This window comes from Gopherus evgoodei, chromosome 9, assembly GCF_007399415.2.
Source record: "Gopherus evgoodei ecotype Sinaloan lineage chromosome 9, rGopEvg1_v1.p, whole genome shotgun sequence".
Lineage (NCBI taxonomy): Eukaryota > Metazoa > Chordata > Testudines > Testudinidae > Gopherus > Gopherus evgoodei.
The window spans coordinates 21,459,713-21,603,891 of record NC_044330.1 but is presented as its reverse complement, the minus strand read 5'-3'; positions in this window follow the sequence as shown (position 1 = coordinate 21,603,891).

The following is a 144,179-nucleotide window of genomic DNA, read 5'->3' as shown; positions in this document are numbered from 1 at the left end:
ACTTTTGAGATAAATACCAAGCAACTAAAAAAGGGGGGGAGAGAAATGTTGTGGAGACACCAAATGCACAGATGGGAAAGTTGACACTCAGCAAGAAGCAGTTTTCTTCACACCCGGTTTGCAGTTACTTGTCAGATATAAAGCATGGAAGAGCGATTTTAGTCATTTCATCAATAGATTAAAGCAGAAAGCAGATGCTATATTTTTGTATACATATATAAATAAAACTAGCTCCTTGAAAAGATATAATCAAAAGCTCTAGAGATTTGAGAAAACAAAACCAAATGCAAATGACTATTTTATTAGTTGATTGGCTTCTAGCAGGAGGTTTGAAGATGAGGTGTCAAGTTGTCACAAAACCCTATATTAACATTCATTGGAAAAGAGGCGATTTGGGGGAATATATTACCCTCAATATGTGCAACTCCTGTTGCTGCACACAAGTATTGAGGGAGCAGCAGGTCACCTGACTGTGTGGAGCAGGCTATGGAAAGGCATACACAGAAGACTCATTCAGCCAGGAATAGAGTCCAAAAGAGAATTAATCAGAGAAAGTTCCAAGTGTTAAATGAAATAGTGAATGGGCAGAGATGGCCCATGTATCTTGTTCCAATTCTGGTAAGTAATTAGGCTACTAATTTGTATGATTCTATGCCGTAAAGAGTACAAAGCTTTTTTCTTAGGTCTGTTTTAAATTACTTTTATAAATTAACTGGTGTCACGAGATCCAATTTTCAAACTCTGATGACTAAGATGGGGTGGCCAGTTCTGAATTTTGAGACATGAATTAGCTGCTTTGCACAACTGTCAGTTTGAGTGCTCAGATAAGGACTTTGGTGCCATAATATCAGCAAAGTCCTGAAAAGGCCTGCATGTCTTCAACTCTTATTGAAATATATGGGATCTGAGGGCACTCAGGACCGGGCCCAGAGTGTGAAAATGGACTCCCCTTTAAAAGGATTCTGTGTTATATACTATGAAGTCTTTTCTCCATTCATAATAAAGTGTAGAGCATCTTTTCCTCAAATTTTCTTTCAAAACACGAAATAGTACTTAGAACTTTTATTTTGAACTGATTTCCCCCGAGTTTCCTTGCTTTCTTGATGGATCACTATGTCTGTATTGAGGAACAAGTAGGGCAGATGAATTCAGAGATCATATTCTTATTAGTCCTTTCCTTTGGAGTGCTCAACATCTTAGTAGTTAGACATGCAGCAGAGTCTATTGAGGCTCAAACCCTTAAAAATGGGATGTTAGTCTCAGAAGGGTTGTACAGACTCCGTGGGTTGTACAGACCAGAAGCCAGCGCAGAGGGACTATAAGAGTTACCCTGTATGGACTGTAGTTTTTGGGTTGCTGCTGGTAAAACATCTTGGAAGGAATAGACAGCTAGAGAGATTCGCCAAACTGATATCAATTTGGGTTACACCAAAACCTCTGCAACCCTACTTAGAGAAGGTGGTTTGTGTTCACACCAGAGCCTTCAATGAACATTATGTTCTCTTGTTATTTATCCCCTGCTACATCTGCGCTAGCAATATGGACTCAATGAAAGAAGCTGAGAACTCCAAAGGAAAGGACTATAGAGAATGTAATCTCTAAATTCCTCCATACAGACGTAGTGCTTCGGCAACCTGCCTCTGGACTTTGGCTGAGAACTAACTCCTGAAACATCATGCTTTTGTCCGGGTTAGTGATGCTTTCTCCTTTGGACACCATTGGTGTAAGATAAAGCAAAACTTTTTGGCCCCTTACAGGGGAATGCTCCATTAGAGCAGGATATCATTTCCTAACAGAGGACATATGAAGTGTCAAACTTATAGCACACTTGGATCAAAGAGCTGACTGAAATTTTTGAAATTTCATAAATTGGAAAACCAATAACCAAACAACCCCTCCTCCCAGGATATTTTCAATGAATCTTTGAGTCCCCAAATTCCCATTTTTTTGAACAACTGTACAGTTAGTTGACATTTTTCAAAATTTCACTGAAATTTCAAATTGCAAATTTGAAAAGGGGGAAAAATTGAAAAAAATTTGGCGAATTTTCCCCCTTGATTTCACCACCACTGCTTACTCAGAAACAAAAGCACCAAGAATATGTAATGCTTGGTGTGCTCATTCCATTGTAATACTTCTCTTTGGATTATAGAAAACAATATGTGGTGGTTATGGTCATATTATGCTACTGAAATTTGAGTAAAGGGATACAGGAGTGAGGATGAATTTGAAAAAAAAGGACAGAAGAGTAACAAGTATATCAGGAAGTGCAAGAGGTCATTATGGTCTAGAGGTGAATCCACAACTCTGAGGTCATTAGCTATCACAATGAAACCTGATTGCTATTTATTATTTTTAGCCATGTGGATCCAGGTGTCCAAGTGTTTCTTTAATGGGGATAAATAAATACATTTCTGATCTTGGTCTCAGAATCAGAAAATCAAATGGAAAAATGAATGCCAAGCCCTTCCCTTCTCCAATATCAGTAAAATAACTATGGGCCAGATTCTATCTTCCTTACTCAAGTCGAGTTGTACTTTACTCTGAGAGGCATCTCACTGAAACCAATGAGACCATTGCAGAGTCAGATGCTACTCAGGGAAAGAGAGGCTAAACTTCCCTAAAGGAGTGCTATAGCAGCCCGTACTGGCTGCCCCATTCCCACTTCTGCACCTGACTTCTAAAATTACAGTGGGCACAAGGAATGCCAGATAGTTAGTCATGGCTTGCCCCAGATCTGCCATCATGAAATCTATTGGGGAAAAGTCATGAAAGGCCGGAGCTCCTGGTTCCCACATTTAAGGTTCTCTGTGTGGCTGGTTTTGAAAGGTTTGTGAGAAATTCACCCATTCCAGCAGGACTAAGACGTTTAGATGCTAAGAGTTAAATAAATTAGGCTCAAACCAGAGAATTGATCAGAACAAAAACCAAACTATATTCCAGTTTTAATTATAGGTAGGTAGCAAACACTTTTTAAAAAAAAGATATAATATTAAGCAGTTTGTAAGACTCGGAGAACTAATTGCTTTCAGCTTTAATTTAATGATGATATAATTTGGCTATAATTAAATTGAAATGCTGGAGCTAAACATTCTAGATAACAAAATGTACTTAATATCAGATATCGACTTGTTTTTTTATGTATTGGATCATAAAGTGTTGCCAGCCCTAGTTGTCTTAGTAGCCAGATAAACAAAGTCCATAAATTGCACTCCACCGTTTATAACTTATGTGACATTACTTAATTGTCTAAATGAGATCTTAGTAAAGGGCCATGACAATTAGTAAACTGCCACATCAAAAGATCAACTAAATAAACTATATTCAAATTCCTCTAGCAAGACCAGCAATCCATATATCTCTATACATGTGCACATGCATGTATGTGTACATGTTCACAAAAAAGAATTAACTTATGAAAGTATTGAAGTTTATCTCAGGGAGCATTCTGCATGTAGCTGGATAATATGAATATATCAATCTTGATATCTACTGTGTAGTTGTTGCTAATCCCTTTGGGTAGTGGAATCTTTCAGTAATATTAGTCGAACAGAAGTTGTTTGTTGGTTTTACATTTTTATTCTTCATGCTTTCATTTTTCCCAGAAGGAGGAGACATTTCTTTGAAATCCTACACATAGGAAGAAATACAAGTGACAGTTAAAAATAAATAAATCTGATTTTCTGTCCTCCTGTGGCTGTCTCAGAATGTACACAGTGTTGTTTAGAAGGGAGAAGTATGGATCCCTTTATCAGTATTCTCTTAAAAAAATACACCCAAGTAAGAGGAGACTTATTCTATGTAAAATAGTTATGATTACATCACCACTGGATAGATATGATATTTCTTTTATTCAGTAAGACTACGAGAGGCTGGTTGAATATTCAGAAGAAAAATTACAGTCTTCAGAGACGAGCTTGCCCCTCTCATATTTCTGAAGTAATCTTTCCTTGTTGTTATCATTTTGTTTAAGGGTCATTTTGTTTAATGGCTAGAGTGCGTCACAATTTCAGATTCCCAGCTTTAATCATTTAAAATGGTTTAACAAAGCTTTCACAATGAAATGCTCTCTTGTATTTACACTAAGTTTCAGGTCTTAGATTTCTTTTAAGTAAAAAGAAATATATACTAAGCGTTTGTTGAATAAAATAGTCAATGCCACTCTCATTTTCCTGGTTAATACATTTTAATCTCCATGGGCAGATTCACTTCTACTGAACAAGGAGTCTGTGTGTGGAAATTTCATACTGTGTGCCTACCAGGGCCATCCCTGGCAAGGAGAAAGGGAGGCAACAGTACTACTGTTGCCTTTGCTGAGAGATTCCACAAGGTAGCTTTTCAAAATGAGTAGGGCTCCATAGGAACCCTGCCATTGGGGCCTGCCTGAACTGCATGAGGACTGAAGCAGTGAATGTCCCAGCGAGCCTGACCCTGGCCCTCTTTGGGCCAGATGGGTCTGTGCTTTTTTAATAGACTTGAGCAGTGGGTAGCATCCTTGCTTCTGGCAGACTTTGTCCTAGCAGGACTATACAGGTGGGATTCCTCTGTAGGCTAAGGGGTGAATTGAGCACTGTGACTTTTCAGAACATGATGAGTGGATGGTAGTGTATCCAGAAAAAGCATTCCACTGTCTTTTCAGGGCTGATATGTTCAGCAGTAAGTTTTTGTCTCCAACTAACAATTTCATGTCAAGAAATAGATACTAAGCACTGATATAACCAGATAAATGAGTGTGTGTCCCCCCACTTTGAATTATAGTATTCCCTAGAATTAGACTAGTTGAAACAGCAGGACAACACTTTATTATGGGAGTGATGTTCCTCTAACAAGAAGAGGAAGGAATGTTGGAAACAGAAGGTTCTATGAGGGTGTTCCTTATTTGCGAGGGTAATACTGGCAGTTGGATTTGGAGCTCATGTTTCACTTGGGTACCAATTATCACAAGGCCATATCATGAACTCTTTGATCATTTTGGTAAGAACTTACCCCCATAAGTATCTCCAGCAAGCTCAATAATGAGTTAATGTGACCATTCATATGAATCTCCAGTGTGAATAAGAGGGTCACAGTATGGCCCAAAATACATAAAACTAGAGAAATAAATTACCAGAAGGTAAATTTATGTTCTCTCTAAACATTATTAAGAATAGAAACTCCTTTCCTCTGTTATCTGTAACATAATCTGGGAGTGGAAGCATCGTGTCTAGTAACTGAGGTTTTTTGAAATCATGACTCGTGTAATGGTGGGTATTCTGGTGTATGTGTCTCAGCATTTCAGCACCAAACTTTTAGGTGCCCTGCCAGCCAGTGGAAATCACAGCTCTGGGTTAGATGCCCATCTCTCCCTTTACACTGTATAGGGAACTTAGGTGCCTCAGAATGGGATTCACAAAGGCCAGCATGCTGAGACGCTAAAGCTAGGTAGTAGAAAATGCCAAAGAGAGGGCTGTGGCCTAAGCCCTGCCTCTCACTGTGACTTGGCTTGAGGGAAGAGCATATCCCCATTTGAGATTCTCAGCCATGAACTCTCTCTTGGGGTCAAGTGCCTAAGTCTGGGATGTAGGCAACCCAGCTTCAGTTCCCTCTCTGCCTGATGTGGAGAAAGGATTTGAACTCAAGTCCTCCACCTCCAAGGAGAATGCCCCAACCACTACGATATTCTAGGGTGGGTCTTTCTATTTTTCCTGTTGAAGCAGGTCCACTTTTGATAAACATTGAAATAGCCAGTGGATAGGGAGACTGGATGCTGGGTCTCCCTCTTCCCAGGTAAGTACCCTAACCCCTGGGCCATAGGATCATCTCACGCTCTTTCTGCCCTAATGACTTGTGATGGGTTGGACCCCCAGGATGTCACCTGGTGTGCTGGGATGTCATTGAGTCAGACTATTTTGCCAGCCTGGGCCCCCTTTTACCTGGTCTTCTGGGCTAGGGTCCCCTGCCTTTTCCAGCCAAACGCACAGACTGGGCTACACCCAGCTGCACAGAGACAGGGATCCATTCTGGGAAGGCTCAGCTTAAGGGACTTGCTCCAGCACTCAGATGTTCACCCCTCACCATTGGAGCACAAACCCAAAATTAAATGAAATTCGCCTCTTTCCTAAATGTGGAGGAGGGTATGCACAACTCCTCACTCTCCCCTCCCCCCATTGGAAATCACATAAACTGGGTTATATTCAGGACCGGCGCTAGGGTTTTGAGCGCCCTAGGCGGACAGCAATTTCGCCACCCCGCCCGCTGGTCCCGTGGCTCCGGTGGAGCTGCCGCAGTGGTGTCTGTGGGTGGTCCACTGGAGCCGCACGAGCAGCTGACTGTCCGCAGGCACGACTGCAGCAGCTCCACCAGAGCCACGGACCAACGGACCCTCCACAGGCACCACTTCGGCAGCTCCGCGGGAGCTGCCTGCTGCCCCCTCCGGCAGCACCCTGACCCAGGGGGCTACTGGGCTGCCGGCTGCCACAGAGGCGCCCTGACCCAGGGGACGCCCTGGACTGCGGGGCTGCCGTGGTGGCGCCCTGACCCGGGGACACCCTGGGCTGCCGGCTGCCGCGGCGGCCCCCTGACCCAGGGGACACCTTGGGCTGCCAGCTGCCGCCGGCAGCTCAGACTCCCTCTCTGTCCCAGCAGCAGCAGCTGCTCAACCATTTAAAAAAAAATGTGGGGGCGCTTCTTGGCGTCCCCAAATCTCGGCGCCCTAGGCAGCCGCCTAGTCAGCCTAAATGGTTGCACCGGCCCTGGTTATATTATAAACCAGCCATTCTTCACAGGCTGACCTACACATTCACAGAAGGACTAAGCTCTTTTACAGTCCATTGTTTCTTGCTGATGGGCCATCTGCAATCAGGCTTTTTCATTGTTATACCTGAAAGGTTAGCAGGGGACGTCACCCAAAGTAACATAGTTGAAATATAGATACATAGTCAATATTCCTAATTTCAGACACACAAATGATACATGCATGGAAACAGGATAGTCATATTCAGTAAATTATAACCTTTCCAATGATACCTTACAAGAGTTATCTTGCATAAATATATCTTAGTTATGTCATATTCCTACCACAAGCATATTTTCATAAAGAATATGTTGTATAATGTCCCATGACTATTTACTTATTTTTGCACAGTGGAACACTTTCAACAGGAAAGTCTGAGAGCCCCACATCAGAATATTCAACATCCCAGTGGCCAGGGCACTCTCCTGGGAGTGGGGAGACTGCAGTTGAAATTCTTTCTCATCATCGCTTAAAACAGGGAATTGAACCTAGGTCACTCATATCCCAGAAGACTACCCTTATCATGGGTCTATAAGCACACCATCACCTCTTTTGGCAGGGGCTTACATGTGAGATAGGTGTTCAGAAACCTAGACTGAGGCAGCTATGCACAAGCTTACTGGTAGAAATGTAGGTGACATGATGAACACCTACTGAGTTAAGTGGCAGCTGAGCAGGTGTTTTGAGGATCTCAGTAACGCCTAGATCTTGGACTTGAGCACCTAAGTCCCTTTGTCAATCTGTCCCATAAGTCCATTGTATGGTATTGCACCAGTCTTGTTCATAAAACATCTTCTAATCATTTTTTTCATGTGTGTATATCTTGAAGTCTGGCATTTTGTTTCCATTCATGAAGCTGCTGTCAGAACGGATGTAGTTTCTAATCAACCACTCCAAACACATTTTGAAAATGCAGAATCACTAGTCTCCCTTTTGAATTTATATTTTCATGGACTTGGCAACTTAAAATAGCAACAACAGATCCCACAGACAAAATAATAGAAAACCAGAAGACCTTTGGCACACACATACATGGGGGGGAAAAGTGAAAAACAGCAAGATAATGCATGTGGGCCTAATTTCTCATTGCATTATTCTAGTTTTATGCCAGTGCAATTCCATTAGAGTTACTGACTTACTCCAGTGGCATAAAATCAAAGTAGCACAGTAGTGGATCAGCCTCACATAGTCCTCTAATTATACTCTATGGGCCAAATTCACCAGGAGCACTCTGCCTACTTAGTACCCTTCAGGTCCACAAAGCAGCTGTATACCCAGCTTAACTGGCTGGTGAAACTGAGTTTACAGCTGCTTTGTGTTGCTAGAGCACATTGGTGAATCTGGGCCAGTATAAATGCATCAGCTTGATCTTAAAGAGTGAAGTCCTAATTCCCTTATCTGACTGGTATAACAGTATTGAGGTCTATGGGTTTATTAACAATTTACCATGGTGTAAGTCAGAAGTGAATGAATCCCTAAATAGTCTTAGCAGGATAATGGCTACATTAGTCTAAAAGACAATCTTGACCTCATGTCATTTCAGATCTTTATTCTAGGTATCTCTAAATGATTTTATACTTAGTGTAGAAATCTGTCTTCTAGAGTTCTTTTTCTGAAGAAATTCCCCTTTAGGGACTATGTTTTTATTGCCGGGTTACTTCATAGATTTAATTTACTATTCTTTATATTTCATTTCCAATTCTCCACTCTTCAGAAATCTTTACAAATGGCTACATAACAAGTGCAAATTTGCCTCCTTGTTCAGTGGAAAGTACCAATCAGCCTATAATGAGTGCGACATCTCTTACTAAGAGAGAACAAATTAAACAGACAACTCTAAATAATCATCAAAGTCTAACTTGTCAGAGCTACAGTATGTGGCCTCATAAGCTTTATTGAGAATACTCTGAGATGGCAGTGGAGCCTAAATAACTATATAGATCCTTATCTGACAAGTTATGCATGTGGCACAATGATCTTGTCAAAAATCAATTTTACTGAAAGAAAACCAAAAAAAAATCTACAATAAAACTATAACAATGCATAAAATCAAGCACTGCTTCTTTACAAGCTTAAATTGATGTGCTCTTGCCTCTGTGTTTTATAAACACAAAGCTAATACAACACGATACACAAACTGTATACCAAAATGCTTTACAGAGTTAAATAATAGTTATAAAGCTAAAATCACAGCTGATAGCAGATGGAGAGGGAGATTTAGAGAGACATAGTCAAGAGGAAAGAGACATGTTTTCAGCTGAGGTTTGAAAATAGCTGGATAGTCAATGAGGCAAAGATAGTGTACAGGAAAGTAGAGTAGGGAATATATATTCCGCGCCAAGCCATCTGCTGGCCAGTCTGCACAAAAGTGTATCATTCCTGATATTATTAGCATGTCAGATGCTGGGTAGTTCAGGCAATACTGAAAATATGTCCCTGCCATTTTCTTCTCATATCCCTAATTATCCTTGAATGTTTCCTAACTAGCTAACTGGTTTATCTTTCTTTAGGCAAGCAATATCACTGTGGATGCAGTTGTGTGGAAAAAGGCACCTCAGGAGGAATGTGGGCATCCATTGTTTAGAGATGAAGAGGGAAGGAGGTGTCAAGGCATGTCACAGAGTGAGTAGAGTCTATTGTTGGGCCTGCTACTGGAGTGGTGTATTCCAGAAATGAATGGCAACTAACTTGTCTCTGGCCTTCAAACCTCCACTGGTTAAATTAATCCGCTAAATATGATCTGTGGTTTAGCACTCTCTGTCCCACTAAGTGAATCCCCTGGAGCTAAGTCATCCTTTTCTCCATGAGTAACTACTGCCTCCCATTCTGCCTCTCTTGTAAATCATAGTGTTCAGAGCATCTCTTTGCCTCTGGATTCTGGGAGAACAAGGATACCGAGCGAATGTGTCAATGCACCATTCTGAACAGAGGCATTACAGATGTGGTCATGTCTCCCTTAATGCAGTCTCCATGCTTTGAGACTAATGATAGCCTTGTGACTGTCCTCAGTCACAAAGGCCAGAACCCTCCCTTAGAAGGACATCACCTGTATTTACTTAAAGTACAGTATATTCACTGCTAAGTTAGCCTTTTGCCTCAGTGGTCCTTTTCAAGCAAATATGCGCACCCACTTTTCTAATGTGTGTATTTGTAAAAGGTGAAAAATGTTATCTTTTTGGAGAACTGTACACTCGTCAAGTTGAGCTGCATCATTGTCTATTCCTTGCTTTCTCCTGGACAATCTCTTCTGTAAAGAATGGTTGACAAGTGCTCGAATATTGTGATGAAACATCTATGCTTCTCCAAGTGCTCTCATTTTAAAAGAAATGCAGCCCCTGAGACCAACTCTCAGGAATAGCCAAAGTTTAGGATTCATCTCTTCAGGGAGCAAATCTACTTGAAAAGCTTTGTAAGCCTGGAAGAGGGTCACATAATGTGGTTCTGGCACACACTTAAAGGGATAGGATGATATGTGAATGGGATTGTTATTCCTTCTTTGTATGTTGGGATTTGGAAAATAAATACACACACAAAGAAAAATCCCTAAAGGTTTCTGCACACTGCAGTGGGTTAGGTTGTGAGCTGGACTAGATGCCCAGGTAGAAGCAGTAATAGCTCCCACTTACCCTTCTTCATGGACTTTGTGGGCCTTAGTTCCAGTGGTAAACAGATGCTGTGTACCTGTTACTCCCCATGATCAGGTGGTCACAATCCTTTATATACTTTTATGGTCCCTGTAGGGGACCCCGGAAGATATTGTTACGGTCTAGCTAGGGCCTGCGCTTTCTCAGGGAGAGGTTATTAGCAGACACAAGTTGCTAGCAGCTGCTGCTTCTAACCGGTCGAAACTGCCCTGTGTGGGAAGCCCTGGTGTTTTGGGGAACTGCAGAAAGTCCCTGGCCCAAGGCCAGGGGAGGCGGCCATTGCTGTTGGAAAGTCCCCCACTGCATATGTAGAGGCTGCTTTGTATGATATTAGCATGATGCTATAATTGCTATGGGCTGGGGCTTGCGCATTGGACTTCGCACCGGACCGAGCTGTTCGGACGTTGGACTCCCCAAGCCAGTGGCAGCAAAGCGTGGAGTCCCCGTTGCGGGTGTGTCACTTAACCTTCATTAAAGCCAATTAACTCACCTGTGTTTGGGCCTCGTCCTTGCAGAGCATCCAGGCATGTAACAGTCCCCATTACAATAGTATCTGAGGATATCAGAGACATCAGAGATTTTTATCACAAAATATCTCTGCAAGGTGGAGAAGGATTATTATGCTATCAGTTCTCCTGTCTTATATTCCAAAAACCAGGACAGTAATGATCTAGGGCCAGGTTCTTATATGGCATTTGAGTGCCTCACAGTCATTAAGGAGCTTATTCTCACCATACCCCTGTGAGATAGTCCTTAGTCCTGTTGAAATCCTATTTATTTGAAATCAGTGGAACTACTTATGGAGAAAGGCAAGGAAGAGTGGAAGAATTGCCCCTTAAAGCAGAAAAGAAGCAACTTCAACTGAGTAAGAGAAACTTGGAAAATGGAAACTACTCCATACTCCTCTAGTGGATCCAAAAACCTCTTCCCCTAGTCTTCTCTCTGCTCTTCATATAACTGAACAACCACGTCAATCAAAGTGAATCATCCTGTGAAATGCTTTGATCTGGCTAGTTCTTAAGATAGGTTTCAGTTCACTGGGATGCCTGGCAGATGTTTCTTGGGCTCCCCAGACTTTTTTGGTAAAACCTGAAACATGAATGTCTAGTTCTTTCTATACCACACAAAATAAATAAAGTCAGTCAGGCAGGCAGTATTCACCTTTGTGCTAGAATGGCAATATGCAGCACGCAACCTCATTCTCATTTCCTTGAGCCTGGCTGATCTTGCTCTGGAACAGGGACAGTCTTTGATTGCTGCATATACAGCCAGAATTATGCAGCTGTTAACGTATTTATTTGAATAAGTAGTAATTCTCAGGGACTTTCTTTGCAGTAGATAGTTATTTTGTTTATCTTGATCTGTTACGCTGCCTTTTATATTTTCTCCCAGTTTCTTTGTTTGATTTCTTACTTGAAATCCTTCTTTCTGATAAGCTATGCTTTACCTATCAAACTCAATGGCAAATACCTCAGCCTCTGACATGTGACTTTTCTTCATGGTGCTGTCCGTTGATCTATATTCTTATTCCCATCTAACAAGAATGTTCAATCTCTTTTTCTGTCTTGTTCAAAGTGACTGGTACACCATGATTTCCTATGTCATTGTTTACTTCTCTGCCATTCATGTCACTCCTTTACTACACAGAAAATGGGTCAGATCCTCTGCTGATATAAATCACCATAGTGTCATTTGTTTTCTCTTTTAAAATCCATGTAGTACACTCTTGCCATCTCATTCAAGGAGGAGTCAATGCTGAGTGTACCCCCTCTTAGTTATGAGGCTATCCCCTGTTCTTCTCTGATATACCACTGGACTGAAATGCAAAAGTCAGCTGTTTAAATTTGACTGAGTCTTTCTATCTGGCAAATTCACAGTAAATTATTGCTGACTATCCTCCGATGGATCAGTGATAACTGCTGTAGAATAATTCTCTAGTAACTTAAAGGCTGAGTTCAAATATTTCCTGTAGTGTGAAATCTGAAAACTTAGAATGGGTCATTTTCACAATTTATTATAGGGCTTTTACTTTTTCAATTTTCATAGAGGCATCTTCAACTGGCATGATTTATGCAAAGTACTGGTGATATGGTTCTAAAAAGACACTTGCAGATCTAGGATTTTAGAAGCGGAGCATTAAAGATTGATACCTGTAACTTACAGAAATGCTAGCAAAGAAAAATAGTTCCATAACAATAAATTTGAATAAGTACCTAAGCTCTTTGCTACCTGAAACTTGCTAGAATTTGCAATTGCCTTTGTTCTTGGAGAGTTTTTGCTGACAGTTGCTTTAATCAGAAAGGTGAGAAATCACATCTTTACTCAAGAATCTGATCCTGCAGTCCTCACTCAGGTAAAACACCCGTTGAAGTTGAGGTAAAGGAGCACTGGCACAATGCATTATCTTGGCTTTCTCATGTAGGGGCTGGGAAACTCCATGACTTCTGAAGGACAGAGTTTTCAATCCTCTTCTAGGGGATGTTTGGGGATTTGCCTCTTACAAAACTGGCCAATACCCCTTATTTCATCCTTAGAGACCCTTGCTCTGCCATCAAATGGCAGAATGATTTCCTCAATAGACAGTGGATGCGCCAAAAGCTCCTTTCAGCCATTGAAAGTGGGTGGAGTAGTTCCCAAATATGCTTCTGATTAGAACTTCATCCAGATCCAAATGGAGCAGGCTTCAGAGAAGAGGTGTCCTTTCCTCACATTCTAGAGGCACAATGCTCAGAGGGATTTCTGTGATATCTGGGAGCATAGAGAGGAATGCGGCATGGTCACCAGAGCTGGTCTGAAAAATTATGTTGAAACATTGTTCCATCACAATTTGATGATTCAGCAAAATTGAAATGTTTCACACGGCTACTTTGATTTCACCAACGTTCCAATAGAACCCAAGAGGACTCTGGTGGGACCTTGCCTAGTTTCCAGCAGGTTTGCCCACATGTCATGAGAACTACTCTGGGGTTGGGGACCACCAGGCAGTGGCATTGGAACAATGTTTATAGTGGTAGGGGGTGCTGAAAGCCTTCGAACAAAACTGTAAACCCTGTATATGATGGAAACCACTTCAAGCCAGAGTGTGTTCCTGCACCCCCAGCACCTCTGTCACCAGGCAGACTGCCTTGGAGTTGGCGACCCCAGGGCTGCAAGGGTCTGCGGGGCAAAACTGATATTAGAAGAATCAAGCCCAGGGTTTGCACCATACTAACGAGTTTCCATACTGAATTACTGGAATATTACAATGGCCTCACAACTTTTAGTTTATGAATAGGTAGATGAGGCACTAAGGAGCCCAATCCTAATCTCTCTTATTCTCATGTATGCTTGCTCAGCAACAGCTGACCAGCACATAGGATGGTCAGGCCAGAGTGAAAGGATGTACAGATTGGCCTTCTGATCCATGATGGATGCTTAGGAGTTCTGACTCTCCTTGAACAGCTCACCATGGATTTCACAGACTAGCAGCCTGGAGGCTTCCCCCTACAGCTACTCCATGGGGAAGAGAGGGAGACCAGAAAAAGTTCCTATCAAAACAGAGAGGAGTTGTCTCCATCTCTGTGTGTGTGAATGGCTTCCTCATACTCTCCCATTAACATGGAAAGCAGAGATCTGGAGTCCCCTTATCTTCCAAAGATCAGAATTAGGCCCTACATAGCTGCTACTGGGGAGTTACTTTCTCTTAGTATTGTGCTTATGTTCACTGAAATCTACTCAGACCACAGAGTTTGGATTACCTGGCATCACAGAATCTTTCCATTGATTTAATGGATTTGGGATCAAGCCTTAAAGTGATGAAAGAGGTAGTTTGGAGCTGAGGTTGGGGGAGTGACGGGAATGTTGTTATATCTGCATAGTCAGCTATAGATTAGGAGGAAATTAGCAGAGCTCTCAGCTCAGCATGGCTGCGGAGGGATGACATCTCCCCAACACACTGGCTGCTCCCCCTCCCTTTAGGGTAGCCACTTGATCTCCACTCTGCTCTCTGGAACCCCTTGTCCTCCCTGGGGCTGTGTGTACAGGAGCACCCAAGTAGCATGCTCTGTGAGGGTGGTGAGTGGGAGCCAGCCCCCAAACCTCCCTGCAGCCTCCTGTAGCAGCGGCTTGAGCTCCTCCTTGCTGCAGTGCAGTGTTTGCCCAGAGCAGGGAGCAAAGCTGACAGGTGGGAGGAGGTTCCCAGCTGCCAGGTTATTGGGGGTCATCTCCCCTCTGGTCATGCTCCCCTTCCCTGCAGGTCCTGTTCCTGCTCTTTGTCCAGTGCTCTTGGCCCCACCCACTGTCCCTGGGCTGCGTGTGTGACATTATTGACATGAACGGTGACCATATAGTTGCATTGTTGCAACCAAGGTCCTATAGTTGCAGCAAATCTTGTACAAAGGAGGACAAGTAAGGTATCTATGGAAAGGTTGTAATTTGCTGGTTATGATTAGACTGTCTATATGTGTGGATCATTTTTATATTTGAAGTTATGAATATTTTCTATGTACTTGGATCTCAATGTGTTTGATTCTAAGAAGCATGAGTAAAACATTTGTTCAGCTTCTTGAGAAAGGACTATTCTGAGTAAGTGCCCAATCAAGAAACACTTAACTGACAGTGGACTTTGGGAGATGCCAATACACATCTGAGCTATCCTGGGAATGTTCAAATTAACATGTAAACAATGGCGTCGGTTTGCAAAAAGCTGAATCATTCATGGACATGTAACTTGCCCAGGTGGCTACAAACTCCATCTTGTTGCTGTAATTCTGCACAGAAGAACAAAGGGGATTCTGCCTACAAGAGGGAGAATATAAAAGGCCCTCCATTTTGTCTTCAGCTGGCTCAAGAGATGGCCTCTCCACCCCAAAGAGATGACTGAAAGAAACTGGAACAAAGAACAGTAACTCCGGGGATGCGAGTGATCGTTGAACCCAGGCCATAAGCCACAATGTTGGTCTGAAAAGGATTGGACCCAGACTAGAAAGGAGTCTAGTCTGTGAAAGAAGCTTATTGGAACATCTCTGAGGGTGAGATTTACCTGTATTCAGTTTCCTACTGTATTTGGCTTAGACTTGCATGTTTTGTTTTATTTTGCTTGATAACTTGCTTTGTTCTGTCTGTTAATACTTGGAACCACTTAAATCTTACTTTTTATATGTAATAAAATCACTTTTGCTTATTAATTAACCCAAAGTAAATAATACCTGGGGGAGCAATCAGCTGTGCGTATCTCTTTATCAGTGTTATAGAGGGTGGACAATTTATGAGTTTACCCTGTTTAAGCTTTATAGAGAGTAAAATGGATTTATTTGGAGTTTGGATCCCATTGGGAGCTGGGAGTCTGGGTGCTAGAGACAGGAGCACTTGCTAAGCCATTTTCAGTTAAGTCTGCAGCTTTGGGGGTGTGGGTCAGACCCTGGGTCTGTGTTGCAGCAGATTAGCATATCTTGCTCAACAAGGCAGGCTTCTGAAGGCCCAAATTGGCAGAGAAAATGGGCTCAGAGGTAGTCTGAGCACATCAGGTGACAGCCCCAAGGGGGGGTCTCTGTGACCGAAGCCCTCACAGCATGTGCAGAGGTGCCTGGGCTATGTGTATTGTGGGAGCCAGCCCCAAACCTTCCCTGCTTTCTCCCTGGGATCCCTTATCCCTGCTCCTTGGCATCTGGCAGGGCCGGGATAAGGGATCCCCAAAGGGATGCTGGAGCATACTACATCCCAAGCCCTGGGGATGCACTTCACCACTCTGCAGATGGAAATAGCCAGGCTGGTGGAGGGGGGTGCATTTCCTTTGTAACCTACATTTTATGTCAAACTTCAAAACAAACAGACAAAAATAAAGAAATAAGAAAAAAATCAATCAAGCAAAGACACTTTCATTGAACATCCCATTTTAAAAATTAAGAATTGCAAAATTTCATTTTAATAATTTGGCAGCCCTGGAGACTGATATCCTATGTATCTCAGAACAGGTGCACATGGGCATTGTCCTGCCAATGTGACTCAGCCTAAAGGTGGAGAGACCAATTCTCAGATTAGATAATAGTTAGGAAAAAACCTTCTCAAACTGCAGTCACCAAAGGAGCTAATTGTGCAGTGTATATATTCATGTGCTCCTTATGAGCACTTTAGTCCCATCAGTTGCATCATCATCATTAGGAAACAGGGCAGACAGTAAAGTTTTCTCACAGTGCAACATATTCATAGGACTAGAATGTCGACACAGGGCTGGTGGGGGGGGGATGGAGGGCACTAGACTCTTTGAGATAGGGTTACTTTGACTCAGGTGTGGACTCCAGTGTGGACTCCAGAGCCCTCGGTTCAAATACAGGTCAGAAAATCCTTAACCTAGAGTTAAAATGCAGTGTAGATGCTCAAACCCAGGGTCCCTGATACAGCTCAGCTAACTCAAGTCCCCCTAACCCTAGGCTTACATTCTTGTGTAGACATACTCCTTGTTGTGCTGTAAATGGCAGAAGTTGAGGACAGGACAGTTGCGAACAGGAGCTGCTAACAGGGAGTTTTGCAAGGGAGTTCTCCAGGTGAAGGAGGAGCACATACAGCATCTGTGGGGTAAGTGACTGTCTGCAGTGTTTGGGTTTGTGTGTGTGTTTGGGGGTTACTTGCTGTGTGCTGAGCTTGTGTTTGTCAGTCTGTCTGTTTGAAGGACCATGTGCTGTAGCTGGCAGTTGGAGGTGGAGCTACTAGGAAGGTTTGAAAGCTAGAAGCCTCTGGTAATTGGCTGAACCTTAACCAGTGGGCGGGGCATTCACTCAGGCCAGGGCTTTATAAAGCTGCGCACAAGCGACCAGGGAGCTTAGTGAACAGGAGCTGCTAACAGGGAGTTTTGCAAGGGAGTTTGGAAGGGGAGTAGGAAGGGAGGGGGGGTCCCTTGTCGGTCTCATTTGTGACCCTTTGGTCCCCTGAACCCATAACCGGAGCCACATCAAAAACCTTTCTGTTTACAGCAGAGAGGAGCGGACAGGGAACTGTAGACGGGAATTTGCGAGAGTTTGACAGAGGGAGGCTTACAATGGTGAGGAGGACCCGCAACACCTGTGCCAGCACTGCTTCTGTCTCCTCCACCTGCGCCTGTAGCCAGACAGAGCACCAAAGCATGGATGCTTTTACCCAGATTCTGGTGTGGGCTTGCAAAGACTGTAATTTGCAATTTCCACTTACTGATATCCAGGCTGGGGGTGGCATCCAATGTGAAAGGTGCCTGCTGGTGGAATCTCTCAGGCAGCAGGTGGGAGAGCTACAGGAGGAGGTGGCTAGGCTGAGGAACATCCATGTCCATGAGCAATTCCTGGACAGTATCCATGTGGAGACAGCTGACGGTGCTGTCCCAGTTGACAGGACTACTGACACTCCAGTGGAGGAGGAGATGCCTCAGGGTGTATCTGGCACACCAGTGGAGGAGGAGGCTCAGGGTGGACACAGCCAGCCGGTTACTTCTAGCAGCAGGCAGTGCTCCACCGCTGCTGCGAACCCTCCTGTTGTGGTAAAAGAGAACCATTATGCTCTTCTTGATACAGGAGAGAAGAAATCACCCCCAACAGTTAAGGGGGTGAAGCCTCGTACCCCTAAGGCTGGGAGGTCTGCTGCCACCACTGATAAGAAACGTAGGGTAGTGGTGGTTGGAGACTCTCTGCTGAGGGGGACGGAGACACCCATCTGTCGCCCTGACCGTTCATCCTGGGAGGTATGCTGCCTGCCAGGGGCCCGTATCCGAGATGTTACAGAGGCTTTGTCGAGGATTATCCGGCCTTCTGACTACTATCCCATGCTACTCATCCATGTGGGCACAAATGATACTGCGAGGTGTGACGCTGGGCAGATCAAGAGTGACTACAGGGCTCTGGGAGTACGGGTTAAGGAGTTTGGAGCGCAGGTGGTATTCTCTTCGATTCTTCCTGTTGAAGGTAGGGGTCCGGGCAGAAACAGATGCATCGGGGAGGTGAATGCCTGGCTGCGAAGATGGTGTCGCCAGGAGGGCTTTGGCTTCCTCGACCACGGGATGCTATTTGAGGAAGGACTGCTAGGAACAGATGGCGTTCACCTTTTGAAGCGGGGAAAGGCCTTATTTGCGCACAGACTGGCTAACCTAGTAAGGAGGGCTTTAAACTAGGTTCGACGGGGACAGGTGAGCAAAGCCCACAGGTAAGTGGGGAACAAGACCTGGGAGATGGGTTGGAAACATGAGGGATCACGGGCTATAATGGCAGAGAGGAAGGAGGGTCAGGGCGAAGCTGGGAGGCAAGATCAAACCAGTATCTTAGATGCCTTTATACAAATGCAAGAAGTATGGGTAATAAGCAGGAAGAACTGGAAGTGCTAATAAATAAATACAACTATGACATTATTGGCATTACTGAAACTTGGTGGGATAATACACACGACTGGAATGTTGGTGTGGATGGGTATAGTTTCCTCAGGAAGGATAGACAGGGGAAAAAGGGAGGAGGTGTTGCCTTATATATTAAAAATGTACACACTTGGACTGAGGTGGAGATGGACATAGGAGACGGAAGGGTGGAGAGTCTCTGGGTTAGGCTAAAAGGGGTAAAAAACACAGGTGATGTCGTGCTGGGAGTCTACTACAGGCCACCTAATCAGGCGGAAGAGGTGGATGAGGCTTTTTTCAAACAACTAACAAAATCATCCAAAGCCCAAGATTTGGTGGTGATGGGGGACTTCAACTATCCAGATATATGTTGGGAAAATAACACCGCGGGGCACAGACTATCCAATAAGTTCCTGGACTGCATTGCAGACAACTTTTTATTTCAGAAAGTTGAAAAAGCTACTAGGGAGGAAGCTGTTCTAGACGTGATTTTAACCAATAGGGAGGAACTTGTTGAGAATTTGAAAGTAGAAGGAAGCTTGGGTGAAAGTGATCATGAAATCATAGAATTTGCAATTCTAAGGAAGGGTAGAAAGGAGTACAGCAGAATAGAGACAATGGATTTCAGGAAGGCGGATTTTGGTAAGCTCAGAGAGCTGATAGGCAAGGTCCCATGGGAATTAAGACTGAGGGGAAAAACAACTGAGGAAAGTTGGCAGTTTTTCAAAGGGATGCTATTAAGGGCCCAGAAGCAAGTTATTCTGATGGTTAGGAAAGATAGAAAATGTGGCAAAAGACCACCTTGGCTTACCCTTGAGATCTTGCGTGACCTACAAAATAAAAAGGCGGCATATAAAAAATGGAAACTAGGTCAGATCACGAAGGATGAATATAGGCAAATAACACAGGAATGCAGAGGCAAGATTAGAAAAGCAAAGGCACAAAATGAACTCAAACTAGCTATGGGAATAAAGGGAAACAAGAAGACTTTTTATCAATACATTAGAAGCAAGAGGAAGACAGGGACAGGGACAGGGTAGGCCCACTGCTCAATGAGGAGGGGGTAACAGTAACGGGAGACTTGGAAATGGCAGAGATGCTTAATGACTTCTTTGTTTCAGTCTTCACTGAGAAGTCTGAAGGAATGTCTAGTATAGTGAATGCTTACGGGAAGAGGGTAGGTTTAGAAGAGAAAATAAGGAAAGAGCAAGTAAAAAATCACTTAGAAAAGTTAGATGCCTGCAAGTCACCAGGGCCTGATGAAATGCATCCTAGAATACTCAAGGAGTTAATAGAGGAGGTATCTGAGCCTCTAGCTATTATCTTTGGGAAATCATGGGAGACGGGGGAGATTCCAGAAGACTGGAAGGGGGCAAATATAGTGCCCATCTATAAAAAGGGAAATAAAAACAACCCAGGAAACTACAGACCAATTAGTTTAACTTCTGTGCCAGGGAAGATAATGGAGCAGGTAATCAAAGAAATCATCTGCAAACACTTGGAAGGTGGTAAGGTGATAGGGAATAGCCAGCATGGATTTGTAAAGAACAAATCGTGTCAAACTAATCTGATAGCGTTCTTTGATAGGATAACGAGCCTTGTGGATAAGGGAGAAGCGGTGGATGTGATATACCTAGACTTTAGTAAGGCATTTGATACAGTTTCGCATGATATTCTTATAGATAAGCTAGGAAAGTACAATTTAGATGGGGCTACTATAAGGTGGGTGCATAACTGGCTGGATAACCGTACTCAGAGAGTAGTTGTTAATGGCTCCTAATCCTGCTGGAAAGGTATAACAAGTGGGGTTCCGCAGGGGTCTGTTTTGGGACCGGTTCTGTTCAATATCTTCATCAATGATTTAGATGTTGGCATAGAAAGTACGCTTATTAAGTTTGCGGATGATACCAAACTGGGAGGGATTGCAACTGCTCTGGAGGACAGGGTCAAAATTCAAAATGATCTGGACAAATTGGAGAAATGGTCTGAGGTAAACAGGATGAAGTTCAATAAAGATAAATGCAAAGTGCTCCACTTAGGAAGGAACAATCAGTTTCACACATACAGAATGGGAAGAGACTGTCTAGGAAGGAGTATGGCAGAAAGAGATCTAGGGGTCATAGTGGACCACAAGCTTAATATGAGTGAACAGTGTGATACTGTTGCAAAAAAAGCAAACATGATTCTGGGATGCATTCACAGGTGTGTTGTAAACAAGACATGAGAAGTCATTCTTCCGCTTTACTCTGCGCTGGTTAGGCCTCAACTGGAGTATTGTGTCCAGTTCTGGGCACCGCATTTCAAGAAAGATGTGGAGAAATTGGAGAGTGTCCAGAGAAGAGCAACAAGAATGATTAAAGGTCTTGAGAACATGACCTATGAAGGAAGGCTGAAGGAATTGGGTTTATTTAGTTTGGAAAAGAGAAGACTGAGAGGGGACCTGATATCAGTTTTCAGGTATCTAAAAGGGTGTCATCAGGAGGAGGGAGAAAACTTGTTCACCTTAGCCTCCAATGATAGAACAAGAAGCAATGGGCTTAAACTGCAGCAAGGGAGATTTAGGTTGGACATTAGGAAAAAGTTCCTAACTGTCAGGGTAGTTAAACACTGGAATAGATTGCCTAGGGAAGTTGTGGAATCTCCATCGCTGGAGATATTTAAGAGTAGGTTAGATAAATGTCTATCAGGGATGGTCTAGACAGTATTTGGTCCTGCCATGAGGGCAAGGGACTGGACTCGATGACCTCTCGAGGTCCCTTCCAGTCCTAGAGTCTATGAGTCTATGAGGACATTCCAACATGGGAGAGCAACCTCATACTATTCCCCTTGCACTGCTGCAACAGAGTGAGTGAAATAACATCTGAAATATATCGCCTGAATCTTAGACTGAATTTACAGGAGACAAGGTGAGCCTAAAGCAGAGCCCGAAGAGATGCTCCTAAATCCATATGTTGTCTCCTAAATAAAATTAGTTCATCGGGAGCTGAAATATGGATTTGGGAGCCTGACCTTAGTTACCAAGCATGGGCTTTAGATTTTAAGATCTCCATAACTGTGATATTTCTGGCAGCTTCCAGTGTTCCAATATTCCCTGCTTTGCTGAAATATAGGTTGTTCCAGATTTTGAGCACAGTAGCCTCTTGTTCCCCTTCCTATTGCTCTTCTTTTTTACTTTAACCGAATGTTTCAACAGAAAAGGGGTTGGGATGGGGAGGAGTGTAAGAGAAAAATGGAGAGACAAACTTTGCTGGAAGACATTGAGCTTATCCAGGAATATTGAAACTCCTCCGTATCATGAAGTCACAACATATTTAAAACACAAAAAGCATATTTTAGGATGCATTATATTTGCATTTTCAAAACCATAAGATACATTGCTAACTAAAAAATTTGAAATGGGAGCAAAAAGCAAAACAAAAAACCATCCCAACATATTGCCAGTTCCTATTGGGAAGCCCAATTAGATAGACAAATGACACAGATGACTTCACTAATTTATATTCTCTGTGATTGTTGTGATGAAACACAACACATATGCTGTTAGTTGCATTCCTTTGAGCTTTGAATAGTTTACCGTTTGTAGCTGTAAAGACACAATAGGGAATACCTTAACATATGCCAAAACTAAACTGAATGAAGAATGGCAGTTGTGACGGACTCATGCCAGAAGGATATAAGAGGGTAGTGGAAAGCAGGTATATCAGCCTCAGAATGAGCAGGTCCCTGTTCCCTGCATAGCCAAATAAGGGCTACTCCAGGCCCCAGACACCTGACGCCAATGTAACCAGTTAAGGTCGTTAGGCTAATGCCGGCACTTGACCTCAGTTAACTGACAAAGGGTCAGCTAAGGCTGTTAGGCTAATGGATATAGCTAGAACCAATTAAGGTCCCACTTATACTGTTTTAAAAGCTCTCCTTCCAGTTCTCTCGAGGAGAGCCCAGGTGAAAGGAGCTGGAGGAGAGGAAGCATTACTGAACCCTGAGATAAGGGTGAAGCTTGGAAAAGGGGACCATGGGGAAGTAGCACAGGGAATCAAAGCAGCGTCAGTGGAGGAGGGAAGCCACCAATAGCTGCTATCATTAGGGTCCCCGGGCTGGAACCCAGAGTAGAGGACGTGCCCGGGTTTCCCCCTTCCCCCCCCCCCGATGATCTACAGAGATCCCTTGGAGAGCGGAAACAGACTTTGGTCCAGGCAGGAGACCAAACTGTGTCTATGGAGCTCTAAGGAGCAACAGAGACTGTGGGTATTCCACCTTCCCACCTCCCATACTGGCCTGTGATGAGAGTAGCTCAATAAGCTGTAACTTTGCTGCCATACTGGGAAAGGGAAGTCATATTAAGGGCCTTAGCGAGCTTCTGAGGCCACTGTATCTGCCAGGAAGCACGGGACCCACCAATACAGACTCGGAGCTTTGTCACACAGTATATAATCCATGAGACATCTTCTTGAAGTGTTTTTTTAGAAAAAATCCTATTTTGATTCCATATTCTAAAACCTATTGCAATACATTGCATCACACTCTATCTTATCTCTTAAAATGTATAAATTACCATAGAACTATATCTTTACATGTTGCTGCATTAAAATACTTTTCCACTTGATTAGAACAGTTATTAGATGTAGGCCAGTTGCCAGACAGACTGCTGCTCCACTGACCACAGAGAAGTTTGGTCATTTTACAGCTTCATTTGTCTCAGTGTTTGAGAAGGAGAAAAGAGGAGGGTGCAGCCCTTCTCGCAGTTCCCCAAAAAATCCAAAACATTTACAGTTTTAGCCCCCAATTCAGCAAATTATTTAAGCACATGCTTTACTCCATCCCTATTCAGCAAGTCCCCAATAACACTTAAGTATGAATCTAAATTAAGCATGTGCGTAAGAGCTTTGTTGAATAGCAATGGATTGCTGAAACAAGGCCCAATTGAAGTAGTAGAAAAATAGGCCTTAGCTATGAACACTGGTATGGATCAGGTCATGTAATAGAGATGGGCCTGAATTTTATGCTTTAGATCTGGATTTAGATCCAAAACTACCCTTAGTTCACGGGGATTTGGCTCCAGATTCTGTTTCATGTCTTTCTAGTTATTTATAGGGATGGGCGAACCACTTTGAGCAAATTATAATTATTATTATGAATTATTATTATTATTGTTATGTGTTTGCCATAGTGTCCACCAAGTGCAAGGCACTGTACAACCAGAAGAAAGCACGTCTCTGACCTGAAGAGCTTGCACTCTAAAAAGCCAATAACAGTCACTCTCCACTGCCACCTGTAGAAATATACTAAGATCCTAAGACCAGTTAAATATTTAATAACTTTTGAATTTTGACCGGGTGAGAACCAGAACTGAAGGTGCTGAAATAAGCTATATTTAAACAAGAAATGAAAACAGAGCTGTCTGAAAACTCAGAAGAAATCTAATTCTTGACTTCTTTGAGGACAGCTATACTGCCACCAGTGATTTTCTCATTCCTCCCTTTTGGGCACAGATTGTTTCATTTCCTCAGCACTTGGGAAGCAATAATCTTGGACAAATGGGTCCTACATACTGTGGGAGATTCAATCTAGCTCCTCTCCATTCCTCCTCCTTCCTTGTCCCTTTTGAGGGATGTATCTCACGAAGCTGTACTCCTACAAGAAGTTTGCACTCTGCTTACCCTGGAGGCTATAAAGAAAGTTCCCCTGCAGTTTCAGGGGTGGGATTTGTACTCCCACCATTTCCTGATCCCAAGGTCCAAGGGAGGTTTGAGACCTGTATTGAACTATCAGGGTCTTAACAAGTTCATCAAGCAAATGAGATTCCACATTATTACCCTCGCAGTAATGCTTCCTTGTCTAGATCATAAGAATTGGTTTGCTGCTCTTTATCTTCAAAATTCGTACTTTCATGTGGCAATGTTGCCCACAGGAAATTCCTCAGATTTATGATAGGGGTGGGATAGGGTATATAGTTCTTATCAGTATATGGCACATCCCTTCAGCTTGTCATTGGTGTCTCGTGTATTCACCAAACACATGGTGATTGTGATGGTGATTCCATTAAGAAAGAATGGAATCCATGTCTTCCCTTCTTCAATGATTGGCTGGTTTGAGGATCATCCCAGGATCATGTTCATGGCCACATCAGGTTAATCATCCATCTTTTTGGTCATCTGAGACTCATCCTGAACAAAGAAAGGTCAACATTTATTCCTACTCAGAGACTCAAGTTCATTGGAGGCTTTCTTGACTCTGAGTTTGACCAATTTTCTTCCACAACAGCAATTTCAAATGGTCCTTGACTTATGCACGTCTCTCAGGGCTCACCTAGCCACCATGGCTCGGACCTCTCTGAATTTGCTAGGCCACATGAGCTCTTGTACTTATGTAACCAAGTACACAAGATTGTGTCTTTGCACACTTTAGGCATGGCTGAAATTGGTCTCTCATCCAAGCAAGCACCATTTGGACAAGTTGGTCTGACTCACACCTGCAGTAATATATTCCCTAGAGTGGTGGATGAAATGGGACAATGTATGTAGGGCTTTCTCTTTTTTCACTCTCTCCCACCATGACAATTATAACAGGTGTCTCTGTGCTAGAGGGGAGCTGATCTAGAAGGGTCATTGTGGTGGGGTATTCAGACTTCACACTGGGATGGAAGGGATTAAACAAACTGAAATGAAACTGCGAAAGGTTAATACTCAGAGCCCTGACCTGGCTGAGACAGTGCTGGTTCTTGGACCATTACAATTTCACAGTCCAATTTCTTCACCATCAGCCTTTCCTCCGAGACCTACTGTTGCAGCAGAATGGTCAAATTCTACATCAAGATGTGAACAGCCTTCATCTGATGACATGGCTTGTGAGTGGCTAGACCAGGAGGAAAAGGCATGCTGCTTAGAGACTCAAGAGATTTTACTCAATAGTAGGAAGCAATCAATGAGATCAACTTACCTTGGTAAATGGAAACGATTTTCCATTTGGTCTACTAATCGTGGTATACAGCCTTCTGAAATGAAGAGCCAAAGCCATTTTAGAGTATCTTATGCATTTGAAATCCTCAGGCCTTTTTGAGTTCTCTGAAGGTACACGGTGCAGCAATCTCTGCTATTCATTCTCGCATTCAAGGGGCCTCAGCATTCTGCAGCCCCATAATTACTAGGTTTCTCAAGGGAGTGACATGTCTTTTCCCACCTAAAAAGGATACAGTACCATCTTGGGATTTCAAAACACAGTGTTAGCAGCGCTTATGGGCCTGCTGTTTGAACTCATGGACTCACTTAACCGAAAGATTACCTTCCTCATAGCTATTAGCCTGGAGAGTGTATGAACTGCAAGCTTTGATTGGAAGCCCTCCTTACACAGTATTTTTCAAAGACAAGGAAGCCTTGTGGCCACACCTAAGTGGTGTCAGCTTTTCACTTAACTCAGACAGTGTATCTCCCAGTTTTCTTCTCAAAACTGCATTCTGGTAAGGAAGAGGAATGCCTACATACCTTATATGGCAGGAGGTGCTGGCCTTCTATCTAGACAGGATTACGCTTTCAGACAGTCTCCTTATCTTTTCGTCTCCTATGCTGATTGCCTGAAAGGTTGGCAGTGTCAGCGTAGATGATGTCTAGATGGATTACTTCTTGCATTATAACAGTATATGGAGTAGTTCAGTACTCCTCCACAGAAACTCTTGGTCCACTTGACAAGGGCCCAGGCTACATCAGTCACCCGCCTGAAAGATATTCCTATACTGGAGATGTGTAGGGCTGCCATTTGGTACTCAGTACATATGTTCACTCATCATTACACAATGACCACTTCTTCCAGATCTGATGTGAACTTTGGCCGTGACATTAAAATCATTATTTAAAAATAGACTCTGTATCCCCCCACCATACTGTACCACGTGAGAGTCACCTGAGTGGAAAACACACCTGCAACCACTTGAAGAAGACAAAGCAGCTACTTACCAGTTCAGTTGTTCTTCATAATATGTGTGCAGGCATGTATTCCATGACCTACCCTTTATCCTCCGTGCGTCCGAGTCTTAGACCATCTTCTCTGTTACAAAGGAAGGGGATGGGGTTGGGACTGTGCCACCTGTATATAGCTTATAGAATCATAGAATATCAGGGTTAGAAGGGACTTCAGGAGGTCATCTAGTCCAACCCCCTGCTCAAAGCAGGACCAATTCCCAACTAAATCATCCCAGCCAGGGCTTTGTCAAGCCTGACCTTAAAAACCTTTAAGGAAGGAGATTCCACCACCTTCCTAGGTAACCTATTCCAGTGCTTCACCACCCTCCTAGTGAAAAAGTTTTTCCTAATATCTAACCTAAACCTCCCCTACTGCAACTTGAGACCATTAATCCTTGTTCTATCATCTGGTACCACTGAGAACAGCTTCAGGAGGTGTCATGAGGAAGAGTGGGTGCATGCACTACCCTGAGTGGTACTGCTACAAGAAATACATTTCTGGCTCTGATATGCTAGGCATGAACACAGCTGAGTGGAATACATTCCTGGATCCACATCTTGAAGAACAACAGTTATAGAACAGGTAAGGAACCATTTTTTTCTATTTGAATTTCTGACTTAGTTTTATCAGCTCAAGAAATTTGGGTAAGCTTTAGCTTCAGAGTTTGAAATACTTATCTGAACTCAATCTTAGCTTTGAACTGTTTGTGGTTTTCTCATTGCTAGGGCCATACCATATTATTTAAGCATAACTGATGTAATGATTAGCAGTCCTTAAACAATATTTTTGGTCCCACATGCATCTTTTAAAAATATTTTAGTTAATTTCCTTTTGCACTGAGATTCAATGGCATTGTGTTTGTATTTTACTCACTGCCATGAGATGTTAAGAATGATGGAGCAAGACTATATGTCACTTCACTTCACTTTGACATTGATTCAGTTGCTTACATCAGGCAGAAGATGATACTTATAGGTTATTTCCCCTCAGTGGCAGTCTAAAGTTACTGAGTAATTTCTTTTTCCTTCAAATACTATTCATTGTAAAGATATATTTTACCAGCATTGCAACTCTATGACTGTAGTTATCAGTAAAGGCTCTATACAGATATTAAAGCTAATTGACTGTTTCTAGTATTTTACTATGTAGTATAATATTTATGGAATCATCTGTTCCACTGAGGTTTATAATTTTCATCTTTATAAAGTTTCTTGTATTAATACATTTTTTCTAAGTTTCTGAATGCAGCTGAAATGTAAAGTACAATGTTGTTAAGGTATTATAGTCTGGAGGTCCTGGTATTCCAGTGGATTTTTACTTCAGTTTCCTTTCTATCCAGATACTCTCATAATTTAGATTGTTTTAAAGTATGATGAAAAATAATCACATAAGACCAAATTTTGTGTTCAATTATGCATGGATTGCACGAGTTGCACATAAATATGTGAGGGCAGAATAGTAATGGGATTCCCTTCTACATTTCAAGGACAGTATATGGCTCTGAGGTTTTTAAAGTATATAGTTTTTTCCTTAGAAAAAGAAAAAAATAAAAATTGAGAAAAGGCAACAGTCAGAGACACTGTTAATAAGCAAAGGGCTTGATACTGATGTTAATCATACCAATAGCAAACTTCTCAGGTAGCATGGAGCATCGTGTACAAACTGGTGCACTAATGGGATACTGTGTAAAAATGGAGACCAAATAGCAAGCTACATCAACAACAAAACACATCAAGAGGAAACAGTTCCAGCAGAAAACAGCTGAGCAAAGCTCATCAATGACAAACTTCTCTTGTATTCTTTAGTAAATTGCAATCATAGCAGAGTTCTCTTCTACAGAGATGGCTGGGAGAAGGCTGATTCTTTTTATAGATGTTAACACTGGGAACCCTTTCCAGCCTTAAATTTAGAGCAGCCTTGTCTATCAAATTGCTAGGTATGGTGCATCCATTTAAATTTGATTAGAGGACAAAATTGATGAATTTCAACTTTGAAGCTATAGGGAGAAATGCAAAAGAGATTTTTTTTCAGTCACCCATAGTTCAGAACTACTTGTAAGTATACACTCTTACTGCATAACTCATTTGCAATTCATCAGTCCCCCTTAACTCTTGTATAAATAGTTACCTTCCATTTAGACACCACGGGGGTATTGTTATCAAAAAGGATAAAGTAAGCCAAAAAAATCACTTGAGTTCATGCAGAAATGAGGGCAATGTTTTAATGTAGCAATAGGACATCTTGTTTTTTATATTTGAAGTAAGTGGCTTAAAATTATAAGTGTAAAAGGAAATTTATAGGGATCAACGGTACCTTTATTAAAGAATAAAATGAACCTTGGCATAGTTCTTTCTGCATAAAGGAGTACAGTACACATTACATGGGGATGTGTGCTTTATAAATGTATATAGTAATAATGAGGATAGAGTTTTGGATTTTATCACAGTAAATAAAATGAATTTTGAAGGCAGGTTTCTTTTATTTCAGTCCCGACAGAGAGATTTTCACAAAGAGGTTTTCAGTTACCAAATGATGCAACCACAACATCAGTGCCTGTCAAATGGTGCAGGCACTTTGGCTCCCTTGGCTTCTCTTCTCCTCAGTTCTGCTTTGTAGGTTGAGCCAGCAGTGTAATGACTTCACCTTTATGCTGCCCTAGAGACGTGTTCAAAGGGAAACTTCATTTTTGCATTGGAGATTCTGACTTTTCCTTTGTGATCCTCTTTCTCTTCTTGGCGGGTGGGGGAGCATAGAGGAGGAGAAAAGAAGAAACTTAGAGCTTGTGACCACAGTAACTGAGAATAGCATTTAAAGGATTAAAATGAAATCCCTTCCCTCAAAGAGTATCTCAGAGTAATTTATACAATTCAAGAACAGTAGAAATGAAAGCAAGAGAACGCAAACATTTTAGGGTCTAGATCCTGACTCTGCCATCTGCCCTGATAAAAAGGCAGTGCATCGCTGTCCAGGAGCAACCTGGGAAGCAGATTGTGGTTTGAATTGACACAGGCTGTCTACTAGTTTCTCCCTGCTCCAGAGACTAAAGTAAACTGCACTGAGTCTAGGCATGGCACAGCCTACATTTCCTGCTACTCTGGCCATTGCTTTGGAGTCAGAGTCAAGGATCTGCTCACTCCCACCACATCCCACTCATCTCCATGGGGGAAATAGCAGTTCTACATGTCCTGCTTCCCCTTCCATGCTGCAACCAGAGGTACTGGTAGCTGGCACAGAAAGGGAAGGGAACGTCTTTCATCCCCTTTCTCCTTTGTACAGCCGCATAATGCTAATAATGAGCAGGAGTGTTTGGAAACCTCCTTAGACATAAAGTATAAACCCACCTAAATGAAAATACCAGAAAGAAAAATGTTTTTAAAGGAAAGAGGAGTACCAGATTCTAAATTAACATTGACTCTGGATCCACTGTGTTACGTTTTCATTTACCCAGCAGGGTGCAGGGCTGATTTTGACATGATTGCCCCTTTTTGGAAATGATCTGTGGTGTAACACTGTTATGCTGGTCCTGTAATGTCATGTCAGCACTTCTTGGGGGTGACTTTTCAAGGACTTCTATCCATTTATGGTGAGATAGAGGTGAATGAAAAGGTCATTGGTGTAATCAGGTGCAACTCCATGGAGTTGTATTCTCATCAGTAAGCCAATGGGAATTTGGTCCAGGTTGTATGTAATGCAATATTCACCTTTACTTTGGTAGACTGCTGCTCTGCCACAAGCCCTGAGCATGGAGTAGTACAAGGAAGAAATTGTGTATCTGCATGGCACAGTTCCTTCCCTGCTTTCCATTGTTCCAGGAGAAGGTAGTAATTTCTGGCTGCTCTATGCGAGCAGCAAACTACAATACCACATTCCCACCCCCAGTGCAGGATCATCTGTGGTGCCAGCATGAGGCATAGGGAAAGACAGCATTCTACCCCCTTCCTTAACTCCTTGCCCACTTGCTCACAGGGCAAGGACTAGCAGTCACACAGAGTCCACTTATCCTCAGGCGCTCAGAGTCAAAGTGTGTGTAGTGCATTAAGGGAACAAAGTGATGTTTCTTGGCCTTATGCCCCTGTGTGGAAGCATAGTTCAAGGGACAACTGAGACCACAGATTTTAGTGAATCTGATACCAGTAATAGACAATCAATTTATATATTCAGAACTTTCCCATCTCTCCCCTGTTTTTCCTGAGCACATAGTAGTTTGTCATTAACCTTCTTAAAATATTTTTGTTTTTCTTCTAATACATTTTCCATCACTGCCTTTAGGCAATAATTCCCTAGGCAGGGAGTAATTTTCTTCATGTTTATTTAACACACAGTATGGATGGGAACCACAGTCTTATGCTGGTAGACTGGCATTTTGAATATGCAGGAGCTGGTAGGGCAGGAGAGAGAGAAAACAAAGACCTGAATCGAAACCTAGTCAAGAGGAAATAATATCTGCAATTGCTTCACTTCCTGCCTCCTCCCCACGAAAAAACAGAGTAAGAGTATGTTTTTTTTCAAGCATGATTAGTAATACTTTAATTCAACACAGTAACACGAAATAGATTTTATTGCTCTGTATTTTATGGATCATGAATTTAACTGAACTAAATAGTCAAAGGACATGTGACAAATACTGCTTTAGTGGACTATTGACCACATTTTCCTCTGCATTTTACTAATAGTATTTTTAATTTTAACCTAGTCAGCTTTTCACATAAGTAACAATCTATCCTCAAAGACCTATGTATCACCAAAGAACAGGGAAATAATCAACTGCTCAATTTACCTTACCTCATTGAGCAACAGTTTACTCATCTCATCTTTGCTAGAGTTTTTTTTTTTTTAAAGTCTATTTCAGCAAAATTGAGAACAAGGCAACTGCTTCACTTTTTGAACCTAGCCCATCTGCCTGCAGTCACAAAATGTTGTTGGGTAGGCAGGTGTTTCAAGCAGTGCTTTTTTCTCAGTGTAAGGCGTTATTATGTATGATTTGTACTGCACAGGCAACATCAGGGACCCATTGTGCTAGGTGCTGTACAGATACACAGTAAGAGATTGTCTCTGTTCAAAAGAGCCTACGAAGTAAATAGACTCGATGACAAAGAGATGGGAGGGGAAACAGGCATGGTGAGTTGCAGTGTATGGTCAGTTGCAAAGTGAGAAATATCCATGAGTTGTGAGATCTCCTGAGTCCCAGTCCAGGATGCTCTCTGGATTACTCAGCCTTTAATGGTTTCAAGAATAATTTCATAACTGGGACAACACACTCCTTGTGCTCCAAAAAATGAAGTGATTTTTTGCTAAACATTTCCATAAGAAAATACTTTTTTGCCAGTACCAGGGCCCAACCAGGGACAATTTCATATATAGACAAATTTATGGTGTAAATGAGTAAAATTCCACAGACATCAATAGAGCCATGCAGTTTTACACCAGCAGAGGATCTGGCTCACAATTCCCCCCATCCAGTAAAAAGAGACACTGCTATTTTTCATCTAAGCACGCATTACAATGTTTTATGTATGTTTTCATAAAAGATAAATTTGCTGCTCCAAAAATTAGGTACCTATGAAAAAAAGCTCTTAAAAACTAAACTAACTTGATTTTTTAAATACATTTCTTGTCTGCCTCCACTATGCAAGAGGAAGGTGAACCATCAGCACCACTGTCGCAGGTTGGTTCAGATTAACTGATGGCTTTTGCTAACAGGAACAGTTTCCTAGCAGATTAAAGAAATGCAAATTTTATTGATGAAACAACCATTCCAGGCCATATAATAGTGAGCATTCTGTGCAGGAGCACTGGCACAGAAGGCACATAACAAAGTCTAGTAACCATGAAAACAACATCACAAAAAAGGAGCGTTCTCTCTCTTGATTTGATTTTCCGTAGTTACAGAAATGAGGCTACCAGCTGTTTGAATTACAATGTGTGGAGATACAATAATGAGAAAGTTAATCTCTTTAAGTAGCTATCATATTCTAGTTTCTTCACTGCCATCTACTTTCCTGGCATTTCTCATTTACCTAAAGAATGCTGCAGAGATCTGAGTACAGGTGGGATAAGATACAGCACCAGCTGGTAATTAAAATGTGGATATCTGGATAACAAAATACAGAGGCATATGAGCACTGCATTTGTGTGTGTGTGTGTGTGTATGTGTCTTCTAGAAAAGAATACAGGCTCCTTCTATATTTTCTTGTCTCCAGCACTGTTTGTAAGAAACTTACAAATATAAACCTTTTTGTAACCCTCTGATTCCTTTGCATTCTTATATTTAATACAATTTTAGGGTTACAGTTAATTTTATTAGTATCCAGATATAGACAGCAAATTCTGAGCTGGAAGATTTATTTTTAATTATGCTAGTTCATAATCAGTTGCTGTGCATTATGCTAGTGCATAATCAGGTTCTGAGGCTGTGTGGCTGTTAGTCATAGAGAGTACTGCAGGGACTGTGAACAGATCCCTGGTGTGCAGTCCTAAGTCAGCCTGCTTCTTGGAAACTTGGTTGGGTGGCATTCTCTGAGTAAGTTTTTCAATTTAAATCGGTCTATGAACTTCTGAGAGCACCTTCTTTCCTGAAGATGGTGGGGGAGGCAGACTATGGGGAGGATATTTCCTTTTATAGTTTAAAGGTTGAAAGGACCTAGAATTTGGGGGAAAGGAAGGGAAATTTGTATGATTTGCACCTGATTTTTAAACTTATCCTTCTCTTGTCACCTTTGCAATTCCTGGGTTTAAATAATTTAGCATTACATTTAAAAAATAGTGCTGCATAATATGAGGGTTTTTAAAACCAAAGCAATGTTGCTGAAATTGTTTCAGATCTGGCTGCGTAACCTTCTTTCTTTATGATTCTTACAGCTCTTGCTTTATTGGCTGGTCTGTATCTTGAATCACTGGAATCTGCCTTCTTATGGCCACGTTATGGAGTGTGCCATGAAAAATATAATGCAGATGTAGCAAAAAGTCTTAAAATGGTTTTGTTGATGAAATGTTACCTCTATTTTCCACAGCTCCCTTAATAAATATAAACCAGGCACATCAATAGGATTTCAGAACCTGACTGTTCAGATCATATTTCCATTGTACATGGGCTCGAGCTATCGTATTTCTGCAAGTGATTCACAATCTTTACCCTTTTATTAGAGAGATAATTCCACTAACAAGTACTTACTTTTTTTAATGCAGTCTTGAATCATATATCAAATTCATTTTTATTTAAACACCAAAATGTCTATGTTTACTTTATGAACTAATTATCTGAGAAGAAGCTACTTTCTAAAAACAAATCTATATTTTTTTTCTCTAAAGTTTGGCAAGAGCATCTGTAGGTGGGACCAAGTTGCAATTTTTGTTATCTTGTAACGAGACCATTACTTTCTTGACGTGAAACCATTTTTGTTAACAACAGTACTAGCTGTAAGCAACTTGTGTATGATGTTTCAGCCTGATTTAGGACCTGATCCTGTATATGCTATGGGACATAAAGGGCTTATGGCAAGGAGCATGTTGATCATTGCCTGTTAGGTTCACTCCCTCTGGGGCACCTGGCCAGGACAGGCGCTTCCATTTAGGTGACCTAGGTGGTCGCCTAGGGCGCCAGGATTTGGGGGAGCGGCATTTTGCCGCCATTGGCTGCAATTCGGTGGCAGGGGGTCCTTCCGCGCTCTGGGTCTTCAGCAACAATTCTGCGGCAGTTCCTTCACTCGCTCCGGGACCCGCCGCTGAAGTGCCCCGAAGACCGGGAGCGTGGAAGGACCCCGCCCCCACCGCAGAATTACCACCGACTGGGAGCGCAGAAGGACCCCTGCCTAGGGCGCCAAAAACTCTGGCGTTGCTCCTGCACCTGGCATTGGCTGCAGTCGGTAGATAGGCTACTGGGCTAGATGGACCTATAGTCTGACCCAGTATGGCCATTCTTATGTTATGTTCTTATGTTCACTGAAAACAATGGGCCTAAATTAAAGGTTTCCCTGTGGTGCAAAAGCCCCTTTGTAAGGAGCTCCTATGCATGCTGGTCTGACTTCAGCATGTGCAGACTTATGCTTCTTGAACCATGGCTTCAGCACTTTGGATAAAAGAGAATTTGGTTAACTGCAGCTCAACAGTGTTATATTTTCAGGTTTGTTCTAAGTCTGGCTGTAGCAGCACAGAAAAAGCTGTAAGGAATTAATCAAATATTGCTAGATAGACAGTAAAAGTGTTGCAAGGACATGTATTACTGTGCAGCAGCGGCTCCAGGCACCAGCGCTCCAAGCATGTGCCTGGGGTGTCAAGCCGCAGGGGGTGCCCTGCCGGTCCCTGCGGGGGCAGCAGTCAGGCAGCCTTCGGTGTCTTGCCTGCGGGAGGTCTGCCGGTCCCGTGGATTCGGCGGTAATTCAGTGGCGGGTAGGCCGAAGCTGCGGGACTGGGGACCTCCTCCAGTCAAGCCACTGAAGGCAGCCTGCCTGCCATGCTTGGGGGTGGCAAAAAAGCTGGAGCTGCCCCTGTTACTGTGTAAAGACATAGCATGTTGCTGCCTACAGCAACATGCTGGGCACTGAGCTCTTATAAAAATCTAGCCATAAGTGTCACAATGGGAATGGCCAAGTGCTGAACACTGCTGAAAATCTGGTCCTAAACAGGAGCTTAGTTCATTTGAAAATCGGGCCTGATTGTGAGTGCTTAGATCTTGGAAATTTGGTCCTGTGCTCCTTTGAAAATGTAGCTCCACATGTTACTCTATACTTACAATTTAACAGTCCTTTAGATACAAGAGGTATATATTGCTTGATATTCTTTGGTCTATTGCTGTATTAAATGTTCTAGAGTCTAGACGCATAAAATTATTTTCCAAAGAGCTTTCATAAGCTTTAGTTCCAAAAATAAATCCAAGAGTGAGCAGCATCTTTGTCCCAACTTGTAAAATTGCTTTCACTGATATGTACCCCCTTTACCTTTTGATAAAACTGAATTGATTTTTAACACGTGTGTGTGTGTGTATCTACAGATATTTCATAGCTGAGCTGCATGTTTGCAGCTGGTTTCAGTGACTGGGCATTAGAGCTATGTTTGACCTCAGATTCTTTATTTAGAATTCTGAGTCAGGGATAATTGCCATCTTTGTGTCACTCAAGTAAGAACTGCTTCCTAGTTTACCCCAACATGCAGAAAGAACTGCACTGTTTTTGTGACTTCAAGGGACCAGATCCCCCGACAGAGCAAGGTTTTGTCTGATGTGAATATAACATTATTTTACTCTCAAGCTCCTAAGATTGGACCTGAAGTTCATCAGTCCTCAAGAGGGGAGGAAGACTGCAACCAAGGTTTTGATTTGGTTCAGTGTAAGAATAGGGTCTAGTCAGAAACTTTGGATGTGGATTCAGACCCAGATATTCTCAAAATTTGAATGTGGCGTTTCGGCTCATGTCCACTTTTAGAATAGTTGTCGGAGAATAGAAATAGTATCAGAGGATTCTATTTATTCATAAGTTAGGGGTGCTTAGTGGCTGCTCACAGAGGGGTTACGGGTGTTATTGCCTTTTTGTTTGTTTATTTTGTGCCATTGGATGTGTATGAGCAATTTTCTTTCCCTATTTGTTTAGTATTTTGCTGGAGGGAAGCTTTTCACAAGGCTTTCAAGGAGAATCCTGAGTCACATTCCCTGCTGGGAGAAACCCCTCTAGGCTTTGAGGTTTTTCATCCTAGGTCGGCTTTACTTTAAAGAAGCCATGTTTATGATGTAGCAGGAACTAAGGTCAGTTACCGTACTGATTCTTTGTCCAAAATAAAAATGATGGGAAAAAAGTGATTTTTTTATTGACCAAGAGGAAAGAAAGAGAGAGAGAGAGAGCACATTCACATTCATCCACACAAATATCTGCCAACAGGTCAGGTCAGAAAATTACCAGTATGCATTCATCCATATATCAGAGAAGGAAAAGGTATAAATTTTTTCCCCTCATCATGAAAGAACTACTGCATCAAATTGTCTAATAATAGAGGTCCAGATTCTGAACTGTTGAAAGTCCCCATCGGTATGGTACTGATTTTAATGGAAGTAGAAAAGGCCCATATTACATTATCCTGACACGCGCCATATTGAAACTAGAGAATCTTCTTGAAGAGACATGCAAGCCACTTTTAGACATTGGAAGAATGTTTGGAATAGTTCTTAGGGAAAAATGATTAAAGTTGGCTGACAAAGCTTAAACTAGTTTAATAAAACAATCATGCTGGAAGGGCATAACAAGTAGGGTCCCACAAGGATCAGTTCTGGGTTCGGTTCTATTGAATATTTTCATCAGTGATTTCTATAATGGTATAGAGAGTACACTTACAAAGTTTGCAGATGATACCAAGCTGGGAGGATTTGGGAGGATAGGATTAAAATTCAAATGATCTGGACAAACTGGAGAAATGGTCTGAAGTAAATAGGATGAAATTCAATAAGGACAAATGCAAAGTACTCCACTTAGGAAGGAACAATCAGCTGCACACATACAAAATGGGAAATGACTGCCTAGGATGGAGTACTGCGGAAAGTGATCTGGGGGTCATAGTGGATCACAAGCTAAATATGAGTCAATAGTGTAACACTGTTGAAAAAAAAGTGAACAGCATTCTGGGATGTATTAGCAGGAATATTGTAAGCAAGACATGAGAACTAATTCTTCTGCTCTACTCCACGCTGATTAGGCCTCAGCTGGAGTATTGTGTCCAGTTCTGGCACCTCATTTCGGGAAAGATACGCACAAATTGGAGAGAGTCCAGAGAAGAACAACAAAAATGATTAAAGGTCTAGAAAACATGACCTGTGAGGAAAGATTGAAAAAACTGGGATTGTTCAGTCTGGAGAAAAGAAGACTGAGAGGGGGACATGATAACAGTTTTCAAGTACGTAAAAGGTTGTTACAAGGAGGAGGGAGAATAATTGTTCTCCTTAACCTCTGAGGATAAGATAAGAAGCAATGGGCCTAAATTGCAACAAAGGAGGTTTAGGTTGGACATTAGGAAAAACTTCCTAACTGTCAGAGTGGTTAAGCCTTGGAATAAATTGTCTAGGGATGTTTTGGAATCTCCATCACTGGAGATTTTTAAGAGCAGGTTTGACAAACACCTGTCAGGAATGCTCTAGATAATACTTAGTCCTGTCATGAATGCAGGGGACTGGACTAGATGACCTCTCGAGGTCCCTTCCAGTCCTATGAGTCTAAAATCTTTTTCCCCCAAAATAAAATGATTCAGAAAACAAGAAATGCTGTTCTTGAAATAGATTAGCTTATCTCTTTCAGTATAGTAAAAAAATCCAAAACCACATCAGTCTTGCAAGCCCTTTGGTTGAAGGCTCTCAGGGATGGATTTTTCCTGCTCATTGGCTTCTTTATTCTTAGAATCCCCATCTCTGCATCCCAGGCCTCCAGCCTGTCTCCCTGTCTGTGCCATTCCCCCTTAGGCTGCCTCATCTTCTTTGTTTCTCTTCTATGTGGTCCAGTCTTTCTCCCTTCAAATTCCCGGGGGCAGACCCACTGAAGTCATGACAATTTACACCAACTGATTGTCTGCCCATAGGATTCTGCAACACCACCATCTTCCCTACTGTTCTGCTGTGAGCCTATATAGTGCTACCTTCTAATGTATAATTTATTTACCCATTTGGGATATCCATTAGTGTTTCCAGTGATGAGTGGAAATGCAATTCTTTTTTAATGTACCTCACTGTTTGTTCCTACAACCATTAGCCATGCAATCTACACCTACTGATGGGACATCCTCTAGGCATGAGACATCACTGGAAGACATGCAGAATATTTCAAAGGTGCACATACTTAGCATGTTGTTCCCACTGCAAGTATAACTTCTGCCAGTGTATTAAAAGGAGAAAAGTGTCTTCTTTTACTGTCTTTCCCAAACTTTCATGGTGTAACAATTCAGAGATTGTAGAAAGAACAGAGAGTGACACACCATGAACTAATTTTCTTGCCAGCAGCAGTAATGAAAAATGTGCACATTTGCATCTGCACTGTTAAGATTTTAACAGGGTGAACCCTCAGATGCTGTACCTGATGGTCTTCAGCACCCTAAGAATGGATCAAATAGGTGTTTTGCAAATACCTGTGGCTTTCTAAGCATCAGTTAAATATCCATTCATGAAACACACACGCACACACAAACGTCAAATATTTTTAGAGTAATTTTCAATAGTAAAACATTTTACCATCCTTAGCAGACAGCTTAGACCATAACAGACAGTATTAGATCATAGATGTCCAGAAGCTAGGATTATGAAAATACTACAATAAAAAGCCTGAAGCTGTATTTATCATTCAGATGTCAAGTATGGTGGAGTTGCGTCTAAAAAGATAAAACTACTGCTTTGCCATTTCTCTACTAGCATTATAATGCCCTTGAGAAATGAGAAATTGGTGGATGCATTATGGATTTATGTAAATGATTTATCTCAAACTTAGTATTGTATTGGAGAAAAGTGATTTCTACACAGGTGTGCTGCAACTACTTACTGTCAGGAAAAGAAAAGAAAACTCTTCTCTGAATTAACTCAGTACAATTTTTGGTTTTCCAGTGGTGTTGTGGAGGTTTTGGTCCCAAGATATCAAAGGGACAAGATGGGTAAGATAATATCTTTTATTGGACCAGCTGCTATTTTGCTATTCCCCAAAATAATTCAAATAATTTCAATTTTCTTTTAGAAAAACATTTAAGATATTAGAATTTGAAGATTTTAAAATAATATTTAAAAATTGCCAGTGATGGCGAATCCATGACCCTTGGTAAATTGTTCCAGTGGTTAATTATTCTCCCTGTGAAAAATTTACACCTTATTGCCAGTCTGAATCTATCTAGCTTCAATATCCAGCCAGTGGATCACATTATGCGTTTCTCTGCTAGATTTACAAGCCCATTATAAAATATTTGGTCCCCATGGAGATACCTATTAACTCTAATTGTCACCCTTTAACCTTCTCTTTATTAAGCTAAATAGATTGAGCTCCTTGCACTATAATGCTTGTTATCTAATCCTTTAATCAATCTCATGACTCCTCTCTGGACCCGCTCCAATTTATCAACATCCTCCTTGAACTGTGGACACCAGAACTGGACACGCTGTTCCAGCAGCAAAGTAACATCTCTACTCCTACTTGAGATTCCCCTGTTTATACATCCAAGGATTGTATTAGCCCTTTTGGCCACAGTGGGAGTTAATGTTCAGCTGGTTAACCACCACGACCCTCAGATCTCTTTCAGAGTCACTGCTTCCCAGGATACAGTTCCCTCATTCTGTAATTATGATCTTCATTCTTTGTTTCCAGATGTATACATTTACATTTAGCCATATTAAAACATATATTGTTTGCTTGTACCCAGCTTACCAACCAATCGAGGTCACTCTGAATCAGTGACCTGCCCTCTTAATCATTTACCATTCCCCCAATTTCTGTGTCATCTGCAAACTTCATTGGTGATGTTTTTATGTTTGCTTCCTGGTCATTAATGAGACTGTTTAACAGGTTGGAGCCCAGAACTGATCTCTGCCAAGACTCCACTAAAAATACACCTGTTCAATGATGATTCCCTATTTATAATTACATGTTCAGAACTCTCAGTGAGCCAGCTTTTAATCCATTTAATATGTGCCATGTTCATTTTCGATATCTTTCTAGTTTTTTAACCACACTGTTATGTGTTACCAGGTCATATTCCTTATAATAGTCTAAGTATATAACATCAACGCTATTGCCCTGCTCAACCAAACCTATGATCATAGGCCTGGTCTACAGTACACTTTTAAACCGATTTTAGCAGTGTTAAACCGATTTAATGCTGCACCTGTCCACACAACGAGGCCCTTTATGTCGATATAAAGGGCTCTTTAAACCAGTTTCTGTACTCCTCCCCAACGAGAGCAGTAGTGCTGAAATCGGTATTGCCATGTCGTATTAGGGTTAGTGTGGCCGCAAATCGACGGTATTGACCTCCGGGCGGTATCCCACAGTGCACCACTGTGACCGCTCTGGAAAGCAATCTGAACTCGGATGCACTGGCCAGGTAGACAGGAAAAGCCCCTCAAACTTTTGAATTTCATTTCCTGTTTGGCCAGCGTGGAGAGCTCACCAGCACAGGTGACCATGCAGAGCTTTTCAGCACAGGTAACAATGCAGTCTCCCGAGAATCAAAAAAGAGCTCCAGCATGGACTGCACGGGAGGTACTGGATCTGATCGCTGTATGGGGAGAGGATTCCATGCTAACAGAACTCCGTTCCAAAAGACGAAATGAAAAAACATTTGAAAAAATGTCCAAGGCCATGATGGGGAAGGCCACACCAGGGACTCAGTGCAGTGCAGAGTGAAAGTTAAAGAGCTCAGAGAAGCCTACCAGAAAACCAAAAAAGCAAACGGAAGTTCCGGGGCAGGGCCGAAAACATGCCGCTTCTACGCTGAGCTGCATGCAATTCTAGGGGTTCCGCCACCACTACCCCACCCCTGTCCGTGGATTCCAAGGTGGGGGTGGTAATCTCAGCCATGGCTGAGGATTCTGCGGACAGGGAAGATGAGGAGGAGGAAGAGGAGGATCAGCTTATAGAGAGCACACAGCACTCCGTTCTTCCCAACAGCCAGGAGCTTTTTCTCACCCAGACGGAATTACCCTCCCAGCCCTCCCAAGCCACTAGCCCAGACAATGAAGCCATGGAAGCGACCTCTGGTGAGTGTACCTTTGTAAATATAAAACATGGTTTAAAAGCAAGTGTTTTTTAATGTTTAATTTGCCCTGAGCACTTGGGATGCATTTGCGGCCAGTACAGTTATTGGAAAAGTCTGTTAACATGTCTGGGGATGGAGCTGAAATCTTCCAGGGACATCTCCATGAAGCTCTCCTGGAGGTACTCCAAAAGCCTTTGCAGAACGTTTCTGGGCAAGGCAGCCTTATTCCGTCCTCCATGATAGGACACTTGACCACGCCATGCATGTAGCAAGTAATCTGGTATCATTGCATGACAAAGCCTAGCTGCGTATGGTCCCAGTGATTGCTGGCATTCAAGCAACATCCGTTCTTTATCTCGCTGCGTTATCCTCAGGAGAGTGATATTGTTCATGGTAACCTGGTTGAAATTCAGGAATTTAATTAAGGGGACAGAGATGGCCATTCCTACTGGGCTGTTTGCCTGTTGCTTAAAAGAAATCCTTCCTTGCAGGTAGCCAAGCAGTGGGAGGAGGCGGGGGGAATGGTGCTGAGCTTTTTCGTGTTTGGCTAGCAGGGATCTTCCCTGCTACCAGCCACGCGGTGGGGGAGGAAGGGGGGTGTTTAGCAGTGATATTCCATTATACCAGCCACGTGGTAGGGGGAGGGGTAAAGCGATCATCCCAGAGAATTGGATAGGGGGGTGGTTTCTGCTGCTGCATGTTAACAGGAAAGAAGCAGCACTGAACGGGATTTGCTTGGTATTTGGGAAAGGAGGGCACTGTGTATATGAAGGCTGCAGAAGCCGAAAGACAATGGCTTACCATGGACGCATGCAAGCTGAATTCTGCTGCCCGGACCTGCGTCTGTGAGATCTCTAACACCAGAGCCTCAGGCATTCAATGTTAAGATGCAAAATGCGACTTTGTAGTGAAATCACATGTGCTATGTAAGGTAAATAGTATTGTTCACCGTGAAAGAGTATAAGCATTGTTCTGTAAAATGTATATTTTTAAATACTTCTCTCCCTTTTTTCCCTCCCTCGTGCAGCTGCAAATTTTTCAAGCCTCCCTACTCCATCCTGAAGGCTATCTCAGATAAGGCGGCGGGAAAAAAAAGACGCGAGACGAAATGTTCTCAGAAATCATGGAAGTGACCCGCAATGAAAGAGCTCATCTGAATGAGTGGAAGGACGTGGTATCAAATTACAGGAAAGATGCCAGTGAACATGAGGACAGGAGGGACGCTCGAGATGAGAGGTGGCAGCAGGAAGATCAGAGGAGGCATGATGCAACGCTGGGGCTGCTGCGTGATCAAACTGACATCCTCTGATGTCTGGTGGAGCTTCAGGAATAGCAGCAGGATCACAGAGTGCTACTGCAGCCTCTGTGTAACCACCCTCACCATGTTCCATATCTTCCTCACCCAGACGTGTAAGAACGCGTGGGGGAAGGCTTCGTGCACCTACCCACTCCACCCCCGTGGACAGCCCAACCAAAAGGCTGTCATTACTTTGAAATTTTTTTAGTGGCCTTTTCCTTCCCTCCTATTCTCCTCCCAAACCACATCCGGGCTACCTTGCCAGTTCTCACCCTCTTTTTATAATTACTTAATAAAGAATACATGATTTTTAAACGATAATGACTTTATTTTCTTAAGCAAGCTGTAATCGAAGGGGGAGGGTGGGTTGCTTACAGGTAATGAGTCAGTCGGGGGGGGGGTTCATCAAGGGGAAACAAACACAGCAGTCACACCGTACCCTGGCCTGTGATGAAACTCGTTTTCAAAGCTTCTCTGATGCGCACCGCTTCCTGGTGTGCTCTTCTAATCGCCCTGGAGTCTGGCTGCGTGTAATCAGCGGCAAAGTGATTTACCTCAGCCTCCCACCCTGCCATAAAGGTCTTCCCCTTACTCTCACAGAGATTATGGAGCACACAGCAAGCAGCAATAACAATGGGGACATTGATTTGGCTGAGATCTGAGCAAGTCAGTAATGTGCACCAGCATGCCTTTAAACAGCCAAATGCACATTCTACTGCCATTCTGCCCTTGCTCAGCCTGTAGTTGAACAGCTCCTGACTACTATCCAGGCTGCCTGTGTATGGCTTCATGAGCCATGGCATCAAGGGGTAGGCTAGGTCCCCCAGGATAACTACAGGCATTTCAGCATCCCCAACTGTTATTTTCTGGTCTGGGAAGTAATTCCCTTGCTGCAGCCTTTTAAACAGAGTAGTGTTCCTGAAGACGCGAGCGTCATGAACCCTTCCTGGCCATCCCATGTGGATGTTGGTGAAACGTCCCTTGTGATCCACCCGTGCTTGCAGCACCATTGAAAAGTACCCCTTGCGGTTTACGTACTGGGTGCCCTGGTGCTCCGGTGCCAAGATAGGGATGTGGGTTCCATCTATCACCCCCCACACAGTTAGGGAATCCCATTGCAGCAAAGCCATCCACTGTGACCTGAACGTTTCCCAGAGTCACAACCTTTCGTAGCAGCAGCTTAATGATTGCTTTGGCTACTTGCATCACAGCAGCCCCCACAGTAGATTTTCCCACTCCAAATTGGTTCCCGACTGACCGGTAGCTGTCTGGTGTTGCAAGATTCCAGAGGGCTATTGCCACTCGCTTCTCAACTGTGAGGGCTGCTCTCATCTTGGTATTCTGGTGTTTCAGGGCAGGGGAAAGCAAGTCACTAAGTTCCATGAAAGTCCCCTTACGCATGCGAAAGTTTCACAGCCTCTGCGAATCATCCCAAACCTGCAAAACTATGCGGTTCCACCAGTCTGTGCTTGTTTCCCGGGCCCAAAATTGGTGTTCAATGGCTAGAACCTGCCCCATTACCAGCAGGATCTCCAAAGTGCAGGGGCCCGCGGTTTGAGAGAATTCTGTGTCCACATCCTCATCACTCTCATCGCTGCACTGCCGTAGCCGCCTCCTCCTTGCCTGGCTTTGCAGGTTCAGCATAGACTGCACGAGAAAGCGCGAGGTGTTTACAATGTCCACGATAGCGGTCTTGATCTGAGCAGGGTCCATGCTTGCTGTGCTATGGTGTTTGCTCAGTTCACCCAGGAAAAAAGGCATGAAACGGTTGTCTGCTGCTTTCACAGAGGGAGGGGTGAGACTGTACCCAGAACCACCCACGACAATGTTTTTTGCCCCATCAGGCACTGGGATCTCAACCCAGAATTCCAAGGGGCAAGGGAGATTGCAGGAACTATGGGATAGCTACGGGATAGCTACCCATAGTGCAACACTCTGGAAATCGACACTAGCCTCAGTATATGGACGCACACTGCCGAATTAATGTGCTTAGTGTGGCCTCATGCACTCGACTTTATACAATCTGTTTCACAAAACTGGTTTATGTACAATCGGAATAATCCCGTTGTGTAGACATACCCTAAGTTTAGTGGGAGAAGAGTTTTAACAATAGTATGCAGTTTTGAAAACCCTACCCTCAATAACAACTTTAACTGCTTTTCACTGGGATCATGTTGAATTTCTTCACACAATAAACATTTTCTTTGTGTGTGCGTGCGCGTGCATGCATGCCTTCCAGAATATTCCTTATTGTCATATTGACATTACTGCTTTCTGCTATATTGTTCTTAATTTTATATTCCTCCAGCAGGTTCACTCTTCCTCTTCTGGTTTACAGTTTAAATAATCCTGAGGGACCAGATCATCCTCTCCTGCAGTAAAATCCCACAAGAATGGGCTCTGCGGGAAGAAATCTCTGTCACTGAGGAGTTCTTTCCTGCCCTGGTCCTGTAGAACAGGTACTTGGGCCCACCCTCAAATCTGCTGAAACTTTACCTCCTGCACAGTTTTCAGTGGATTTGTGAGAGGCCAACGCCATTGCACTAGCTCTTCATCTCCAAAGTCTGACCCCAGTGGTGTAACTCCACTCATGAGAGAGGGGAAGGGTAAGGTGCAGGGAGCAGGATGGGGAAGGCAGAAGTTCCTGGGAGGGGATAGTAGGGAGGATTCTTTGAGGGATGAAGCTTCAGGGAGAGGGTGAGTGAAAGGATTCATGGTCCAAGGTGGTTAGGCTGCTGTTTTGGGGGTACCTAATATGGGAAGAGGTCAGAGGGGAAGGGGAGGGTCCATGTTCAACGTCTATTTTTTCTGTGCCCAATAATAGGGCACTGGGGTCCAGTGAAGGGTTAAACTGGCCCTGTTCAGAAGTAGCACTGGCTTTACTGAAGTTGACAGCTTATAACTGAATCCTTTCTGTTTTTCACAGTGTTTCACTACATAGTATCTGATCGTGCTCTCCAAAGCAGAGCAGCATTAGTAGTGGTAGACTAAAGAAAGCATATCCTTCTTACACAACTTTGGATGCTTTTACAGACCTAGCAGAACATGTGAGATGCCCATTTGTAGGTGTAGATCGCTTTTTCTCTATGCTTTTGTCTTTCATTATGCATGTGACTTTTTGTTGCATATCAGTAACATCCAATATTGCTTTGGGCTAGGAGATGAAACTTCACACACGCAAACTGTGTGACAAATTGCAATGACAAGGTTTTGTAACTTGCCAGCTTGCAATAGAGAGGAATGTAAATACTTGCCAGACAGCCCCTAAGGACATTTTTGGAACACCACTTACATGTCTCAAAACGTATTCACTATTCTATTGTTAACTTACTTTTCATATACACCTGTACCCTGCTATAACGCTGTACTCAGGAGCCAAAAAATCTTACCGTGTTATAGGTGAAACCACATTATATCGAACTTACTTTGATCTACCGGAGTGCGCATCCCTGCCCTCCGGGAGCGCTGCTTTACCACATTATATATGAATTTGTGTTATATCAAGTCAGGTTGTATTGAGGTAGAGGTGTATATCAATAACATTTGGAGTTATATTTTAAATTCAGTTATACCCAAAATATGGACAGGTGAAATTTAAATAAGCAGCATAAGGTCAAATGGAAAACTAACCCTTTGTCAAATTTTATCTGAATATACATTCTTTCCCTTTGCTCATTTCTGTGCTGGATAACTAGGTTCTCTAGAGTAATTTTATCGCTGGAGCATGTAGTGATAACTACAGGGGAGGTTACCTGAGCATTTCCATTCTAAAGCACCGTTCTCAGTTGCTTCTAACTTTGTTAAAATGTTTCCTGTTTGGTTGAAATTTTCTAGGGCTAGTCTGATGGAGGGTGAATTTTTTTTTGATGTTTGACCAAAAATTATTAAGCCAATTTTGAGAAGAAAAGCAGTGAACAATTGTTTGTCATTAAATTAAAAACAACTAATAAAAGGCCCGGAACCAACCAAAATCAACAAAAAAAGAAAACAAGGACAGTTCGACGCACCTAAGTTTGATTAGGCAGAAAACTGTAATGTGCCACAAATATTTATTTCCTACCTTTCCATACTTTGGTGAACAACTATTTGGATTTACCATTAAAACTGCATTTCAAGAATGTGATAATTTAAAAAATAATGATATAGTAATAGGTTTTCAAATAACAATCTCACAGTGTTCTAATGGCAACATGTATTAATAATTATATGTTGGGGCCTTATTATGCTAAGGACTATACAGATATATAGAAAATGCACAGATAAAAATATTGTGTGGGATTTTGATCCCTACTAGAATGTGGACACCCAGTCTTACCCAGTGCGTGAATGATAGTCCATTGCTGTCGGTAGACATACTGCTACTGACTTCAGTGGACTATATGTGCAATGTGTATTGAGTAAAAAGTCCTGCTTCAATGACTACTACCTATGAAGGTGCATATGGAATGTCTCATTGAGTACGATTTCTGCAGCTTGGGTGGGACAGAGAATCCTGCTGCTGCTGCCTAGCAAAGGGTTTCATATAATGGAATTAAAAAAAATTCAATTCTAGCTTTTTTAAAAATAGGAAATTAAATTTTAAAAGTGACGTTAAAAGAATATTGTGGTTGCAAATGTAAACACTCAGAAATCAGTAAATGCCAAAGTTAAGGTAGACCCATAATCAGTTTAGACTAATGAAAAGGTTTTTTTTGGGAAAAGCAACAGAAAAACCAAGATGGAACATGCTTTTAATTTTGCCCCATATTACAGCTGGTAAAAAGTCAGAATTTTAAAGTGGGAACAAAATAAATATAAATTCTAAAAAGTTACAAACGATCCCTCTAATTTATTAATGACTTTTCCCATTCTAATCAATGATAAGGTTACAGTCATATTGACCACTAATGAATTAGGTTAATGTTTTGGGCTATTCCAATGAATGTAGACCTAGAAATAGAGAAAATGTATAGATTTGTTGGCTAAATTAAAATATTACCTTCTAAAACTCTGGCAGATTGTATGAGAAACAAGTCGTTGGAATACATTCAGTCTTCCTTTGAGCGATTTCACTTTCTATTCCCACAATACCAGATTGATTATTTTCTGTTCTTAGTTCATTATGATCTGTCCTCTTCAGAAGAATTGCCAGCCTATAGACTCTTATTGATGTCTGAATAGAGACACTAGCCAGATTCTCTGTGGTGCTGAGCAACTGCTTTGTGCAGCAGAGATGGGGAAAGGCAGCTCTTCAGGCACTGCAATTCTCAAGGAAGTACTGAGCCTTAGCATAAGGGGCTGCCAACATCTGATTTTTATCTGGGTAAGAGTGTACACCAGTTGACCAGAACTGTTGCTCATCAGCTTCTGGCAATGCCCTCTCCCCTCACCCTAGAGCTGGTGGAAAAAAATTCAATTTTTTTTTGGAGAGAACTGCATTTTTCTAGATTTTTTTGTTTTTGCTTACATTTCCCCATTTTTCTAACAGCAATACCACACCCTTCTCTGGCATCAGTGTCAGATTCAAATATGGGGACATGGATAACACTGTAGCAGCTGATAGCTCTGCCACCACAGGTATCCTCCTGCTGAGACACTGTAAGCAGGCCTTCAACACTAGGCAACTGAAAATTGTGTAAAGCCTGACTATGAAAAGAAGGAGATGCCTCTCCTCCAGCATACAAAGATGTGACTATTATCATGATGTGTGTGTATGTATGTAAAGTTAACACAAACTGGAGTTTGAGCAATAAACAAACATAGGCTAATTTCTGCAAAACAACTCAATTGAGAAGGGTTTTGGAATTTAGAAAATAGTCAGTGTGTGTAACTACTTGAATAAACAAGCTGTAGGGGACCCCAGAAGACATTGTTACGGTTTAAGCTAGGGCTTGCGCTGTCCAAGGAGAGGTTATTAGCGGACAGAAGTTGCTAGCAGCTGCTGCTTTAACCGGATAAAACTGCCCTGTGTGGGAAGCCTCGGGTTTTGGGGAACTGCAGACCGTCTGCAGAAAGTCCCTGGCCCGAGGCCAGGGGAGGCAGCCATTGCTGATGGAAAGTCCCTTATTGCATATGTAAAGGCTAGTTTGCATGCTATTAGCATGATGCTATAATTGCTAAGGGCTAGAGCTTGCGCATTGAACTTCACACCTGACCGAGCTGTTCGGACGTTGGACTCCCCAAGCCAGTGGCAGCAACGTGTGGAGTTCCCGTTGCGGGTGTGTCACTTAACCTTCATTAAAGCCAATTAATTCACCTGTGTGTGTGGGCCTTGTCCTTGCAGAGCATCCAGGCATGCAACACAAGCATAAAAACCATGATTTTGGGTGAAGTGTGATGAAGTCAGCAGAGCCAAACAAAAAGAAGAGGTGGTGGAGGGAACTGAGCTACACGGAAGAAATGCCTTTTAAAAAACAGGTTATTTTATTTTACATTTACAGAATTCACCTATCAGCATATTGCAGGCATATGTTAAAAAAAACCCAACCAAATAAACAATAAAATACCACAATATATTCAATTGGTGGTAATCATAAAATCATAGAATGTCAGGGTTGGAAGGAACCTCAGGAGGTCATCTAGTCCAACCCCCTGCTCAAAGCAGGACCAATTCCCAACTAAATCATCTCAGCCAGGGCTTCATCAAGCCTGACCTTAAAAACCATCTAGGGAGGTGATGGAATCTCTTTCCTTAGGTAACCCATTCCAGGGCTTCACCACCCTCCTAGTGAAATTTTTTCCTAATATCCAGCCTAAACCTCCCCCACTGCAACTTGAGACCATTACTCCTTGTTCTGTCATCTGCTATCACTGAGAACAGTCTAGATCCATCCTCTTTGGAACTCCCTTTCAGGTAGTTGAAAGCAGCTATCTAATCCCCTCTCACTCTTTTCTTCTGCAGACTAAACAATCCCACTTCCCTCAGCCTCTCCTCATAAATCATGTGCTCCAGCCCCCTAATCATTTTTGTTGTCCTCTGCTGGACTCTTTCCAGCTTTTCCACATCCTTCCTGTAGTGTGGGGCCCAAAACTGGACACAGTGCTCCAGATGAGGCCTCACCAATGCCGAATAGACGGGAATGATCATGTAACTCAATCTGTTGGCAATGCCCCTACTTATACAGCCCAAAATGCTCTTAGCCTTCTTGGCAGCAAGGGCATACTGTTGACTTATCTCCAGCTTCTTGTTCACTGTAACCTCTAGGTCCTTTTCTGCAGAACTGGTGCCTATCCACTTGGTCCCTAGTCTGTAGCAGTGCATGAGATTCTTCCATCCTAAGTGCAGGACTCTGCACTTGTCCTTGTTGAACTTTATCAGATTTCTTTTGGCTCAATCCTCTAATTTTGTCTAGGTCCCTCTGTATCCTATCCCTATCCTCCAGTGTATCTACCACTCCTATGAGTTTAGTGTCATCTGCAAACTTGCTGAAGGTGCAGTCCGCGCCATCCTCCAGATCATTAATGAAAATATTGAACAAAATTAGCCCCAGGACCGACTCTCGGGGCACTCCATTTGATATTGGCTGCCAATTAAACATGGAGCCATTGATCACTACCAGTTGACTTGATGATCTACCCAGCTTCCTATCCACCTTATAGTCCATTCATCCAGCCCATACTTCTTTAACTTTCCGGCAAGAATACTGTGGAAGACCATTTGAAAAGCTTTGTTAAAGTCAAGGAATAACACGTCCACTGCTTTCCCCTCATCCACAGAGCCAGTTATCTCATCATAGAAGGCAATTAGGTTAGTCAGGCATGACTTGCTCTTGGTGAATCCATGCTGACTGTTCCTGATCACTTTCCTCTCCTCTAAGTGCATCAGAATTGATTCCTTGAGACCTGCTCCATGACTTTTCCAGAGACTGAGGTGAGGCTGATTGGCCTGTAATTCCTCAGATCCTCCTCCTTCCCTTTTTTAAATATGGGCATTACATTAGCCTTTTTCCAGTCATGCGGGACCTCCTCCAGTCACCATGATAATGGCCAATGGCTCTGCAATCACATCCACTAACTCGTTTAGCACTCTTGGATCCAGCCCCATGGATTTGTGCTCATCCAGCTTTTCTAAATAGTCCTGAACCACTTCTTTCTCCACAGAAGGATAGTCACCTACTCCCCATGTTGTGCTGCCCAGTGCAGTAGGCTGAGATGACCTTGTTGGTGAAGACAGAGGGGAAAAAAAGCATTGAGTACATTAGCTTTTTCTACATCCTCTGTCACTAGGTTGCCGGCCTCATTCAGTAAGGGGCCCACACTTTTCTTGACTTTCTTCTTGTTGCTAACATACCTGAAGAAACCCTTATTGTTACTCTTAACGTCTCTTGCTAGCTGCAACTCAAGTGTGGTTGACCTTCCTCATTTCACTCTTGCATGCCCAAGCAATATTTTTATACTCCTCCCTGGTCATTTGTCCAATCTTCCACTTCTTGTAAGCTTCTTTTTTTGTGTTTAAGATCAGCAAAGATTTCACTGGTTAAGCCACCTGGTCGCCTGCCTGTTTACTATTCTTTCTACACATCGGGATGTTTTGTTCCTTCAACCTCAATAAGGATTCTTTAAAATACATCCAGCTCTCCTGGACTCCTTTTCCCTCATGTTATTCTCCCAGGGGATCCTGCCCATCAGTTCCCTGAGGGAGTCAAAGTCTGCTTTTCTGAAGTCCCGGGTACCATATTTCGCTGCTCTCCTTTCTTCCTTGTGTCAGGATCCTGAACTCAACCATCTCATGGTCACTGCCTCCCAGGTTCCCATCCACTTTTGCTTCCCTACTAATTCTTCCCTGTTTGCAGCAGCAGGTCAAGAAGAGCTCTGCCCCTAGTTGGTTCCTCCAGTGCTTGCACCAGGAAAAAGTCCCCATCACTAATAATATAAACAAAAACTTCCACTACCACTCTAAAGGAACTCCTCAATCTACTCCCTTAGGAATGTCTGGTAAATAGATAGACTTACAGCACATCCTGAGGGTCAGCAAGCTTGAGCTTGTCAGACTTAGGGAATGTTAAGCGATCTCATGTTTTTTTCATCAACTGGCTCAACATCAGCCATAGTCCCCAGAATAATGACAAGACACAACAGGTCTATTAATAACAAGCAGGTCTGTTTATTGATGAAGAGATTACAGAGGCAGCTCCCTTTCTTCTGCTGGTGTTGCCTGTTATATTCAGCTGTCCTGTGTCCCAGAGGCTTGAAAGGACAGAGTTGCCCTATGAACTCCCCCTCAGAACTACTTCCTGCACCCGGTGTCCCTCCATATGGTAGAAAGCACATCTTTTGGAATCTGTCTGTAAGCATGTCACTCACCCAAGCTGCACATTAACTCAGCTAGAGGAAGAAGTGAATTTCAGAGTCAGTGGCTCCCTCCTACGAATGCCTCACTCACAATTGTACAAATCTGGGATTATCAGACTGAGATTTCCAAGATACACAGAAAATAAATGATTTTATAGATAAGACATGCATGCACCTGAAAACCACTACTGGTGCAGAATGCTCCTAGCAAGAAACACTGCTGCATAAATGAGCCTCCCCATTCTGCATCAGCCATTAGAGCGTTCAAGTGTGTATGTGAATTCAGAGACCAGTGAGGTGGAGAAGATTGTATTTGTCTCTCTCACGAGGACTGTGGGACTGGTGTAGACTTTGAAGTCACTTTACTGATATGTGGCCAGCAATTTAAAAAAATCAGTGTTTTATTCTGACAACAGTCAGATTGTTACTTGTTTGTGCAGTGTTGTGACGATAGAATGATAGAAGAGCCTTCCTCCCCCTCAGCAGTTAAGGTCATTTGTTCAAATCTGAGAGGTCTACTTTAGTAGGCAACATTCAGTTAAGCAGAAAGCAATTTAGGGAATAAAATCAGCTTATCATTTGTTGTATTTTTTTAGGTAGAGCCGCAGAGTACATATTAGTCCTCCTTTGGCTGTTTCCTGGATCATTGGAGTGATCGATCTTTGTAAATGAAAACCTTCTCTTTATTGAGCCACTGGGTTAATGATGGAGATATCTTCAAGGAAGTAAATTCATTTCAGTTCAGTTCCTAGAGCAACATTGAGTGAAATATTTGTTAAATTGGTTAAAAGAATATGTTAAACATAGGACATTTTTTCTCCACGCAAGATGAATATGTTCCTGACCAATATCCTGTACAATTCCATTAGCTGAGAAGTTAGTTTCTGAGTTTCCTACCGTTCAGCTTAAAGACATTCAGTCTTCAGTATGGTTCGCCATTTATCTTCTCCTTTCTCTCTGTTCTCCTAGATTTATGAGGCATTGTTCCTAACATTCTTCTGGAATTTTAGGACTCTTTGTGGAGTCTGGTAGATCCCATTCTTCTTACTGAACCACATCTCTTTGTGTCACTGTCTTGTCACTGTCTCCCCATTGATGGAAAGAACTCAATATTGTTTTTAATGTAACTGATGGTACTTTGTGTATATTCAATGCAATGCACTGCTTCTCAATGCTAAATAAGTTAAAATAATTTTTAATGAATTCGGGTTAATTGATGTCAAGTAATATTATGTTATAAACTAATATAGTTAATATTTTTTCTGCTCTTTCTCCCTGCTCATTGTTTAATGTGGCTTATGTCTTTCCCCCATGATTAGTCCTATGCGTAGGCAGGGCACTTGAAAAGAAGCAGATATTAAGGATTATTCATTGTAGTAGTTCCTGGCTGGTCATGAGGACTGTTATATTTAAATTAGACCTTTCACTTCAGGGACTCTACTGGTTAATGGTGACAGAGGATGTATTGATACAAGGCTCATTCTGGCACAGGGACCTTTTGCATTTGCAGGGCTGCCCAGAGTGGGGTGCAATTGGGGCAATTTGCCCCAGGCCCCGGGCTCCACAGAGGCCCCCACGAGAACGGCTGAGGCTCCCACCTCCGCCCCCTCCTAGAGCCTCAGCATATCCAGGATCATCCCTAGATAGCGCTGCAGCATGGCTCCGGCAGGGCCTGAGCTCCGCCTCGCTCAGAGCTCGTGGTAAGGGGGCGGGGCTGCGAGCTCCAGCAGGGCCTGAGTTCCCTCCACTCAGCCGGGAGCTCGCAGCCCCGGCCCATTACCACACGGCTCTGAGTGGGGCGGAGCTCAGGCCCCGCCGGAGCCACGCTGCAGCTGTCGAGGGAAGTTCCTGGATGCATTCAGGCTCCGGGTGAGGGGGGAGCTGGGAGTAAGGGACCAGGACCGGGGGGGTTGGCTAAAGGGCAGGGGGTCACGGGGACAGGGAGGGAGCAGAGGTGAGGGGGTCGGTCAGGGGACAGGGAACGGGGGTGTGTGGATTGTCAGGACTCAGCGGGCGGGTGGATAGGGGTTGGGGCAGTTAGGGAACAGGGAACGGGGGTGGGGTCCCAGGGTGGTGGTGGTGGGTTTCTGGGGGATAGTGAGGGGGCAAGGAGCAGGATGGGTCAGGGATTCTGAGGGCTGGTGGGCAGTCGGGGGGCCGGACGTGGGTAGGGGTCGGATAGGGGGCAGGGCCAGGCTGTCTGGGAGGCACAGTCTTCCCTACCCTAAGCTCATTCAGCAGTTTGAGGCTTGCAGAAGAGCAAGCTGTTAGCTTTCTATTAGGGCTACCATCCCTTTCACTTCTCAAATGCCAAATTATAGTCCTATATTTAATTCAGTGCCATAGAGAGATTCGTGTCAGGGGGAGAGTAGCTTCATTTAAAATTAGTCACTGGGGGAGGGATCACATGAGAAGAGCAATATTCCTTCCCAACCCTACCAAGGGAGATGCCCCTCCCCTGCATGCCCTGGAGCTTCAAAGGGGTTAATTCAGTGGTTCTCAAACTTTATACTGGTGACGCCTTTACCTAGCAAACCTCTGAGTGCAACCCGCCCCCTTATAAATTAAAAACACTTTTTATATATTTAACACTATTATAAATGCTGGAGGCAAAGCGGGGTTTGTGGTGGAGGCTGACAGCTCGCAACTCACAGTAATAACCTTGTGACCCCTTGAAGGGTCCCAACCCCCAGTTTGAGAAACCTGGGTTATTTAATTTTAGCACCCTATGTCCATTCACATGCATGTGCTATTTGAGCATTTCCGTTTCCACAACATAGGCTCATCCCGCATTCTGGAAGAAGCTCAAATGCTCAGTTTGTGGAGTATGTACATAAGCTTTACTAAGACAAACCCACAGGAACCGTCTCCAGTTTGTGAGGGACCCATGGAGCAAGTTTCTAGGAAACAGATAAATGCATAGAGATTAAGTCCATTAATGGCTATTAGCCAGGATGGGTAAGGAATGGTGTCTCTAGCCGCTGTTTGTCAGAGGGTAGAGATGGATAGCAGGAGAGAGATCATTTGATCATTACTTGTTAGGTTTAACTCCTTCTGGGGCACTTGGCATTGGCCATTGTCGGTAGACAGGATACTGGGCTGGATGGACCTCTGGTTTGACCCAGCATCGCTGTTCTTATGTTCTAATCTGAATGAACCCAAGTTCATAACCTAAAAATGTTATGGAGACAGACCAGAGTCAAGGAAGCCAGCAGAGTATCAGAAACCTGGAAAAATCTCTGACTGGATGGGCTCAGGCTGTGGGTCACAAGCTGAGGTGGTTCAAAGTTTGGATTTTTTTTAAGCAGATTTTTTTTATGTTTCTTTAAACAATCAAACACAGCAAACAGCAAATATTTGGCCACACACTTCTGAACCCCAAATCATATTCAGGTTTTGGCAGACTAATTTCAGCTTTTCAATTAACAAACCACAACAAATTTTGAAGGAAAGCAGACATTGTCCATGATTTCTTTCTGCTTTTTTAAAAACCACCCGTTTTCGATCCAGAAAAAAGTTTTAACGGAAAATATTTGTCCAACCCTTTTAATGAGCTTTAGTGTCTTTTAGCACTAGCTGATTCTGAGAACCAGTGATACCTTGTAAAGAAGTTTTCTCAAAACTGGGTTTGTACCGAGATGCAGAAGGTTTATTTTCCCAGGGATGCCTGTGGGTTCGAAGCAAGTGGGACAATTTGCGCCGGGCCCCACAGGGGCCCCCATGAGAATATAGTATTGTATAGTATGGCAATATTTTTTATGGAAGGGGTCCCCGAAATTGCTTTGCCCCTGAATTCTCTGGGCGGCCCTGTGCACTTGCAGTTCAAATTACAATTTTATTTACAGCTTGGCTGTGGAGCACTCAAAACTAAGGAAGAAATGTTACTCAGGCAGTCATTTCTACTGTTTCAGTCTTGTAAGGCATCTTTTTATGTGCTAGAGCCTGGACAACCTTCTCCTGCTTGTGTTCATTGTTCAAGTCTAAACTTTTCAAGGCCCAAATACTAGACATACTAAATTTCTATAAGACAGCGTGATAAAGGTCTGAAACCCAGTTTTTTCAAGCTTTATTTTGAGTATTTTATTTGTCTTTACAGGTAGGATTGATCACTTTCCAGCTGGCTGTCATACAAGTGTGATAAAGTTTCTTAAAAGGTAGTAAGTGCATTGAGAGCTTCAGTCAGAGTGATTCTTTCTTGTCTCAAATGTGATCCTCTGTGAGCTAATGATACATCCTCCTCTGACCCTCTCAAAAGGGCTCTTTTGAGAGTGCCCTCTGTTAAAGTTGAATTCTTAGTTGCCGTCTGTTCAATTGGCAGAGCAGAAGAATTGCAGGCATTGTCTTGCCTATAATCCTATACTCTTTCTGCAAGTTCAAGTAATGCTGAGAATGGTGCCATCCTTTATCCCAAAATGTTCAGCTTCTTTGTATGTAAATGAATATTCACTTTATATCCTAAGACAAAGAATATTAAAGAATCTCATCATGATAGACTCAGCTCCTCATTACAGCTGTCCAAAGGGGCAGCTAGGGATTCTGCTTATGGAGGGGAAACTCCTGGTGAAACAAAGTGGCAGTAGTGAACATTACATCATCGGGTGATACGAAACCAGGGACAAAGTATGTGGTGTTTTGGTAATGGCAACTCTTGATGACATAATGTCCCATACAATCCCTGTTTATAAGATAGCAGAAATTAGAGCAGCTGTTAGGCCTACTCCAGGATCTCAGGAGAAGGAAAGGGGGTTTAGAGCTGTCTTTCGCTCTCCCACAGTGGCAATGAGCCCTCCCTTGCTGTAGCTGAGGATTTAAGCCTATGGACTTCAATGCCTGGGTGTTATGATTGCTACACTGATATAGAATGAGAGAATTCAAGGTTTCAGAGAGATGGTTTATCCTGTATAGAGGCCCAAAGATGGGGCAAAGAGTATCCAAGTTCACATTAAATTGAGTTAAAAATCTATTAGAGAAGCATATTTCAGCTCTGAAAATTATGATGTCCCATATTCCATTCAGTGTCACTCTACCAAATAGCTAGTTACATCAAGGGCAAGATAGCAGAAGCTTCCTTGAAACCACCCACCTGGGTCCATGACCTTGATAGATTCAGGCTCGGTAGATATTTTAGTACCGCTTTAGCTGCCGTCATTGTGGTTGTCGTTAAGTAGGATTTTACATTCCCGTGGGCTAGTACTTCAGTGAAGGCTGAATGTCTAGATTTCAGATGGTACAGCCTTCAGAAGAAAATTGGTCTAGGTGATAAGCATCTGCAACATATTTCTTTCTTTCTCATCATTCACAAACTATCCTATATCTTTCAGTATTGCAGTGGGAGTTTTGAACCTATTGGACTCTTTCCTAAAACAATATTAAAAGAAGCTTAGGTTGCCATTTATATTAGCTCTTTCGCCTTCATATCATTTGGTAGGGCTACCATGTACGCTGTTTTTAGTGAATGCAAATGTAAGGCATTCAGTGAGTATTGCACCCTCTTAATCCATGGCTAACTTGGCCAGTGGTGCATTTCCACATCGGGATTATTCAATGTACCAACCATAGGTCTCCTAACCTTTTCATCTTCCTATGCTCTCTTCTGTAATTGACTACCACTGGAATACCACACAGTTTTATTTTAGATTTGCACTTTGATTGCTTGATTTTTGGATTTCAAGAATTCTGACTTTGCCGTTTTCTGAGACATTCTTTCCTCTTAATCCTTTGTAGAATATCATTATTTAAAAAAGATAGTTTGGCTTAATACTGCTAATGGTCATTATAAATTATGATAATATTGAAGCATAAAGGAAAGATATAAACATAAATTTTAGAAAGAAATGCAAAAGTCCTAACCAGGGCCGCTCCAGGCATCAACGAAGGAAGCAGGTGCCTGGGCGGCCATAGAAAAGGGTGGCACTCTGTCCGTATTGGGGCGGCATGTCTGGGTCCTTTGGCAACAGCTCAAGAGCTCTGCTGTAGTCTTCGGCGGCAATTTGGTGGTGGGTCCCTTCCACTCCATCTGTTCCTCTTCGGCGGCACTTCAGTGGCAGCTCAATCGGGTTTTCTTTTTTCTTTCTTCAGCGCTTAGGGCAGCAGAAAAGCTGGAGCCGTCCCTGGTCCTAATCCATAGAATTTAAAATCTTAGTTATATTACCAACAGTATTGGCAGCAAAAACATCTCTAAGATATCAAAAAGACTTCTGCTAGGCCTAAAATAGACTACACTTAAATGTCCTGTTTCCAGTGTCTGTTAACATAATTCGTCCACCTGGAATTTTTAAATCACTAATAAGTATTCCACAGAAGAGCTGAAATAATGCTCTTCTATAGAGACTTCATTTGAAGATAACAAACTGATTTGCAAGTGTATGTTAAACCTCACCTGTGAGTTAGGAGAGGAGTGTTAACACATTTAACAGATGTGGATTAAAGCCAGATTTTTAGAGGTATTTAGGCACCTATGGATGCAGATAGGTGTGGCACTGATGGCCAACTTTGGTCAGAGCAATAGGCCAATTAACTTGTGTGTGAATATCAAAGGAATGTTACTGTACTAATTCACTTGAGTGTTAATTTACTTCAAAGGAAATGTGAATGTGTCTTCACCTGTCTGTAACTTGTTGATTGCTATCCATTTACATTATGTCTATCCTGTTCTTAATTAATCCTGGATCAAAAGTGTGTTTTAGTATTAGATGAGAATTTATTTGATGTGTGAACTTCATGAAAGCTAATGAAGGATTGTTGTATGCTGTACATTACAATTTCCATACTATATAACCCAATTTGCCCATCAAATGCAATTGGAGTCTTGGAAATGTAAATGAACAACTTCAGTGCATGGGTCCTTGTGTTTGAAAAATGGAATTTCACAAACTCAGTTTGCATTTAGTCAACAAAGAAAGAGCTCATTGCTGTGATGAACACTTGCTGGATGCTTTCCAGGTAAAGCAACTATAAGAATGGATCCAGAGATCGATCTTGTATCTCTGAGCTACTTGGACACTTTCAGGGAACGTTCCAGATGCCAGAGAGATCCCCGAAGTTATTTTGAGTAACCCTGAGAGACTTATGGAAAACTAGCCAATTACTGCATCTCTGGTATCACTTTGGATTTACAAACTTGGACTCACCGTTATGTATTTTATCTGCTTTTACCTCTCAATAACTCTCATTCCTTTTTCTTGGATAATAAATCTTTGGTGAGTTACTAGAAAATTGGCTGCCAGTGTTGTTTGGTGTGAGATCAGGAGTATCCACTGACCTAGGAGTAAGTGACCAATCCTTTGGGATTGGGAGTAATCCATAGGAGATGATTTTGGGTTTAATAACTTTTAAACACAAGTCTAGTTTGTCTGGGTGGCAAGATGCTCTGGAAAACCTAAGGATATGTGGCTCATGGTAAAACTAAAGATAGTAATCCAGAAGTGCATATGTGTTACTAGCTTAGTGAAATCTAGTTCTAGAATATACCACCAGTTTGGGGTGTCTGGCCCTGTTTTCTGACAGTTTGACCTGGGATTGCAGTCTCAGTTATGAGCTACTCTAGACAGCATTCAAATAGGCTCCTAGTGGAATATTTATAACCCATAGGTGCCTAACTCTCATTAATCTCAATGGAAGCTAGGTGATCCCTGAATGTTCTTTGTATCAGAGACTGTCTCTTACTAAATGTTTGTACAGTGCTATGGAGAATGAGGGAGTTATGTGCATTATTATTTATAAATATTACCTACACCTCAATTTACCTCTGTGATATTATAATACCTGACTGCAAGCAGTTAAATCAAAGAAGGCTGCTAGGAGGGAAGCAAAAAAAAGAAAAAGAATCATTGGCAAAGATAAAGCTTCTTAAGAGAACAATGGCAGGCACTAATAACTGGGGAATGCCTCTACCTGTCTCCAACTACTGGTAAGTCATACTTTTCCCAGACATGAGTTTAGGATTAAAGGTGCTGATTTGGGCAGGACATGGGGCGAGGGAGCTGCTTGCAGTGGCTCAGGGAGAGTCTCTGACAGATGCAGTGAGAGAGACTTGCACAAACTGCAGTGAGCAGGCTGGCTGTCCCATATCAGAGATGGAAGTGACTGGGCTGAATGGAATTTACCAAAGCTTGCAAAGGTAAGGTAAGAGCGAGTATGCATATAGGCCTTTATTGTTCTTACTCATTGCTCTATGTACTGTGTACCTTTGGGTAAATGAATAAACGTTTGAAAAGGTTGTTTTTGAGTCTCTTTAATCAGCTGCAGTCACAGGCTCACAATGGAAAAGGGCTTACAGATGCCCAAAGTACTTGGGTCTGTCACGCTAACACTGTGTGGGGAGTCTGCAGATTAGAGCCAGTCCGAGAGAGGTTGGATTGTGGGTTCCAACTCTTTGAGAAATGCACAGGAAGCCAGGCCTGTCAACTGGGGGTGCACTCTAGAGAGAGTGAAAGGCATCTGAAGTTCAGTGTGCCTGGTAACCATGACAAGCGCCCAGCACAATGTGGCCCTGATCTTGGATGGGGCCTCTATCCACTATCATAATACAAATAACAACAATTGAAGCAAGAACATTTGACTCCTAGTCTCAAGCACTAACTAGGATTCAACACTCCCTTTCATGTCAAAACTTTAGCAATTGCTTAAAAAAGCATGCAGATTGAATGCAACTAAAACAGGGACCATTGAAAGTTAGTCCACAGGTATGTTTTCAAGTTAGAAAACTCCATGAATCTTATAAAAAGTTTGCAGAGCATACATGATATTTCTTTGTTTTCAGTCTCATAGGAATACCAATTGCCCTGTTGGTAATTACAGTACTGAAGGTTTTCAGAATGCCCTTTTTGTCCTCTGGTACTTGACTGCAGCCTTCTTTCCTTTTGCTTTTGATATTGTAACATAAGAAAATTGACTTAAAGATTGCTGTGTTTTAAGGCATTTTCTAAAGTGCCGCTAGTTTAAACATTTTTTTCTAGAATGACAGCTTGATGTTCTATGTATATCACTTCTTCATCACTTCTGTGTCAGCCTGAATCAGTTTGTTTACCAATACAGTACAAGGATTTGTTATTTGTAGCCTGCAAGGTCAAACACAGAGAAAGCCAAGTTGTCGACACTACCTTCTGCATCACTTTGAATTAGTAACAATAAACTTTTTAGAAGCAGAACTTACTCGTTCGTGCTCCAAGGTTTCTGGATAATGATGAACAGGTGACTTTTTATGAGAATTAGATGTAAAACACAAAGGGTTTGCCTTCCCCTCGATGTGGGAAAGATATGCACAACCAGTTTGTGTTAACCAAGCTGAGAAATAAACACACATTGGTAAACAAGTAATTCATTACACATTCAAATCACAAATCAATATCTGCAAAAGAGCTGCACAGAGAAGCAAACAAAAACAACCCACACACCATGCCAGTGAATCTGCACGCCAGAGCCCTGCAGACCCAGTTTAGTTGACCTGGGCTCTGAGACTCACTTCTGCATTGTTTCTTTTGCTATGTAGAGACAATTATCCAGTGTTCCATTACCAGTAAGCTGATAGCCTGGTGCATGAACTCAGGAATTTATACAAAGTATATATGGAACCAAATGAAAAAAAGGAAGACTATTTCAGCCTGTTCTAACTGAAAGTTAGAAAAAAAAATATCTCTGGCTGGTAAATGAGGCAATAGATCAAGTTGCTATGGGATGGGCCGTTTACACTATTCAACACAATGTGACTGATGTAGTCTAATGTGACATCCAGTGAGATGAGGATTCATCATCTGCAGATTCCGAAAACAAAGTTGTTTTTTGAAACTGTGACTAAATCCTCATAAAGTTTAAGAGAAACATTCAAGTTAATAATCTGGAAGCAAACAACTCCCACTACTATACACTAATTGACTGGATTTATTTTTTTTTTTAGTAAAAACAGTTTGAGGATGAAAAGTTCGACTCTGACTAATGAATGGGTCAGCCCTCCCCTGCCCCTTTGCCTGATGTTCAGATCAGAAGCATTAAGATGGGGCCATCCCCCTGAAATCTGCTGAGCATCCACTTTTCCCTCTGACTTAAATGGAGGAATTGAAGACACTTGACATATTGCAGGATAAGCTGAATTTTGCTTTACAAATAAGATAATTATTTATGCAATTAGCCAATTAACACATGCACCTGATAACATGCAAATATATGAGGCAGGTAGGTGTGTGAACCAGTTTGCACCAAAGTTTAAAAAAAAATAACCTTCAGTTTTATATCTTGTCCTGAGTTCCTTAATGGAGAATGAAAAAAATAAAATGCTGTCTTACACTGCACAGGGATCTGTTCAATGTAGGCTCATTGATATAGTTTGCCTTCCCCTCGATGTGGGAAAGAGATGCGCAACCAGTTTGTGTTAACCAAGCTGAGAAATAAACACACATTGGTAAACAAGTAATTCATTACACATTCAAATCACAAATCAATATCTGCAAAAGAGCTGCAAAAATGTTACTTCTATGTACAAATACTCCTTTTGTATATTCTAGATCAGAGATCTGCAACCTTTGGCACGTGGCCAGTCAGGGAAATCCGCTGGTGGACCAGGATAGTTCGTTTACCTGCAGTGTCTGCAGATTGGCCAATTGCAGCTCCCATTTGGCCACGGTTCACCGTTCTAGCCAATGGGGGCTGCGGGAAGCGGCACGGCTGAGGGATTTCCTAACATGCCAAAGGTTGCTGATTTCCTGTTCTAGATGCACAGTTAACTTGTGTGTGTGCATATTTTGAAAATTGAGCTCGAAACATTGATATAGGTATAGATACATATATTCTTACATACATTTTTATTGTCTTTATTAGGAGTGTCTGGAAATCACTCCATTTTGGGTATGAGTGACTTAAGCCAGTGTCTTCCAAATGGTGGGACCCTCCAAGGATTGTTGTCACTGTCCTTGGCATATCACCCCCCACCCTCTGCATATGCCTTGAAAACACTCCTCTCTCCAGCACTGGGGCTGCCCTGGGTCGGGGGGAGGGACAGTTTGCCTGACTGAGAGGGCCCCCAAAACTAGTGACATTGTAACCTGGCGGAGGGGATCAAAACACCACTCAGGTTTGGCCCTGTCACCCTCCATCATGCCAGTGGGGCGACTGGACCAAACCTGAGTGGTGCTTGGACCTCATGCACCAGCTCACAACAGATGGAGCTGGGAGCTGGGCCCAGACCTGTGAGACAGGAGTCCTTGCTGTGGGGTAAGTGTGGGATGGTCTTGCTCTCCAAACCTCCACAGGGCCTCCCCAGCTGGGTGGGACTTCAGGATGGGACAGGGCTGGGAAAGCAAAAGAAAGAGCAAGGGGGCTGGTGGAAGATGAGCATGGGATCTGGGGACCAGAGAGGCGGGCTCTCCTCACCTTAATAAAGGAGAAGACTGGGATTGTGTGGCCACCTTGGTAGGAGGGGATCTATGTTGTTTGGTGTCTGTTTCAGCAAGACCCCTGGCCATAAAGGAATCTCTGAGAGGCCAATTGTCTCCCAGGACAGAAACAGCCTGGAGGGCGGTTGTGTCTTTTCACTGGTTTTATTGTGGCCTGTCTCCCACTCTCACTGAAAAGAGTGATGACCTCAAACTGCAGGACTGTAGCTCTTCATCCACAAGAGAGGGCAAACGTGGGAGACAGAGAGCAAGGGGGCTGGAGGCAACTGAGCAGGGGACTCGGGGGGCCAAGCTGTGGTATGGGGAGAGCAGGGCAGAAAGCTCGTAACTTTGTGTTTTTATTTTTTTCTCTTTTGGGTTTGAATGTAAAGAAATAGTAAATAGTACAGTGTGTGTATATATAACTATGTCTATGGCATGTCCCCAAAACAGAAAAATGCAGACGCTAGGTCACTGTAGTAAAAAGTTTGGAAACCACTGACTTAAGCCTCATGGTTTTTAAACAATGTGCAAAGTTGATGTTATGGGTTTATTTCTGATTCATTTTCAGCAGTTACTATACCTAATGGGATGTTTAACAACATGTGGCTGTAATTTCAGCATGGACTTTTGCCCAATAAGTATAAGGGCTTGTGGAAATAGTTTCATTTGTTAATTTAACTTACACTTTATAAAATATTTGCACCCAAGCATATTAAAGAGATCACTTTCTTTATTTTCTGAGGCTATGTGAGGCAACAAGAAAGTTCAATAGAAGGCTGATCTCAAACCAGCCCAAGACGCATGTTTGTAGCTATCAACTGAGCCAACCTGGAGGCTAGCCAGGAGGATTTACAGACATCAAAATGCTACTGCTGGAAAAATTCAGTCTGTTTCTTTGCTTGCCCTGTGGTGACCATAAGAGTCGATTTCAATTTGAAGGAGAAAGAAGATGATAAATAAGTGCTGGATGCCACAATCAGATTAATGGTCAAGAAACTATTGTAGTTAAATACATGCAACAAATGTTTCCTGTGATCCTCTTATTTTTTTAAATAAGGGATGATTACATTGTGAGTCTGAAGTAAAAGGGCTATCTAGCAAAGAAAAAAGTATTGTTTATATTTGAGTCATTCTCTGATGTGTTACACTGGAAGAGTTGTATGTACACACTGGTAAGTCTGCCGAGTCTCAGAGTGGCTGATGAGATGTGCGTTGTGTCTGTGTTTCACCAGCAGTGAGGTTGCAAGTGAGAGTAAACATCAGAGAGAGAAATTGCATTTTTTCTGTCTTGCTGTGTCTTTTCTCTCTGCCTTTTGTGTGTGTTGGTCTTGTTTTGTCTTAAAGGAAGCAGGATTGGACTTCAGCAGCAGCAGCAACAATAACAGTTCCAGCCCATCTCAACTAACTTCTCTTCCCCCGCCAAAGGACAATAGTTACCATTTAAAGAGCTGTCAAACAAGGGTCATTCCTTTCTAAAGACTCTACAGCTTAAGGGGAAGGGACAAAGGAATATTGTTAAAAAGAAAGCCTTACTATTACTTTATGTAACCCCTTTGGGATTAGACAGCATGGCCCCTTTAAATCTTTTTCCCAGGGGGAAGGGGGAGAGTAAGAAAAAGGAGGGAAACTCCAGGGGCAGCACTGGAGCTCCAGGGAGAGAGAGAGGCAGCCGACAGGCCCTGGAAACGTGAAGCAGGGAGAACCTGTCGGAGGAGGACAGGCCCGATCGGGGACAGCCCAGGACAGGAGCCAGGAGGAGCACTGTGCCAGGGAGGAATCGCCCGAGAAGGACAGGCCGGAGCTGGACCCCAGTATCACTGCTGCTCAGAGCTGTGTGGGGCTGTGAGTACTGGGGCTTGTGACTCTGCATTGGGAACAAGGAGGGAGGTTGTAGATAGTTAACTGGGGAGGTGGTCGCTCTGTGTGGCTTTGCAGAGGGCAGCAGAAGAGGGCACCGGAGGGGTTTCCTGGGGAGAGTTCACTGGCGCCGAAGATGACCAGGAGCCCCCAAGACTCATCACTGGACTGGAACTTTGCTCAGGCCTCCTGAACTCTGTGTGCAGACACATTGCTCAGTGTCTGCCCTTCCAGACTGTGCTACCACTGGGCCCGTAGGGTTTTGGTTTGGAGGCAGCCCTGTTTTACTGCTCCCCCTATATTTCCCCTTGTTGTTTTCTCCTCTCATTCCTCTGTAAATAAATATCTCCCTTTGTTATATCCATTGTACTTTTCCTGTGGGGGTGTGTATTCACTCTAGGGGGGTGGAACAGGTGCCCATGGAGTGGAAGGGATTTCTCCTGCTGCATTCCTGCGCCCGCTGTCTCTTGGCTGGAGCTGCCTGCAGAGCAGACTCCATCTTGGCCACGAGGGCGCTAAAGTTACATTTACATTTCAAATGTTTTAACTCTTTTCCTTCTTTTTTGTATCGTTAATACAAGGTTCAAACAATTTTAATGGTGATTTTTGCCATGGTATTAAGCAGGCTGAGGTCTCTGTATACAAAATCCCAACCTTACTTAAAAACTGTTTTAGATTGAATAGTGACTGGGTTATGTTAACACCTTTGACTTTTTGGGCCCATATATTCCATCTAAATTAATACAAGAGCACTTCAGTGGGTTTCTTGATCCATTGGACAGGATGTTGGGAGTATGTTAGTCTCTGAAAGGAGAGGGAAGTCTTTGTTGTCTCAAGAGGATGGTGTTAATAGAAGGAGTTTGCCTGTTTTTTTTCTGTAGGATGCAGGAAACTCTTGGACAAAGAAAAGAGCAATTCAGAATTAAGGCGTAGTTCAAATGCACACCGTTCTTATCAAACTCACTATATCAACTGATCATAGTCTACATGTGGTAAGAGGGTCAATCTCTTCTCTAGTTTAATTGACTATATCCCAAGCCATAAGCTTTGTCAAGGTTTATGGAGCATGTTAGGATTAGTGAGACCATGGCCATGAAAGAAAACTTTAACTCACCCCAAACATTTGTGTCACAATATTTACAATTCAATCAGCACTTACTATGTATTTCTAAACATTTATTACTTCTTAAAGGCATCTGCTTTATTTCTGAGTGTGGCTCAACGTTTTTCAGAACACTGCACTAAGTGTTTCCTGCAGATTAAGTGAGTGTTTTTCTCACTGTTTTAGACAGGAATGGAAATGTAGCGCTGGAAGCTGACCTTATAACTAACCATCCATTAAAAACCTGTCCAAGAGTACATTAAGTGAAAGTAAAAATTAATACTGTTGTTAATTTTTATAATCCTATTTTAGTCCAAATGTTGTTAAATACACTTATTATCTTGTCTTCTCCTGTTCAATTGGTTGAAACTGCAAGACATACTATATTGTCTTTGCATCTCTCTCTAAGTGATAGTTAGGGATTAGGGAGATATTAATCATATTCCAATTTGTTTTTTGGACATTATTTCATTATGCACAACTTTGGTGATCAAAAGATTTTGTTGAGAAATAGCTTGCAGTATTTTGCTGTCCCCACTGTCTGGTAACTAGGTTCAAATGAGTTCTTTGTATCAAAGAATCTTAAATATGTTCACCATACATAATTTAACATACTTTAAAATGATTTAGATTTTTATTTATTTAATTTTTTTTTTGGTAAATTATTGCTCATTAAGGACCTGGGGCAAATTTAAGAAGGAATTGAAAGCTGTTTTTCTGTATTGACAGAACATTTCTGCAATATTGGTAGCAGCAGCATGCCTCACCCCTGAATTGGAAGGGACCCCCCCTGGAGAGTTTAGATGATGTTTTGGTCTTTGGGACAATCAGTCCTTGCTCTTTCTTCTGAAACTGACAACCAAAATTCCAACTAATGTGACTATGAACAAGGACACCTGTCCATTGCGAATTTGCCACCAGTTCGTTTCAAAGATACCACTGATGGCTACAGTCCTGAACCTTCAGAACTCCTCCTATCCTGAAGGTTTTAATAAATTCATAGATTATAAAACCAGAAGGGATCATTGTGATCATCTAGTCTGACCTCCTGTGTAAAACAGGCCACAGGACATGCCTAAATTGATTACTGTTTGAACTAGAACATATCTTTTAGAAAAACATCCAAACTTGATTTAAAAATTGCCAATGATGAATTCACCACAACCCTGTGCAAGTTGTTCCAGTGATTAATTACCCTTGCTCCTCAAAATTTGTGTCTTATCTGTAGTCTGTATTTGTCTAGCTTCATGTTCTAGTCATTGGCTCTTGTTATACCTTTGTCTGCTAGGCTGAAATGTCTTCTATTTCAAATTTCTGTTTGCAGACTGTGATCACGTCAGCCACCTGCTAGAAACCCGCCCAGTCAATGAAGATTTCCCATTTACAATTACATCTTGAGACCCATCAGCCATTTAATGTGTGCCATATTGATTTTGTGTAGTTCAAGTATTTTAATCAAAATGTCACATTGTACCAAGTCAACTACTTACAGAAATAAAGTATATGAAATCAGCACAATTATCTTTGTCAACCACATTTGTAAGATCATCAAAAAATAGATCAAGATAGTTTGACAAGATATATTTTCCATAAACCAGTGTTAATTGGAATAAATTTTGTTATCTTTAATTCTTTATTAATGAAGTCCCATATCAACCTTTCCATTATTTTTCCCAAACTGATGTCAGACCGACAGATCTATACTTATCTGAATCACCTCCTTTTTGCTATTTAAATATTGGCAAAAAAGTTAGCTTTCTTCCAGTCCTCTGGAACTTCATTAGCGTTCCAAGACTTATTCAAAAAACAACAATAATGGTCCGAGAGCTCCTTGACTAGCTCTTTTAAAACTTTTGGATGCCTAGTTATCTGGAACTGCTAATTTAAAAATGTATAACTTTAGAATCTGCTGTTTAACATCTCCACCTTAATTACTGCTGGAATGGAATGTATGCAATTGTCATTTTGATCTGACTACATTGGTTGGCTTTTCCCCCAATATAGAAAAGAAATATTGATCGAAAACTTCTGCCTTTTCTACATTACTGACCATTCTACCATTTGCATCTAATGATGGACCATTACCATTCTAATGTACGTGAGAGATTTTAAAGGGCCAATGCTCTAGGTCTTGTAAAAAACCTAATTAAATAGATGATAAGAATTTTTGGATGCGTGAAACAGTTAAGATGAATGGAAAACTAAACAGAAACCACACTAACAACTCAAATCAAACAGAGGATAAGCTTTAAAGTTTCAAAAAAGTTGGGTTAAATTTCTTTAAATATATTTTCACATGAATCTGTAAATCCTGTGTTTGGTTTAGAGCCAGAGCAAAACGACTTAATTGCCATGAAAGAGGATGTTTTTTAGATGTTTCTGACAAAGCTGAATAAAGAAAAATTAGAAATCTAGTAATAAAGCCTGATGTGCAATATTTTCAGCCCACTTTCTAGTCAAATGGAGGCTTGGATAAATTCAGAGAAGCAGGCATGTTTCTGCATTCTTCTCAAGACTGAAAAGTATTTGCAGATTTTGATTTCTGTGGGCTTTGGCTCAGGACCTACAACCATTGTCCACAGAACTAATCACCTCTGTACACTGCAGGTATTAAATACCAAAATGATGGCAATACCTGAAAAGAGGCTTGTATAGATCATAATATATCTAACTTTGGCTTTAGTGATCATAGTTTGTCCTATTATTGACAAAGAATGTGAGTCAGGAAATCGCAACTGTCTGTCATCCTGTAGCCCTTTCTTGAAGTAATGTGCAATAGTTGTCACATCTCTGAGGTTCCTGAAAATGATTTTCATGTATGTTTTTGGTTTTCAAAATTCATGCTAAGTTCCTGTACAAATGTTTGACCTTGATTTGTTTCCATCAACGACACCTGTCTGGGACACACAGAAATCATGCAAATTTGTTAGGCTCATTTGCTATTCATGAAAGGAAGATTCAGTTTCCTCCTATCTTAATAAAATTGCCTGTTGTTATATGATAGGCCATTACTGCATTCAACAACCATAACTCGTGGGAGAAATATGGGCTGTACTCACTAATACATTACAGTCTAATAGTTACTAACAAATGTAAAAGAAGAGTAGGCCATAGAAATGCAATAAGTGGATTACTGGGGAAGACTAAAGGTAGGTCTCTATTTAGGTACCTGAACTGCTGCACTGAAAATAAGGCCACTTATTTAGGTTCCTAAATAGGAACTTTGGAGTCTCATATTAGGCTCTCATTTTGGAAAACTTGGCCTTAGTCTCTCTGTCTCCATTTCCCAACCGACAAAACAGAAATACTACAACTACAAACAACACTTAAATACTGACTTCACAATAGTGTTTGTGAAACACCTTTAGGATGAAAATTATGATTTTAACATCTGGGATTTCCCAGAATATTTCTTAGACTATAGTTGGATTTGTTTTCAGATACACATTTAAATAAGTTAATAAGGTCCAATGTGTTTCAGAAATCAATACCTTACAGATTCATATGGATGAATTAGAAAATAAATAGGTGCATATCTGTTCTCTATACATAATGGGCCAGATTGTTAGCTGGTATAAAACAGCACATTTCCATTGATGTCAATGAGGCTATGCCAGTTTACACTAGCTGAGGGCCAAAATGTTTACAAGGGGAAATATTCAAAACAATTGCTCCTGTTACCATTCTTGAGGCTTACTAGGTCAATTTATATAAAAAAATACCTCTTACAAAAGTTGAACTATCAGAATATTCTCTTTCTTTCAGCTCTTCTACATAATAACTTTATATAACTGCTATTACACCTCAGTGGAATAGAGAGTATTAGAAATGAGCTCATATTGTTTGTTTTGTAATAATTTTGTTTGTGTATTTTATTCTTGTATTTGTATTGTTTGCATTTATATTTAAATACCTATGTAGAGAGACAGAAACTGCTCCTTTCAAATTGGGTGAGGGCTTTTTGAGTAGGCCCTTGTAGGCGGTATATGAGCAATGTGTTCTCCCAGGAAACTCCAAATAAAGGAATTAAAAGAATATATGATGTTTTTACTCCAAGGGTATGTCTACACTACAGGATTATTCCGATTTTGCATAAACTGGTTTTGTAAAACAGATTGTATAAAGTCGAGTGCACACGGCCATATAAAGCACAATAATTTGGTGGTGTGCGTCCATGTACCGAGGCTAGCATCGATTTCTGGAGTGTTGCACTGTGGGTAGCTATCCCGTAGCTATCCCATAGTTCCTGCAGTCTCCCCCTCTCATTGGAATTCGGGGTTGAGATCCCAATGCATGATGGTGCAAAAGCAGTGTCACGGGTGATTCTGGGTAGATGTCGTCACTCATTCCTTCCTCCGTGAAAGCAATGGCAGACAATCATTTCGCCCCCTTTTTCCCTGGATTGCCCTAGCAGACGCCATAGCATGGCAACCATGGAGCCCGTTTTGCCTTTTGTCACTGTCACCATATGTGTACTGGATGCCTCTGACAGAGGCGGTACTGCAGCGCTACACAGCAGCATTCATTTGCCTTTGCAAGGTAGCAGAGACGGTTACTAGTCATTCTGTATCGTCTGCTGTTCCACTGTATATTGGCGATGAGATGATGTTTATCAGTCGTTCTGTACCATCTGCTGCTGTCATGGGTGTGCAAAGACAAAAATGGGAATGACCCCTTGGGTCATTCCCTCTTTTATGTTGTATCTAAAAATAGTCAGTCCTGTCTAGAATATGGGGCAAGTGTACTAGATAACCAGTGTATCAGAGAACCAGAGAGCACAGCCACTCCATGTCAGATCCCGCAGAAATGATGAGCTGCATGCCATTCTAAGGGGTGCCCCTGCATCAACCCCACCCATTGCTTCCCTCCTCCCCCAACCCTCCTGGGCTACCATTGCAGGGTCTCCCCATTTGTGTGATGAAGTAATAAAGAATGCAGGAATAAGAAACACTGACTTTTTAGTGAGAAAAAATAAGGGGGAGGCAGCCTCCAGCTGCTATGATAGTCCAGCCAGGACATTAAATGGTAGGAGGGAGAGGAGCCCAGCATCCCACTGCTATGATAGTCCAGGCAGTACAGAAACTTTTCTTTAGACATAAAAGGGGGGGGGGGGCTGATGGAGCTCAGCCCCCAGTTGCTATGAGGACTGTTACCCGCCGTTCTGTACCATCTGCCGGGAATAACCGGGAGTCATTCCTATTTTTACCCAGGCCAGCCAGGAGCACTCACGGGAAGATGACAAGGATATCTACCAGTTCTTCTGCACTGTACCATCTGCCACCGGGGAAGGGAGGGGAGAGGATGCTGCTGTTCAGTGCCGCAGCACCGCGTCTATCAGCAGCATGCAATAGACATACGGTGACATATAAAAAAGTCAAGAAACAATTTTTTTCCCTTTTCTTTCATGGGGAGGAGGGGGAGTAAATTGATGAGATATACCCTGAACCACCCCAGACAATGTGTTTGACCCTGCAGGCATTGGGAGCTCAGCCAAGAATGCAAATACTTTTCGGAGACTGTGGGGACTGTGGGATAGCTGGAGTCCTCAGTCCCCCCTCCCTTCCTCCATGAGTGTCCATTTGATTCTTTGGCTTTCCGTTATGCTTGTCACACAGCAGTGTGCTGTGGACTCTGTATCATAGCCTGGAGATTTTTTTCAAATGCTTTGGCATTTCATCTTCTGTAATGGAGCTCTGATAGAACAGATTTGTCTCCCCATACAGCGAGCAGATCCAGTATCTCCCGTATGGTCCATGCTGGAGCTCTTTTTGGATTTGGGACTGCATCTCCACCTGTGCTGATCAAAGCTCCACGCTGGGCAAACAGGAAATGCAATTCAAAAGTTTGCGGGGCTTTTCCTGTCTACCTGGCCAGTGCATCCAAGTTCAGATTGCTTTCCAGAGTGGTCACAGTGGTGCACTGTGGGATACCACCCGGAGGCCAATACCGTTGATTTGCGGCCACACTAACCCTAATCCAATATGGTAATACTGATTTCAGCGCTACTCCTCTCGTTGGGGAGAAGTACAGAAACCGGTTTAAAGAGCCCTTTATATCGATATAAAGGGCCTCGTTGTGTGGACGGGTGCAGAGTTAAATCAGTTTAACGCTACTAAAATCGGTTTAAATGCGTAGTGTAGACCAGGCCCAAAACTAAGTCTTGTAAGGTGTAACGTGTTTGTACGTACAGGGCCTGATCAACAGCTAGTGTAAATCCAGATAGCTTCATTGACATTCATAAAGCCCATGTTGATTTACATCACGTGAGGATCTGTCAATTTGATTCTACCCTTTAGAGGTTCAAGAACTCATTATTAGTGTTCTCAGTCATCATGCAGAAAAGCTTTATCCAGGATTAACTAGTTTTGTTTATACAGAACTTTGAGGAAAGAAAGGTAAGGGCTAGGTGTTTTCTACAGCATTATATATATACACACATTTGTCTTTCCAGTAATTTTTTGGATTTGGAGAATTAAAAAAAATACAATTTTAGTGCATGTATCTTCTGTACTGTAAAACAGTATGGCTATATTACTTACTATACAATATATTTGATGCTATAGCATTTTAACCTAAAATTATCTAGAAGCTGTAACTTTTGTTGTCTTTTATTTTTGAGATTGTAGTACTGTAGCATGTAACGATGCTCTTTAATTGCAGTTTTTCTTCTTTTTCTAAGATACCTTGGTGAATTTTGGTTCTTCTGAAATTCCAGGACTGCTAGCAGTGGATAGAAAAATGGTTAGTGCAAGCAAGCATTGTATAATTTATTGCATGCCACCTCTACAACTTGGATAGACTATTGGTTGGAGGGATGAGGCAAGATGCTTCTCTAGCCCAATAGAGAGTCAAGGGGCTTATAAGATAAACAAGGCATAATGACCACTGAGTAGAAGGATGGGTCTTCCCGGGTGTTGCTAGGTTCTAATCACATTCGACCCTCACCGAACAATATGATTTTCAGAAGTGTCAGTTAGTTAGCCTAAATTGGCTCCCATTGAAATCCATAGAAGTTTTATTTGGGGAAGGGTAAGTTATCCTCTTGTAAGGATACCTTATATAACTTCTTGTACATGATTTACTTCCATTCCATAGTGATTAAATTAATGTTTTCAAACCTTTTCTGTCCTGCTTAGTTCAGAAATATACGGTGTTCAACTTTCAACCTTTGTGGCCTTTCCAAGTGATAACGCATGTGTTTCCACATCATACAGCATTATTGTTACTTACTATTCTTTCAAGGCTCATTTTGTGTAATTTTTCCATAGTCTGATCAAAGCAACATTTTAATGTTTTCTTGGGACATTAGCACTGTGAAATTACTGCTAACAGAATCAGCCAATTAGCAACTCTTTAATCTGCTATATTGTTTGTCAAGCCAGTGTGGACAGAATGACAGGATACTATACTAATTAGCTGACTCCTGCATAAGTAGAAAATTGCTCCTTGTGTGACACATGTTTAATAAGTAAAAGAAGTAGAGATCCGAAAGTCTGGAAACAAACTTAGTCATGCAGGGATGCACCAAAAAAGGTGGAATGGCTCAGGTAACTGGTAATGAGAGGAAGGACCTTTCATCTTTTGTAATCAATCAGAAAAGTTACTGAGTGGAAAAGGGATAGAAATAACTTTTAAAAGCTTTAACTGAGCATAGGGTTCAAAGTTTGATGTGGTCACAAACCTTGGTCTATGCTTGAGAAAGTTTGGCTTACGTAGACTGAGATTATTTGAATAGCTGGAAAGTCAGCAAACCTCTGTCCATCTGATCTCACTTACCACCTGCTCAAGAGTGGCTGCTTCTCCCCCTGCAAGCTCTGACACTATCTGAAGACCCCCTATATATGAAGAGAAGGTCTCAGGGTATGCATGGCATAGGAGATCAGTGTCAGCTGGGAGTAGCTAGCAGTAGAGGTTCCCCTCGTAAATTTGAGTTCATTCAACTCAAATGCCCGAGAATGAAATTACATGGTTCAGATTGTAACTCTCTTCACAGACTGAATCCTGCAATGTTCACACAGACAATAGCGATAATCCCTGTTTCATCTAACATATTACAGTAAAATAATACCATGCAATGCCCACAAAACGTCTGTAGTGGCTAGATTCATCTCAGGCTCTCCATCAGCTTCTTCTTGTGTAGGCCTTGGGAAAAGACCAGGCCAGCAGAAAGTCCATCAGGGAAGTGGTTTTTAGTGCTGGCTGAGAAGGGGACATTGATAAGGACTCCTGGACTGAACATCTGGGGGAAAAAAATCTGAACGAGATGTTTTACACCATAATTCAGCGGCTCCCCATAGCAGTTACCACTTACTGAGCTCACGGGAGTTACGGCAGAAGTTTGATCTGTTCCTGCACAGCAGCCCCCCAAGCAATTTAATCTTCCCTGTGTGTTTAAGGGGTCACACCAGAACAGGGAGGTGTAATTTAGCAAGGTGGCCCTATATGTGTCATTGAAATAAAATCATCTGATATGTGCTTGAGGATAGCACCTAAAATACTCTTAGCAAGTTATCTTTCCAGACAAGTCCTGGTTGATGTAGGGTTGTGAAAAGGTTTTCTTAGATGTCTGAGGGAATTGGTAATAGCATAGTAACCTTTCACTTTGAAGTTACCTGTTTCAATAATAAATAAAATAACTATAACAAATCATAATAAAATCATGAGACATTTAGTTTGGGTTTCATAAGAAACTTGATACTCAGATCAGGTCCAACAAAGGCCTGCTAAGTTTAACCTGTATTAATAAAAGGAAATTAGTACAGCTTTATGATGAACAAAGTTTACACACTATATGTGTAAATAGATTGATTTATTTTTCATGGCACTGACTGCTTCCTGCATCACTGGGAGATAATAATTTGATCTGTATTAAAGAGACCAACACCAGAATGAATAGACTAAAACTATATTCTAAATGAATTAGAAAGCACAAGATGATTTATGATTTTACATTGATATCCTATGACCTTTCTCATTGTTTTGAAGTGAAACTCAGCAGTCTCAAAATATTTTGCTTTGATATTTTCGGTTCTTTTGTACCTGATATCAAAGACAAAAAGTCTGAAGCCTGCAAAGACCCTCAGATCAAAACCTAAGAAAATACTCACTCACTAGGAACCCTTCAAAGTAAATTCACTGAATTTCATACTGCTCTGTTGTGTACACACATGGAAGGTATGGCACTTGGAAAGCAGTAATGCCAAAATACATGAATGGTTGATAGTGGTTTGTTAATAAGAACCTATAATGTGTATTGCAACAAGGAAGCACTACCTATCCCAGCTGACCCTGTGGGGTAGGCCAGTAAGATGCACCACAGTCACCAAGTGGTGCTATGGTGTTTGGTTGATGACAACTCTTTTTTGTTGCTATTTGTCAACCTTGTTGCCTCTAAGTGGCATTGGGATTTGCCAACATGTCCTCAATGGCAAACCCCCCCCCCCACACACACACAAAAAACCAATTGTGGTTTGTGTGTTCTGTGCAGAGTCCTTAGGCTACAAAGGGAGGAGATCATTACTGTCTATAGTGCTCTTTTATGAGTGCACCTGAAATGCTAATTTGGTCTGAGCACATTGGTGCCAGAAAGATATTGGGAAATTGGAGGTTATTCACAGAAGAGCAACAAAACTGATTAAAGCGCTACCAGAACTGACAATTTGATGCATGAGGAAAGATTAAAGGAACTAAATATGTATAGCTTGGCCACCTAAATGATAGATACAAAAATAATAATTAAAAAAAATCAAGGATGTATAGTGAGACTTCTGGAAATACATGATTGATTAGGGGGATGAAGGAGATAGATAAAATCAATTTTCTGATTAAAGGATTTAAGAAGAAGCTGATGTGTGTCTGCATTATGTTTGACTCATGTCATTTAGTATTGATGTAATGCTGTAACCGATGCATGCTTCTAGGTCTTCTTTTGTCTATGAGTTGCCAACCCCTCAACATGCATGCTTCTCATGCTGGTCATGTATAGCTTGAGCAGACAAGAAGTAAGGTGGGTGAAAAGTACATGAATTATTTTGATTTAGGTTTAATAAAGTACTGCAGATCATAATATGAGGAAAAATTCTGAATCGGCACATGGGAGGGGGGAGAAATTATATGTTGGTGGCAGGTGCCAGTTTACAGTCCTGGAAGGTGGAGTCCTCTGTTTATCTACACAATCGGGGATCATAGGACTATAGGAACTGCTATTTCAGATTAAATCAGCAGTTCATCTAGTCCATATCCCATCTTTGACAATGACCAGCATCAGATTTCTCAGAGGAAGATGCAAAGAAGCCTTATATTGGCTATTTTAGAACAATCTGCCCATGGAGGAAATTTCTTCCTAACCCTATCAATAAATGGTTTTTTTATACCATAAACATTAGAAATTAGGGTGGAATGTTCAGAAGTGTCTAATGTAATTAAGCACCCAACACCTATTGACTGTCAGTGGAAGTTAGGTACCTAATGACTATAGGTGATTTGAAAATACCATCCTCAAAGCCTCGCTACTTCTTATTTTTATCCTTTCAAATGTAACTAGTTCTAGTAACTGTTCTCATTGTCTATGTGAATATAAAATACTTTTTTAGTTTAATTCGCTAGAAGAGAGGGCTAACTACTCAAAAGATCTAACTAATATGTTTTTTCCATTTCTAACTTCTATGACTCTCTATATATACGTGTACATGCATATATTTGGATTGTATAATGTTAAAAATTGCTATAGAATAGTGGATTGAACATGTACAGTATATACATAGCATGATTTCAAGTCTAAACATTGCTTAAGATGCATCCAAATTGGCTCCTAATCATTCCTGAGTTTCGAAGGGCAAAAACCTAAGCTCCTTACTCATACAAACTCCCATTAAAGGGTGAAATCCAGGCCCCATTGAAGTCAATGACATAACTCTCACTGATTTTAACAGGGAATGGATTTCCCTCAAAGTCAAAGAGAGTAAAAATTGAATAAGGTCTTCAGGATTTGTCACCCGGAACCAGAAGAGTTTCACTTTGAATGTTTTGCACAGGTGTAAATGATTGATCGAGTGCAAGAGAGTGGAAAATCAGTCCCACACTTTTGATTCCAACCATCTGTGTGATTTTCTTGACCTCTCCTGGCCTTATTCAATAGCTAGATCAATAGTGGTTATATGAGGGGCAGTATAAGGCTGTTTAGGATTTTGAAGTGTTTTTTATTTGACAATAAAACTACAGTCACTAGAGTCTAATGGGGGAAATCCTGCTAAAAGACTCAAGCCTTTGTGTACTTCTGCACTTTATTAATATCTTGAGATTTTCCTTTCAGTGTTCACAGTAAATGTACTTATCTATGAAGAGTGGGATAAAGCAATGGTAGCTCTGCTAGTTATGTAAGAAAAACATTGTACAGAAGATATTTTAGGCAGTATAAAAGAAGAGATGAAACTTGAGAACTGATTTGAATGGCACGGTTGGCTGGGTACGTTACACCTTTGAGCATCTGCCATGTATTGTGTATTGCCAGACACAGAATTTGGACTGTTCTAAGGGTCACTTAGTTATGCACTTGACTTTTCAGATCAGTTTCATTTATAAATCAGTGTCCTGTGTGTGACTATACCAAAGCATCTTTTCTTTTGCTTTCTTTTTGTTTTTTCGTAATGTCAGATCTGCACCTTTAAGCCTACACAGCCTTAGTCACACATTGAATGAGTTTATTGTTATGTGCCAGTTAACCCATTTAGCTTGTAGTGAGGCAGCCTGGTTCCTAGCTGCCCCAGAGAGGGACGAGCCCCTACGGATGCCAAAGTGGGTGGAGTCACTGGAGCCTGCGCCCACGCCCAGAGGTCAAGGCGCAGGGCAGGAAGTATAAAAGCCCAACCCCAGGGTTCAGAAGCTGGCTGGCCACTGGAGAGGCCAGACACTAATGCCCTAGCTGCCGCTGGGGAGACTCCTGCTGCCTGTGACCAGCCCAAGGACTGGCTGTACCTGTGGAGGCTGGACGCCGACCAGATGCCAGAAGAGCCAATAAGCTGACTGGTACAAAGGGACCCAGAGGAGCTGCCCAATGTACCCCTTCCTCAGTATCCCGAGGAGCCCATTGTGCTAGATGCTGTGGAAGACGCTGCTGAGACGCAGGTACTGGTAGAGGGGGAGGTCGGAAGTAGCCCTGGGGCAGCCGACCCTAGTCTGGCTGCAGCACACCCAGAGCCAATGTCAGTGTGTTGCAGCCAGGATCCCCACTGACACAGCAGCAGGCTGCCTGCCACTGTTAGGGCCCCAAGCTGGGACGCAGAGGAGTGGGCGGGCCTGCGTCCCCCCTGCCACCCCACTCATGGGTGGAAGCCTCCCCCTCGCCCCGAAGCTCAGGACCTAGGGCCTGGGCTTAATATTGAACTGTTTGCTCAGCCCCTGCCTGAGGATCTGAGCCCTGAACTGTTGTTTGCTGCCCCGCCCTGACCTAGGACCTGGGCTTAATACTGAACTGTTTGCTCAGCCTCTGCCTGAGGGTCTGAGTCCTGAACTGTTGTTTGCTGCCCCACCCTGACCTAGGGCCTGGGCTTGGTAATACCAAACTGTTTGCTCAACCCCTGCCTGCGGGTCTGAGCCCTGATGGCTTCCTGCCCTACCAGGCTAATCCACCAACTCACTGGACTCGTGTAGTGAGGTGGCCTGGCCCCCAGCCGCTCCAGAGAGGGGGGACCCCAACAGCGCACGTCTACACGCTAAATATCGGCCTTGCAATATTTACGTGGAGAAGACATGATCCTTGATGAAACTGTACAAGGAGAGGAGAAAGCTGACTGTAAGCCTGAAAATTTATGAAAAACAAACCTCCATATGTCACGACATTGTCTGTCTGTTGAATATCTGGGCTACATAGACTTAATCTATATTAGACGGATGAGCAATAAATGAGTGGAACAAAATTAGATGCTAGATCCCTATCAGTCAGAGAAGTAATCATTGTCACAGCTGAATTGTCCACAGAATGTTATATTTTTTGTCAGATATACAAAAATGCTGGTTTCTGTAATAACAAAAACAATGGAAATATTTTGTGTTGGCACAGCTCCTAACTGATTGGGGTCCTGGTCCGTTACTGGAGCTCCTAGACATTATCATATTATAAATAGCAACAACAATAATTATATATAATAATGTATACTTATAATAATACTATCACTGATAAAAATGGGGGTTTGTATTTACATTTGCATAAACTAGCTTTTTATAATTTTGCGTCATTTTTTTCTCTCCCTTTAATTTTGTTTTTCCTGTGTAACTTATTTGCTGGGGACAAGTAACAGTTTACTGTCTTGGAAGATGAAGTCCTGTGTTTATCCGCACAACACGTACAGGACGACATATTCTCAAGTTTCCCTATTAGTGTGGATCATTCTTGTCCTAGAATGTAGTTCAGTCTCCATACCCATTCAGTCTCTGGCCTCTTTATTGACATTGCCAGGAGTATAACAATTAGCATCCAGTATAGTGATGGTTTTCAGGAAGCTGAATTGTGTTTTTAACATGAGTGCTTTGGCCTGAATAAGGAAAATATTGGTTAATGGAAATATAGAGCTGTATTTGACTCCTGTATTGCTAAGCCAAAGTACTTGGGTATGGGAAGGGAAGAACCTCACTAGCAGCAGTTCCTGAAGGCTTTCTGCCACTGGAGGGCAGAGAAAGGAAGACCTCTTTACTTGCTTTTTATTGGAGCAGTATATGTTGCACATGGTATTGGAAGTGAGGTAAGTCATCACCAGGCCTTGGCAAGCCAAAACCACTAGAATATCTTCCATTATCCAGGGATACAAGCACGGGTGGGAAGATCTTCCTGAGCTCTACAGCCTTGTGCATCCTGGGGTGAATCCTGAGCCCAGGACCCAGCCTGAATAGCCAGTTGGGCACGGGGCGTATTGTCATGGGAGAAGGTAAGAGGATTGGCTGAAGCATTCTGTATCACCTGTTATACAGTCTTCCACTGTGAAGGGAATCAATGTACCAATGGATCCTCTGGGCCTATCTCCTCCCCTCTTCTCCTCTGTCTTCCTGTGCCCTGCTGCACAGGCTGCAGGGGTGCCGTTTGAAATATATATACCCTTTGTGTCCCATACCCCGAATCCTGCCTTCACCTTGCAGAGCAGAACACCAGTTCTGCTGGCAGGGTACCCTCAATGGCTGTGTGGAGGCAGGGTAAAGCAGGATTTATTCCTCATACAGTGGGGAGGCTGAATCTGATGCCTTTGGTGGTTGAATTCACTGAGAAGGCAGGAGTTTCATTCCGTTCAAGTTCTTAGCAGCAGTTGGCCATACACTGTACATAATGCTGAATTTGTTTCCCTTGCTTCCTTGCTCTTTTCTTTCTATTGACACTCTGGAACTACATAAAATAATACAGCAATGTAAGAATAATGAAACACATGACCACTAAATGGTCATAGAGGTTATTCAGTATTCTGTTCCAGTTTCTGTTTTAAATCCTCAGACAATCACTTACTGTAATGGGCCATTTATCACTGCAAATCTGTGTACGCATAAAAGGAAAGTAGATATTGAATATATGCTTTTAACAACTTTCTAAGCATTGCCAGTGATGTATTAATCTCCTGTATATCTGTTTATCAGAGAAGTATCATTGGGTGTATCCCAGTGGAACTGAATGGATTCTAATCAACTGCTAAGAAAATGAAATATTGCAATGGGACAAGAATGACTGCTTGATACAAACTTACCTATGAAAGTATAATTCTTCAGTGTGGTGTTTTCTTGCCTATGTCAGATACTGAATAAAGATGGCATTAAAAAAGCTAACTTTCACTGTATATATCTAAAATTTAAAGGGCTAGATTCACCCATGCAGACAAAAGGGGCTTGGTTTTGTTCCCGTAGTAGTGTAAATTAATAATGACTCCACTGAGTCAGGGTAGTTACGACAGTGTGAAACAAGTGAGACCTGGTCCTAACACATTTTTTTTGTAGTGGCATAGCTATGTCAGTTAGATGTAGGATATTTAACAGAAGTAGCTGTACTGGATAACCCATAGTGTGGACACAGTTATATTGGTAAAAAGATGCCGTCATGGTTACAGGCCTAGTTGCACCTCTGACCTGTCCCTCATCTTTCTGAGTGTACCCCCTCAGTTGTCTCGCTTGTACCTTTACCTCCCTAGAGTGGAATCTCATGACTGTCCCACTCTTAGACCAAGTCCTGGGCTATAGCACCTTGTGTATCAACTGTGCTTGCCCACCAGATCCAACTGAGTTTGGAATTTGTAATTTTTCCCTTTGGGAGTTTGACCAGCGCTGAACAACCTTTTGAAACCAAAATACTGTTTAACTTTAAGATTAGAAACAAAGCATAACAAAAGAAAAAGAATCTGTAAGGCAACAAAAGGTCTACATGCATATCTATCTTACTTAAGTCCCAGACAGGCCTGTGTTACCCCAGATCCCTAACCTCTGGGGATCTGGGGTCAGTGTGTTCTCCAGTACAGTTCCACAACAACTCCCTGATCTCTGGACAGAAAGAGTCCTTATTAATGGTCTGTGGCTCTTTGGACTTGTTAGTTCCCAGCTTTGGCCAAACAAGCTATGTGACTTGACTGCAGCTCAGAAAGATAGGCTCTTCACAGATAACAGCTCCAGCTTTCTGTCTCGCATTATCATGTAACAAACGCCCCACTCTTCCAATGCAATTGTGTGTTTAAGGGATGTCTATCTCGAGTCATTTGTCTTCCTGTTTTGTTCCCACAGCCTACTATTAAACTAAACTAATACAGTCATCCAAAAAATATCCCAATAACCAGATCAACACATACTATTAAGAAATTATTACAGGCGTTTCCAAATCCAGGTGCCTTATACTGGTGTAGCTTCATCATCTTCCCATACAGGAATAGTTATGCCAGTATAAAGCACCATTCTACCATGTAACTGCATGCACACTAGGGCGGTAGTACTGCTTCAGCCCTACTGGAATAAGGCACCTTTTGTGTGTAGACAAATCCTCAGTTCAGAATCAGGCCTAAGTGTTGGAAACTTCATCCTTCTTCCCCAAGTGGGGCAACTGCAATTAAAGAGGCATAAATGCCCCATTGGGGAAAGTTAGCTCTAAAATCCATGGGACCTTTGCTACTGGAAGCTGCCTTTGGAAGTGCATTGAATAAGCTGCTCATGACTTACAGTCTCACCTCAGAACACTCCCAGTGAGTTTCACCAGTGCCCTAGTTAAGGGGTAGGGGTTTATTAGAATTTCCTTATTGGAATGAGAATAGCCATTTAGGAAGTCCTGGACTCAGTCTTGGCCAACTCCTTACTCTCCATGTGATAGTATGTGTGTGGGTGGTGGTGTGGGGGCGCAATTATGGTAGGGGCATAGGTTCGCCAGCCCTCCAGGATGGTCCTGGAGTCTACAGGAATTAAAGATAAATCTTTAATTAAAGATTATGTCATGTGATGATAGCTCCAGGAATATGTCCAACCCTAGCAGGGTGCAGTGCATAATGCATTGAATCCCCTAGTTGGAGAGAGTGCATTCTATAGCAGGTATCCACTTGGGAGGCTGCTCTGCAGCTGGCCAGTGCTGGCCTACATCATGCTGGCCAGTGCTGGCCTACAGTACGATGTGTATTGGTGTGCACCCCATTCAAGGAACTGACCCACCAGGCAAATGTCTGGTTGCCCAGTGGCCAAATCCAGTCTATCAGTAGCATAGCAGTATAATAAGAACCAATAATGCATTCAGTATGTGTCTTAAATAAAAATGAAGAGGCAGAGGCAGAGGCAGGGCCGGTGCAAGGAAGTTTCATGCCCTAGGTAAAACTTCCACCTTGCGCCCCCCCCGCAGCCCTGTGGCAGCTCCCCTCTCTCCGCCCTGAGGTGCCCTCCCCAGGCAGCTCCCCCCCCAGGGAGCCGTGTGGCACCTTCCCACCCCAGCTCACCTCTGCTCCGCCTCCTCCCCGAGCAAGCCACCCCCGCTCAAATTCTCCTTCCAGGCTTGCGGTGCCAAACAGCTGATTGAGGCTGCAAACCTGGGAGGTGGGAGAAGTGGAGCAGCAACCACGCGCTCGGGTAGGAAGGCTGTAAAAATAAAATTGGGGGCACCCTTTTTTGGTGCCCCCAAATCTTGGCGCCCTAGGCAACCACCTAGTTCGCCTTAATGGTAGCACCGGCCCTGGGTGGAGAATCAGACTGTCAGGGTGGCTGAGTCATGACAAGAGCTTGCTAAGACAAAGGTGAGAGAGTACAAGAGATAACGATATATAAATCAGCACCACTAGGTGATATGCACCTGTGTGTGTGAAGGGAACTGGAACAGGATTTTTCCAGAGCTACTGGCAATCATTTCTGACAATTTCTAGAAAGCTGGTGAGGTACTGGAAGAAGAGAGCACAGCCAATGTGTGGTGCTGATCTTAAAGAAATGTGCCATAGGAAACGAAGGACTTGTTAACCTAGCTTGTTAGCAATAGTCTTTTTCAAAAGATAAACTTTAAAATGCTCTCATCTTTTATAACATACTATTTTCTGAAATTCTCTGACCCCCTGGTTGCACTCAGCACCTTATCGTTTAAATCACGATAAAGCTTGTTGTCAGAGGTGTTGTCAGAAGCTACCGCTATGGTGCTTTGCTCTACTCTCTCCTTGTTGGTATCACTCGGCTGCGTGCGTGTGTTCCCTCTGTGTGCTGCCCCAGCTCTGCGCAGATTGCTGACACAGCAGACCCGAAGAGAACCCCCAATGACCACAGAGTCTCATAAGTACGAAGGCACGTCGGCCAGGTTTATTGCCATATTGGACACAATAATAGTTCCCTGTAGGTTTCTTAGCCTAATTCAGGGCATACTACGAGTATGTGCCCACGGTCAATGGACTTGGCTCAGTTAGTGGCAGGACTTTTGTTATAACCTTATTCCCAGATCTGGACCTTAGCGTCCAAAATATGGGGGTTAGCATGAAAACCTCCAAGCTTAGCTACCAGCTTGGACCTGGTACTTGCTGCCACCACCCAAAAAATTAGAGTGTTTTGGGGCACTCTGGTCCCACTGAAAAACCTTCCCTGGGGACCCCAAGACCCAAATCCCTTGAGTCTCACAACAGAGGGAAATAATCCTTTTTCCCTCCCCCCCCTTCCAGGTGCTCCTGGAGAGATACACAGACACAAGCTCTGTGAATCCAAACAGAGTGACTCCCCCTCTCCCTTCCCGGTCCTGGAACAAAAGGACTTTCCTATTCCCCCAGAGGGAATGCAAAATCAGGCTAGCCACTTCAACACACACAGATCTCCCCTGATTTCTTCCTTCCACCAATTCCCTGGTGAGTACAGACTCAATTTCCCTGAAGTAAAGAAAAACTCCAACAGGTCTTAAAAGAAAGCTTTATATAAAAAAGAAAGAAAAAATACAAATGGTCTCTCTGTATTAAGATGATACAATACAGGGTCAATTGCTTAAAAGAAATATGAATAAACAGCCTTATTCAAAAAGAATACAAATCAAAGCACTCCAGCACTTATATTCATGCAAATACCAAAGAAAAGAAACCATATAACTTACTATCTGATCTCTTTGTCCTTACACTTAGAAACAGAAGATTGGAAAACAGAACTACTTCTCCAAAGCTCAGAGGAAGCAGGCAGCCAGAAAACAAAGACCCCAGACACACAATTCCCTCCACCCAAAGTTGAAAAAATCCGGTTTCCTGATTGGTCCTCTGGTCAGGTGCTCCAGGTGAAAGAGACATTAACCCTTAGCTATCTGTTTATGACAACTTTCCACTGCCCCCTCGGCCGGACAAAGACATTGCCCCAGGGATGCATTCTTATACACAGGTACAACAAGTTACACATCACTCCTGACGTATTGAGATACAACCCTTCTACGTAGCAAGGTACAACCCCTCTACGTAGTAAGGTGCCGCCTCTCACCTTGTGCATGTTGGTTTGAACAAAACAACTCTATCCATCATATTACCCTTTTGCCCCTGTCATTGGGATGGGTCAGTCTGTTCCTTGTTATCTGTGTGGAATGTGCAAGTATGTGAATGTTCTGATCTCTAGTGTTCAGTACCTTTTAGCTACGTATCTTCTTGCAGCATCAGCCCTTTCCTTGCCAGCTTCTGTGAGCAGGGCCTGCCTCTGGCTCACAGCTTAACTTTGCTTTATGTTAGCAAAGTCTTGGCCATTATTTTAGTTCAGGCCTCAGGCCTCATACTGGGCCTTTATCAGGGCCTTCACTTACTACAAAGCTGACTAACTCTACATTTAAAAAAAGGGAGTGAGTAACCCAAGGAAAGGGTAATCAGGACAAAGATTATGGCAATATAATTAATTATATTAAATTTCTTTGACACAATAAAATGTACTAAATTTACACAACCATCTGTACGTACAGGTTAAAGCAAGAAACTTATAGATCTGTTTCCCACTTTGTCCTTAGAAACCTGAGCAAACATAGCTTGAATCCTTGGAAGATTAACAAAGAAAATGTTTTTAAAAAGATGGTGATAAAGTTACTTCTGGCCTGAGGTGGTTATAATCTGCTTGCATGCAATCGATTCACAAAGATTTTAAATGTTTAGTTACTCTGGTATTTAGAAAGATGATGAGTGGGTATTGTCATAAACAGAGTGTTAAGGGTTAATGTCTCTTATACCTGTAAAGGGTTACAAGCAGGGAACTGGACACCTGACCAGAGGACCAATCAGGAGACAAGATACTTTCGAATCTGGGTGGAGGGAAGTTTTTGTGTGAGTTCTTTGTTCTTGGGTTCTTCTCTCGGACGGTCTGAGAGAGACCAGACATTAATACAGGCTCTCTAAGTTTCTTTTCATATAGTAAGTAAAACAGGCGGTTTAGGCTTTTTAATTGTTTTACTCTATTTGCATTTGTGGATCTGGCTGGTTAACTTTTATATGTGTAGTTGCTGGGAATATTTTGATTTGTGTTGGTAATGGGGGGAAGGTCTCTTTCTGGTGTCTGTAAGCTATAGGAACCTGTAATAGTTACATCTTGAAGTTACAGAGATAATTCTTTACTTTTCCTTTCTTTTATTAAAAGATTTCTTTTTAGAGAACCTGATTAATTTTTTCTTTTGTTTCCCTTGTGTTATTCCAGGGGATTGGGATAACTCACCAGGACGGGTGGGGGAGATGGGAGGAGGGAGTGATAAAATCTCTCTGTTTTCCTTGAATCTGTTTGCTTCTTTGTGGAAGGGAAGGGAGATGTTTCTCTGAATGGTGATTTAAGAGGTCAGATCAGTATCTCAGGATAGCCCAGAGAGGGAAGTTCTGGGAGGGGGAAAGATGAGGGAATGGTTTATTTCTCCTTGTTTTAAGAACCCAAGGGATCTGGGTTCTTGGGGTCCCCAGGGAAGATTGAGGAGGTCAGAGTGCCCCAAAACACTATATTTTGGGTGGTGGCAGCCTATCAGATCTAAGCTGGTAATTAAGCTTGGGAAAATTCATGCTAGTAGCCATATTTTGGACGCTAAGGTCCAGAATTGGGAATTATACTTAGGACAGGTATCTATAGAAAAAGCCATTCCAAATAGTGTTTTTCCAATCCACAAGGCATCTTCTTAACCCTTTCAAATCAAACCCTAATCAAAGATTGACTCCAGAACATGTCCTGTTAAGAAGAAATGCAAAATATATAATACCACTCACTGGGAGATACCAGTTAAGGATGTGGATATGGGTACTAAAGTATTATAAAACACACTAGCTTAACTGTACAATATTTCTTTTAAAGTATGCATGGAAGAATATTGAATATCATGTAACCATAATCAGTTGTACTTATTGTAAATATATCAGGCCAAATTCACCCCTGATGTGACTCCATAGAAGTTGATGGATTGAGTGCTAACTTTTTACAAAATATTTTTAACATTTGCTCTTTATTTTTCCTCATCTTTAGACCCAACATTTTTTACTGAAAAGGAAAAATGAGAAGGACCTTACTGTAGAGAGAAGAGTAATGTGTAAGTGAGTCCAAGGAGTTTCCTCACCAGGTGTGGAGTGTTACAGGTGGCCTCTTCTTCACTGTTGTAATTCCATTGTTCTCACAGAAGCTATGAGTGAGAATTTGCTAAATCCAGGGGGGAAAGTAACTTAGAAGACTTACTGGTACTGCTGGAGTCCTGAGGGGGCGTGGCCTCATCTGGAAGAGGCGTGGCCTCTCAAGATTTAAAGGCCCTGGGGAATCAGCTGTGGCTGGGAGACCCAGAGCCTTTAAATCAACCAAGGGCACCCAGCTGCAGAGGTGGCTGGGAGCCTGTCATAAACAGATAGCTAAGGGTTAATGTCTCTTTCACCTGAAACACCTGACCAGAGAACCAATCAGGAAACCGGATTTTTTCAACTTTGGGTGGAGGGAAGTTTGTGTAAGAGTCTTTTGTCTGTCTGCCTGCTTTTCTCTGAGCTTTGGAGAAGTACTTTCTACTTTCTAGTCTTCTGTTTCTAAGAGTAAGGACAAAGAGATCAGATAGTAAGTTATATGGTTTCTTTTCTTTGGTATTTGCATGAATATAAGTGCTGGAATGCTTTGATTTGTATTCTTTTTGAATAAGGCTGTTTATTCAATATTCTTTTAAGCAATTGACCCTGTGTTGTATCATCTTAATACAGAGAGAACATTTGTATTTTTTCTTTCTTTTTTATATAAAGTTTTCTTTTAAGACCTGTTGGAGTTTTTCTTTACTTCAGGGAAATTAAGTCTGTACTCACCAGGGAATTGGTGGGAGGAAGAAATCAGGGGAAAGCTGTGTGTTGGATTGCTAGCCTGATTTTGCATTTCCTCTGGGTGAAGAGGAAAGTGCTTTTGTTCCAGGATTGGGAACGGAGAGGGGGACTTACTCTGCGTAGTTTCACAGAGCTTGTGTCTGTGTATCTCTCCAGGAGCACCTGGAGGGGGGAAGGGAATCAGGATTATCTCCCTTTGTTGTGAGACTCAAGGGATTTGGGTCTTGTGGTCCCCAGGGAAGGTTTTTCAGGGGGACCAGAGTGCCCCAAAACACTCTAATTTTTTGGGTGGTGGCAGCAGTACCAGGTCCAAGCTGGTAACTAAGCTTGGAGGTTTTCATGCTAACCCCCAAATTTTGGACGCTAAGGTCCAGAATCTGGGAATAAGGTTATGATATGGTGTGCAGCGTTGTGGGAAAGATACAATCCAGAAGCCAGTAGGAATATTATATTTTTCTTTTCTCTGCTAAGGGCTTTTTAGCAGAGAGAAACAGTTTGGTTTTAAAAGGGAACCAGAGAGAATTTTTTTTTTTCTGCTCTCTAGCAGTTTGTGGTTTGCATATTAAGCGAGAAGACTGTTAAGGGTCTTTTGTCATGCAATAGCCCTCCCATTAGGTGGCAAGTACCAGCACTTATATGCATGCAAATTAAGTGGTTTTTCTGGTTTCCCTTCATTGAACATTAGCTAGAGAGAGAAAGGGAAAAAAGCACTGTTGCTAGGCAGACTCCAAGAGGGAACAGAGCCTGCAGTTCAAAAGAAAAACACCGGAGGGCACCCCAACACAAGAAAACAGGAACCATGTCTACCAGGACAAAAATGGAGGCCGAAGACCAATTCAAAGAAGCTGAACACAGGCGAGAGATGGAAAAACACAAACAGGAACTAGAAATAAAACAAAAAGAGATGGAGATAAAAGAAAAGGAAGAAAGCCTCAAACTGGCAGCCTTCCAAAGAGAACAGGCAGCCCAAGAGGCAGCACACAAAAGAAAACTAGAAGAAGAAGAGGTGGCCCACCGCCGAGAAATGGAAAAGCACCAAAAAGAAATGGAAAAACACCAAAAAGAAATGGAAAACAACAAAAAGAAATGGAAAAACAACAAAAAGAGAATGAAGAGAAGGAAAAACAGAGAAAACATGAACTGGAGATGGCAAAAGCTGGGCTGCATGTGCCAGCCAACCCTAACAACCCGGCACCAATTATTGCTCCACAGCACAGGAAATTTCCCACCTACAAGGCAGGTGATGACACCGAGGCCTTCTTGGAAAATTTTGAAAGAGCCTGTCTTGGGTACAGCATCCCCGAAGACCAGTACATGGTAGAATTAAGGCCACACCTCAGTGGACCTTTAGCAGAGGTGGCAGCTGAAATGCCCAAGCCGCAAATGAATGACTATAAACTTTTTCAAACCAAGGCCAGATACAGGATGGGGATAACCCCAGATCATGCCCGTCGGCGCTTCAGAACCCAAAAATGGAAACCAGAGGTGTCATTTCCCAAACACGCCTACTACATTGCAAAAAACTATGAGGCCTGGTTAACAGGAAACAACATTCAAACCTTGGAAGAAGTGAACCTCCTCATACAAATGGAGCAGTTCTTGGATGGTGTTCCTGAAGACATCACACGGTACATACAAGATAGAAATCCCAAAACTATCGCTGAGGCGGGGGAAATTGGAGCCAAATGGATGGAACTGGCAGAAAGCAAAAAAGCTACTGTCAAGGGGAACGATTACCCCAGGGGGCACACAGACCATAAACCCTACAACCGAGGACAGCCAAAGACCCTACATACCACCCAAGTAAAGCCACAAATACCCTACTCTTCAACCTCACCAGTCTCCAGTAACTCACCTCGGCCCAGTGACCCATCAGATGGAAGATGCTTTAAGTGTAATGAACTGGGACATATCAAGGCCAACTGTCCCAAGAACACCATGCGAGTGCAATTCATTACACCACCATCACCCCAAAGATCCCCAGGCCCAGATGCCTCTCAAATACCCTTGGAGCGAAGGGAAAATTTGAGAGTGGGCGGAAAGAAGGTTACTGCGTGGAGAGACACGGGGGCACAAGTGTCAGCTATCCACCAATCCTTCGTTGACCCCAAATTCATCAACCCAAAGGCCAAAGTTACAATTTACCCCTTCATGTCACAAGCTGTAGACTTGCCTACAGCTCAACTGCCTGTCCAGTACAAAGGCTGGTCAGGAAGGTGGACTTTTGCAGTCTATGACAATTATCCTATCCCCATGCTACTGGGGGAAGACTTGGCCAACCAGGTGAGGCGGGCCAAGAGAGTGGGAATGGTTACCCGTAGCCAAACCAGGCAAGCTTCCAGACCCATTCCTGTTCCTGAGCCGTCCACAGAAGCCCCGTCTGTGTTACCAGAGACCCAGACAGAGGCAGTGGACCCGGATTCCATGCCTACCACTGAAACAGCCACAGCATCTCCAGTCCCAGGCCCGGAACTGGAACAGCAACCAGCACCAGCAAGTGCAACCACATCTTCAAACTCAACGCCAGAGGGCGCCAGCAAGCCAGAACTGGCAGAAGCAAAAGACAGCCATACCCAAAAGGCTCAGCCAGAGCCTGAAATACCCTCAGGTGCACCAGCGGAGAGCGGTTCACCAGCAACGAAAACAACCCCATCACCTACATCGCTTCCAGAGGGACCAAGCCCAAGTCCACAGTCTGAGGAAGAACTGGTGACCCCAGCCTCAAGGGAACAGTTCCAGGCTGAGCAGGAAGCAGATGACAGCCTTCAGAAAGCTTGGGCGGCGGCACGGAGCACCCCACCGCCTCTCAGCTCTTCTAATCGATCCCGGTTTGTTATAGACCAAGGACTTTTATACAAGGAAATTCTTTCTGGTGGACACCGGGAAGAATGGCAGCCGCAAAAACAGTTGGTGGTTCCAACTAAGTACCGGGGGAAGCTCTTAAGCTTAGCCCATGATCATCCCAGTGGCCATGCTGGGGTGAACAGAACCAAGGACCGGTTGGGGAAGTCCTTCCACTGGGAGGGGATGGGCAAGGACGTTGCCAAGTATGTCCGGTCTTGTGAGGTATGCCAAAGAGTGGGAAAGCCTCAAGACCAGGTCAAGGCCCCTCTCCAGCCACTCCCCATAATTGAGGTCCCATTTCAGCGAGTAGCTGTGGATATTCTGGGCCCTTTCCCAAAAAAGACGCCCAGAGGAAAGCAGTACGTACTGACTTTAGTGGACTTTGCTACCCGATGGCCAGAAGCAGTAGCTCTAGGCAACACCAGGGCTAACACTGTGTGCCTGGCCCTAACAGACATCTTTGCCAGGGTAGGTTGGCCCTCTGACATCCTTACAGATTCAGGGTCTAATTTCCTGGCAGGGACCATGGAAAAACTGTGGGAAACTCATGGGGTGAATCACTTGGTTGCCACCCCGTACCACCATCAAACCAATGGCCTGGTGGAAAGGTTCAATGGAACTTTGGGGGCCATGATAAGAAAATTCATCAACGAATTCTCCAATAATTGGGACCTAGTGTTGCAGCAGTTGCTGTTTGCCTACAGGGCTGTACCACATCCCAGTTTAGGGTTTTCACCATTTGAACTGGTGTATGGTCACGAGGTTAAGGGGCCATTACAGTTGGTGAAGCAGCAATGGGAGGGGTTTACGCCTTCTCCAGGAACTAACATTCTGGACTTTGTAAGCAACCTACAAAGCACCCTCCGACACTCTTTAGCCCTTGCTAGAGAGAACCTAAAGGATGCTCAAGAAGAGCAAAAGGCCTGGTATGACAGACATGCCAGAGAACGTTCCTTCAAGGTAGAAGACCAGGTTATGGTCTTGAAGGCGCAACAGGCCCATAAGATGGAAGCATCATGGGAAGGGCCATTCACGGTCCAAGAGCGCCTGGGAGCTGTGAACTACCTCATAGCATTTCCCAATTCCTCACTAAAGCCTAAAGTGTACCATGTTAATTCTCTCAAGCCTTTCTATTCCAGAGACTTACAGGTTTGTCAGTTTACAGTCCAGGGAGATGATGCTGAGTGGCCTGACGGTGTCTACTACGACGGGAAAAAAGACGGTGGCGTGGAAGAGGTGAACCTCTCAACCACCCTGGAACGTCTGCAGCGGCAACAAATCAAGGAGCTGTGCACTAGCTTCGCCCCATTGTTCTCAGCCACCCCAGGACGGACTGAACGGGCATACCACTCCATTGATACAGGTAATGCTCACCCAATCAGAACCCCACCCTACCGGGTGTCTCCTCATGCCCAAGCTGCTATAGAACGGGAGATCCAGAACATGCTACAGATGGGTATAATCCGCTCATCTACCAGTGCATGGGCATCTCCAGTGGTTCTGGTACCCAAACCAGATGGGGAAATACGCTTTTGCATGGACTACCGTAAGCTAAATGCGGTAACTCGTCCGGACAACTATCCAATGCCACGCACTGATGAGCTATTGGAAAAGTTGGGACGTGCCCAGTTCATCTCTACAATAGACTTAACCAAGGGGTACTGGCAAGTACCGCTAGATGAACCCGCCAAGGAGAGGTCAGCATTCGTCACCCATGCGGGGGTGTATGAATTCAATGTCCTTCCTTTCGGCCTTCGAAATGCACCCGCCACCTTCCAGAGGCTGGTAGACGGTCTACTAGCTGGACTGGGAGAATTTGCAGTTGCCTACCTCGATGATGTGGCCATTTTTTCAGACTCCTGGCCCGAACACCTACTACACCTGGAAAAGGTCTTTGAGCGCATCAGGCAGGCAGGACTAACTGTTAAGGCCAAAAAGTGTCAAATAGGCCAAAACAGAGTGACTTACCTGGGGCACCAGGTGGGTCGAGGAACCATAAACCCCCTACAGGCCAAAGTGGATGCTATCCAAAAGTGGCCTGTCCCACGGTCCAAAAAGCAAGTCCAATCCTTCTTAGGCTTGGCCGGATACTACAGGCGATTTGTACCACACTACAGCCAAATCGCTGCCCCATTGACCGACCTGACCAAAAAGACCCAGCCAAATGCCGTTAAGTGGACTGATGAGTGTCAAAAAGCCTTTACCCAGCTTAAGGCAACGCTCATGTCGGACCCTGTGCTCAGGGCCCCGGACTTTGACAAGCCATTCCTAGTAACCACGGATGCATCTGAGCGTGGTATAGGAGCAGTACTCATGCAGGAAGCAACAGATCACAACTTCCATCCTGTCGTGTTTCTCCGCAAGAAACTGTCTGACAGGGAAAGTCACTGGTCAGTCAGTGAAAAGGAATGCTATGCCATTGTGTACGCCCTGGAAAAGCTACGCCCATATGTTTGGGGACGGCGGTTCCAACTACAAACTGACCATGCTGCACTAAAGTGGCTTCATACTGCCAAGGGGAACAACAAGAAACTTCTTCGTTGGAGTTTAGCTCTCCAAGATTTTGATTTTGAAATTCAACACATCACAGGAGCTTCTAACAAAGTTGCTGATGCACTCTCCCGTGAGAGTTTCCCAGAATCCAGTAGTTAAAAAGTGTTCTTAAAATGTAAAAGTCTGTTAGTTATATACTTAGTAGTATATGTAAAGGTGCATGTGTTGTATTAATCTGTTTATTTTCAAGTTCTAGAAGGAAATTGCCGCCAGTGAGCTTCCCCACTGTCTGCAATTTGGGGGGCGTGTCATAAACAGATAGCTAAGGGTTAATGTCTCTTTCACCTGAAACACCTGACCAGAGAACCAATCAGGAAACCGGATTTTTTCAACTTTGGGTGGAGGGAAGTTTGTGTAAGAGTCTTTTGTCTGTCTGCCTGCTTTTCTCTGAGCTTTGGAGAAGTACTTTCTACTTTCTAGTCTTCTGTTTCTAAGAGTAAGGACAAAGAGATCAGATAGTAAGTTATATGGTTTCTTTTCTTTGGTATTTGCATGAATATAAGTGCTGGAATGCTTTGATTTGTATTCTTTTTGAATAAGGCTGTTTATTCAATATTCTTTTAAGCAATTGACCCTGTGTTGTATCATCTTAATACAGAGAGAACATTTGTATTTTTTCTTTCTTTTTTATATAAAGTTTTCTTTTAAGACCTGTTGGAGTTTTTCTTTACTTCAGGGAAATTAAGTCTGTACTCACCAGGGAATTGGTGGGAGGAAGAAATCAGGGGAAAGCTGTGTGTTGGATTGCTAGCCTGATTTTGCATTTCCTCTGGGTGAAGAGGAAAGTGCTTTTGTTCCAGGATTGGGAACGGAGAGGGGGACTTACTCTGCGTAGTTTCACAGAGCTTGTGTCTGTGTATCTCTCCAGGAGCACCTGGAGGGGGGAAGGGAATCAGGATTATCTCCCTTTGTTGTGAGACTCAAGGGATTTGGGTCTTGTGGTCCCCAGGGAAGGTTTTTCAGGGGGACCAGAGTGCCCCAAAACACTCTAATTTTTTGGGTGGTGGCAGCAGTACCAGGTCCAAGCTGGTAACTAAGCTTGGAGGTTTTCATGCTAACCCCCAAATTTTGGACGCTAAGGTCCAGAATCTGGGAATAAGGTTATGATAGAGCCCCCCGGAGCTCAGGGGCAAATTAAAAGGCCCGGGGCTCTGGCTGCCAGGGGGAACCTCGAGCTTTGCGGGGCTGGGTCAGGGATTTAAAGGGCCCAGAGCTCCTGCTGCTGAGGGAAGCCTGGAGCCCTTTCAATCCTGGCCCCAGCCTGGCCGCCAGAGTCGTGGCTGGGTTTCAAAGGGCTCTGGGCTACCTGCAGCTGCGGGCAGCCCAGAGCCCTTTCAGTCCCAGCCATGGAAGTCAATGTGGTCTAGCATGGTGTACTGGCTCTTGCCGGTATGCCATACCAGACCGGACCGGCTTACTTTCACCTCTGACTGTATGTATGTGTAGGTGTATGAATGTGTCACAAACAATGCAGCTGCAGCCTGCCACCGACCAGCAGTGACCCCGGCAACTGGCGCCTATGGGCTGCTGCCTGCAGAGAGCCAGCAGGTGCCTCTGGACTGGGTCTGCCAAGGAGTAAGTAACCAAGGCAAAAGCCACAGCCAGCCAGCCAGGGAGGGAGCGGGCGGTGGGGGAGGGGGGAAAGGGAAGTCAGGGGTGAATGAAGAATAACTGGAATAGCCTTCATAAAATATACAAGATATTTAGAGAAAGTTTTCTCAATTTCAGTCTCTGCACTCTGCAGGCAGGACAAAACAAAAAGAGATCTGAGATTCCACCCAATGTCCTAAGGACATTTCAGGTGTTTAAATCAATATGTAATGAGGGTGGATTGGAATGAAAACTATTATTTTTTTCAAAGGAGGCACAATAATTTCCCTGAATATTCAGTTTTCCCCACCAATCCCTTTGTGATTTTGTCTATGAGGGTTATTTGCTTTCCCTGTGAATCTTTAGTTGCTTTAGCAAAATTGCTTTGCCCAAAATAAACCCTAATCATCATGACACATCTTTCCACCATGTTCTCCATGTTTTTTGTGTTTATTTTTTAAACAGTAACATTTCAAAGAAGATCTGCGAGCAGTTTGGACATCACAGCCATGATCCTCTACTGGGGAGGGTATGGGATAGATTTGAACTTGGAAATGGTTCCTGATTTTGATTGTGTTTAGGAGATCCCCACATCCTGGGGGCAGAAAAGAACTGCCCCTGCCATGGTCACACACACCCAACAAGAACTGGGAGTGAAATTAACAAGGATGACAGAAATGGCTCCCAACTCTGGGCACTGAACTGCACAGGGAACAGCTGAGTTTAAACTGTTCTTTTGCAGGCAGCAGCAGCAGGCATCTCAGCCAGTGTCCCTACTGCAAGCTAGAGCCTAGAGGAGAACTCCTGCTGGGGGGGAGGAGGAAGGAATTCAGAGCCTTGTCTGCAGCCTGGCAGGAGGAGGGGGAGGGAGGAGCCGAGAAACCAATGTGACAGTGAGTTTTCCCCTTCCACCTGCTTTTATTAGCTCTGGATTTAAGCTGTGCAGCCAAATGCTTGTATTTGTTGTGTATATTAGTATTGGAGATTCCCTCATCCCAGGGGCAGAAAAGGACTGCCCCTGCCATGGTCAAACACACCCTCCCCTCGACCCCCTCCCCCCAGCTACTGTGAGTGAAATTAAGAAGGATGCCAGAAACCTAGCCCTGGGGGCTGAACCATCAGGGAACAGCTGAGTTTAAACTATTCTTATGCAGGGAGCAGGCTTCTCTCTCTCTCCCTCAGTCAGTCTCCTTTTCTTACCGGTCCTCCGTACTGGCCTGTACCAGCTTACTTTTACCTCTGGTTAAATCTCACCTAGCTGAAATCTCTCCATTAAAAAGCTTCCTGCCCTCTCCAATTTAATACACTTCCTTCATTTTGATGCATACACTTAAATATTGTGAAGAAGATACCTTCATTAGATCTCCTCTTTGATCTATCAGCACTGAAATAGTTTTCTTCCAAATCTCAATCTTCTCTTTAGCATCAGAAGGGATTCTGGGGGAATTCTCTTTTCTAAACTTTAATCCTCTTTGTCAGTTCACGATTAGGTGTGAGTATTTGTGTGCCCATCCCTCTGATATGCAAAACCTATATAAAGGCTTACAAAGGACTTACTGGGATGGGATCAGTAACTTCTTAGCCTTACTCAGGATGTAAGCAGAACTTCTAAAATTCTATCTCCAAATCAGTGTGTTTCTCAAATGCGGCCACTGGGGGCTTTTCTTCTGGCCACAGTCTCCTGGGCTGCTGGAGGGGGTGGGAGGCAAAGCAGCAGCCCCTTCCCCTCTCTGATGATCCTGGATGCACCTTTTGGTGTTGGCTGCTGGGGTTGCAAGCAGGGGTTGAGTCCTCCCCCCTGGAGTCACCTGGGGCACAACACTGGAGAAGCAGGCAGCTGGCAAGCTCCCCACCTTCCCAGAGGCACTGGGGCTGAGGCTTTGGACTTCAGCCCTGGGGTGATGGTGTGGCAGGCTCTGGCCACAGGGCTTTGGGCACTAGCCCCAGGCTCTGGCTGCACGACGGTGGGCTCCAGGCTTCAGCCTTGCAGCTTCGGGCTCTGTCCCTCAGCTGCAGAGCTTCAGGCTGCAGGATCCTGCTGCATCTCTCGACACCCCCTCCCCCCACCCAATCCAGAGCTTAATTGTCTCAAGCCTTGGCGGGGCTGAGTAAGTCTGCTATGAAAAGTGATACTTGTATGTTTGTTAATATCACTTTTCAAAAACAGATGTACTAGCTAGAGATAAATAAATTGCAATGATTTGGATGTGTATATGTGCTTATTTATTTGTTTTTCCTAAAGTTAATTAAGTATTTTAGGGAAAACTGTGCGAGTGGCCACCAGCAAGAGTCAGCGGCCATACTCTGAGTCCGTCAAATAATTTGTCCTGAGAACCCCTTAATCATTGGCTTCTACTTTTGAGCGCATCATCATATCTTTTATCCTTCAATAATGACCTTGGAATGATGCTAGGTTGGGCTTTTCTTGCTTTCATTTGGGAAGGAGTTGTAAAATCTTGGTCTGAAAACTAGCTCAGTTGAGTCTGATAGGAAGCTATCTCAGAAGTGGTAAAATTTGCAAACTATAATAATAAGTATAATCTGTCTAATATGCTATAGCCATCTACCTAAACTTTTACACAATGTCCATTGCCGTAGTATCTAGGTGTAAATCCAGTAGGGACAGGGGTGTTTTCTGCCAATCTGGAAGCGATGCACAGTGGGTGGGTGGGTTGCACTGGTCCAGGACTCTATTTTCCCTTGGTGCTGAGGACTGCAGAGAAAAGGAGTAGCACCTGGTATATAATTATTTATCCTTGTTCACCTTAGTGCTGATGATAGGCCAACTTCGAATGTTCTGTTACTTTTGATAAGCATCCAAATTTTTAGATGCTTATTTGATCCCTCTTGGGTCCAAAAAGTTGGGTTGTGAATCAAACAAGAACAGTCTGTTTCCTGAGATTTTACAATTCTTTTGCATGCAGCCAGGCTGAAAATACTGCTAGAAAGGCCACTTGGTATTTCAAAACTCGTGCTTCCAATTTCTGCTAGGGCATTGGGGCATGAAAATAACAGACACAGCAAACTTAAAACCATTCTGGTTTGGTCCTAGTTTTGGCTCTGGTCTCATTTAATTGAAGCTAGTTCACCCATCTCCATTCCCTCCTATCCAGCTGTTCTTAACAGTATCCTTGAGCCATCCATGTCCTTTTTCCAACCGTCCTATACTGTAGGCTGCTTATTGCCTGTGGAAGGGAACCTTTCCCTTTTAATTAAATCATTTGAGCTCATCACTGAGGGCCATGAGCTCAGAAGAAATTTGTTTTCCTTTAAATCTGTATCTCCTCTAAGTCTTTAAACAAAAGTTTACCAGATTAATGGAGATTTAAACTTTTATTTAATTTTTTTTTAAAAAGCCTTGAAGAACTAATCTCTGGCAAACAATTGCTCTGTGGTTCTTGGGGAACAGAAAGTATATAGTCAGTGGGTAAGAACTTCTCAAATGTCCTTAAAATGACTGTGTCAATGGGACAGATCCTCAGCTCATGTAAATTGACATAATGGCACTGAAGTCACTCCAGTCATGCTGATTTACACCATCTTAGGATCTAGCTCCATATCTGTAGTATTCCCTAGACTTACTCCAATATTTGCTGTATTCTCTCATGCTGTGCTATGAGAACTTATCTAAGGGAATGAAAAAGTTTTCAAGCATGAGAGCTGTGCATCTTTAATTTTAATGGTTCTCTGGAAGATTTTCCTTTTTTGTAAATTGGGCTTATAACAACAGAATATTTTACCCTCATTACTAAACATGAGGTGTATCTCTGTTTATGACAATGGGTAAGATACAAAAGAATAATAATATAGATGTAGGGTGGTCTACAGACCATCTCAGGAAAACACTAAATGTTGCATAGAAGTGCATGTCTTTCATTTAGTATATGAGTGACTCTTCATATGTAAAACTTCCATTTTTGCCAATGTGATGGAAAATAGCTTGAAAATGTGTAATGTTTTCTGACCATTTAATTCAAAAGAATGTACTCTTCAATCAAATCAATCATTCAATACCAAGTAAATCAGTGGGTATCTGATCAGAATTAATTACACTTGAATGGTAGTGTGTATGCTTTAAAGAAGCTTCTCGATTTGTAAAGATAATATGATAATTAGTGCATCCTTTTTGCACACAAAACAATAAATAAACTTTCATGGTAATCTTCACATGGCTTCTCTTCTATACCTACTCTTACTGAAGTAAAATGTGCTCTTTTTCCATAAGATGTACCATGCAGTTGGGTTTATGTTATACAGGAGATCAAGCCACCATATACATAGAACAAGAATTTTTACAGCAAGTTGTAAGATCACTACTAATTCACAGTAGGGTTCAAACAGATCAAACCATATTATTTATTAAACACCTATAAGAAACAAAATAGAGTATTAGAATTTAAACATGCAAATATTATTGATACAATTTGTGTTATCCCTTTAAGTGCAAGCCGAATACCTGCACATTCTTATTCCAAGTTCAGCCATGGACCATAAAGTACCCTGGCAATTGCTGTCAGACACCATTGGACTTGTAGTTTTCAGGGAACACAGGAAGAATAGGCAGAGGGAAGGGAATATTGGAGAAGAGGCAGGATATAAGAAGTAAACTTTTCAGAGTAGGCGAGAGACTAGGTGGGAGACAAGACTTGGTGTGAGTCTCTTCACAGGGAGCACTGTGAGGGAGCCCAACAGTTTGCTGCGGAGGCTTTCTATTAGGTATCAGTGGTCTGAGTAGTAAATGCTGGTAGTTGCTTATTGAGAAAGAGATGGAAAAATAGCCTGAGTGGGGGAGAGTTTTGTTTTGTTTATTACAGTTCTGGAAAAGGAGAGTTTTTCTTCTTCAAATAAAAAGTTCCCACTGGCAAAGAAGTCACCCTCAAGATACTTAGCTAAGTTGCCTTTCGGTTAGTCCTGCCTATTCTTTTCAGAACTTACAAACACTGTGCTCTGGTGTAGTCTGACTTTTCTGAGAGAGCTCCATTTCCAAGTTGCGTAACTTAGGTTGACTTACCCCATGTAGGGTAGACAAAGCCTTAAACAGCTCCTCTTTAGGGCCTCAAAAGTTGTAAAGTTTATCACTCTCACCGTCAGAAGTTGGTCCAATAAAAAATATTACCTTACCCACCTTGTGTCTATATCCTGGGACCAATGTGGCTACAACAATACTGTATAAACACAAATATTTTCTTACTAGATTTACATTAATGGCCAACTGCTGTCATAGGGAGGCACAATTTGCATATCCCTAAGCCCACCATATCTGCTGTGCTCCTGGTGAGGGCATGCAGAGTTTTCACCCTCAGAAGTTACTCAGAGGAGTTCACCTTTAGTTCCTGCTGGGTACTTGTAGTGAGGCAGAGTGACCTCCTACTGAGCCAGAGGGGAAGAGACCATTCTCTGAACTCAGGTGAGTGGAGCCAGGCTGTGCCCACCCCTCCCACCAGAAGGCAGGAGATGGGACAGGAAGTGTAAAGGGCGGGTCCTGGAGCTCAGTTGAGCTCCAGCCACCAGAGAAGACAGACACCTTCTGTTTGCTCCCAAGCATGGAGATCAAAGGGGAGCTCTGCTGAACTGAGGACTGGCCAGAATGCCTGGAGTCGCCAGCAGACTGAGGTACCAAGGAGTTGCCCCTGGCTACCTACTTCAAGGAGATGAAGGACACCCCACTGATCAAGGTACACCACAAAGGGAGGGGAGGAAGTGACCCAGGGTTAGCTGACCTCAGTCTGGACGCATTGCTGCCTAAAATGGGGTCAGCATGTTGTGGTTGTATTCCCCGCTGACCCAGTGGCGGAACACTCCACCACAGTTACGGCCCTGGGTTGGAAGCCTCCCCTTGTCAGCCGTCCGCTGGAGCTAGGACACCTGACCTCTTTGCTTCTCTGTCCTGAGTACAGGCCAGAGTCCTAGACTATTTGCTGCCCTGCCCTGACTCAGAGACTTTTTTGCCGCTCTTCCCTGACTGCAGGCTGGAGTTATAGATTGGTTGTGCCCCACCCTGCTGGAGGGCCTGGGGCCTAGAGACTCATTGGTGGCTCTGCCTGGACGGCAGGTCAGAGCCATAGACTAGTCACTGCTCTGCTAATTCCCTGACTGTGGGTGGTGCCCAGTGATGTAGTGAAGCGGAGTGGCCTCCCACTGACCCAGAGGGGGAGGGACCACAGCGAACCTACTACAAGGCTCCATTCTTGATTGTGCTGAATTAATGCATTGCCTTGTTGCACACCATCCTAAGCCAGCATTGTCCACATTTGGCCATAGCAGATTGAAAGCTGTGATTATCTTCTGCCAGCAAACCTACCTCCTAGTAGACTTTTCAGCACCAGAGGCCCTGCGATCTGATTTTACTAGCAGCAAAATTTGGGATTTTGGGCCAGATTACAGCTTTATCTTTTTAATAGCCATTGTTCACTTTGGAGGAGGAATGAAAAGAAGTTATGCAGAAACAATAGCCCCCAAAGGAACTCTGAATAGTCTTTGGGGATAGCACACTTGTGTGGGAACTCTGCCTGTCTTTGAGAGGGTACCGCATACTCCCCACCTCAGTCTATGCCAGTTCCATTCATGAACTTTCACTTTCTCAAACCCTTAGGGTAGGCAAAGATCATGAACTCAGTACAGTGCCAGTGCTCCCCAGCCAAAATGTGACTTGCTCTCTGCATGGGAAAGTAGGAAAGAGAGAGAAATACTCCTTGTGGCATCTACCTATCTGCTCTGTACATCCTCACAGAGCCAGCCACAACCTTGCCCTTACTCTTCTTTGAGATATGTAAGATTGAATGTTAACTATGGAGACAGAGGCATGGGGGTTATCCCAGTTATAGCTAACATCACTTTAAACTCATATTCTTTCTTACCATAGTCAATCATGAGTGGTACAAACCAACCATAGCCAATATTGGGTAAATACAAGTAGTATTTTTGCCTAGATCTTTCCAAAACTCTCCTTCCCCCCTTTGTAGAGCTTTCCTTGTTGAGGGGTGATTGTATAACAAGAGAGCCTTATTTTAGGCATTATCTAATTCTCATTAGTGTCATTGGCAAGACTCCCATTGACTTTGTTGAGAGACCCTTTCAGAGGATGCTGGATTCCTAAATTCTTATCTTTGAGAATCCCAAAATGCATATCTCATGGCATGACATGTCCCCTTATTGTTGGACAGAGAACAGTACACATGGCATATGCCAGTCTTCCTCAAATCCAGTATACTTAAATGAGTCTTTCATAATAATTCAATAATAAAAGTTAGAAAACAAATTGTCAACTTTTTCCAAGGTATGTTTAAAACCAGGGTATTCGTGTTGTCCTGTCATGTATGGTTTTACTACCAAGTGAGTCTGCCCCAAGCTGCTCCATTTGGATAACAGTATAAAACATCATTTTTAAGCAAACACAAGTCACTGTGTGATTAAAGCTAGCAACGTTTTGCTGAGCTGATAGTAGCCAAAATTCTTCCACAGTCGTAGGCCAAACTGGATGAGCAAACAACTCAGAGAGGGGATTAGACAAAAGCAGACAGCTTACAGGGAGTGGAAGAAAGGCAGGATCAGCAAGGAAAGCTACCTTGGTGAGGTCAGAACATGTAGGGATAAAGTGAGGAAGGCTAAAAGCCGCATTGAACTGGACCTTGCAAAGGGAATCAAAACCAATAGTAAAAGGTTCTACAGCCACATAAATAAGAAGAAAACAAAGAAAGAAGAAGTGGGGCCGCTATACACTGAGGATGGAATGGAGATCAAGGATAACCTAGGCATGGCCCAACATCTAAACAAGTACTTTGCTTCTGTTTTTAATAAGACTAGTGAACCTTGGGATGATGGAGGGATGATAAACGGGAATGTGGATATGGAAGTGGATATTACCGCAACTGAGGTAGAGGCCGTACTTGAACAGCTCGATGGGACGAAGTCGGAGGGCCCGGACAATCTCCATCCGAGGATATTAAAGGAACTGGCGCGTGAAATTGCGAGCCCGTTAGCGAAAATTTTTAAGCAGTCGGTAAACTCGGGGGTTGTGCCGTATGATTGGAGGATTGCTAATGTAGTTCCTATTTTTAAGAAAGGGAATAAAAGTGATCCGGGTAATTATAGGCCTGTTAGCTTGACGTCTGTAGTATGCAAGGTCTTGGAAAAAATTTTAAGGGAGAAAGTAGTCAAGGACATAGAGGTCAATGGTAATTGGGACGAATTGCAACACGGATTTAGTAAAGGTAGATCGTGCCAAACCAATCTGATCTCCTTCTTTGAGAAGGTGACGGATTACTTAGATAAAGGAAATGCGGTAGATATAATTTACCTAGATTTCAGTAAGGCGTTTGACACGGTTCCGCACGGGGAACTGTTAGTCAAATTGCAAAAGATGGGAATGAATACGAAAGTTGTTAGTTGGATAAGGAACTGGTTAAAGGGGAGACTCCAGAGGGTCGTATTGAAAGGTGAATTGTCAGGCTGGAAGGAGGTCACTAGTGGAGTCCCTCAAGGATCGGTTTTGGGACCGATCTTATTTAACCTTTTTATTACTGACCTTGGCACAAAGAGCGGGAATGTGCTAATAAAGTTTGCGGATGACACGAAGCTGGGGGGTATTGCTAACACGGAGAAGGACAGGGATACTATTCAGGAAGATCTGAACCACCTTGTTAACTGGAGTAATAGGAACAGGATGAAATACAATAGTGAAAAGTGCAAGGTTATGCATTTAGGAACTAATAATAAGAATTTTGGATATACGTTGGGGGTGCATCAGTTGGAAGCGACGGAGGAGGAGAAGGACCTTGGGGTGTTGGTTGATAGCAGGATGACTATGAGTCGCCAATGTGATACGGCTGTTAAAAAAGCGAATGCGATTTTGGGATGCATCAGGCGGGGTATTTCCTGCAAGGATAAGGAGGTGTTAGTACCGTTATACAAGGCGTTGGTGAGACCCCATCTGGAATACTGTGTGCAGTTCTGGTGTCCCATGTACAAGAAGGATGAATTCAAACTGGAACAGGTTCAGAGACGGGCTACAAGGATGATCCGAGGAATGGAAAAACTGCCTTATGAAAGGAGACTCAAAGAGCTTGGCTTGTTTAGCCTGGCCAAAAGAAGGCTGCGGGGGGATATGCTTGCTCTATATAAATATATCAGGGGGGTTAACGTTAGGGAGGGAGAGGAATTATTTAAGTTTAGTACTAATGTAGGCACGAGGACGAATGGGTATAAACTGGACATTAGGAAGTTTAGACTTGAAATTAGACGAAGGTTTCTAACCATTAGGGGAGTGAAGTTCTGGAACAGCCTTCCGAGGGAAGTAGTCGGGGCAAAAGACTTTCCTGGCTTTAAGACAAAGCTTGATAAGTATATGGAGGGGATGTTATGATAGGATTGTTAATTTGGGCAATTGATCTTGGATTACCACCAGATAGGTCTGCTCAATGATCTGCGGGGAGATGTTGGATGACATGGGAACTGAGTTACTGCAGAGAATTCCTTCTTGGGCGCTGGCTGGTGAGTCTTGCCCACATGCTCAGGGTTTAGCTGATCGCCATATTTGGGGTCGGGAAGGAATTTTCCTCCAGGGCGGATTGGCAGGGGCCCTGGAGGTTTTTCGCCTTCCCCTGCAGCGTGGGGCACGGGTCGCTTGCTGGTGGTTTCTCTGCAGCTTGAGGTCTTCAAACCAGTTTTGAAGATTTCAATAACTCGATCCTGGGATAGGGGTTGTTATAAAATTGGATGGGTGGGGTTCTGTGGCCTGCCTTGTGCAGGAGGTCAGACTAGATGATCAGATTGGTCCCTTCTGACCTATGAGTCTATGAGTCTATGAGTCTATCATTACTGTACAAGTATTCCCTCAGCATGAGACAATAGCAGCCAAAAGTAAAATAATTGTTTCTCCTTGCAGAGGAGTGCTCCAAGAAAACTCTCCAGGGACTGTATTAAGCAAGTCCAATTTTTCCAACCATATCTAGAAAGAGTAGTGCCATCTGCTTTTATCATATACTTTACCCAACACTTAAGTGGAGACAGAGCATAACAAAACTTTCTGTCCGTCCCCTGACAGAAATTGTGCCTTTTCAAGAGCACTGATGACCCCAATGGTACAATTTCGCTTGATATTATTGCTCTGTGGGTATTCTGTGCACAAAGAATCAGCGTAAAAAGAAGTAACTAGCAGAACTTTTTTTTTTTTTTAACAAGCGTCATCAGCATGGAAACATGTCCTCTGGAATGGTGGTTGAAGCATGAAGGGACATATTTATGTTTAGTATACCTGACACATAAGTACCTTACAATACTAGCTTTAAAAATGCCATGAGAACACATGTTCTCACTTTCTGGTGAAATTACATGCATCTGAGGAAGTGGGTATTCACCCAAGAAAACTCATGCTCCAAAACATCTGTTAGTCTATAAGGTGCCACAGGATTCTTTGCTGCTTTTTCTGGTGACATTGTAATTAAGAAGCAGGCAGCATTATCTCCTGTAAATGTAAACAAACATGTTTGTCTTAGCAATTGACTGAACAAGAAGTAGGACTGAGTGGACTTGTAGGATCTACAGTTTTACATTATTTTGTTTCTGAGTGCAGTTATATAACAAAAAAAATCTACATTTGTAAGTTGCACTTTCACGATAAAGAGATTGCACTATGGTACTTGCATGAGGCGAACTGAAAAATACTATTTCTTTTGTTTATTTTTATTACAAATATTTGCACTGTACAAATGATAGCGTATACGCTATGCACATTGTAATCTATGTTGTAATTTAAATCAATATATTTGAAAATGTAGAAAAACATGGAAAAATATTTAATAAATTTCAACTGGTATTCTATTGCTTAAGAGTGCAATTAAAACTGATTAATTGCGATTAATTTTTTTAATTGTGATTAATTTTTTGAGTTAATCGTATGAGTTAACTGCGCTTAATTAACACCTCTAATAATTTTCATTAAAAATCATTACTTCTTATATGAAATAAGTAGCTGTGACTTGCATCCACACCCATTGGTTCCTGCCCACATAGCAAATTTGGAATTATATGGTACAACTTATGTTCTTTTATGAAGAAATGCTTGGAGCCTAATTATACCACGGTGTCAATGCTACTCCTCCTTACTTCACTGGGAGTTTCTAGCATGCCACAGCTGAAGTAGTCTTCCTCTAGAAGCACATGTTTCTATTGCAACTCTTTTTCCCTCAAATGACAGAGGAGATGGCTGGGACCCCATGCAGGAAAGAGCACTGGATGTCTCAGAGCAGTCTAGACATTTGAGGGGATGAGGGAACAAGAGTCATTCTTCACAGAGACGCCAACCAATCCTTTACTTGATATTCGGCAACATACCCTAAGGTATTTTTATAAGGCTGTCTTTTCAAGATGTCTGTATCAAAATATGTAACCTTTCACAGTATGTATTTTTAATAAACAATGTAGAGTATAAAGGTCACAATTACAGTGGTATTATTACAGGATTTGTCATTCGTTTTTGGTCTTGTTATTTAGTAAAAGTCATAGCTAGTCTAGTAATGTATAAGAAGGAAAGTACTAAAGTGAGGAAATTACAGCACATATTGCCAAATTGCCAAACTTTAATTAGGAAGCAAGTATTTTGTTTTTTTTCCATTCTTGTAACCTCTGGCATTCGGGGATAGTGAACAGCCAATTGAAAGAGGCATATGGAAGAAAAAGAATGTGGCTTTCGCATGATGCAAGATTAAGTGTCCAGTCAAAATGATGATAAGCCATCACACAATAATTTATATAATGCAGAATGCAATGCATCTTAAGACAGAGAGCTGTGTGCTACTAATAAACAACATCCAACTGATTTCAGCATATTGAAAAGTGTTCAGTCAGATAATTACTGTTAATTATTAATTCTTTTTCATGATCAGATCAATTGGTGGGGGCACAGAAAAGCAATGCGTTTGATATTTGCAATCTGCCACACACTGGCACGCTTGCAGCCCTTTCAACACAAGCGTTTGGCACCTAGTGATTCAGCTTTATTTTGTATTTATTTCAGAAAGCTGCCACAAAGGCTAATAAAAATAACAAAACATCTGTTTTTGTAAAATTGTTTACCTTCCTCTAACTTAGGAGTCACTTTTCTTATTGTGCAATCAGGCTTGATACACCCTAGGGATATAAACCTCTTAACAACCCACAAGCACTGACATGCCTTTGGAGTTTATTGCTACTTTAACAGTAAGTTGCAATCTGTTTTTGTGTTGGTTTTTGTTTTTGTTTTTGTAAGATAGACCAGAAGCAATTTTGTAGTAATCTTCTGTAATTATGAGAAATAAACCACAGATTAGTTTTAAATAAATACTGTTTCAGTGTTTAGCATACAGTACTATACCAGTAGGTTAATATGTATTTAGGTGATTTTTTTTTTAAGGTACTGTAGTTTTAACGTTTGAAAGAAAAGCCTTTTCTTTTTTTTTTTTTAGAGCTGTATGTGACCCTCTGTTTTCAGTTTGCAGAAGTTCATGTCTACTGTATTTGGAGTTCAACACCTGTCTCTTGTGCTGGGTTCTGAACGAACCCAAAACTGTCTCAAAACCACCAAGATTCATTTGGATTCATGCTGCCACTGAAAAGATTTGTGAATCTGTTGACGCAAACTCTGAGTTTAACCAAGTGAGTTTCACAGGATTTTGATTTCCTGTTACAATTTTAACTTACGATATAATTTTAGATCCTGCTTTGACAAATACCATTGTTCATACTGAACTTAAAGCATGTAGCCATATTGAAGTTAAGGGGACTGACTATATCTGTAAAGCGAAGCATATACACGTTTGCAGGATTAAACACCTCTCCCCTCCCCGCCTCCAATAGATGGCTATGTTAAAAAAATTCACCAAGTTCTAAATATTTATAAAGCTCCTTGACTTGAGAAGTGTGTGGTATCAAGGATGATTTGCTTATTTGAAGTGTCCCTAAAACGTTTTTTGAAGCTTCCCTGGTTTGACCTTCCAAAACACAAATCCTCTCCAAAAAATCCTTTCTTATCCTCCCCGCATTCACAGTGCTAGCTGGCTGCCCTCATCCTCTGTTTCCTTTTGGATAGCTGTGGATGTCTGGGAGCTGGTATGGCTGCATTCTTGGAAGCACCCAAGTGCTGTTATCACTGCATCAAGAGAACAGAAGCAGCCAAAACATATGCAAATTGCTGAAACATTTACATGTAATTATCAAAATAAAGATTTGCATGGAAGGTGAGGATAATTATTTAATTGAATTCTCCCTGTTTTCATCTCAACAGTTGACAGCTTCTGAGCTAGGGAAAAGGGGCATTTGCAAATTGGCTTTGGATGTCACCAGATTTTGTTCTGCTAATCTTTGGCAAAATACTTAGCAAATTTTTATACCTGCCATAAAAAATTAGTGAAATATTGACTGGAACTAGAGATGGACCCAGGATTAGATCGGAATCAAGACATTCCCAAAGCATGAGCAATTCATATTTGGGACACTAATCCAGTCCCATCTATAACTAGAAGTTATTTCAATTCTGTAAATAGAGACACAATAATTCCATATAGATTGGATTCAAAACTGTAGAATAAATAATCATGGTCAGATTCTCCCTCCACTGTCCACTTCAACTTTAATAGTATTAATACTTTATTATTATTAGTGCATTATCTCTCTGCGGTTCTCAAAGCATTTGCCAAAGGTCATTAATCTTCACAATGTTCTTGTAAAGCAGGGACGGATTTTTATCTCCATTTTACAGATGGGGAAACTGAGGGACACAAATTTTTGAAGGGGGTCCATGACAGTGCATTTTGCTGTTTAAATCATAAAATCTTCAGGGCAGTATCTGTCTCTTACTGTGTTTGCACAGTACCTAGCATAATGGGGTCCCATTCTCAGTTAGCCTCCAGGAATTACCAAAGCTAACATGATTATATATCTTATATATAGTATTTCTAATGCACCTTTCATGTTTGCTATTTAAATGCTGAATAACAGTTCTGGAGGAAGCCTAAAAAGTCAACACACATTTTCCTCCCGTTCTCCAGTTTTTCAGAATGTGTCTGTGCTTTGATTAAATGTATTGTTACTGGGGAAACTGGAATGAAGAAGATGGCCATGATTTAGTACTAACTGGGATAGCTACTCCATCAGCTGTACCTCAAAGAATACTTCTAGATTTCTTTTTCCTGGTATTTCCTTTCCACATTTCAGTTTTCAAGGCTCCTCTCCTCTGATCCCTTATTTAATTTTATTTTTTCTATTTGAAAAGGAGGCTATATCCTTATTTTAGCATATTATGAGGCTGAGAAAATAAGAATGTGGTACACCAAACATCTCAGTGGCTCCTTAGTTAAAAAAAAAGGAAAAATATAAAGAGAAGTCTTTCTTTCACCCAGTTTCTTCTTGATGTGCTTAATCTAGATCACATCATATTATCATTTTTATGACTGATGGAATAAGTGACACTATTCCAAAATCCCAGCAGTAGACAGTGAAGCAATGCTTTCAGAAAGCTGTTTAACTATGCCAGCACTCAGCATATTTTAAAAGGCACTTTTAAATTATCCAGATGTGCTCTTGCAATGGGATTGTTTGCAGCATCAGTTTCACATTTTATTTTAAGGCAGATATTGCTAGTGGGGCAACTTCCATTAACGTGAATGCAGACTATGTTTGTGCAGCAAGGGGAAAATGGTGGATTTCTCCAATTTTAGGTGAGCAACCATATTGCTCAGCACCAACTTTTAATATGCAAGAAGATATTCACCCTCCAATGCAGGTAATGCAATGTTTGTCCATCGTTGTCGATGAAGACCTCAACAACTCATTCATTCGATGACTGGGCTCTGTGTGTCCGAAGATGACTGATCAGGCCGATTCGTGCGTGGAACGTCCTTTCACATGTCAGGAAGACATATGATGGCACTGTCGATCATGTGCGGGCAGCTCTGGACTTGCGCAGCTCATGCTTTCTTTCAGCCTCAGCAGTACGCCTCTCCTCAAAGATATTACTGCCTGTGTGAATGAGGCTGCGCCTTGCTGGTGGTTCAGTGCGAGGATTTCCCATGTGGCGGTGTTGATCTCGAGGGACTTCAGAGAGGTCTTCAGCGTGTCCTTGAACCGCTTTTTTTGTCCTCCATGGGAGCGCTTTCCCTGGGTGAGTTTTCCGTAGAAGAGCTGTTTAGGAATGAGCTCGTCTGACATTCTCACGCTGTTTAGGAATGCGTTCGTCCGGCCCATCTGGTCTGGGCTTTCATCAGCAGTGTGTGAACTGATGGCAGACTGGCTCTGGTAAGGACTTCAGTATCGGGCACTTTGTCCTGCCATCTGATTTTTAGAAGCTTTCGCAGACAGGAAATCTGGAAGTGATTGAGCCTTCGTGCATGACTCCGATAGACGGTCCACGTCTCACAGGCGTACAGCAGAGTTGGAAGCACCACTGCTTGGTAGACTTTCAGCTTCTTTGGTAGGCTGATCCCTCGACGTTCCCAGACATTGGAACACAATTGGCCAAATACAGAGCTGGCTTTAGCAATTCTGCAGTTTATTTCATCATCGATTGACACTGCTCGGGAAAGGGTACTGCCCAGGTACGTGAAGTGGTCCACTGCCCGAAGTCTCTGTCCATTTACAGTGATGGACGGTTCTGAGTATGGAGCGTGGGGAGCTGGCTGGTGCATGACCTCAGTCTTCTTGATGTTAATGGTGAGACCGAAGTTGTTGCATGCAGATGAAAACTTGTCCATACTGGCTTGCATTTGTGGCTCTGTACTAGCATTCAGAGCACAATCATCGGCAAAGAGAAAGTCTCGAATTACAGTTTCCTTCACCTTGGTGATGGCATGCAGTCGCCTCAGATTAAATAGTTTCCCGTCAGTTCTGCACTTCAGGCCTATTCCTTCAGTGCAGTGTTGAAAGGCATCGGTCAGAGTGGCAGAGAATATCATGCTGAACAAAGTGGGTTCCAAAATCACACCCTTGCTTGCCGCCGTTGGTGACTGGGAAGGCCTCAGATGTTTTACCGTTATCCAGGACACAAGCCATCATACTGTGATGAAATGAATCTGTGTGGACAACCGAATTTCGACATGATCCTCCACAGGCCCTGGCGACTGACAGAGTCAAATGCTTTCGTGAGGTCCACAAAAGTTGTGTAGAGTTCACAGTTCTGCTCTTGACATTTGTCCTGTAGCTGATGAGCAGTGAAGATCATGTCAATAGTCCCACATCCCTTGTGGAAGCTGCACTGTGATTCTGGCAGTAAGCCCTGCTCCAGGTGAGTGATCAATCGGTTCAATAGAAACCGTGCAAGAACTTTCCCCGCTGTAGAGAGCAGTGAGATTCCACGGTGATTGTCGCATACTTGGACATTGCCCTTCCTCTTATAGAGGTGCAGGATAGAAGCGTCTCTTAATTCCTGTGGAATGGATCCCTGCTTCCAGAAGGGCCGAAACAGCTCAGTGAGTTTCCGTAGCAGCACGGGTCCACCAACTTTGTACACCTCTGCTGGTATGGCATCTGACCCTGGGGCTTTGCCAGTTGACAGCTGGTTGATGGCTTTCTTCACTTCGTCCTCTTCTGGTGAAGCATCTATGGAGTCATTGACTGCAACCTGGGGCATCTTATCAATGGCCTCATCACTGATGACTGAGGGACAGTTGAGAACTGCTTCAAAATGTTCAGCCCATCTCTGGAGAATCTGTGTCATCTCTGTAAGGAGCACAGTGCCATCACAGTTCAGAAGGGGAAAGCTCCCAGAAGACTGTGGACCATAGAGTGTGTTGAGGGCTTCATAAAACTGCTTATAGTCGTTCCTGTCCGCATACGCTTGTATTTCATCTGCTTTAGCGCTCAGCCACAAGTCCCGCATTTTGCGCAGTGGGTTCTGTACTGTTCTGCTAGCGTTGATAAAAGCGGTCTTCTTTGCCGCTGAGGATGGATCGTTCTGATATGCACGATACAGACGATGCTTCTCAGCACGTAAGGCCTGGATTTCTGCATCATTTTCATCAAACCAGTCTTGCTGCCTGCATGTGGAGGGCCCCAATATCTTCGATACAGCTGTATGGACAATGTTGCAGAATTGCTCCCAGTCTTTCTCAGCATCATCCTCATTACGAACCCCAGCAAGCTCATTCTCTAGGTCTTCTGCTAGATTTTCAGTGATGCGGCTGTTCTTCAGCTTCGACACATTGATCCTTTTGAGAGCCTTACAGCCTTGTGGTTGTCTCTTCGGCATGATGCGGAGCTTCATTTTGGATACTATGAGCCTGTGATCCGTCCAATAGTCAGCATCGCACATAGCTTTTGTAACCCTGACATCTTGTCTATCCCTTCTCCTAATGATGACATAGTCAATCAGATGCCACTGCTTGAAACGGGGATGCATCCACGATGTTCTGTTACTGGTAGGGAGGCAAAAGACCGTATTGGTGATCAAAAGATCATGTGCTGCAAAAGTTTTCAGCAGCCCACTCCATTTTTCCTGATGACTCCTTCCCAGGCTGCGACATCTCATCCGACTCTTGCGTTAAAAATCGCCAAGCAGGATCAGCTTGTCTGTGCGGTGCACTGATGATAGCAGAGCATCTAGTTCTTTGTAGAATTTATCCTTCACATCCTCTGGGTTGGTCATTGTGGGAGCGTATGCGCTGATCAAAGTAGCTTTTTTTCCTTTTTGAAGCGGAAGCTGCATTGTCATGAGTTGGTCATTCACATCTTTGTGGGGACTGGCAAGTTTCCAAACAAGATGATTCTTGATGGCGAAGCCAACTCCAGATTTGTGATGCTCATCACTGCTGCGGCCACTCCAGAAGAATGTATAGCCTCCTCCTGACTTGGACAGCTGTCCTTCATTAACAAGGTGAGTTTCGCTAAGGGCTGCAATGTCAATGTTGTAGCGTGCGAGCTCTCTGGCGACAAGTGATGTTCTTCTCTCCGGTCTGTCTGCCGTGATGTTGTCCAGTAGCATGCGCACATTCCATGTGCCAATGGTGATCGGTGTCACTCTAAGTTTTGTTTTTGTTTGACCGCTTTTGTGGGATCCCTGCCAGCCGCGGTATGCTGGCCAGGGTAAGGTGAAGCAGGCAATGTTTAGGGAACCTTTTCTAGCCCCCTCGTCATTCTACGGAGGTGACCAGCGCAATCCTGAATAGGGCTGCTCAGTCGCTCAAGAAGACACCAAGCTCCACTGCTGCTTCGGTCAGTGAGGAACAACCATTATACCTGAGCTACCTGTGTGCAGGTCCACGGCTACAGCTCCCAGTGTATCCACACCTGCTGCTTCGTTGCTCGCCCATCGCCACAGGACTTGATATGATGTGATATGATATGATGTCGAGACTTGTACGTGAATTGGATTAAAGTGAGGGAGAGTTGCACGACTTCAGCCACACTCTCTCTTCCCAGTTCCTATCTGTACCCAGTGGCAGGACAAGAGTCGAGACGGCTGAAGATAAGACAAGGCGCAGTGGATGACTAGGACACCTACGTGTCTTGTCGTGTTCTTGAGCGTTCCACAACGCTGGCTGTCACCGCCTTCCTGACCGTTGAACCAGGTTTTCTCAGTCAGCCGGATCCAGCCTTAGCATGCAATGGGTAGACAGGCCCTAATTCACCAAGGGTCTCAGACTCATCGGCTACCATCACCTGGTTTAGCCCGCCAGTAGAGATGGTTTCCAGGATGTGGCCGTTGTCGCATGCTGACAGCTACTTGGAGCCACAGGTGAGAGTTGTGTGTCAAGTGGGGACCAAAGTGGACGAGCCATTCCTAGAAGTACGACTGCTCCCCCATCAGAGGTACTACCCCTCCCTGACAACCCCATACACCCCAACAACAACACTGATATGTTAATGAAGAGAAAAATATACTATACAGCACCTCACAATTTGCAATACTGTGAAGACCTGTATGAATGTGCAACATATTAGCTCTAATTCTTTTTAGTGTGTTTGTAAGGAAATCTGTTAAAAATTTAAAAATTGCTTTTCTTTTCTAAATATTTCCTCTAGCAGAATTTGGCTTACTAAAAACAAAAAAAACGAACAATTGGAGATAGATTTGTTCTGGATAAGCTGCCGAATGTTCAGATAAGTATATGCAGATGAAATCAGACAAATCTGATCCAGAAATTGATCTGGAAATCGCATGAAAATTTGCTTCCTCACAAGATTCTTGTATCTTTCAAGCTCATGTTATGAAAATATGACACCATTTCGTCCTTGTACAGCGCCAAGTTCACCAATTGCACTTTGACTTAAGTAAGGTTACACTGATTTACATTATCTGAGGATTTAGCCCTATAATTATTGTGAAGCTTATTTTAACAGATCACTCAAGAGACTGTCAGAAATGGGTTGCTTGATGAAGGAAGTCTTCCACTAAAGATGAACAAGATTTGCATTTGCCATGGCCATTAACCTACACTCATTGAAGTAAATGGCAAAGTTCCTATTAACTGTAATAATGCAGGGTCAGGGCCTAAGTATGAGGATATAAACATACCAATACAAACAACAATATAAATAGTGCATAAGTGCAGTATGGCCCAGTTAAATCATGGGAACTTTAATCTCGGAATTTTGTGACCTTTTTGTGCAGTTAGGACTTCTTGTTAGCGTCATTGCACTTTGAATCGGGCTCTATAATGCTGGGCCCTTAGTGTTTGCTAATGTAGATATATTGCATAATGAGATGGTATGTGTGACAGAGAGAGACAGAGAGAGAGAGAGGGAGATACTGAATTTATTTTTCTCAGTACAGTGTAGAAAAATGAGAAATACAACATGTCAGCATAGATAATTTTGCTGCTTAATGCCATTGGTGATGTGTGCCTGTTAATTGGCTAAAAAGTGCAGTAGTTGACTATGATTCAGTCCTGTTTCTCCTTGGCTTAAATGTGGAAGAGCTCCATAAACTAAATTTATGATAAAATAAGTGTAGCAGAGCTTTGAGCTTTCTTCAATAAATAATTCATAATGCAGGTATCCATAATTTCCTTTGGATTGAGATTGCTTTTGGTGTGTCCCGACAAAACAGGAGACAGTGGAGTTTTCTGCAGTAACATAAGAAAGAGGTGGATGAAAAGTAGATAAGAATGCAGAATGTGGATCCCAATAACTAAACCAAACAAGTGGCTAGAGCAGTATTCCTTTCCAAACTTGGTGCGTGCACACATTGGTATACAGGATGGTATATAGGATGTGCACTTTTTATGACATTGTCACAGCCCTGGTCGATCTCCCCCTACTGAGCACTCACCAGATTATTGTGTTTGGATCCGTGCACTGGATTCTGTGTGCTTCTAAGCTCACTGAGTTTGAGCAGTGGCCAGGCCCTGGCTCTGGCTCTTGAGTCTCAGGATCACTCCCAAGATGCAAGCTCCCTGTGTAGTAGCCTTTAGTGGAAGTGGAACCCAGATGCCCTAGGCCCCAAGACAAGAACTGAGCCCCCTCAAGCCTCCCCTGTAGCTGAAACTAGAGGTCTGCTTGGGCCTAATTTTTAGGCCAGCACTGGAAACAAGTCCACCCAATCCAATGAAGACCAAGTTGTTTTCTGACCTAAGCCCAAACATTCCTCCTGAACATAGAACAGTGCTACCACTGCTGGAATGTATTAGCAGGAGTGTTGTAAGCAAGACACAAGAAGTAATTCTTCCGCTCTACTCTGCTCTGATTAGGCCTCAACTAGAGTATTGTGTTCAGTTCTCGGCACCACATTTCAAGAAAGATATAGACAAATTGGAGAGTGCAGAGAAGAGCAACAAAAATGATTAAAGATCTAGAAAACATGACCTATGAGGGAAGATTTAAAAAATTGGGTTTGTTTAGTCTGGAAAAGAGAAGACTGAGAGGGCACATGATAACAGTTTTCAAGTATGTAAAAGGTTGTTACAAAGAGGAAGAAAAAATGTTGCTCTTAACCTCTGAGGATAGGATAAGAAGCAATGGGCTTAAATTGCAGCAAGAGAGGTTTAGGTTGGACATTAGGAAAAAAAATGCCTAACTGTCAGGGTGGTTAAGCACTGGAATAAATTGCCTAGGGAGATTGTGGAATCTCTATCATTGGAGATTTTTAAGAGCAGATTAGACAAACACCTGTCAGGAATGTCTAGATAATGCTTAATCCTGCCACAAATGCAGGGGACTGGACTAGAAGACCTCTTGAGGTCTCTTCCAGTCCTACAATTCTATGATTCTATGATTTCATCTTATTGATTTCAGATCCATTCTCCAATTTGTTAAGGTCATTTTGAATTCTAATCCTGCCCTCCAAAGCAACCCCTCCCATGTGGACATTATCTATAAATTTTATAAGTATATTTTCCACTTCATTATCCAAATCATTAATGAAAATATTGAATAATGCTGGACTTAGGACAGATTCCAGCAGGACCATACTAGATGCATCCTCCCAGTTTGAGAGCAAATCATTGATAACTACTCTTTGAGTATGGTCTTTCAACCAGTTTTGCACCCATCTTATAGGAATTTCATCTAGACCACTTTCCCCTAACTTGCTTATGGAAATGTCATAGGGGTCTATGTAAAAAATCTTACTAAAATCAAGATATATCACATCTTCTGCTTCCCTTTATCTACTTGGCAAGTAACCCTGTTAAAAAACAAAATAGTGTGGTTTGGCATTTGTTCTTGATGTTATTGACTATTACTTATTACCCTATCTCAGGGGTCTACAACCTTTCAGAAGTGGTGTGTCAAGTCTTCGTTTATTCACTCTATTTTAAGGTTTCGCGTGCCAGTAATACATTTTAATGTTTTTAGAACATCTCTTTCTATAAGTTTATAATATATAACTAAACTATTGTTGTAAGTACAGTAAATACATTTTTAAAAACGTTTAAGAAGCTTCATTTAAAATTAAATTAAAATGCAGAGCCCTCCCAGACCGGTGGCCAGGATCTGGGCAGTGTGAGTGTCATTGAAAATCAGCTCACATGCCGCCTTTGGCACGCATACCATAGGTTGCCTACTCCTGCCCTATCCTCTAGGTGCTGGCTATTTGATTGCTTAATAATTTATTCCACTATCTTTCCATTTATCTAAGTTATACTGACTGGTCTATAAATCCTTGGGTCCTCTTTGGTCCATTTTTCAAAGATAGGTACCATAAGGAACAAAGAGTACGTGGGCAACTATAGACCAATCAGCCTAACTTTGATACCTGGAAACATGTCTCTTTAACAAGAGCTTCTACCACTTCTTCCTTTGTTCTCTTTTTCTACTGGGGAATTTCCACTGAGCCACTCCCTTCCACCCCTTCAGACAAGATGGGATGACCAGGTTTTTTTAGCTTGGTCAATCTTTAGAGCATATTCATTGTTCTACCAGGGCAAAGTCATTCCATGTTATCTTTTTTGATTGTACCATAGCTGCTTCAAGATAGGGAGTTTGTGTGACGTGATTCCTGTTAGTAAATGGCTGATTCAGTACTCACTGAGAGTTATACACAGAGTTCATAGACTACATAAGAGTTCATGTTATACATTGTCAGATTCCTGAAGCCATCACACATATAGTCAGCATTATAGAACACTTTTTACATATTCAGGACTTTATAAAAGAGAATTGCCACAACATGTAGTAGCCCAATGTAGTAGCAAATTTCCCTGATCAAGATTCTGTTGCAGCTGTTTCTTTTGCTAGTTTGGAAGCTGATCTCTTTATTTCCTCTGCTTCCTTCCAGCTTTAAGTAGGTTAAAAATTCAAACATCACGTACAGACTAGAGGTGAATGCTCAGCTCCACTGTGCATGATGCTGAAAGGCCTGTTCTTGGTCAAGCTCTATCACCACCTTTCATTTGGAGCCAGGGTTGAAAATGTAGATATTATTGAATGAACATGTTAAGAAAGCAGATTGCACATTGCCTCAGTACAGTGGGAAGTCAAGTCCTGTGTTAGCATGATCTAGGAGGCTAAGCATGGTATTGAACAAAATAACAGGAATTGATGACCAAATACTCTTGTGTAACTATCACTTCTCATAGAAAATAAAGACAAGGATATCACCTATCAGTGCTATTGTGCAGGGGCGGCAGGTTTGTATAATTTTTGGTGGTGCCAAGAACAGGTCCAAGTCCTGCCCCCACCCCCCCCCCCCACCTTGTAAGATGATATATATTTTTTAAAATAATGTGAGGGCTCTGGGGTGGGGCTGGTGATGAGGGGTTTGAGGTGTGTGTGTCGGGGGGTTTAGGCAGAGGATTGGAGTGCAGGGGTGAGGGCTGTGGGGCTGGGGATGAGGGGTTCATGATGCAGGAGGGGGCTCAGGACTGGAATAGAGGGTTTGGATGTGGTGGGGATGAGGACTGGGGCTAGGAATGAGGGGTTTGGGGTGTGGGAGGGGCTCAGGGCTAGGGCACAGGGTTGGGCTGCGAGGGGGTGAGGGCTCTGGCTGGGGGTGTGGGCTGTGGGGTGGAGAGGGGCTGAGAATGAGGCATTTGGGGTGCAGGCAGGCTGCCCTGGGGCTGGGCACAAACAGGAGGACTCCCACCATCCCTCTCCCCACTGGCAGTAGTGAGCTCTGGGGGAGAGTCCCCGTTTCTCCCCCTTCTCCCCCCGGAAGCACACTCACCTCACACCACTGTCACTGCACATGCTCCTAGGGCCCCTCTCAGGTCCAGGAAGCCCCCTTGCCTCCCCTGTGAGGGATGCTGGGGGGGGGCTGCCATCACATGTTCACCTCCTCCCCTGCTGCTACGCCTCACTGTAGCCTTACTTGGGGGTGGGGGTGGGGCTGCCCCTTGCCCAGTGTGGGGCAGGAGCAGTGACTGTGGGTGTGGGGGGTCCCCGTTCTGGTGGAGGGTCCTGCTGGAAAATGGAAGAGTCCAAGGCGGAAGGGCAGGGGCAGGGTCAGCCTATCCTGGCACTAGCAGATGGGGGACACTAGGACCCTGTGGCGGCAGCCGATGCTGGGAGTCAGCAGAGTGGAGCTCAGTGAGGAGCTGCAGGGGACAGCTGCCGGCTTGAGGCAGGGATGCTCCAGGGCCCAGGGAAGACGTGTGGGGGCAGCAAATTGGGGCCAGGGGACACTCGTGGGAGGCACATGGAGGCAGCAGGTGGGGCTGGGGAAGAGACCCCTCCCCAAACATTGGTGGAGCCGGGACCCCGGGCTCTGACTATTGCTGGAGCCTGGGCACCATGGGCCCAAATAACTCGCCGCCCCCGCTATTGTGAGATACTGTCCCACCATACAAAATATGAACTGCACACCTGTGTGCCAAATCTGCACAACTTTATAATGTCCCCACTCTTATAACCAGTTTATTTATGTGGGCTTGGTTGCATGTAAACAAGAGAAAAGACGGTAAGAAGAGAATGAAAGTGTGGCCCCAATCGTCCCCTCTGTTTCCACCAGCAGACAATGCTACTCAAGCAAATCTTCCCCAGGGAATGCTGTCTCTGTATGCTTGCCCTCACCTTCTCCCCAATTCCTCCAAAGGACCTTTCAGCTGGGGACGAGAATAGGAAGAGCTACTTATTTTCCTCCTACCAGAAACAGCAGATAGGCACGAATATCTGGGTGGTTACGTTAATGGTGCTCAAGGCAACATTAGCTTAGACTTCATACTGGCAACCTATAAGGGAGGGAGATTTTGTGCAGCTGTATGTGGTGAATGGCTTCTGTAGAAGGGAGTAGGGGACAGAAGGGCACTGTAGCAGGGATGGGACTGGGAAATGCTATCTTTCATCCACATTGCTGAGAACCACATGGTTGGGAGAATACCACCTTCTCCTCGTCTCTTATTCCTATGAGAGGAAGATTTGTAGGAAACACTGCAAGGTGAACTTTGTGGAGTTTCCTGGCCCCCTATAGCTCATCAGATTTTACTGTTCCCTGAAAACACTCATAGGAGACATGTGTATACGAGATTTTTAAGTTGTATAGTAAAGATAGAGCTAGAAAGGTTCATGGAAGTAAGGTGGAATAGGTGAGGAATGGTGTTAATGAAGAGAGACGATCACTATTTGGGAAGAGAGTGAAGTGGAAGAAGGGAGAGGTATATGAACAAATCATTTTTCATCAACTCTAATTAGACTGAATGAAATAAACTGGGCTCCATATTAAAGTGTGTGTCATCAGTGTCTCCACAAACGCCACTGAAGTCTGAAGGCTGTCTAAAATAGTTATGACAAACACAGGATTTAGTGGAAAGAAAACACTGAACACTTTAGTTAAAATACTCACAAAAGGAAACCATGTGGTTTAGCACTTGACTACCATTAATGTACTGCTGTGTAAGTTAACTGTGGTTTCTTCCATTTAGCACTTATTTTTTCTCCCCCACCCCAACCTCTCCCTTGTATTATTGATTGAACAATGTAAGACTATTAACCTCAGTGATAGGTAAACCTCCAGAGTTTTGAGGCTTGATTCTTTCTTGCTCTTGAGCCTTATCTGGCACAGGGGAGAGGGGGAGGGATGACATCAGGGTGGTGGCTCTGATTCTTTGATTGTCAGGGCCACCCTGGCCCAGTGATAGAACTGCTTTCTAAGATCCTTAATAGACCCAATGCCAGTGAAGGATTACCATGGACATGCCACTCCCTTTCCTGACACTAAGCAGGTGGGGACAGCAGTTTGTAGGGAGTTCCTCTCTTTCCTGGGAATTTCCTGCTGGCCAGTTGTGGGCAGTGTTCAGGCCAAAGGCTGCTCAAGACAATCTGCTGCCCTAGGCAGAATGTCAGTGTGATGCTCCCCATGTAGTGTGTACCCTGTGCTCATGCACAGTTCCTTACCATAGCTGCCAGGTTTGTAAAAATTTTGGTGGGGCTCAGGAATCAGATTGTGCAGCCCCTCAGTGGGGATGTGAGGGCCAGAGCCCCCTAAAGTCTGGTTCACAAGAACTAGATTGAACTATGGTGTTAAACTTCCCTGGGGAGGGGGGCGGGGGTGGGGAATAGGTAAGTGTTTGGGTGTAAAGATGTATGGGCCTAATTGACTCCTTTAAAACAGCACCCACATTTCAAAGATGACACCCCATGCATACATGAATGAACCCCTGTGACTTCCAGACTGCCCCACTCTAGGCTAGTTTCTTTTTCGGGTGACAGAGCAAGAAATATAGCATCACCTGCCTCTTTGAACAGGCTTCCCTGGGAGGACCTCCCTTACCCCAAGGAGCCAGCAGCCCTGCTCAATGCTGCATTAGGGATTTGTCCCCAAGAGAACCATGTGCTGGAACTCATGAGTGAACCCCTCTGGCTGTCAGTCCAAAGGGCACTCTTAGATCTGAGTGAGCTGCACCAGGCTGGGGAAAGGGAGGCACCAAACAAAACAAGGGTAGAACAATGAGGGGACAATAATGAAGGAGGATTAACTTCATCGGGGACTCCTAGTTCTTGTGTTTTGTGAAGGGGGAAATGATACTTCCCTATTCACTTTCTCCATACCATACATGATTTTATAGGCCTCTATCATATTTCCTCACCTCCCTCCCTTAGTCATATCTTTTCTAAGTTGAATATTTCCAGTCTTTACATCTCTTGTTGTATGAAAGCTATTCTGTACTCCTAATCATTTTTGTTGTCCCTCTTTTCACCTTTTTGAATTCCAATACATTTTTTTTGAGGTGGGGCAACTAGAACTGCTTCAAAATTCAAGCTGTGGGTGTTCCATGAATTTATATAGCAGCATTCTGCTATTTTCTGTTTTTTTATCTATTCCTGTCCTAATGGTTCCTAACATTCTGATAGCATTTTTGACTGCCACTGCATACTGAGTGGATGTCTTCAGAGAACTATCCAAGATGACCCCAAGATCTTTTTTTGAGTGGTAACAGTTAATTTAGATCCCCATCATTTTGTTTGTATAGTTGGGATCATTTTTTTCCAGTGTGCATTACTTTGTACTTATCAGCATTGAATTTTGTTTGCCATTTTGTCACCCAGACACCCAGTTTAGTGAGATCCCTCTGTAATTCTTCTCAGTCAGGTTTGGACTTAACTATCTTGAGTAATTTTTGGATCATCTGAAAATTTTATGACTTCATTGTTCACCCCTTTTTCTAGATCATCTATGATTTCATTGAACAGCACAGGTATTTACCTCTCTCCATTGCAAAAACGGACCATTTATTCCTACATTTTCCTATCTTTTGTCTAGTTACTGAGAGAACCTTCCCTCTTATCCCATGACTGCTTAATTTGTTTAAGAGCCTTTGATGACGGACCTTGTCATCCATGTACACATGCTTGTCGACTCTAGATTAGTGAGGCATTATTTCCCTTTACAAGTCATGTTGACTCTTCCCTAGTTATGAATAATGTGAGCAGTGCAACCAATACAAAATATCTTTCCCTAGTTTTACTTGCAGTTTTTGTCATATGTTATTTTTCCCAGCATCTATTTATATTGGCGTTGTCTGCACAAAGCCCAACAAGCTTTTCGCTAAAAGAATGTTGCTCAATTGTTATAGAAATTTGCACTGCACATCAGAAGTTTTTCATGGTAGAAAACTCAATAATTTTTGTGTTTACCCCACTAATTGGAAGAAAATAGTGCACGAGAACAGGGAATAACTTTTTGTCCTTTTTGTTGATGCAGTCATATTAAGTGTGATAAACGAGCACTTCTCTAAATTACACTGCAGTTCGTCTGTTGATTAATGGAGCTAAGACATTGCAAATTATTGCTTCAAATTTTGTGCGCACAGATGAAAACTTGGGTTGGTAAAGTTTTTTTAATCAGTTGTGTGGTACAATCACTAGACTGAAACAGTGTCTGTGGCACACAGAAGGATATGCAAACTGTCCCTCACTTGCATGTATTTGATCAGCTTGTGTGTTTTGCTAAACAAAAAATCCTGAAACAGTTGGAGTTGCACACTTAGTTCGTTCAGCACCTTTGTGGTTTTTTGTTTGAAGATGTTGAGTAATGTCCGTAAGCAATTGAAAAATGTGCTCCACACGTTTGACATATAACCTGATTGTTGTCAGCTACTGAAGAGTCTTTTTTCAAAAACTTGAATTGTTTCTGTAGGTCATCATTAAAAGAACTTGCACGCTTTTGTGACATTTCAGGAGTGAAGATCAAAGTAACTTCACATGGTTGCAGCCTTAGAATGCTTCACGCCTAGCACTGATTCAGGTTGCCCAGAGCAACTACTGCCACCGCTGCTTATCGTAAATTTGACCGCAAAAGAATGTTATTGTGAGCACAATGAGATTTTGTTGTGTACATGCATTGCAAAACTTCTATCTATCCCATGTTTACACTTAGTTTTGTTTCAGGAACAGCAGCCGTTTGGAGAAATCCAGGGCTGGATTAAACTTTTGTGGACCTGGCACCAAGCATATTTGTGAGCCCCCCAGGAGAACAATTGTAAAAGACAGGAGATCGACACAGAAGTTGTCTTTGACACAGCAAACAGCTGCATAGGTTTTATTTACAAGTTTCAGTTGCAGATGGAGGTGGCTGCCAGCAATAGTAGCCATACGGCAAAAAGAATACACACAACAATAAATAATGTTAATCTTTTTTTAACAATGTTCCTTTTTGACCGGACAATTGGTCACCCTACTCCTGGAAGTGGAAATGTGTCAGTTTGGGTGGGAATCAATGCCCTCGGTGCCCCCCAACTCTGCCCATGGCTCAGGCGTCTTCTGAGATTGCAGCTTTGGCCCTGCGGAGTGGGAGGGGTACCAAGGATCAGGGCTTCAGCCCAATGGCTCCCAGTGTCAGCCCTGTAGGGGGGCACCAGGGTGTGGGAATTCAGCCCGGCAGCTCCTGGCTTCAGCCCCGCTGGGGATCAGGCGATGGGTTTCAGCATCGGTGCCTTATGGATCCCCATTGAGAACCCCAGCTTTACGTTTCATATGGAGAGAGGTGACACACATGCCTATCGCCCCACAGACACCCGTACCCCTCTCTCTGACACTGAGCTGCCTCTCCTCCTACCTGGCGTTGCGTCTTCCCACCTCTCCACCCAATGAGGCCACCACGTACTCTCACTGACTGACTACTCGCGCTCACCACCTTAGCTAGCAGCGTGCAGGCAGCACCAGTCACAAATAGGATGCAGCTGAGGCTGCACTGACTGCTGACTGAAAACCAGGATTTAAGCAGAAACATATTCCTTTTACATAGCTTTGTGTCTGTAGCTGTAACACGCTGATTTCACTCTGCTGTAGTCATCACTGAAATAAAATAAATGTTGTAACCTGATTTTGCAGGACACAGTGTACATGGATTGTGGTCTGTGCTCTGTTCACTTCAGATACCTAAAATGCATTCTGATGTAGACTGAATTCTGTTACCCTCCTTTTGATAGTCATCCCGTTTTTTTACCCGAGTGGCTAGTCAAAGTTTGGAGACCCTGGGGATATCCCAGATAGGATTAGAAATTGATGATCGAGTCTGAAATTTTCTTTGATGCAATCTTGTTTATTTACAAGAAATATACAAAGTCCTAGTTCTCTGAATGCAAGAGGAACCCAGGCAAATGATGCAGTTTCTTAGAAGATCCCAGCTTCTTTTCAGCCAGCCCCCCAACCCAGTAACTGTCTCTAAGTTTCTTTCAGGTCCCTGAGAGCTTGCAGGATTTTGGTTGGATTTCTTCAGGCTGCCTCTAACTCCCTCTGGTTCAGTCTTCTGCCTTCTCTCTCTCACACATAACCCCCTTCCCCATCACAACAACCAGTGGAACCTACACCCAACTGGTGCTAGTTTCTGGGCAGACTCTATTAGGCCTTATTTTAGGTGTGGCACCTAAGCTGTTCCTTACAACTATCTTAAGTGAAGGGCATGTTCACACATCACTTTTAATAAGGTTTTACTCAGCTCATAACAATATATATCCTACATATTATATATTTCCTCAGAATAATATACTGTAGCTCTTCTGACAATGGCAGCTAGTTATCCTTTATGCATATTTTTAGCTAGTGCTTTCCTCAAATGTACATTTTATGCTGCCTTCTTATAGCTTTTAGCTCTGGCAAAATCCTGTTACATTGTGTCGGGGGGAGGGGAGAAGCTTATCTTGATGATGTACACATAGAAAGCTTTCGGTAATAGATTACAATTGGAGATATAAACATGTCACTTATTATTATTTGTGATCTGAGGCTAGATTAAAAAATAGAAGAGTGGTTTCCTCATTGAAGTTGGGTTGAATGCCTCCTGGGTTTGCAAAACCAATACAAAAAATGTTTTCGTCATCCTGTCTTTTTAACAAGCCTGCAAGTCTGGCAAGACAAGTGACCTTGATGAGTTGGCAGGTTTTCCTGAAGCGAGGACGGGTAGCTGTGGGCTCAGATAACTGTAATATCAATGTGTTCAGTGCAATTGTGTTGGGGCTCAAAATATGATTACAGTGGCACCCACAACAGCTGTTCTAGCTATGGGCTGCCTGGCATCAGGAACATAAGATATTATAGGCATAGAAGAAAAGTGGGGGGAGATTGTTCAAGTCACAAATGAAAGTTTGATGCACAACTACCATTGAGTTTCAATAAGAGTTAGGCACTCAGCTTCCATTTTTTGCACATGTAAATCTCCCCCTATGTAGTAGTCAGCCGATATACTCAGATCAGAATGACTTAAATCAGTAGTTCCCAAACTTGTTCCGCTGCTTGTGCAGGGAAAGCCCCTGGTGGGCCGGGCTGGTTTGCATACCTGCCGCATCTACAGGTTCAGCCGATCGCGGCTCCCAGGCCAATGGTAGCTGCTGGAAGCGGTGCGGGCCGAGAGACGTACTGGCCACTGCTTCCAGCAGCTCCCATTGGCCTGGAGCAGCAAACTGTGGCCACTGGGAGCCGTGATCGGCTGAACCTGCAGACTCGGCAGGTAAACAAACCAGCCCGAACCGCCAGGGGCTTTCCCTGTACAAACAGTGGAACAAGTTTGGGAACTACTGACTTAAATCATACAACAGTCACACGCTTGTAACTGCTTAAAGCCTATTATCTTGCAACCAACTTTTTTTGGTTTATAAAAGGGATCTCTAGACAGCAGCTAATATCTCATATCTAAATGTTGCAATAACAAGACAAATTTGGGACCCCGACATGCAGCTGAATCTGGTGGTGAACCCTTGAGCTCACATGGAGTCTCATTCTATTGGAAGATGAAGGCTTAGGTGAGTTAAGGATGAAAAGAAAGCAGAAACATTTTCAGAAAGATTTTTTAAAATTATTTTTTAATCTTCTGTCTCAGGTTAAGACACTAAAAAAGTTCTGGCCCTTTTAGTTTGAGACAGTTCATGCTCAATATTCTCTATTTAGTACTTTTAAATCCTCAATAGTCCCAGTTCATTGGTTACTGTCCCTACGACCTCAATCCGGCAGTCAAATCTGCATGACAGATGCCCAGACAGATCTCAAGTGACTTCAGTAGGATTCTTCATGGGCAGAACTAGGGCATAGGCACAAAGCAAATAGGATGAAGTTTTGATTAATAAAACTATATAGTGACCATGGATAGTTCTCAAGTACTTCTTTCACAAATATTTTGCAACATTTTGAAAGATCTTGCATTGTGTATGAAATATAGATGTCATCTTGAATTATTTCAGAAAGAATCTTCATCAGGAAAAGGGTTTTTTAAAGATTTAATTAAGAGGGATTTGTACAAAAATATTTTGAGAAATTAAGGAAGGTGTCTAATTCTGTAATGTATTGTTAATGGAAACTGTAAGGTATTTACATTTATTCAATGTAATTGTAATTAGGAGACAGGCTTGTTTTTTCTAAACTGTATCTGTATAGATTGATGTTTCTTCTATAAAATAAGAGATTTAAAATTACTCGTTGTACATTTTAGATTTTTGAAAGCGTGCAAGCATAGTGGAGTTTTTTCTGCTTATATAAATAGTATTAAATATGTAAATTCATTAAATTGACATTTATGAATGAATACAATAAAATAGCCTTCTGGCTGATATTCTCATGTTTTCCAACATTAGTAATCTATTTTTGTATTTCCTCTGCTGTTTATTAATCACAGCATGCATTTTGTATGAATGAGTTTTCATCTTAGCTTTAAAAGTAGTCTTGAATTTTGGAAAGTTTCAGCATAGATATTGTCATAAACAGATAGTTAAGAGTTAATGTCTCTTTTACCTGTAAAGGGTTAAGAAGTTCAGTGAACCTGGCTGACACCTGACCAGAGGACCAATAGGGGGACAAGATACTTTCAAATCTTGATGGAGGGAAGTCTTTGTTTGTGCTTTTTGTTTGTTCGTTATTCGCTCTAGGGGCTAAGAGGGACTAGATGTACACCCAGGCTTTCCCTATCTTTCTGAATCAGTCTTTCATGTTCCAAAATTGTAAGTAATAGCCAGGCAAGGCGGATTAGTCTTATGTTTGTTTTCTTAACTTGTGAATGTGTCTTTTTGCTGGAAGGATTTTTACCTCTGTTTGCTGTAACTTTGAATCTAAGGCGGGGGGGGGGGTCCCTCTAGTCTATATGAATCTGAGTACCCTGTAAATCATTTTCCATCCTGATTTTACAGAGATAATTTTTATCTTTTCTTTCTTTAATTAAAAGCTTTCTTTTTAAGAACCTGATTGATTTTTCCTTGTTTTAAAATCCAAGGAATTGAGTCTGAACTCATCAGGGATTGATGGGGGTAAAGGAGGAGGGGGGGATGGTTAATTCCTCCTTGTTTTAAGATCCAAAGAGTTTGGATCAGTGTGAAACCTCTCAAGGCAACCCAGAGAGGGGAAAGTCTGGGGGGAAAAGAAGGGGGATAGTTAATTTCTCCTTGTTTTAAGATCCAAGGGGTTTTAGATCTGTGTTCTCCAGGGAAGGTTTTGGGGGAACAGAAAGTGTGCCAGACACTAAATTCTGTCTGGTGGCAGCGTACCAGATTTAAGCTAGTAATTAAGCTTAAAAGTGTTCATGCAGGTCCCTACTTTTTGTACCCTAAAGTTCAAAGTGGGGGGAAAACCTTGACAGACATAATTGTAGATACTTTTGCATCAGGTTAGTACAGTCCAACAAAGTAAAACACAGATTAATATAATCTTAAGGGCTATATCCCCTTTACCTTACTTACCTTACATGAGTAGCTTAACTGGTTTTCAGTGGGACAACTGACATAGAAAAAGCAAGATTTGATCCTGTCACTGTAAAATGGCATCCAAAGTGGTTAGTAATACAGTTTGTATGTGGCTTTAGCGCTCCAGTTTGCCCTTCCTGCACTCTTCTTACTCTTTTGGGGGCCTGCAGTCTTTTCTTGAGGACCCTAATTATGTTAAGGAAATTTGCACTGATGCAACTGCACTGAGGTGGTTGCACTGTTACAAATTCCTAACAAAGTGGTTACACTGGAAGAACAGGAGTACAAATTTGTTAGTCTCTAAGGTGCCAGAAGTACTCCTGTTCTTTTTGCGGATACAGACTAACACGGCTGCTGCTCTGAAACTGGTAAAGTAGTTACACCAGTGCATATTTCGTTAATATAGACAGGACGCAGGTCCCTGCCATTGTCTAGTGGCCTCCTCAGCTTGCCTTGCTTTGTTCACCCACACTGCTCAGGGAGGCTCTGACAGATATGTTGGAGTCAGTGATACAAAATGTTTAACAATGAAAATAAGAGCTACAAAACTGGGCTACAACATGAGTGATTTAGCTCCTAAATGTACCTCTGTTAAACAGCTGTGTTCCTTTGCTGAAGGATTGTCCTCTAAATTTCAAATCTCTTTTCCCCTCATTTTTATCACACAGTCAATGAGAAGTATAACTCATCTGGGGTGTTCTCGGTAGGGCCGGCTCTAGGCACCAGCCCTCCAAGCATGTGCTTGGGGCGGCACTCCACCCTCCACCCCCCCTTTTTTATTTTTATTTTTTTGCTTGGGGGATCATTGCCGGGAGCCGGCCCTGGCGCAGACACTCACCCGAGCAGGGATCTGTGCCCACTGCCCAGCCCGGCGGCACGCTGCACAGCCCATTCGGAAACACAGTGCTGGTGCCGGAAACGCGGGAGTAGGAGCGGCAGCAGGGCCCCTCCACCCTCTGTCCCTGGCTTCTCACACATTCCGGGGGCCCCTCTTACTGCCGCCACAGCTTGGGCTTGGCTCCCCCACCGTCCCCAGCTCCTTGCACGCTCCTGGAGCTCCTCACACAGCCGAGCCCTGGCTGCGGCGGCTGCAAGAGGGGCTCCCAGAGTCAGGGCCGCCCGGGCCGGGGGGGTGGGGCAAGTGGGGCAATTTTCCCCAGGATCCGGGCCCTGCAGGGTATGTCAGAGGCTCCCCCTGCCTCCGTCTTCCCCCATCCCCCGGTGTCTCAGCTGGTAAGGGACGGGGCTGAGAGCTGCAGCCCCTTAGCTGAGACACCACGCCACTGCAGCACTGTCCGGGAGAGGGGGTAAGTGGCAAGGTAAGGGGCTAGGCTGGAGCCAGGCACCCCCTGACCCCATCCCCCACAGTTCTGACTCTCAGCTCTGAGCCCAGCCCCTCTGAGCTGGGCACCCCCCCACAGCCCTGACCCCCACCTCCGAGCCCAGCCCCTCTGAGCCGGACAACCCCCGACCCCATCTCCCCACAGTCCTGAGCCCAGCCCCTGTGAGCCAAGTACCCCCCAACCCAGAGCCCAGCTCCCCACCCAGCCCTGGGCAACAGCAGCACCACCCCCAGGCAGTGACAGCCCATTGGCACTAACCATCACTGTCACCCAGCAACAGCTCATTATGTAATTGCAAATGTAGACATACCAGTAAAGCATTTAATGTTTTTAAATCATGTATTTGGTGTATTTTCAAATTATTACAAATTAATTTTTGAATGTATTTCACTAGTTATTTTTTACATTTCCAAATACGTGTTACTATAGTATTGCAACTTTTTTTTATGGAAGGGGCCCCCGAAATTGCTTTGCCTCAGGCCTCCTGAATCCTCCAGGCAGCCCTGCCCAGAGTGTGTGAGGGGTCCCCTGGAGCCGAGCCCCGGCTGCGGTGGTAGTGAGAGGGGCTCCTGGAGTGTGTGAGGAGGTGAGTGGCCGGCTGGGCTCGTCGGTGCTGAGCAGGTAGCCCCTGCAGCCGGAGATCCTTGCCTTCCCTCCCGCCAGGGCTGGGCCAGGGCACCATGAGGCTAAAGAGCAGGAGGTCCAGGGGGATCTCCAGGTCGTCGGCCGCCAGCATGTCGGGTGTGAGGGCAGTGAGCACGAACTGATCCACCGTGGCCAACAGCAGTGCCATGAAGCCCAGGGAGGGTGCTGTGTTCTCTGCGCTGCCCTGCAGCCACGCCGCCACCTGGAAGTACTCCCACTCCGCGCCGCCCAGCAGCTCCACCCGCATGGGGACAGAGTCGCAGCTGGGCCAGGGCTCGGCTGCAGTGTGCTGGTAGCGGATCCCACGTTTGGGGGTAGCCCAGTGCTGTGGCAGCAGGGAGGTGCAGGTGGGGGCCACTGGTGGGCAGGAGGGAGAGCTCATGTCTGGGGGTGGGGGGCAGCCAAAATTTTTTTTGCTTGGGGCAGCAAAAAAACCTAGAGCCGGCCCTGGTTTTCGGCTCATACAACGTGTGAGCCTTCTCGTGTGTAGCTGCACGCCGGCAAACAGAAAAACCAATTAGCTAATACACACTTTTCCCCAACTGCGCTGACATCTGATAAGTCCCTTTGTTATCATTGAATGAAGATACTTGTAGGGGTGTTGAACTATAAAGCTATTTCTCTAAGACCTCACAAGAGTTGCTGCTTTCCTGCACTGTGCCTCTCCAGTCTCACAGGCCAATCAGTATTTCTAATACATTTCTAGAGTGGATTATTCTGTAGTGTTTTGCATATTTAAACTGTGAAATTTATGCTTCAGTTTCAAGCCGTGAGGAAGAAACAGCAGTTGAGAAGAAGAGTCAGCAGAGAAGAGGTAAACTGTGTAGGGAAGAAGCTACAGGAGGAAAGATTGTGAAAGCCTTTGGAGGCTGTATCAGAGGGGTAGCCGTATTAGTCTGGATCTGTAAAAAGCAACAGAGAGTCCTGTGGCACCTTTAAGACTAATAGATGTATTGGAGCATAAGCTTTCGTGGGTGAATGCCCACTTCATCAGACACAAGTCTGTGGTGCCCCAATACCAGGATCTATTTTACAATCAAACTATGGTCAAGGAAGCTTACAGGAGCAAAGGCAGTGGTGAGCTGAAGCAGCACTGAGGTAAGCAGAGTTTGTGGCAATTTTTGAGTGCATCAATAATCATGATATGACCACAATACTATTGTTGTTTGTATTGCAGTAGCACTGAGGGGCCCTGAGAAAGGACTAGGACTTCGCTGTGCTAAATGTTGTACAGACAACAACAAAAGTTTATAATCTAGGTCTCACTGCCAGCATTATGTTCCTTCTGTGGATGCTGCTGAAGTGGTACCAGCACTGAGCACTGCTAGCACAGTACTTAGAGAGCACACCTGCGCTATACCTCACTGTACAGGTGCTAGCTCAGGGATAGTTACCGAGATCTTCCTTTGCACTGAAAGTGGCAGCCCAAAGTAGCTGCCATGCCATAAAATTAGCAGTTGTTGATTGGGTGTTAATTTGTTGTTAATTTGAACTGGCTTTTTAATGGCAGTTTTAAAGCAGGCAGGGATTAAATTCCCTGTCTGCTCCTATACATATGTGTCTGTTTTATCTCTGTCACCTTAACAAGTCTTGGTAACTACCCTTCCACCCACACCAAAATGGAATAGCAGAGGCACAGTAAGGGAAGGGAGCAGGAGCATGTTCCCTATGAAGTATGTTATATGTGCTCAGTGATGATAAGAAGAAAGGGTAAGGATCTCATAAACAGAACTGTAGGGCTCATCCAGAGAGAAAGTATTATGATCGTGCCATAATGACAGGCAGGGATCCTGTTTTCCTACTGGATATATTTGTACGGTACCAGGCACAATGGGACCCTGATCAGGTTTTGCATATTTGAGCCTTACCATAATATAAATCAGTTATTTTTGAGGAGTTCAGCTAACGTACGGATCAGCTTATTCATGACTCTCTCTTTCTCTCTCTCTCTCTCTCTCTCTCTCTCTCTGTGTAGTTCACTAGATTGGAGACAATATTTATATAATAATTAAATCAATGTATTATTTATATATACTGTCACTGTTATGGGGCTAGCTGCATCTTTGCTCCCCTTTTTGGTTTTTCTGAGAACACCCACTTCAGGTCTTAGGCCGCTAGCCCTTCCCTGCTCTGGGGTGGAATCTTGCAATTTGCCTACCCTTAAACCAAAGTCAGGGTCAAACTACTCTATGTATGCCAACCACTCACCACCATGCAGGACCAATTGGGTTCTGGGCACCTGTTTCCTCTCACTGCGGACAAAATGACCAGTGACTGAATATTCCCCAAAAAACCCAAGGAGTCTTTGTAGTACCTTAGAGACTAACAAATTTATTTAGGCATAAGCTTTCGTGGGCTAGAACCCACTTCATCAGATGTATGGAGTGAAAAATACAGGAGAAGGTATAAATACATGGAAGGATGGGGGTTGCTTTACCAAGTGTTAGGTTGGTCTACTGAGGGCTTGTCTACATCAGAAAGTTGCAGCGCTGGTGAGGGAGTTACAGCGCTGCAACTTTGAGAGTGTCCACATCTGCAGGGCATCACCAGCGCTGCAACTCCCTGTTTGCAGCGCTGGCCGTACTCCCGTTTTGTCTCGGGTGTAGAGGATCCAGCGCTGGTGATCCAGCGCTGGTAATCCAATGTAGACAGTTACCAGCGCTTTTCTTGACCTCCGTGGAAGGAGGAAGCCTCTGGTAATCAAGCTGGTTTCCTTTCCCGGTTTGCTCTCTCGGTCCCGGAGCCAGCCAGCAAACCGCAGGGAAGGAGACCTGTTTGCTCGGGGTTCCGGGACCGAGAGAGCAAACCGGGAACGCCGCGGTTTGCTCTCTCGGTCCCGGAGCCAGCCAGCAAACCGCAGGGAAGGAGACCTGCTTGCTCGGGGTTCCAGGACCGAGAGAGCAAACCGGGAAAGGAAACCAGCTTCGCCGCGGTTTGCTCTCTCGGTCCCGGAACCCCGAGCAAGCAGGTCTCCTTCCCTGCGGTTTGCTGGCTGGCTCCGGGACCGAGAGAGCAAACCGCGGCGTTCCCGGTTTGCTCTCTCGGTCCCGGAACCCCGAGCAAGCAGGTCTCCTTCCCTGCGGTTTGCTGGCTGGCTCCGGGACCGAGAGAGCAAACCGCGGCGTTCCCGGTTTGCTCTCTCGGTCCCGGAACCCCGAGCAAGCAGGTCTCCTTCCCTGCGGTTTGCTGGCTGGCTCCGGGACCGAGAGAGCAAACCGCGGCGTTCCCGGTTTGCTCTCTCGGTCCCGGAACCCCGAGCAAGCAGGTCTCCTTCCCTGCGGTTTGCTGACTGGCTCCGGGACCGAGAGAGCAAACCGCGGCGAAGCTGGTTTCCTTTCCCGGTTTGCTCTCTCGTCCCGGAACCCCCCTTGAAGCCGCCCAACAGCGCTGCAGTGTGGCCACATCTAACACCACTTGCAGCGCTGGTTGCTGTAAGTGTGGCCACTCTGCAGCGCTGGCCCTATACAGCTGTACTAATACAGCTGTAACAACCAGCGCTGCAAAATTTTAGATGTAGACATGGCCTGAGATAAATCAATTAACAGCAGGATACCAAGGGAGGAAAAATAACTTTTGAAGTGGTAAGAGATTGGCCCATTACAGACAGTTGACAAAAAGGTGTGAGTAACAGACAAACATGTTCTTGAAAGAAAACAAGCAAATGTATTTGGAGTCAGGAACACAGCCTCTCTCCCTAGTGTCTTTGTTCTTCTGGAGGCTTCAGATCGACTTTGGCCCCAGGTCAAACAATTTTGTCAGCTGTCTGGGGGACTGGGACAAAGTAATCTGTGCTAATCATTCTGGCATTGTCTCTTAATTACCTTTAGGTCACCTTCTTGTGCCATCTCCTCCTTCCTGCCTGCAATGTCTCAGATGGGGAAACAATCACAAAAAACTTATACTGAAACAGCATACCAGTGGCAGACCAAGATATAGTATTAACAATTACTAAATAGCACTCCCATATTTATCACAGTTACATATGACAAAAACAAAACCCATGTTTGTTGTACCTTTGTCTTCCCCTTGCTCGTCTGTCATTGCTTCTTGTTGTTTAATGCACAGCTTAGATGATAAGATCATCATTGCAGGGGCCATATCTTTCATTGCCTATAAAATATCATGCAGACTTGAGGAGGTAAATAAATATTATGACTGGTTATGCTGGTCTCCAGTAAACAAGGTAACCAAGATATATTTCCATGAAACATTTTTGTAGTACCTGCACCTTAAGACACTGGGGAGAAAAATCGGTGCCTGCAAAATGGAAAAACAACACTGCTGGAAGGAAATAATGCCATTTTCAACCTTCTAAGAGGAAATATTGAACAAAACAAAGTAAAAAAAATTAAAACAATAAAGATGTCCTTTTCAGAATCCTTTTAAACTAATAAAGTCTAGAACCCATTAATTGCCCTTGGTGCCTATAAATCTTCACAATTTCCACTTTGCTTAAATCTTAAACTTTCCAAATTAACTTAAATTGGAAAATCTGTTTGCTTGCTCTGCTTTTTGCTCCTACTAGCTCAGTATTACATGATCTTGTTTTTCAGTTACAAACTTTAAGCTTTTAGGGCAGAAGTGTGGCAGTTCTTTCACTAGTAAGCCAAATGTTAAGTTCACATTTCTTCTTTTCGTATGCTCACTCCTCATGTGTTGCTATTAACTACCAGAAAATTCTTTCCAAAAGTAAGCTCGAGTGATAGACAGTGTATGATGCTCCATGACCTGAAGAAGAGCTCCGTGTAAGCTCAAAAGCTTGCCTCTCTCACCAACAGAAGTTGGTTCAATAAAAGATATTTCAGTACCTCACCCACCTTGTCTCTCTAATATCCTGGGACTGACATGGCTACAGCAACACAGCATATGATCCTCCAGAGCAGTTTGGTCTATAACTGATTTTCATATTAATGGTACTGAGACTGAATACATATTGAGATTCAAGTGCTAAACTTTTTTTCATTTAATGTAGGGGCCATGAATTTGCTTTTTGAATGTGGAGATCTGTAAGAAAAACCTATAGTTGTCCCTAACTCCTTTCTTAATAGCTAGGACAATTTCAATCAATACTATAAAAACAACAAGGAGTCTGGTGGCACCTTAAAGACTAACAGATTTACTTGAGCATAAGCTTTCGTGGGTAAAAAACCCACTTCTTCAGATGCATGAAGTGAAAATTACAGATGCAGGCATTATATACTGACACATGAAGAGAACGGAGTTACCTCACAAGTGGAGAACCAGTGTTGACAGGGCCAATTTATCACGGTGGATGTAGTCCACTCCCAATAATAGATGAGGAGGTGTCAATTCCAGGAAAAGCAAAGCTGCTTTTGTAATAAGCCAGCCACTCCCAGTCCCTATTCAAGCCTAAGTTAATGGTGTTAAATTTGCAAATGAATTTTAGTTCCGCTGTTTCTCTTTGAAGTTTGTTTCTGAAGTTTTTTTTGTTCAAGTATAGCTACTTTTAAATCTGTTATAGAATGTCCAGGTAAGTCGAAGTGTTCTCCTGCTGGCTTTTGTATGTTACCATTCCTGATCCGATTTGTGTCCATTTATTCTTTTTCACAGAGACTGTTCAGTTTGGCCAATGTACATGGCAGAGGGGCATTGCTGGCACATGATGGTATATGTAACATTAGTAGATGTGCAGGTGAATGAGCCCCTGATGGTGTGGCTGATGTGGTTGGGTCCTCTGATGGTGTCGCTAGAGTAGATATGGGGACAGAGTAGGCAACGAGGTTTGCTACAGGGATTGGTTCCTGGGTTAGTGTTTCTGTGGTGTGGTATGTAGTTGCTGGTGAGTATTTGCTTCAGGTTGGGGGGCTCTCTGTAAGCGAGGATTGAGCTGCCTCCCAAGATCTGTGAGAGTGAGGGATCATTTTCCAGGATAGGTTGCAGATCGTTGATAATGTGCTGGAGAGGTTTTAGATGGGGGCTGTACATGATGGCCAGTGGTGTTCTGTTATTTTCCTTGTTGGGCCTGTCCTGTAGTAGGTGATTTCTGGGTACCCGCCTCACTCTGTCAGTCTGTTTCCTCACTTCCCCAGGTGGGTATTGTAGTTTTAACAATGCTTGATAAAGATCTTGTAGGTGGTTGTCTTTGTCTGAGGGATTGGAGCAAATTCGGTTGTATCTTAGGGCTTGGCTATAGACCATTGATTGTGTGATGTGGTCTGGATAAAAGCTGGAGGCATGTAGGTAAGTATAGCGGTCAGTAGGTTTCTGGTATAGGGTGGTGTTTATGTGACCATCACTTATTTGCACTGTAGTGTCCAGGAAGTGGCTGTCTTGTGTGGATTGGTCCAGGCTGAGGTTGATGGTGGGGAGAAAATTGTTGAAATCCAGGTGGAATTTTTCAAGGGCCTCCTTCCCATGGGTCCATGTGGTGAAGATGTCATCAAAGTAGTGCAAGCAGAGTAGGGATGCTAGGGGACGAGAGCTGAGGAAGCATTGTTTTAAGTCAGACATAAAAATGTTGCCATATTATGGGGCCATGCGGGTACCCATAGCAGTGCTGCTGACTTGAAGGTATAGGTTGTCCCCAAATCTGAAATGGTTGTGGGTGAGGACAAAGTCACAAAGCTCAGCCACCAGGTGTGCCGTGGCCTCATCAGGGCTACTGTTCTTGACAGCTTGTAGTCCATCCTCATGTGGAATATTGGTGTAAAGACCTTCTACATCCATGGTGACCAGGATGGTGTTTTCAGGAAGATCGCCAATGCATTGTTGCATCCAATGAAGTGGGTATTCACCCACGAAAGCTCATGCTCCAATACGTTTATTAGTCTATAAAGTGCCACAGAACTCTTTGCCACTTTTACAGATCGAGACTAACATGGCTACTCCTCTGATATCTGAATGCATTGTAGTTTCCTCAGGTGATGTCTCGAAGATAGCTAGGAGTACTGGTAGCATAGGGGCTGAAGAGAGAGTCCAAATAGCCAGATAACCCTGCTGTAAGAGTGCCAATGTCTGAGATGATGGGGTGTCCAGGGTTTCCAGGTTTATGGATCTTGGGTAGCAGATAGAATACTCCTGGTCGGGGCTCTGGGGAGGTATCTTTGTAGATTTGTTACTGTGCTATAGCACGGAATTTCTTGAGCAGATGGTGTAGTTTCTTTTGGTACTCCTCAGAGGATCAGAGGATAGTGGCCTGTAGAATGTGGTGTTGGAGAGTTGACTGTTCATAATCCGACCTGTTCATTATGACTACAGCACCTCCTTTGTCAATCCCTTTGATTATAATGTCAGTTAAAGCAGCAAAGAGTCCCATGGCACCTTATAGACTAACAGACGTATCGGAGCATGAGCTTTCGTGGATGAATATCCACTTCATCGGATGCATCCGGATGTATTCATCCACGAAAGCTCATGCTCCAATACGTCTGTTAGTCTATAAGGTGCCACAGCACTCTTTGCTGCTTTTACAGATCCAGACTGACATGGCTACCCCTCTGATAAATGTCAGAGTTGATTCTGAGGCTGTGGATGGTGTTGCGTTTCTATGAAATCAGTACTATGAAATAATAACAGCGCTTCCACCATCTGTGAATTCTTAAGGAGCTTGTTTACAATGGTTAATATGAATTTTTATACATTATCTGCTTATCTTCAGAATCAAAATATTCTGCCATAGTACATTTTCACTAGGGATACATGATGGAAAACATTAAAATAAAAAGTATCTTGTGATTCTCTAGCCTATAAAATTGCTTCCTATTATTCTGTAAATAAATCCCTCAAGAAAGCTGAACTAAACATACTCAGAAAATTGTACCCAGGGTCTGAAGTTAACCCTCACATTCTAACCTTATACACACAACTGCAGCACTTGTAAATTCCCGTTCAAGTCGAACCAAATATAAAAATTCATATGGATTGAGTATTCTTTCCCTCTTCTGTAAAGCCTCAATAAATGCTGCCAATTTTTTAAAAAGAAGGAAGCAAACAGCTCTCAATCCTGTTACAGTGGGTGGTTGTTGAAGAACCAAGACCTCTCTCTTTATACTCTTATAGATTTCATGGGAGTTCAGGCACTATCAGTCTATAACTGAAAATCTTATTCCCCAATCCTGCAATCAGACCTGTGTGGGCTCAGAGCCACACTGACTCCATAGGTACAATGTACTAATACTGGCCAACAGATTTATAAAATATTAAGTAAATAAAGTCTTGGAACTATGACATATGACTTTCACCCTGCAGACTGCTTTGTTTTTCTATTGTTGTTGTATCCCTTTCCTCATACTCCATGTGGTTTATTATTTTATTTCTTGTGTTGTTATTTTTAATTTTTAGCTTGGGAGCACTTCAGGTTAGAGTTACTATGGGTAGAATCTGGCCCTATTGAAGACAATGACAAAACTCCATTTGACTTCAATGGGGTTATGATTTCACCTTGTGTCAGGGCCGCCCAGAGGGGGGAGAATGGGGCAATTTACCCTGGGCTCTGCAGGGGCCCCACGAGAATGGCCGAGGCTCCCGCCTCCGCCCCTCTCCCGGAATCTCAGCGTATCCAGGACTGTCCCTAGATAACGCTGCAGCATGGCTCCGGCGGGGCCTGAGCTCTGCCTCGCTCAGAGCCGTGTGGTAAGGGGGCGGGGCTGTGAGCTCCAGCAGGGCCTGAGTTCCCTCCACTCAGCCTGGAGCTCGCAGACCTGCCCCCTGACCATGCGCCTCTGAGTGGGGCGGAGCTCTGGTCCCCACCGGAGCCACGCTGCAGCTGTCGAGGCATGGTGCTGGATGAGCTGAGGCTCCGAGTGAGGGGGGAGCCTGGGGTAAGGGCCAGGGCCGGGAGGTTGGCTAAGGGGCAGGGAGTCGCGGGGACAGGGAGGGGGCAGAGGTGAGGGGAATGGTCAGGGGACAGGGAATGGGGGTCTGTCAGGACTCAGCATGGGGGTGGATAGGGGTTGGGGCAGTCAGGGGACAGAGAGCAGGGGTGGGGTCCCGGGGTGGTAGTTGGAGGGGTCTCTGGGGATGGTGAGGGGACAAGGAGCAGGATGGGCTGGGAATTCTGAGGGCGCGGGCAGTCGGGGGGGAGGAAGTGGGTGGGGGTCGGATAGGGAGCAGGGCCAGGCTGTTTGGGAGGCACAGCCTTCCCTACCCTAAAGCTCATTCAGCAGTTTGAGGCTTGCAGAAGAGCCAAGCTGTTAGCTTTTCCATTAGGGCTACCATCCCGTTCACTTCTCAAATGTCAAATTATAGTCTATATTTAATTTCAGTGCCATAGGGAGATTCATGTCGGGGAGGGTAGCTTCATTTAAAATTAGCCACTGTGGGAGGGATCACATGAGAAGAGCAATATTCTTCCCAACCCTACCAAGGGAGATGCCCCTCCCCTGCATTCCCTGAGGCTTCAAAGGGGTTAATTCAGTGGTTCTCAGACTTTTATACTGCTGACCCCTTTCACATAACAATCCTCTGAACGTGCACCCCCATAAATTAAAAACACTTTTTTATATATTTAACACTATTATAAATGCTGGAGGCAAAGCGTGATTTGCGGTGGAGGCTGACAGCTCACGACTCCCAGTAATAACCTTGTGACCCCTCGAGGAGTCCCGACCCCCAGTTTGAGAACCCCTGGGTTAATTTAATTTTAGCACCCTGTGTCCATTCACATGCATGTGCTATTTTGAGCATTTCAGTTTTCACAACATAGGCTCATCCCAGATTCTGAAACAAGCTCAAATACTCAGTTCGTGGAGTATGTACATAAGCTATACTAAAGACAAACCCACAGTAACCGTCTCCAGTTTGTGAGGGACCCCATGAAGCCAGTCTCTAGGAAACAGACAAATGCATGGAGGTTAAGTCCATTAATGGCTATTAGCCAGGATGGGTAAGGAATGGTGTCCCTAGCCTCTGTTTGTCAGAAGGTGGAGATGGATAGCAGGAGAGAGATCATTTGATCATTACCTGTTAGGTTTACTCCCTCTGGGGCACTTGGCATTGGCCGTTGTAAGTAGACAGGATTCTGGGCTGGATGGATCTCAGGTTTGGCCCAGTGTGGCTGTTCTTGTGTTCTAATCTAAATGAACCCAAAGTTATGGAGACAGATGAGAGTCAAGGAAGCCAGCAGAGTGTCAGAAACCTGGAAAAATCTCTGACTGGATGGGCTCAGGCGTTTGGTCACAAGCTGAGGTGGTTCAAAAGTTTTGGATTTTTTTTAAGCAGAATTTTTTTATTGTTTCTTTAAACAGTCAAACACAGCAAGCAGCAAATATTTGGCCACACACTTCTGAAACCCCAAACCATATTCAGGTTTTGGCAGACTAATTTCAGCTTTTCAATTAAAAAAACCACAACAAATTTTGAAGGAAAGCAGACATTGTCCAAGATTTTTTTCTACTTTTAAAAAACCCCTAGTTTTCGATCCAGAAAAAGTTTTGACGGAAAATATTTGTCCAACCCCTTTAATGAGCTTTAGCGTCTTTTAGCATTAGCTGATTCTGAGAACCAGTGATACCTTGTAAAGAAGTTTTCTCAAAACTGGGTTTGTACCGAGATGCAGGTTTATTTTACCAGGGCTGCCTGTGGGTGTGGAGCAAGTAGGGCAATTTGCGCCGAGCCCCACAGGGGCCTCCACGAGAATTTAGTATTGCAATTTTTTTAATGGAAGGGGCCCCCGAAATTGCTTTGCCCCAGGCCCCCTGAATCCTCTGGGTGGCCCTGCCTTGTGTCTTCCTGTATGTTTGACCAGTGACTAGCCCAAAAGGGTCTGCTCCTCGGCCTGTATGTTTGACCAGTGACTAGCCCAAAAGAGTCCGCTCCTCGGCCTCTGGGGCTACTGCAATAGAAATAGTTATTGTTAATAGCAATCAATAGGTATTTTAACAAAGCTGAAATCTCAATATATTTTTGGCACAGGACCGGGTTTTGACCTAATTCAATCCTTTGTAAATTCAGTGCAGCTCCACTGAAGCCAGTGGAATTGTTTTGGATTTACACTGGCGTTACTGAGATCTGAATCTGAGTCAAAATATAAACAGTAGGAACTGATGATGTGAGCTGAGCATTAACACTGCATTCTCAACTATGGACAGGTCTGTTTATGAGTGGACAAAAAAGTACCAAGTGCAGAAAAAGAACAAGGTAGAAATCTGAGAGTAGGGATTAGCTTGAGTCAGGGGTCAGTAACCTTTCAGAAGTGGTGTGCCGAGTCTTCATGTATTCACTCTAATTTAAGGTTTTGCATGCCAGTAATATACATCTTTAATGTTTTTAGGTCTCTTTCTATAAGTCTATAATATGTAGCTAAACTATTGTTATATGTAAAGTAAATAAGGTTTTAAAAATGTTTAAGAAGCTTCATTTAAAATTAAATTAAAATGCAGAGCCTCCTGGACCGGTGGCCAGGACCTAGGCAGTGTGAGTGCCACTGAAAAACAGCTAGCATGCCGCGTTCCGCACACATGCCATAGGTTGCCTATCCCTGGCCTGAGTCCTACAGAAGCCCATTACCTCTGTTAGTGTTTGCTCAGTAAGAGGCAGGGTTTACAGTTGCATAATGTTGTTTTGGTTTTACAGCCTGAGAATAGACAGTTTTGCTTTGTTCCAGGAATAATCCTAACCCTGTAAAGATTAAATTCAGATTCATCCTTGAGAGAAAAAATTGTAATTGTAATTTTTTGTTCTGGGAATTCTCCCCATCACTGGAGAGGAAATCACTCTGCCTTAAGACAGTTAATACTTTTACTCCTGAATTAGGTAAATGCATATTACATTGAGTCACATGGAGGGCATCTACATCAAAGAGACAAGTGGAATATATGAATGGCCCCCCTGAGACTGACTGAGGCTTTCAGAGGGGGCTTTCTGGGATATTCCTGACTGGAAGATACTTTCTGCAGCATTTGAAAAGAAAAAGAAATGTGCTGAGTATAATTAATACATTTTCCTCCTTCCAGCTGTGAAGACAGGATAGGCTTTAACATTTGCATAGCTGTTGCCATGAAAAGCAGACCTTACTCAATAGATTGAAGTTTCTCATTCTAAATGGCATTTTACGGATGATTTTGCAGATTTCTTCTTTTTTAGCAATCAACTGATAGGACTTTCTTCTCCTACAGAAAAACTGCACTACTCACCTAAGCAGAGTACAGAGCTTCCTGCTTCCTATTTTCTTTCTTGCTAAGCATTTGCCAAATGAGGAGCTCTACATATGGTTCTTGTACTCTTTTGCTAATTGATGTGGTTCCACACCATCTCAGTCACATTGTCTTGGCAAACAAGACTGCTATTAATTAGTTGTTTGAGTCTGTAACTAGCTATCTCACAACGCTAACATATCGAGATAACATTAAAATGCTGCTTTCATCATGGAAAGGTATATGCTGTAAAATGATCTAATGGTCTCACTAGGAAGCAGCCGTAATGAAGTTGTCAGAGTTAGAAGCAGGGCTGTGCAAATAATGGATTATTCTGTTTATTGGCAATTCTGAAAAAATAAACAATCATTTCGAGTTGAACTGAAGATGCACTTTTTTGAAATGTTTGTTGAATCAAAAAGTAAAAAAAAAATCAGTTTGCAGAAAAGGTTTGTTAAGGCAACATTGAAATATTTCATTTTGTTTTTGGCCATTTGTGTATGTTTCTGATTTTTTAAAAATAAAATAAAGAAATTTTGAAATGAAGTCTTCAGAATAAGAAGTCAAAATGCTTTATTTCAAAAATGTTGAAAGGAAATATTCTGATTTTTTGGTGTGGATTTTTTTTGTATGCAAACAATTCAGCCAAACATTTTGGTATTGCTGATTCTGCAGTTTTTGATGAAAAAAAAATCTAAAAAGTTTTCACCTACCTCTAGTTAGAAGAGGCATTGCACTGAGACTGGGTTGGTTCAAGCATATCTAGGCCATTGGAAAAGACATTTATTTGGGGACTTGCTCATTTTGGCTGAAGCCAATATGATTTAAGAGGATATTTAAAGTTAAGCATGTGCTTAAAGGCTTTGCTGAAGTGGGTCTCTAGCTAATCTGGAGTCCTTCACCAGACAAAACTCACACTGAAATCCTCTTATTCTGATAAAATACAGTGGAATCAACAAGAGTTTTGCCATCGTGTCTACCACAAATGACCTTTACCCCCTGTAACAGGGTGTACAAACACTGCTCAGGCAAGAAGGGGTTAAAGAGCAGCTTTAGCTCAAGCAGCCCTGCCCCACTGTACCTGCAAGGCATACTAGTCTTGGAGAGGTGCTTTAAAAAGGGAGACGCTTAGTTTAGAAGCACCATGAATGTCCCAGAAAGGGACAAGCTACATTCAGATGTCTGTGACCACAGAGTGGTTGGGCAGGTGGCTGAAGGATCATAGTAGGACAGAGAAGTTGATGTCATTCTTTTTTTCTATATGAGCCCCGCTGAGGAGGTGGGTGGGAAGAAGCAAGAGCTCTGACTAGACAGACCTTAACCACTTGAAACAAGGGTCCCTTGGCTTGCACCCTAGGTAGAGGGAAGGACTGGGTTCCTGAACAGCCTCACTGGGAAGACTAGCAGGAAGACCCAAACACAAGGGACCAGAAGGACAAATGAGCATGGACCAGCACTATTGAATAGGTATGAGGTCCTGAGACTATTGAGTGAAAACTCTGGTTTACCCTGAAAGGTGTAAGACCAAAGGTTACCTGGCCACAAGGTTGAGCCTTCACTGGGGAGTGACTTTGCCACACACCCCCAGGTCCACAATCTCCCTTTCATCTCTGCATCTCTATGCTCGCTGAAGTGGTAGCTGTAGAAATGTAGGTGTTGACACGTCTACTAATACCTGTTCAGTACTAGACATCAATATTTGTTAAAATAGAATATAAAAAATAGGGTTCTAGTCTGGCTTTTGCAGCCAGAATCTATGCTGGGTGTGGAGGATGGTGGTACTGTGAATGCTGGGTCTCAGAACCTGTCCCTGGAAGCATTCCGGCAGTGTGGGAGCCTTGACATCATTTGAAAGAGTTCAGCAAGCACCTCTTTGGCTATGATTCTGCCCAGTTCAGTGATGCAGGAGAGGGTCATGGCTTTCCAGATCATGACATGCCCACACACTGTCTTTTCCTGCTGCTGATGAAGTGTGTAGTGCCACTGTTTGTACTAGACTCCCCTAGTCCTTCTGATCTAAAGGTGTGTCTACTCAGCAAATAGACACCCATGGTTATCTTGTTCTAGCTGGCTTGGCCTCATAGGGTTTGGTCTTGTG